General features: G+C 43.2%; 1 protein-coding gene across 3 annotated transcripts; it reads right to left on the bottom strand.

Annotated features, from left to right (window-relative positions):
- Positions 1–39,824: 39,824 nt before the first annotated feature.
- Positions 39,825–106,625, bottom strand: LOC147630043 (uncharacterized). 3 transcript variants are annotated; one of them, XM_086811656.1, is made up of 8 exons: positions 106,469–106,599; positions 106,179–106,334; positions 43,500–43,599; positions 43,282–43,397; positions 42,730–42,774; positions 42,605–42,630; positions 40,416–40,551; positions 39,825–40,283 (listed from the first exon to the last, which is right to left on the bottom strand). In XM_086811656.1, exons 2-8 carry the CDS (start codon positions 106,327–106,329, stop codon positions 40,189–40,191), a joined length of 669 nt encoding a protein of 222 aa, XP_086667782.1. In that variant the 5' UTR covers positions 106,330–106,334; positions 106,469–106,599; the 3' UTR covers positions 39,825–40,188. The 3 variants fall into 3 exon arrangements, with proteins under 3 accessions (XP_086667782.1, XP_086667780.1, XP_086667781.1); XM_086811654.1 differs by having other exon boundaries at positions 106,179–106,625; XM_086811655.1 differs by having other exon boundaries at positions 43,500–43,596; positions 106,179–106,611.
- Positions 106,626–127,921: the final 21,296 nt, after the last annotated feature.

Genomic DNA, 127,921 nt, shown 5'->3' with positions numbered 1-127,921 from the left:
CAAACTTCAGCATCCTTCTCAACCTTTGAACCTTCTCCTTTAAAGGAGGGAGGTTGCATTTGCTTGAGCAGGAGCTTCTTCTCTTGGGTATCGGTGTAAAGCGCATTGGGAAGTGGAGGGTGGTCATCCTGGCCATCATTGTAAAAACAATTTTAAGATTACAAGATTCATATTTGCACAACGCTTATTTTTGGAGAGTAAAACATTGAAATTATTTTATTTCCAAATATTTACAAGGACAAGTTTTATTACAAAGATCTGAGACTAATATAATTAGTCTTATTTGCTATGAAGGAAAATTCCTAGGCTTGACTATGACATAAGGGTAGAGCGGTCCACATAGGTGAAATATGGGGGTTCCGCTGTAGTTTCTAAGACTCTAAAAACTGATGGTAAGGGTGGTAAACTCTGGATTGGGGTAGATCCCAACACCGCTACTCTATCAGCAGGTAAGACCTACATCACTTTGTCATACACCCAGCGATCCTGAGGTATGCGAACCCCATCTATAGTCACAGAGGTGTCGACCCTGGGGGTATCGACGAACCAAAATAAGCGGATCATCTTTAGCTTCTCAATCCAACGAATCCGCTTAAGGTCGGCGGTGAGGTTCCCAATTTGATCTGCTCGGATGAAGAAGTATCTCGGCCCACGACTCCAGAAATCTCTACCCCATTCTCTTTGAATACGAGAGAAATGAGGGAGGGACATCTTCTCTAATATCTGCACCATGGTGTCGCGGAACTCAAAATTTGAGGAATGACTAGCAGTCTCGAAGATGCATTGGAAAACTAGAAACTTGGAGTAGGCATCTTCTTCTTCCTACAATCATTCAAACATCAATACAACTTATTTGTTTTAGTAGGATGTCTTTACTAATTAGCATTATGTTAGGTAAAACATTCATTACAAAACAATCCTTAAATGACAATTCCTAGGAGCTAAACTCGGCTCTGATACCAATTGTAAGGTTCCTCCCTTCTAAAATGGGACAAACACTTAAGATAGTCCACTAAGTCTTATCTTGGGAAAAATTTCCTATTCATCGACACCTTGACCCTGTAGAGATTCAAGGATACGGTTTATAGGTATGACCTAGCTCTATCTCGTAGCAGGGAAAGCGTGATTTTCTAAGCATCAAATCACCCGTAGGGCAATTGATCATAAATTGGGCAACTACTAGACTTGATTTCTAGAGACAACGCTTTTTTCCTCATCTTATGCAAGGCACAGCCCCGCTGGCCTAGTCTTCTAGAATAGAGTTGCCCAAGAACCTAATTATCTAGCGTAGGGCTTTCACTTAATCTGTTGGAAAGCTACCCGACTAATCGGGTCCACCCGTCCATAGGATAGTACCGTCGGGGTTTTCTATCCTTCCACTTTCCACCCTACTCACGCATCAATTTGTTTTCTAATTAATCCTACCACACTGTTTGACATAAATAAACATGTTCCTTAATTAAGGCCCTTTTCATAAGGTTTATTAAAACAGCCTTTTTACACAATGCAATCATACCAAGGACAAGATATATTTATATAAAAAGTTTATACATGAACCAATTCCATACAAGCCAAACCGGCTCTCTTATTCTTATACTGCCGATGATCTAGAATTCGGCCTTCCAGCCTCTACATACTGGGCAAAACCCTACGGGACCATACACCTCATCGTTGGCCATCGCTGGCGAGGACTCAAGCCGGCCTGTTGCCCTCTCAGGCTCCATCGCTCCATCCTCCCACCCCTCAGAGGGATATCTGCGCACTAGGGTGGGCTAATTCACCGCACTAGCCTGGGCCCTCAGAACTAGGCAGCATCACAATCACTCGCCTCAATCGGCAAACCTCATTCTCCCAATGGTATGAGGGATACCATGGGCCAACTCCGGGCCTTACTAACGTCTCCGCCGTCCGGCTTGTCTTACGATTGAAATCATCCAATCATCTCCAAGCTTTATCTCCTCTTGCTCGTACTATGACTCTTCTCTCTTTCTAAGGTCTATGGCAAAATAGCCTTCTCTTATAGGGCTACGACATACTATTCTTTCTCTAAAAGAAAAGCTATGGAGTTTTTGGTCTCTTCCTCCGAAAGACCATAGCAATCTAAGCTTCTTTTCTAAGATATTAGATAAGAATGAAGGGATATATACATCTCAAACTCTAGGATTACCTTGAGGCTACTTGCTGCCTTCTCACAGTTTTCTCTGTGTAGAGACTCTGACAGAAATAGCAAATTGTTTCGACCATAACTCTTTAATAAAAACTCAGAATATGGTCATATAACCAGTCAAAAGAACGGGAAGGGATTTGGTCTACAAGCCATCACGGGCAAAATAGACAAAAACGTCTGTATATAGCCACAAACGCACCATCTTTAGAAACGCGTTGTTTTTCCTTATTTTTAGTATGCATGGACTCTAAATGTGTAAAAGTACTCTAAATATGACCTCTTATCACCTAAATTCAAAATTTTATTTTTGGGGATACTTATCTCTAATAAAACTATTCTTATATTCTTATTTCTTTTAGGATTTTTGGAGCTAATATTTTTATTCTAACACTTTCCTAATGTTTCTAGCCTTGTTGTCTCACTCTTCTCTAATTACACTCTCTTTCCTTATTGAATTCTATATTAAAAGAGACACATACATACATGGCTTGGGAGGGACCTTACATAGTGAGAACAATACAGTAATTGCCGTAGTCTTAAGTGAGGGCATTCGGTGCTCCTATGATTTTGTCTACAAATTGAGCACCAAATCAATATCTAGGGTTGGAGATGAGAATTCCCTGATGCTTCTCTCCCATCCCTCACTTTTAATTTCTCCAAGAAGATGACAATACTGAGTTCTTCCACTATCATATTGCCAACTTGTTTGCTCTTGGTTCTTGTGTCTTGATGACTAGAGACTCACGATGTTGCCACTACCGAAGTTGTCTTCTTGGCATATTTCGGTTGCGGGGCAACTTAAGCATATTGTCCTCATATTCAATTGTTAGCTTACAGCAAGTATCTAGAGTAGCCGGTCAGGCTAACACTAGATAATCATGCATCTTATGATCTCAGACTCCTCTCCGGAAGCAAGGCAATAACTAATCAGTTAGTTTTTCCCTCAACTTGTATCTTGAATTCAAGTGCTTGATCCGAGAAACATAATCCCGCATGGACTCATTTTCCTTTTGCTCGATTTTGTGGAGCTAAGCCATAGGACTCCATCTATCACTGCTTCGAGCAAAGCTCGATATGAACACATTTTTAAGCTGAGTGAAGTTGACTTTATCCTTTGGCTTTAAAGTTCAATACCATTGGTGAGCCTACCCTTCTAGGGTCAGAGAAAAAGCATGTATCATGGGTTACATTGCTCACTGGCCCACAAGTTTCACAGGTAGATTCAAAAACCTCTATATGCTGGATCGGGTCTCCATCTCCCAAGAATTTTTGCACAAGCTTTGAAATGATATGTGGCTTCATCTAGGATGTGGTCTGGATTCCAAGGCAGTGCCTAGTTCCCTAACCATACCTCGGCCCATTTTGGCGACCATATTCAGTAGATCTGCCCTTGTCACTGCGTTTAGATCTGTGTTGGGATCTACAATTGGCCTTCAAGGAGCTACCACCCCCTACCTAGACCATGTCCTCTTCTTGGGTTCTTCTATTCAATTCGGGTCTATGGCTGGGTCCAAGTAATTCCTCATTACCTGGCTCATTGTTAGCGGCCTTAGCCCACCTTTGTTAGATTAGGAGTTCCATGCTTTGCAAGAATGTGGGATCCTTGATCATTTCTTGTATATCCTCTCTTGTATAGAGACGATTCTCACCTCCTGCAGGTGCCCTAGGTAGATTGTCCTCCTCTTATTATGTTTCAAGGCCTCATTGTGATGGGTTCTAGAGTTGGTATTCCTCCTCCTGTTATTCCCATCCACATGCTATTAGTGGCATTTCTAGATGTTTTTGGTTCTTTGCCACGTGGTTGAAACGGATTCGAATTCTCCATTTCCCTCTGTTTTGCCCTCATTCTTTGCGTATTGAGCTCTTGTTTTCTTAAGCTCAATAGACACATTTCCCTCTGTTCTGCTCTCGTTCTTTGTGTATCGAGCTCTTGTTTTCTTAAGCTCAATAGACACATTTCCCTCTGTTCCGCCCTCGTTCTTTGCGTATCGAGCTCTTGTTTTCTTAAGCTCAATAGACACAATTGTCGCTCTATCTTAGCCCTCTTCAAGTCCATTTCCATTTCCTCTGATGTGGGGAAGAAGACTTGACCTGTCCTAGCGATGCTTTCCTTATCCCTTCTAACCCTGGGGGTCTTCCCACTAATCCTCACTGTGTTAGCATTCCTGGGGCCATAAAGTTGGGTTGGTAAGTCTAGTCTTAGACTATGTCCCATGCTTGTTGAGACAGGTCGTGCTCAAAGATTGTGCTTCATCTTCCGTGCTGTGCTGGAGACCAAACAATGGACCTCGCAGAGGAAAAGAGGGTTTTTCTTCCTCTCCAAAGGCAAATAATCTTAACCCTTCTTCTATGGATTTTGCATTACTTATTTCTATGGTGATCAGATTCCTCCAAGACGAGACATTCAATTGAGTGCTCGCCACCGAGTGACCAAGCCAAAACGTTTTTGGTAGGAAGAACCAAAATGCTAGATGAGGAATGGGATAATGTGGAATTTCACCCCTCCGAGATCCAAAAGACTCTAAGAACTAGATGCATATCCTTGCTACCCCCTAGATATACTTCCAAAATGCACGGGCACCAAACTTACCAAGGCTGATGGGTAGGAAATCACATCTCTCTACATGCTTAGCACCGTGTGCATGCCCGATGCTACAAGCCATGAAGCTATGAGTGTCAAAGAGGAAATACCGTTAGGAAAACCACCCTTGCAAAACTCATAAATCCAACGGCTTCATAGGAAAATAGGCAAAAGAACATTAGCTAAGATACGTCAAGGCTATTGACACACATTTCTACTTCTGCCAAGTCTGGCAAAAGGAGCTCGACGAGTTTCCCATTTCGGTTAACACCATGACAAAAAAAGAGGAAGAATCAGCTGGTTCCTAGCGTGAATCCCAAAAGCTCTGCCATTCTACATGCAAGGCACGAAACAAAAAAGTGGCACTATAGTTGAGAAAGAAGCCAAAAGGCTAATGGAGAAAGAAAGTGCTAAAGCTGTGGAGACTAAACAAGTCCCCAAACACTTCAAGGCCTACAAGGTAGGAGACCGTTTTGTACAATATGAGAAGGCCAAAGAACCCATGATGGGAATCCTCAAAACATCCTATGATGGTCCATGGGAAGATGCGAAACCCATCTACATAGGGGAAGACCTCTCTAGGGAAGAAGAGAAAGATCTTATCGCTCAGGGTGTATTTTTTCGACGATCGCTTTTTTGGTGTTTAGGCGATCGGTTTCTCTCTCTACACTTCTCTCCCTCTACTATCACGCACATTGTGACTCATGGTGACAGTAGAGGAGAGGAGTATATGGGTACAACATCACTACACACATTGCAACTCATTTACAACTATCATTGTAACTCGTTTACAAAGTCACCTTATTATGATCTTAAACTTGCCTTATATTCCTAATCAAACTTACAAGGCCACAACATTACATGACAGACACCTACGACATGATAGTTGAGGCCCAAAATGCTTTCATATGCTGTCTTTGTGTCAATGATAATATCATCTTGACCTTTTCCATCTACCCCCTAACTGGCGAATGAAGGTGGCAACTTCAACTCTAAGAGAATCCTCCTTTGCCTCTTCAATGATGCCAAAAGCTCTCCATATCCCAATGGTTGTTTGCTTTCACCTCTAGCATGTTCTTGTATGCAAGGTCTACCGCTTGGCATGTTTTGAGCTTCTTGTAGAGCTCATGCACTTTAGACGTTGTTATCCATGCTTCTATAATGACATAAGATCTAGGTTTCTTTTCTTTGAGGTGCATGAAAGATTGAAGAGCTTTATTTAAGATGCTTGCAAATGTAGTAGTATTAGAGGGATTGTTGGATGAAGCCATGACAAAGGAGTTTACAAAGAGCCTATTGAAATATGAAGATATAAGGGGAGGGTGGTGTGGGATGTGTCTAGAAGAGTATTGGAACATTGCAATCTCTACTATATTTATAACTTTCAAAGGAATAAAAATATTTTTGTGAGCACTAGAATTCTTACTTTAAGTATAAGAATAACTACTTTAAGAACAAATGTTATTATTTTAATGTCTCGGTTAAACACTCTTTCACTCTCTGTCTCTCTCTCTCTCTCTCTCTCTCTCTCTCTCTCTCTCTCTCTCGTGTCATTGAGATCTCACACCAATTGCTCCATCTCTCTCAAAAAACAATGCCATTGACATAATATGAGTGAATAACAATAATGTCTAAAAATAATATATTTCTTTGATTACAAGCTAGTGAAATGCATCATTATGGATGCTGCAGGTCTCGGTAGAAGAAGGAAGGTGGTATGGGGTAGGGAGCTCTACCAAATGGTGTAGGTGCGGGTGGGAATAGCGGCCTCACAAGATCAGGCTGTAGTGCCCATGATGAGGGAACTGCAAAAGAACCCACAAGGGATGTATGTGGCATGACATGTTGATATTGGGGCTTCATTGGAACACCAAGTGGCCATGATGAGGCGTTTCTTTGAACCAGGGTGGTGTTTTTCTTCTTGATGGACCAAGTGGATTAGGAAAAACTTATCTTTACAATGGAATGGGTACTAGGAGGAGTGGAAGATATGGTGCCCCCATGTCCATCTGTTGCTCTCATCGAGCATACTCACTGACCTCACCCCTGAAAATTTGCTTACTTAAATCATCATGCATAGAGGAAAGTGGTCATAGACACGAACTAAGGCACACCTCATCACTCTTCAAGCTTATGTAGTGTCTTGCATGCTCTAGCCATGGTCCTAGTACTGGCAAAGCAATCTAGGACTACATCCCCCGCGACAATCGGTGAACGTCTCGAGTAACCACCTGCCATAGTACAAGCTCACAATTGGCATATATATAGATGGATGACAATGTTTAGGACAATGACTGTATAACGATTTCACTACTCAAATCGAGTTGTAATTACGTTGCAAAAGGCTTGCTATGCTCAATAGTATATCGGATTGGATTCCCATCAGCATCTAATTGGTATGGTGAGGTTTCCTCCTACAGTTTTGGGTCCAAGAAGATATAATCGCCCACCTCGAAACTTGAATAATCTGTAGCTACCTCACCTCCCCGCCTATCATACTTTGGATGATTGGACGTACTCCTTGGGTGCGTGAAGATAGCGATGAAATAGAGACCTACGTGCACACAGTAGTAAGTACATTAGGGAGGGAAATCATTGAACTTCACTTTAATAAGAACCAGAGAATCCTGCACTCACCTCTTCTTGGCCATCTTCTGACATGACATACAGTTATCACAGGAAGAGCAAGAACAAAGTCCTTCGCAATGTGAAGTTCCAAGTTTGTGCCTCCTACACACAACAATCCCTAGGTGCTCCACATGTAGAGTACACACCATAGTGACATCGGCCTGCAGGAACTTTGCAGGAAGCACAAAAGCCGACTCCACAAGTACCTCCCTAAAAACATTCCATCGAGGAACCACATCGTCCTTTTATGGAGACACAGATCTCTAGGAAAATCGGCTTCCCCACCTTGACAGAGATCCCATGAATTGTTGCAATACTGCAAGATTCTTGGAACAAAAAAGCATGTAAGGCGATGCAAACACTATAATGACGATGAATGGAGAGAGTCACTAGCATGCCTGAGAGATCATACTTGTGTTTTCTCTTTCCCAAAAGCGCGAGACGGAGGTGATCAATGTGGAGGTCAAAACTAAGTGCAGGGGGTCTACCACAACGGGATGGTAGTCTTCATTTAGATAACACCAAACACATGTTATTACTGTTGATGAATAAATGAACTAATAAATGTTCAAACATGTTAAGTTCACTTACAAGATCCTAAGAAGTTCGCCTTGTCTTCTTTTGAACTCTCCAACCTCTGCCCTTTGCTCTCACCATGTGAAAGGGTCACTTGCTCTTCGCCCTATGCGTGGAATTGCTGCTCATCATCCTCATCATCCTTGGAATGGCTGTCCTCCTCAGATTCCTCATCAATGGCATCCCCTTGCCACTCTGGCCACCGGGACCTTTTTTGGGGCATTGGTGTCTCGATTATGGATGATGGAGGCTCCTTATTTGTGTATTTCTTACCCTTTTTCTTCTCAGGCACCAATTGCTAATTGGTGGTAGGCTACATTAAAGCTTCAAATTTCCAAAAAACAAGCTTTATACTTCATACAAATTAAATACTGTACACAATGAAATGTACTTTGAAACTGCTCTGCCTCCTCTGGAGGAAAATCCCCCTCTAGGTAGTCTAACCACCATGGGCAAAGTATCCATGTGTCCTTGCCCCCCCCGAAGCTTGTCCATCCACTCTTTGGGGTACAACTCTGTCTCCTCTGTGTCAGACATCACCTATGCATCTGAAGGGTGCTTAAAAATGTATACCCAATCCCATACACTACTTCTCCACCACCTAATACAAAAACATTAAAGAAATCTAAAAAACCAATATAATAAGACGTCTAAGAAACCAATATAATAAGAATGACAACTTCTCCACCATGTAAGGTGAAAAAAAGAGTTGTGCTACTTCATACCTGTACAAGAGAGGCACCATGCTATGCACGGTAAGTGTGGTTGCTGGTGGATAGGAACCAAGGTGGCATGCATTTTTTCTCTCCACCTTATGAATGCCTTCTCAAAATGAGACTTCCTGTTAAATTTCAAGTCATTCGTGATACCTACTATAGAGTCCACTGTGGCTCTCTCGTGCATGCCGGAGGCTATTTTACAGGTAAGCCCGCCTCCAACATCGCATACAATTACAGTGTGTACTTGGGCAATTAGAACCAGTACACATGACGATGGATCCACATGAAGAATGCTTTATCGGATGGTGGAATCTGCACGTCCCTCATAGTGAACTTGCCATCAGCCCAATATGTCAAGGAGCCTATATTTTCTGCATTGCGAACAAGCATTATGTTTCTACTTACTTTAAAAAAAGAATTTAATGAGTCAAGAGAGTTAGAGATCTTACTCTCCATTTGAATTATGTACTCGAGCAATCTTTGCTAGCATGGGAGTAGTGAATTTTCTAGCCTTTGCAGCCTAGTCCTGGTACAAGATCACTTAAAAAAAACTCTTTTTCACAGTCGGCAATTTGTGCCAGCTCATGTCCCCTCTTAGTGAAAAGTGCCTTCGTCTCCTTGAGGGCATCCTTGTAGTTCTTGTCAAACATTTTTACATTCATCATGTATTCTCTACTCCCTCGCTTAGGCATGCCATTGATCTTGGCTTGGCATGTAGCATCGATCTCTGACTACAATGCGTTTATATTTAAGAAACATATTTCGAAATCAAAACATGCTTTGAGAAAGAGGTGCGCACACACCTTGAAAACTAATTGTGAGTGTGATGGGAAGCTTCACTTGGATCTATTAGGTCCTCGATGAGTAAGAGCTTTCTGGGCCCATGCACGATTAGCTTTACTAACCATTGTGTTTGCAGCACATGAATGGTAGTGACCCTAAAAATTTTGCATGCATTTTAAACAAGGTAAATGATGACATGTACAATGTTTATTCATTTCATACACAAAAAAACAATGTACAATCTGCTTACTTGTTGATCATGTGCAGCACCAACAAGAACTCTACCTCCTTCTCCTCAAGGAATCGGATCACTCTGTAATTCACTCTCTCTTTCAACTCGATTGGTATTCACCCATTCTTGCCAAGCTTTGAGTAAATGGTTGCCATCCCAAACAACAAATATCTTCCCAACCATGTGTTTCCATCCCTCGGTCTCCTCTAGTATCATGTCAAACTCACTTGTAGGTTGTGATCGGCTTCACTTCGACGGTCCAATGGAACGGGTGTTTTGCCAGGGAATCCCTCAGAGTTAATGAATGCCACCATTGTTGATTGGTATGTTCTCTCCTCGATGCTTTTGATTAACCCCTAGATGGAATCCTTGTTCGTGCTGCGGATTGCTGGGTTTGCAAGGAGGCAAAAAAGTGGCACTCTAGAAAGGGGGTTTTAGTTATCGACCAAGTGGTCTCCACCCAATTCGTGGACATGTGTCAATCAACCACTTGGCCGAAACTCTCTTTTACAAACTCTTCTTCTACAATTGTGGCACTACTGGCCACACAATTGTTGACAGGCATTGAAGAACCAGCTTCCATAGTCAACTGCAATCGAGAGGTGTTCGTTACCTCACTTAATGTGGCCACTTGTGATATGCCCACGTCTTGCGGTAGTGCGATCTCATCTTCGAATCCGGTGCACCCCTTTGATTGAAAACGAGTCTATGGAGGCATTTTGTATTGAGTAGTTCTTAAATTTATATGCAATCATATTTAAGAATAGTTCTTAAATTAGTCTTTAATCATGATTAATTATTGATCCAAGACATCCATTCTTTCAAATAAGATGTGATGCAACTCTCTAAATTATCATTGCATTAAATACACACATAACTTCTCAATATTTAGTAATTATTATGCCATGTATATTAATCACAAGAAGATTACCTTGAGAATTTGAGTGATTGAATCAACTTGGGTTGTGGAATGTGTAGTTGTAATGTAGAGAACCTTTAATCCATCATCGGCACTCTTTATACACACCAGCAGATTCTCTAATTGATGAATTGATGTGTTGGGGATGAGTTGAGGGAAGAGAGAGAAAGATTTAGGGGTGAGAGGAGAGCGAGTTGAGGGAAGAGAGGGATGAGAGAGTGTTGAGAGGCAAGAGGGCATAGAGGGCACGAGAGGGTGTTCATGGGTGAGAGACAAGCAAGAGAGGGCATTAAGAGTAGAACGGGGACATTGGGGGCGTGAGGGCGCTTGCATTGAGAGCGATTGCATTGAAGCGAGAGAGGGTGCTTGCATTAAGAGCGCTTGCATTGAAGCGAGAGAGGGTGCTTGCGTTAAGAGCGCTTGCATTGAAGCGAGAGAGGGTGCTTGCATTAAGAGCGCTTGCATTGAAGCGAGAGAGGGTGCTTGCGTTAAGAGCACTTGCATTGAAGCGAGAGCACTTGCACTGAAGCGAGAGAGGGTGCTTGCGTTAAGAGCACTTGCATTGAAGCGAGAGAGGGTGCTTGCATTAAGAGCGCTTGCATTGAAGTGAGAGAGGGTGCTTGCGTTAAGGGTGAGCGCTTTGCTGGTTGAGATTGCTGGTTGAGAGCGCTTGCATTGAAGCGAGAGAGGGTGCTTGCGTTGAGAGCGCTTGCATTGAAGCGAAAGAGGGTGCTTGCGTTAAGGGTGAGCACTTGCATTGAAGCGAGAGAGGGTGCTTGCGTTGAAGCGATGTGGCATTGCCACGTGGATTGTGGCAATGCCATGTGTAATGCCCGAGTGTGGGCATTACATGTGGCATGCCACATGGACTGCTCAGTTCACGTGGTGTCGCCCACGTGTAATGCCCACACTTAGGCATTACACGTAGCGTGCCATGTCCAGCCACATGTACTACACATGGCTAGGTATTACACATGGTGCCAGTGAATTAGCACCACGTGTAATACATATGTCTGCCATGTGGATAGCGCAATCCACGTGGCAGCCATGTGTAATGCCCGCACTCAAGCATTACACGTGGTAGCCACATGTAATGCCTACACTCGGGCATTACATGTGGTTGCTGCCACACGTGGCGTGTGCCGCGTGCATGGCACATGGTACATATGCCACTTGGCACATACCACGCGACGTGGCACAATGTGGCATTGTGCCACCACGTGTGGCCATGTGGCCATAGGTCACTCAGCATGGCCGGTGGCATGCAAGCCATGTAACTTGCATGGCCTACATAGCTGGGTGGCCTGTGGAGGGCCTATAACAGTCCTTTGCCCAAGTGCCCCCTCCCCTCCTTATCCTTTATCCCTCCTCTATCAAAGCCTTGTAGCACCCCACCTCGCCTACACCAACTCACCCCCTATTCTTCATCAGCGTGCAGATGCCCCACCTCTTTTCCATAAACACACCCTCCCTTTTTCCTTCTATGCATCATGGCCACATCATCATTAGAGGAGCTAACCATGGAGTGTATCATCTTACAAGGATACATGGCGCTTGATGATGAGATGTACAAGAAGGACTCATGGCCACGTCATGATTAGAGGAGCTAACCATGGAGTGTATCATCTTACAAGGATACATGGCACTTGATGAGATGTACAAGGACTCAAATAATCCAGACTTGATGAGATGTACAAGGACTCAAATAATCCAGACTTATACCAAGCTAGAGAGATTTCAGGGAGCTTATTAGAATTAAAGCAAATAATCAAAGCAAAGGAGAACGACCTTGCAATGATAGATATGTTTGAGGTTAGAATATCAAGCGCAATTGCTTACTGGAAGACATACAGAGTCATCAATGATGAGAATGAGGAACTAATTAGGAATTCAGCCCAATCAATGGTTGTGCATCGTAGAGCCCATCGTAGAGCCTAATGAGTGTGTTTCCTAAGTATTGAATGTAGTAATAATGCTGGCGCTACTTCATAATGCCAACTTCTTTGATGTAGTAATAATGTTGGCACTTCATAATGCCAACTTCTTTAATGTATTTGTCAAGTTTTTTTATAGTGTAATGATGATTATGTTTTTCGACGTTCATCTTGTAAACCATGATGAGGGGCGAGAGAGGAGAGAGATGATGGAGAGAGAAGAGGGGAGAGAGAAGAGGGGAGAAAATGTAGGGATGCAAATTTATATATATATGTGGATAATTTTTTTGAAATTATTTAAATAATAATAATAATTGATTTAAAATGGTTGATTTAAAAATGGCCAACTTATTTAAGGGTATTAATCACCATTCAATAATTGTGTACTCCCTACCTGTTGTGCCATTCTTTCTTATTCTTGTGTACTTCTTTTTTGTTCCTCTTCTCATCGTCGTGAGTGCAAAGTTTTTACAGGAACAAGTAGCTCCCCACTCATTTTATGAATTGTAAGCCATAGTAAATATTAGGTTCTGAGAGTTGCATATCTCTCTCGAGGTAACCTCTAACCATGAGGAGGAGGAGTTCTATATACTTGAGGACTCTCTTTCAGCCAATTACTCGACAATAGTTGATGCTTTATTGAACTCAAACCCACAACCAATACCCATCTTAGACAGCCCGCCTAGAGGTTTTCCAACTCAAGGATGCACAATATCATCACTTGTTTCTACATAACCTGGTTTTTCCATTTCCTTCATGTTTCTAAACCACTCACCATGACTAGTCATGTGGTTAGAGGTGCCAGAATCCATATACCATATATATTGAGATCCTCACACATCACCTATTGTGGAACTGAGCATGTGCTGCATCACAAACATCTACTCACTTCTGTTATCACACCACCCTATTTACTAGATAATTTATAGTTACCTTGCTACAATTTTCCACTTTTAATGTCATTCTGATTTTTATAACAGTCCTTTGCCATGCGCCCTGATTTGCCACAATAAGAGCACTCTATGCTATTTGCACTCTAATTTCTTTACCAAACCATCTCAGCCTCTTTGGCTCCCCTTGCCTCCAGTCTAGCCTCTTCCACCTGTGCATGATTACTACTGTTGAATCATTGGACTGTTTGAATTCTAGTTTCCTTGTTAGCCACCACCTTAGCCTCGACGACGACCTCTACCTTTTCCTCTACCTAAGTTAGAGTAGAAGGCTTGCTTTGATATGTTCCTACTGAAGAAGAGCCCTCACCTAGAGAATTTTCTTATATTATTAGCATAGACACCAAGTCCCAAAAGTTGGGAATATTCTCTCTCTCTGACTGCAATGGAGGTCTTGAATAGCTTGTAGTCGTTGCTAATCTCATTCAAATAGACACTCACCAAATCATCATCCTTCCACCAATACATTGATAGACCCAAGGGATTCAACAATGCCCCTGATCTTTAAAACATACTCATTGATAGACATGCTTTTCTTTTCCACTGTATGTAGCTCTTGTTTTAGCTATAGTTTCCTTACCTTTGTATTAGTTTAGAACATCTACACCAGGTTATACCATGCAACTGCTGAAGTGTTGGTATCTTGTATGTGTCCTATCATTATGTCTGTGTGACACTAATGATCAAAAGCCAATACATGAATTTCCTTGCACCCTGATTCCAATCCTTGAATGTCTTTATATCTACTTGAGTGGCATTCTCTTTAGACAACTCTGGAGGCTTCTCTCAGTGTCTCCTTCAATATATTCCTTTACCCATCAGGAAATTGGTCATTCTAAACTTCTAGGCATGGAAGTTTTTCTTATCCAGCTTCTCACTGACAATGTGGTTGAGTTCGTCATACATTTTTGCCCGCAGAAATTAGAAACTTCAAACAAATAATCTAATTAAGTCTGTCATTCATTTTTGCTCGCAACAATTAATAGACGATTTCTATATGTAACCTGTAACACAGCAATATCCTCTGTGACTTAGCAATAGTTTAGCACAACTTGTATATCACTAGATCTGACAAAGTACATGTACATACACCCAATATCAACAATACATGTGTAAACACTGTTTGTACTTCTAAAATGCACTCCTGCACTGCAATAACCAAATTTTGACCAAAGACAGTTCTATACCAGAACTGCTCGGAATTGCCAAAAATACATTGTAGTTACTGAATGGACATTGAAACACACTTGGAGTCCGAATGTAGCTGCACATATGTAGTACAAAGTACTGCATACCACACAGGCACCTCCAAGCTTGCGAAGATAGCTCCTCAATCTGAGATGTGTAGCTCCTGGAGTTATCGAGAGGGTATTGTACCTAAACAAGAAGGGGAAGAGATGATGATGCTCTTACCCATGTACCGCTTCCTTTCTTGCTTGCTTGTTCTTGAATCTTTCTTACCCATGTACCGCTTCCTTTCTTGCTTGCTTGTTCTTGCCTCTTTCTTACCTCCTTAGCTCTCATACAAATTGGAGCTCTGATACCATAAAGAGAATGCAAGGGAGAGGGAGAGCTTGAGTTCCTTGCAAGAAAACACACACACACACAAGAGAGTGCAAGACACAAGAGAGGTGGATGGCTGAATTTTCTTCTATCTTCTTCTCTTCTCTACAACCATGCCAGTGGCATAAGTGCAGAAGCTATCACCTAGGTGGGTCATCAATATGCAATGTAGCACTATTTGAGATCGATATCTCAACATATCCATTGTCCTTCATAGAACATGTGCTTGAGTGGGTTGTAGAGAAAAGAAAGCCTATATGGATTTTTTTGGTTATAATCAGGTGATGATCAACCAAGCAAACTAACATAAAACGGCTTTCACCATCGAATGGGACACGTGTGTGTATCGAGTCATGCCATCTATAGAAATTCCTTGAAGTCTTCATGGATGAACTTTGTGTCAATTCTACATGAAAAGCACATATATGGTGTATGTGGAAAGTGCTAAAGAGATGCCGGCTTTATAGGATCTTTCTCAACCCCCTAAAATCCAATTCTGGGTTAGATATGGAGTGATCTTGGGACACATTATCTCAGAACATGGTATCTCCAAAAATGACAACAAGGTGTGACTCATTCTTGAGCTACCACCCCCGACCAACTTCCAAGGAGTCCAACAATTCATGAGACACGTTGGTTACCGACGTTTCATCTTTATGAATGCCGACATCGCTCATTCCTTTATGGACTGGAAATCACCCTCTAATCGTCATTCTATCAACACGGATGTTAAACACGTGAAAGTGCAAGAAACAGTTCACGACATGAACTGCAATCTGCTACTTCATGACGTGAAACACTTTTCGCAATCAGCGCATCGGCAATCTCGGGATTACCTTACTAAAATTTGGGCGTCTTATCTTGACACATCTGACACAATGAAATAGAAAAATCTTATCTCGTGAAATAGTAGCGAAACACTTCATGACGTGAACAATACTTTGTTTCATGACATGAACCATAACCTGCTTACTTCACTACATGAACTGTCATCTACTAGTTCATGGATTACCAGTTCACAAAATAACGTTTCACAGACTGCTAGTTCATGAATTAAGGGTGATCAAAGCAGCGGTAGGAGAGTACCCTAATTGCACCATTGGAGTCTATCCGGCTCACATTAAAGTAATTTTGAGCTAAAAATTCAAAACGTGAAACACAAGTTGCTATGGCGTGAAACACAGTTCAGACGTGAATTGCAGCCTACTACTTTACAACGTGGAACATAGTCTGTTGTTTCACTGAGATTTGCTATTTCATGACCAGAAAAGATAGTTTGGTAGGTGAAATGGTTGGAGTAGTGATTTAGCCTATTGAAACATATTCTCATGCACTTGAGGTCCGGTAAACTCATTGGAGACGACCTTACCCCCGATGACAGTGCATCTTGATTTGAAAGCCTCTTTCAAGGCATCAAAGGTAGCCTTGTCTTCCACCTTTAGTGATTGAAACCATTATCTTGCTTTTCCATCCCCGGTGAGACCAAAGGCACTCACCTTAATTTGATCGTCCACATGGCCAAATGCCTCATAAATCTGGTTGAACATCTCCAGATAAGGTATGGGGTCTCTAGTCCCATCAAACTTAGTGATCAGTTTGGAGATATGGGCTGGTTTATTCCTCTCGTGTCTTGGCCCTTGCATCGACTGAGCAGTAATTCCATGGCAGGTGCTTGCGAAGTATTTCTTGATAGTACCCCCTCCCTATTTCCATGGCTACCCTCAACATGTCCGGTGTCAGTCCTAGAGCTAGTGTGTAGGTTGGGGCATGATAGGCGGGGAGCTAGGCCTAAAGGATAGTATCTCATCTGTGGCCCTTTTCTCAGTGGTGGGCCAGCATGTGCTTCGTCGGATCCATATGGTATCCAAAATGCATTTTGCAAAGTGGGTAGTGGTTATGCATTGTCGATGTTGGCTGAAATGTTCTAGATGGGCTTGTTCTCTTTGGTAAGAGGTCCCTGGGCCTTAGTGAGCTGGCTCCTGACCCAGGTTTGATGTTGGCCTATGATCACGGTACAAATTTGCCATTATAGATTAGGAATGTAATGCAAGTCATGAACAAAACCAATGGCTCCTTGTTTTTTGTAGTTTTCATGATTTTAGAAAAAACAATACAATGTGTGTCACCAACTGCTAGCTCACGCTTTAGAAATTGGTGACAAAAAATAGCAAAATTTAAAGTAAAACTAAGTGTAGCTTTCCTCTAGGTACTACCAAGTACTCACCCACACTTCCAACACAATTTTTTCCACAACTACTATAATTCCTTCTCTACCACTCAAACCTTATCTACATAGTTTCTTCACAATGCACCTTCCAAATACAAATGTAATAGTGAATCTTGCATAATGGGAGGTGGAGCTCTAAGAGGATGGAAGAAACAATGGTGTTTCCCCAACAGTGGTGCTAAAAATGTTATAGGCTACCGCATCTCCCAAGAGAGAACTCTACCCATTCACAATTGAAAGAAGCAATAGACAACAACTATCATTGGGTAGTTACCAATGCTTCAAGCTCACATCCGTTGAACACCATATTAGTGAATTTGGGAATTTCCCAATTCCCATTTTTGAATACCTAAAAAAGGGGACATGGATAACATGTTTGTAAGTTTCTCAAAACCCTATCATATGACCTATCGTTGGAAAGCGCTTGAAAAATGGAATCTAAAGAGCTATAAAGCGCTCATTTTGGATTAGTGGTGTTCAAGTTATGGTTAATCCAATCTTTTGACCACGTGTCCCAAACTTGTGGGAAATTCCCATATTCTCCAATATGGTGTTGTTGAGGCTTCCCAAGCTTGCTTTTGGAAGCTCCACTCCTCTAATCTCCACCTCCATGCTGCTGTCACTGCGGAGTCGCTCTCACCACAATGCAAGGCAATCTACCTCTCACTCTCCCACACACATGCATAGAAGAGGAACATGCACTAGAGTACTCTCTCTCTCTCTCTCTCTCTCTCTCACACACACACACACACACAAGACAGAGCAAGAGCTCGCATAGCACAAAGGTGGATTGTGTTCTTTCTTTATGAGAAATTGCCTTTTATACATCTGGCCCTTATTCACACTTGGGTGCCCAAAACTTACTAAAAACTAAGGCCTTGGGTGGCCAGTATCTCAAAATGTACAGCTTTTAGAGTGCGTTTACATAACACTTATTAATTTCCTCAATTGGAAGAGAATATTTGTTAATCCAAAATGGGATTAACAACTTCTTTCTCAAGCCTTTAAGCATTCTCTAGACACCTTCACACAAATTTTTTGGTAGAACTTCTATCACTCCGTTCCCTTGCACCTTGTTCCGGTGGATATCCATGAATGTAATGGGCCCTTTGCGGTGGCAATCTTAATTTGGGTGAGCCAATCCATCCCTAGAATACCATCATATAATCCAATAGGTAAGACTCTGAATCTATATTTAATTACATTTGCCATCCCCTGGATCATCACATCTTGATTGCAACAAGCAGTGATAATGTTCTGAGAGCAAACCAACAATGTTGCTGTTCAACTTAGGTTAAAAAATACAGCTCCTCACAATGTCGAGCTTGAATAAGCCTCTTGCATTGACTACGACCTGATAACAAATGCTTGAATGAGAGAGAGAAGACGATGGAGATTTTTAAGAACTTCTAATCTCCGAAGTGCTCTGTTGGGTTCCGACTAGTTATTTGGATCCTTTTGCTTCTGTTGGGGCCAAAAGGAAGCACTGGAGGCATGTTTGAGAGCAAATGCCAATCATGTGTGAACAGTGCCAACACAAAGAAGATGTGCTCTAGTTGACGGTGGTCGTCTCAAGAGACTGTGCTAAGCGTGGTGGCTATAGGCAGCGCCAAGCGCGGTGGTCGTCAAGAGGTCATGGTGAGCGTGGAGGCTACAACAAACTGGCTGTCTAAGAGGTAGTGCTAAGCGCATTGGTTTTCAAGAGGCTACAAACAAGATGATTGTCAAGCACTAATCTAGGCACTGAATTTGTAGTTTGGTGAAGGCACTTCAACTTCATGGAGGCAAGCACTTGGCCTTGGTAATAACAATTTATGGGATTTATGCTATTGAATCCTTGGGAGATTTCTTACCTCGACTCTAGTGGCAAAAGTCATGGGGGTAGCCTCTTCATTTTGTAAGCAAAATTCACCTTTGTTGTGGCAACAATGGCTTCAATTTCTTTGGTGGGATAGGCTCAACTTCTCCACCAAAATTCTTTGGCAACATGGGTTGTCTTTCAGAAGTGTCTCAGTGGGACACTTCTTCAGCGGCTTTGTGCATTTATGAATGTGTGTCATTTATGACATGCTCTAAGGAGGCATGTGTTTCTTGGAGGGATGGAAACTTGGTGTCATGGAAAACCTAGTGCCGTGATTGACTTTGTGTCATTATCTAACTAATATGTGTCAAGTAGATATTTGTTCTTAGCATGGCATAACTAAGATATGCATGCATGAAATTTAAAAGAGACTACATGTGTGTGATTGGTCTTAACAAATGTTATCAACATGGCACGCATGAAATGCATGTGTGACATTAGTTAGGGATGACATAAATTTTTGGTTCACATGTAACCTTGGTGGTAACCTTTGTGGTTGATGTAATCTAGCTTGGTTAAGCCAGTGGGCACTAACTATCACTGAGTGTGATATGTATGTACTTGATATAAGCACACCCTGCATGGTATGGATCCTTGATGATCAAGAGGGAATGTTAGAATCTAGGTGATCTGGCATCCATTGTGTGCATGTGTTCATATTGGGGACAACTTATTAGAGCCTAAGAATAGAATAATAGACATGAAGTCTAAGGTTATTCTCTTGTGTAAGTGGCCAATTACTAAAGGGAAAAGCAAAGCATAGATGGATCTAGATAAGGGCCAGGTGGAAAGCCCTTGACATCATTGCTTAGGTCATTGTGAGGGCTCTTGGAGCCTATATAAGTTGTAACTTTCTTTGTGAATAATAAGCAAGTTTGGTAGGTCTTTGTGACCTTCCTTTGTGGAAACACTTGTCCCTTATCTCTTTGCTTGTTGTCACTATGTGTAAATCCTTTATCAACTTTGACCAGTTCCATAGACTCAGCCTAATCCTATCCAATCCATGGGTTAGCCTACCACCCTCCACTAGGCCAATGGAGTTGGTGTGAACTCACACACCCATGATTGAAATTCTCTTTTCTACTACGCACACACACTTAAGCGAAAAATAGAGCCCACATATGCACTACACGTAAAAAGTTTCTTTTCAATATAAAAACTACTAAAAAAACTCAACATTAATCTAACAAATATGTTCAAAATATCATCATAAAAAATTACTCTAAATGTATCGTCATAAAACATTGTAGATTACTATAAAGTCCATTAATATCTCTGTGTGCACCCACGACTGTGTTCCTTAAACTAGGAAGGTATACACTACTAAGCTCGAACACTCCCCGAGCACTATGCCAACCAAAGAATCCCACAAGTCTCACCACCTGAATCTAACAATTGTGTCAAAATCCAAGGAGTTGCTTTTGATAGCCATACCACTCTCCCAAGGCGAGAATGCTCTAGCCAATTGGTCATTAGAACCACATGAAAGTGACATGCATGCCCAATCCCTAGACCTGCCTACCCAATACAACTAGAGCCACCCCATGTCTATCACACTAACTGTGTCGAGAGCACACCCACACATTCGATCAAGATGGGTCAATGTCTCAAGCGACTGTCTTCGTGTGACTAGACTTGCCACTTGAGGGACCGTCTTCATGACCAGACTCACCCACTTGGGCGGTCGTCTTTGTGACTAGACTCACCACTTGGGTGACCATCTTTGTAACTAGACTAACCACTCGGGTGACATCTGCACGGCAATGCGATACCTTCACATGTGTCCATAAACAAAAAATTTCACAATGGATACAAGGGTAAACAAATAAAACATGGTCAAATAATCATGCATTCACAATCTGGTAAACCACTAGCAAGTTTGCAGTCCCCTCGAGTGTCACAACTCTAATAGCAAATCCTTTAGCTGCACAAAGTCCAAGTAAGGTCACTGCCAATAAATGCAATATCTAGTTCTTGAGATCTCTTTAATTTACCGAGAGTCCTTATAGTTTTTCTATAGTTAAGTTTAAAGATTAACATTTAGGTTAATACTAGATTAAACCTTGTAATGGCTTTACATCCGGCTTTACATCCATTATTTCTAAAGTCATTACCGTTGTTAGGTCTCCATAGGGGATTCTAAACTTTTAGTATGTTTTATGACTTAGGGCTTTAGGATTTTAAGACCTTTACCTATCTAGATTAACTAGATGCTTGGGTTTAACCACCTCTCTCTCTTTCTATCTCATAAAACCTATTTGGATTAGGCCTTTATCTTCAAGGTCTTCTATGGTCAAATCTCTTGACTAAGAGGAAAAATTCCATTTATGAATTGGGTCTAAGGGTCTTGTTCTTTCTCTAAATGAGATCCACTTCATCATTTTCATCCTTTGATTTCAACTCGAGAAAATCTCCAAAATCATTTTCTAAAAAGGAGAATTTAACACATCAAGGATTAACCTTTTTAACATAATATCCTTTCTAGAGAGATACACAATTTCAACAAAAATCCTCTCGCTCTAGATTCTTATTCAAAAAAGAAAATTTGGAATCCCTAGGAGGATCGAGGATCCAATGAGTAAACAGAAGTTTAGAATTAGTGCTCATTAATGAAGCTTAAGGAATGAAAATACAATACATAAATGCTCTTTCTGAGTTTTTACTATTCAATTTTGATAAGGTTTATTTTCTCTTTTTTAAACCTTCAACAACACTCTGATGCTTAGATTTAATGGGATCGAGAAAAAAGTACCTTTAACTAGGCCAAGCAATTGGCAGAAACTTAGAAAAGTCCTATCAGTATTTGAAAGTAGAGAAACTGTACTAAAAGTGGATGTGATAAGATGTGATGTGGATTTGAATGAATGTAAATGGATGTGAATGTGATGTGGTGAGATGTGAGTGGATGTGATGTGGTGAGATGTGAGTGGATGTGATGTGATGTAAATGGATGTGGATGTGAATGTGATGAGATGTGATGAGATGTGAATGGGTGTGATGTGATGTAAATGGATGTAAATGTGATGATATGTGAATGGGTGTGATGTGATGTAAATGTGATGATATGTGAATGTGTGTGATGTGATGTAAATGGGTGTGATGTGATGTAAATCGATAAGAATGAGATGTGAATCAATGGATGGATATGGATAGATGTGAATGTGAATGAATAGATGTGCATGTAAATGAATGGATGGATGTGGATAGATGTGCATGTGAATGAATGGATGGATGTGGATAGATGTGAATGTGAATGAATGGATGGATGTGGATAGATGTGAATGTAAATGGATGGATGTGGATAGATGTGAATGTGAATGAGTGAATGGATGTGGATGAATGTGATGAGCTGTGAATGGATGTGATGTGATATGGATAGATGTGGATGTGATGTAATGTGGATGGAATGAATGAGATATGATATGGATAGATGTGGATGTGATGTAATGTGGATGGAATTAATGAGATGTGATATGGATAGATGTGGATGTGATGTAATGTGGATGGAATGAATGTGATGTGATGTGGATGGATGTGAACGAGATGTGATAAGATGAGGATGGATGTGACAAGATGTGAATGAATGTGGAATGTGAATGGGTGTGATGAGATGTGAATGGATATGATGAGATGTGAGTGGATGTGATGAGGTGTGGATGGGTGTGGATGTGAATGGGTGTGATGAGATGTGAATGAATGTGATGTGATGATATCTGAATGGATGTGGTGAGATGTGAATATGATGTGATGTGGATCTGGTTAGATATGAATGGATGAGATATGATGTGGATATATGAGATGTGATGTAATGTGGATCTAGGTAGATGTGAATGGATGTGAAGTGATGTAAATAGATGTGAACGTGATGTGATGTGATATGAATGGATGAGATGTGATGTGGATATGTTGTGAATGAATTGGTAAGGTTATTCTCGCTACTACAAATGGTGGAACAATCACTCTCTTAGAACTCTTATTTGTGCCATGCATTAAAAAGAACTTGTGTATAGTTCATTACTGGGGTGATGGGAGACATCACTGTGGTATCCGATACTCTAAGCCATGGGATTTACATGTTGGAGAGACATGAGAGGTTGGCACATAATGCTTGTTCAATTATTACTACCACATGTGCTATGGAGTGGCACAAAGCTATGGCATGCCCACTTTGGTCACTTGAATTTTGGCAGTTTGTTGCACGTTAAAAGGCAAGAGATGGTGTCATAGTTGCCAAATCTAAAGGCCCCTATCAAACATGTATGTGAAGGATGCATTTTGGGCAAAGATGCAACGGGTGCATCATTCCCGAAACATGGATTAGTTAGGGCTATCCAAAAATTACAGCTTATACATAGTGATGTATATAGTCCCATGAGGACAACATCAACCGGGGGATCTCTCTACTTTGTGACTTTAACTCCAGGCACGCGTGGGTGTATTAGTTGAAAGCCAAGTCTGAGGTTTTTACGTGCTTTAAACACTTTGTTTCTATGGCTAAAAATGTGTCTACATGTAAAGTTGGTACCCTTACAAATTAAGAGGAGGAGCATATGTCAAAGGAGTTTAATGTATATATGGCTAAAAGAGACATTAAACATCAATGCACAGTACCTTATACACCTTGGAAAAATGGTATGGCTGAAAGGAAGAATGTCTCTCATAGAGATGGCATCTTACATGGCTAAAGGCTACAATTTGCCTCATTTTTTTTTGGTTAGAGGTAGTTATGTGTGCCTCTTATGTGCTAAACAGATGCCCCACAAGGCCTTGTAGATAATTACCCCGTATGAAGCTTGGAATGGTAGGAAGCCCTCTGTGGCTCATTTGAGTGTTTTTGGTTCTCTTACTTGTGCTTTTGTGCCTGAACAACAATGTAATAAGCTTGATGATAAGGTAGTAAAATGTATTTTTTGTGGGATACAGCTAAGAAAAGAAAAGGGTATAAATTCTACCATCCGGTCCACAAAGCTAATTTTGGTGAGTAGAGATGTCTTTGTTGAGAACTGAGGTCAGCCCATGCTTTTCTACAAAAAAACTATAAAATGTATGCTCACAAGACATCTTTGATACCCTCCTACCTTTATACAATGTTTGACGGCCATATGTGGAGCAAAGGAGTGCTCAAAAAGGAGCTGCGAATCAACCCATATTGACTTAAAAAATCAACACAAATTTTAGGTAATTAGTCTATTGATGAGGTAATTGTAGATGATGTAGTGGATTGTTGAGATATCGAGCTCAACTAGTGCTACGGTGGACATTTATGACTTGCCTGGATGATAGCTTCCACATCTACACCACTGGCATGGTTGGTGAGATTATGGGTGATATGCAGCCAATGGGATGACAAACTGTGTGACAACCATTTTGGATTACCAGAGACTAGCATAGTTACAGCGCCAGATCATTTTAGTCGAGTTCACATTATGGATCAACCCTTGTATGTTACTAACCCATATAGTGTGTACTCTTATCTTTATGTTATGTTGGTTGAGTAGAGAAGAAGACGATAGAAGAAAATTCAGCTATCCATCTCTCTCTTGTTTGTGTGTGTTTGCTTGCTAGGGTTTGAAGCTCTCCCTCTTCCCCGTATTCTCTTTATGGTATTAGAGCTTGGTTCGTGTGAGAGCTAAGGAGGCAAGCAAGAGGCAAGAACAACCAAGGAGGAAGGAAACGGTACTACATAGGTAAGAGCACCATCTTCTCTTTCCCCTTCTTGGTTTAGGTACAACACCCCCTCAGTAGCTTTGGGAGCTACACATCTCTGATTGAGGAGTTGTCTTCGTGAGAGCAGAGCTATAGGGCAGGTTTATTATCCTATTGGATGCATTTTTTTCAGCCAGATTCGTATTTCGGGCGCGTTACGGGCCCCGTTTTGGATATTTTTGATAGTTTTTTGGAAGTTCTGGTAGAGAACTATTTCTGCTCGAAATCAGGTTATTGTAGTGTAGCAGTGCATTTTGGAAGTGTAGACAGGGTTTGCACATGTATTGTTGATACTGGGTGTATGTACATGTACTTTGGTCACATTTGGTGATACGCAGGCTGTGCTGAAGTACTACTACTACTACTGCAGTTTTACAGGAGATACTGTTGTATTACAGGTTGCATACAAAAGTTGTCTGTTTGTAGGTTATTTGATTGCTGCACGAAAACATGTCTGACGGAATTAATCAGATTGTTAGGTGAGAAGCTGGATAAGAATAACTTCCATACCTGGAAGTTCAGAATGACCAATTTCCTAATGGATAAAGGATTTTGGTATTATGTAGAAGGAGACAATGAGGAGCCTCCAGAGTTATCTGAGGAGAATGCCACTCCTGCAGATATAAAGGCATTCAAGCATTGGAATCAGGGTGTAAGAAAATTCATGTACTGGCTTTCAGTTAGTGTCATAGACACTATGATAGGACACATACAGGATGCAAACACTCGGAACAGGCCTTCTACTCTAATTCAAGTAGAGGTAGAGGTAGAGGTAGAGGCCGTGGTCGAGGCCAAGGTGGTGGCCGACAAGGAAATCAGAATACTCGACAACAAACAGTCCAATGATTCACAATAGCAATCATACACAGGTGGAAGAGGCCAGTCTAGACGCAAGGGGAGCCAAAGAGGTCGAGGTGGTTGGCAAAGAAATTAAAATGCAAATATCATAAAGTGCTATTACCGTGGCAAACTAGGACACATGGTAAAGGACTGCTACAAAAAGCAGAATGACATGAAAAGTGGGAAGTTGCAGCAGCAAGCCAACATGCATCATCTAGAAAACATGGAGGTGATGACAGAAGTCAGCAGCTATTTGTGATGCAGCACATGCTTAGGTCCATAATAGGGGATGTGTAAGGAACTCAAGATATATGGTATTTGGATTCTGGTGCCTCTAGCCACATGACCAATCATGCTAAGTGGTTTAGAGATATGCAAAAAAATGAAAAAAACCGGGTTATGCAAAACCAGGTGATGATATTGTGCATCCCATTGCGCATGTTGGTAAAGTGCCATTGTCTATGCAGGATGGAAAAATGAAGTACTTGGCTGATGGACTTCATGTTCCGAATATTACAAAGAACCTGGTTGCTATAGGAAAGATGGTTGAGCAGGGTCTGCAGCAAAAGTGAGGTCTAATCCTCAAGGATGTTTTGTGGAAGACTTCAAAAATAAGTGTCTCTTGGTTGCAAAGGGTAACAGAAATGGCAGGATGTTTACTTTGGATGTGAACATGCCTTAGATAAAGGTAGCCATGTTTGCGCATGGAACAAGTGTCATTGCAGATATTGACATATGGCACAAGCGCATTCCTCATGTCAATGTATAGCAATTGAAGTCTATGCAGGCCCAAAATATTGTTGCATGTTTGCCAAAGCTTAAGGTTGATGGTATGCATAAGGTATGTGAAGCATACCTTATGTTTGCCAAAGCTTAAGGTTGACGGTATGCATAAGGTATGTGAAGCATACCAACTTGGTAAAAGCAGGCCAAACATGCTTTCCCACATAAAAAGCATCAGTGTGCAAGGCCATTAGATGTCATACATTGAGATGTATGGGGATCGACCAAGACTGCAACAATTGTAGGTTGCAGGTACTATGTTACATTTATTGATGACTACACTAGGAAAGTGTGGGTTTATTTCATGAAGGAGAAAAGTGAGGTATTTGCTCACTTTCAGAGATTTAAAGCCTTGGTCGAGAAGGAAAAAGGCATGCAAAAAATCAAATCCCTAAGATCAGATGGTGGGGGAGAATATTTCTCCAATGAGTTCAGCGATTTCTTGAGAAAGCAGCGATTTCTTGAGAAAGCAGGGAATCAAGAGGTAGTTTACAAGCAAGTACACTCCGCAACAGAATGGTATTGCAGAAAGGAAAAACAGGCACATTGTAGAAGTGGCACGTGCCTTGATGAGCTGAAAAGAATATGCCACATTACTTTTGGGTAGAAGCAGTAGCAACTGCTGTGTACATTATGAACAGAACACTCACTCCAGCTTTTCATGGTATGACTCCTAAACAGTTTACAGGCATAAGATGGGATGTGTCTCACTTGAAAGAGTTTGGGTGTATTGCATATGTACATGTTCCTGATGAAGTGAGAACAAAGTTGGATCCAAAGGCAGAGAAATGCATCTTCATTTGGTTATGATATGGAGCAAAAAGGTTATAGATGCTATAACCCTACCACTCGTGAGATGCGAGTAAGCAGAGATGTTGTCTTCGATGAGATGAGTAGCTAGTATGCACTAGTAGTGAATGCAACAGAAGATGCAGATGTAAGAAGTGCTGATGTTGCACCACATGTAGAGCAGCAATCACAGGTGCTGAGTGGACCTAGGGAGTCCTCGAGCAGTGGATCCAATGTTAGCCCATGGTCAGGTAGGTTGAGGAATGATGCAGGTACACATGTATCACGAAAAGAGAAGGAAAAGGCAGATTAACCTTTTGTGCCTGATCCTTCACTCATATGTGGATGGTGACTCTAGTGGCTCTAAGCAGAGCCTTGATGAGGAGCTTGGCATTTCATCTGTGCTTACTTCTAGTGTAAGGAGAACCAGGACTGTTTTGAGGACACCTGGCACAGTGATCCAGGTATACACAGGTCTACGAGGGTTAGATACCCTATTGACAGGTTGAGATATGATGGATATACAGCCCATCATTATGCTTACATGGTAAAAGCAATACAAGAGGTTGAGCCCACTTGCTTTGAGCAGGCAATTGGAAATAAGAAATGGGAAGATGCCATGGATGAGGAGATGGCAGCATTGGATGTAAATACAACATGGGAGTTAGTGCCTTTGCCTAAGGAAAAGAAGTCAATTGGATGTAAGTGGGTGTATAAAGTCAAGCACAATGTTGATGGTTCAGTGAGCACGTACAAGGCAAGATTGGTAGCCAAGGACTATGCGCAGACTTATGGCATAGACTATGAGAAGACATTCAGTCTGCTTGCAAGAATGGAAACCGTGAGAGATGTTATTGCTATGGCTGCACAGCGAAGGATTGGTCTTTACATCAAATGGATGTAAAGAATGCTTTCTTGCATGGTGATTTGCAAGAAGAAGTGTACATGATGCAGCCACTAGGTTATGACAATGATGCACATCCACATTTTGTGTGCAGGTTATGCAAAGCCTTGTATGGCTTGAAGCAGGCACCCAAAGCATGGTCAAACAAGATCGAGAAGTATCTTGTTACCATTTGATTTTAGATATCCAATGTAGATTTTTCACTATATGTGAAAAAGATAGATAGAGGGATCATGCTATTCATCATCTATGTGGATGACTTGATTATCACTTGTGATAGTGATGCAGACATACATGATGTCAGGATGCTTTTGAAGCAGAAGTTTGAGATGAAGGATTTGGGTGAGCTGCGGTATTTCTTGGGCATAGACGTGGTGAGATCACCTCATGGTATTTTGCTATTTCAGAGGCAGTATGGCTTGGACATGTTGTCCAAGTATGGTATGACAAGCTATAAGCCTATTTCAGTGTCATTGGAGCAGAACACAAAGCTTTCCCCGCAGATACAGGTGAGCTTTTGGAGGACCTCACTACATACAGGCGCATAGCGGGTAGTTTGATCTACATGACCATTACAAGGCCACACTTGAGCTATGTTGTTGGACTTGTGAGTCAGTTTATGCAGGCTCCTAGGAAGCCACACTTGAATGCGGCTAGATGGATCCTCAGGTACATAAAGTCCACAGTTGATTATGGACTTTTCTATAAGGCTAGTAGTACAGAGATACAATTGCATGGGTACACAGATGCTGATTAGGCTGGTAATATTGCAGACATGAGATCTACCAGTGGTTTTATGTTCTCATTTGGGAGTGTTGCTGTGAGTTGGAGCATTAAGAAGCAGCCAATAGTTGCCTTGTCGAGGTACAAAGGCAGAGTATAGGGGTGTTGCTATGGCAGCTTGTGAGGTAGCTTGGTTTTAGAAGCTACTTTTGGTGACATGGGAGAGCTCGTGGTGGATAGGGCAACTGTCATATATTGTGACAACATGAGTAGCATATAGTTGGCTAGGAACCCAGTATATGATGCTAGAACAAAGCACATTGAGGTGCATTATCACTTTGTGATGGAGAAAACTCTAGCAGGAGATGTAGATCTGGTATATGTCAACACCACAGAGGATTAGGTGGCTGACATCTTCATGAAGGCATTGGGCACAGAGGAGCTCCACAGGTTTAGGAGCTTACTTGGAGTACAGTATGTGGAGTTAAGCTCGAGGGGGTGTTGAGATATCGAGTTTAACTAGTGCTACGACGGACATTGATGACTCGCGTGGGTGATAGCTTCCGCATTTACACCACTAGCATGGTTGGTGAGATTATGGGTGATATGCGGCCAGTGGGATGACAGGCTATGTGTGACAGCCATTTTGGATTACTAGAGACTGGCATAGTTATAGCGCTAGCTCATTTTAGTCGAGTTCACATTATGGACCGACCCTTGTATTTTGTAGTAGTTGAGTAATAACCCATATAGTGTTGTGTACTCTTCTTTATGTTATGTTGGTTTAGTAGAGAAGAAGAAGATATAAGAAAATTCAGCTATCCATCTCTCTCGTGTCTTGCTCTCTCTTTGTGTGTGTGTGTTTACTTGCTGGTGCAAACATTGTGGGATAGCAAATTAGCTACTCCTTTGCCTAGCAAGACACGTGCAAGTTCTCCTCACGCATCTTATTCTTTTGTGGAACATGCTCTCATTGCAAGTATATGCAATGAAGCGGAACCTATTTCCTTTGAGGAATCATAGCAAAATAATCATTGGATGCAAGCCATGCAGGATGAGTATGACGCAATTCTAAAAAATAACACTTGGTATTTAGTAGATTTTTCTTTGGTAAAAAGTCCATTGGTAGAAAGAGGATTCATAAGCTTAAGTGAAAGCTAATGGTAGCGTTGAGACCGCTACAAATCAAGGCTTGTTTGCAAAGGATTATGAGCATCGATTACGATAAGAACTCTATACCCACGACAAAGCACATTGAGGTGCTTTATGTCAGGGTTAGGTTCATTTATAGGAGACATTAGCATGGCTTATGTCTCTACTACACACGACACTGTGGCAGATATGTTCACGAAGGCTCTACTTCAAACTTCTCTCGTGAACTTCTCTCTCACAGAGAAGTTTGAAGCTTTTCACAAAGCTTTGGGGGTTATTTCCATTTTGGGGATTGATCACCCACACGATCGATGTACATGTTCACATCATCACTACAGGGGAGATTTCTTGTCATTTATATGGTAGCGATGTATGAATGTAGGCTAATAATGCACCAGGGAACTTTTTCCCTCTTCCCCCCCCCCCCCCCCCCCGCGAGCATATATATACACTTACATAAGTGTGTAAGTGACCTTATCATGTCACTTCACTTGTACTTCACTCATTCTCATCAATCTACTTTTAGTGTTATGCTTCCATCTATCTCTTCTTGCTTGCTACATCTATGTGTGTGTTCCTACATTGATCTCTACTCCAACATGTATGTAATACTCTCTCTCTCTCTCTCTCTCTCTCTCTCTCTCTCTCTCTCTCTCTCAACAACATGCTTTGGGATATCCACAATTTGTTGATAAATATGTTGGTAACAACAACATGCTTACGAGTTTAGAGAAATAACAAGTATATTGCATATTATGCAATGTTATATAGAATCATTGAAGAAGGCCATCAAGAAAAATAAGTTTCAGTAATAAAGAGGAAGAAAATCTATAAAAACACGGGCCAAGACTCAAGAATCTAGACCATTATACTTTAACTCGATCAGTTTCATATTTATCTTTGTATGCATGTTAAATTCTAATATATGTATACTTCTCGAATCTTCATTGTTGACATTGAATTCTATATATCCTAGTTTGTGGCCAAATTAATTGTGATTTTTTAATAATTTTATACATATATTAATCTAAATTTTTTATTTATCATTAGCTTTTAGTAAGGTGTATGCTCTACATGAAGCGATCCTGAGGAATTTGACTTAGAAATGGAAGATGAAGGAAATGAGTTACATGATGACATGGATTTGCATGGTGTGCTTAATGATGCTAGTATGGAAATTGAGGAGCTCAAAGAAGAAACATTCAAAAAGAAGGAAGTGTGTCACGTAGCCTATAATGGCACGTGAGACCTCGACTGGATGCGGAGCCCGAATGCCGAAGTGTGGACAATGAGTGCATCCAAGGTCTAGGGGAGGATACCTCGGTCGGAGCACTGGCTAGTCTCAAAGAGCTAGGTGGCCGAGTGACCAAATGGTTGGATGGCCAAGCTAAGGTGGATGGCAAGATACATATCAGTGGGAGGTGTGTGTAACCACACCAATCTTATTCTCGAGAGTTGGGTGGTGACGAGCTTGAGACCCTCTTGGCTATGGGCTGTGACATTGGTATCAGAGCGTTGACGATCGGTCTCCTTGTTTCTCGCGGTGACAGTCGGTCTCCTTGTTTCTTGCTCACACACGTGTGAAGTACCTCTGAGAGAGGATAAGGTTCTTCTTCCATACAAATTTTCCATAGCTTTTCTCTATGTTTTTGAAAAAAAATCTTATGGATAAGGTTTGACAAGAAAGGGAAGATGAAGGTGGCACTGGATGATTCTCCCCACAACGAGATGGTGGGAGGGATGGAATACAATTGGTGCAAAGCAGTGTGAGCAGGGGCAGGTGTGGCATTGGATGATTCTCCCCACATGGTGGCATTGGTGGATGATTCTCCCCACATGGTGGGAGGGATGAAATATAGCTGGTGCAAAGCGGTGAGGCAGATAGAAACGGAGCTCAATGTAACTCCGAGTGGTGGGAGTAGCATGAGTGTTTGGAACAACCTGAACCCATGATGGTGGATCATCCAACCAAAACCCATGAGGACATTTTAGGATACTCACTTGGCTCCAGGCGCCATGCCATGCTTCCCTTTCTACATGTGGAGCAGTCATAACATCATTCGGAGATCATATGCCACAAGCTCAATGTTGGGGATACACAAAAGCTCCTCAAGGTGTGCAAAATAGATTCTAGTGCAAATGACATTAATGTATGCAACATCTAAAATGACACAATAGTGGGCTATGTATATGTATTTGATGCCGGCATGTGGTATTTCATGCAGCGTAGTATGTTGATTACCAATCTGCTACGGTTATGTTTGTGAATGTTGTTTTCATAAACATGTGTTCGCATAACTGTATTGGGAATACATCAACACGTTGTCCTATTTAAGGCGAATCACATGTGCAGTTGCCACCATTGCTCTTTGGTATTTGGTGAATCTACTCCGAAAGCTACCTTAGAACTATTAGGTTAGTGCTTTTTAAGTTTCTAACCTTTTTTTTGTTATAGGAGTTGTAGGACTCTACCAACTTTTTATGTTAGCACACACAAGTGACAATCTCCGCTACTCGAGTTGATGTATATCAACCCACTTGTTTATTGGCTTTGGTTTGCTGGGCCAAGGAGCTATGCCCATTTGGCCACAATAAATTATGGATGTTTGACAATCCTTCTTTGGAGATTGTTTTTACGGAGGGATACTGTGTCTCCAATGTGTTCACTTATTTTGGAGATTGTTTTTACGGAGGGATACCATGTCTCCAATGTGTTTACTTGTTTTGACTAGTTTGTTGGAACACAATTTAGAGCAACTTACAACATGCATTGATTCACCGTAGTGTGACCGAGACAACAAAAATTGTCTTTGGAGATCTAACAATCGTAGTATTGTGTTGTTTACTCGATCCTATAGATATGGAAGCCTCATGCGTGGTTCGTTAGTGATAAATGCCTTTTTGCATGAATTCTAACATGCCATGTTTTTTCTTAAAGAATATTTGGTTGCAAAGATGTATGGGTCAGGTCTTGACCCCATTTATGGGAAGAGAAAGGTGAAAAGCTTTTTTGTTACCCTTTTAACATGATTCGTAGTATTCCCATGCTCATAGTCAATGGATTTCATAGTACTCTCGAGCTTGGAATTAGTAGACTTTGAGTATGTAGAACCCAAGGATCAAAAGGAAATTTATTGTTTCTTGTTTCATTGTGTTTATATCTGAGTACATAGCTACTCTATGTTACATGGGATACGTTTATGTCCCATTTGTTCAATAAATTGGAAAGGTATATGACATGCTATGTCATCTGGGAAAATATCGGTTGTTGTAAGAATCCTCATTTTGTATTATAACTCCGTAAAAAATTTACAGTCCAAGTGGTTGGAGTTACATGTAGCCCAAGATTTATTGGAGTAATTTGTAAGTATACTCCGGAGTGAGTATTGTAGAGTTTTGAAGTTAGATTTTTAATCTCCTAAACAATATGCATCTGCTTTAAAACAAATTGATCCTTATAATTACTATGGCGATGTTTTGCATCACTCTTGGGTTTTGAGGATGTGGAGTCATCCCATTGAAAGCAAACAGGTTCAAATTTTGTGTTACGATAGTTTTCATGATCATTTGATGCTATGGGATGTCAAATGTTCCATGCAAATTCTTGTGAGCTTGGTGGAATGGGACACTAAAGCAAACACAAGAAATTGACTTTCTTGGCTTTTGATTTTGTGGTGCATAGTCACTACATAGATTATGATTGTATGATCTACCTAGTTAATAGGCTTAGCCAACCATTTATGGTTGCAGTCCGCAGTCTTTTGTGTCAAGAAGTGGTGCTGATCCGGAGCACTTAGAGAGGTCTCTTGACATGGATGTTAAGTTTAAGATTGAACATGGTGGTTCAAGAATAAAACTCAAGGTTAAAAATGGTCCAGGGAGATCAAAGTCAACAAACCACAGTAGATTTTGTGTTTATCCAGAGTGATTACATAAAATCTTGATCAAGTTATTCAACCAGAGAGCCTAGTAGTTAACTTGATTGTTAATATATTAAATCATCACTTACTACACGTGATCCCAATTTCTAGATGGAAAGTCACAAACCTTAGGTGCTTGATATTCTAGATAGAGCCCTAAACTTGTCAATTTTTTGTGGCCAAATTGCCAAGAGTGTTTAGTGTGTACTTTGGTAAGTGTAGAATTGCTTTCACACTATGCTCAATCATGGCAGTAGCCCATGAGGTGGATCCACAAAAGTATTTGGGCAAGTTCTTGAAGGACTTTGCTATTTATATCCACAGTGACGCTTGAGTCTAAGGCTACTATCATGGCATATCATGACTCATAGTTAGATGTTGAATCGTAGAGTTCAGAGATTGACATAGTTGTTGATCCAATGACATTGGATTAATAAGAATTTGGCACTAGAATGCCTAACTTTGTGCCATAGTGCCAAGGATTTGTCAATCTAATAAACATTTCATTAGTAAGTGGCTTGGAAGGATTTGGAGTTTTAGATAGACATAGTAAAGTGGACACAGTTTAACTTTACCAAGCAAACATCACCCAAAAAAAAATGACTTGCACTAATTTGTGTTTTGGAAATATTTTATGAAGTTTATACAAGAACCCAATATTCCTTGTTTATCATCGATTAAAGTTGGGTAATATATTGCCACCTACAGGTAGGTAAGGCATTACCACTGTGATGAGGAGGCAACAAGGAAATGTTATACGTCAGACTTCATATTGGTGCTAAACGAAAAATTGCACGAGTGATGTTTATGTTATACCTAAACCACATATAATAGCATATGCATATACAAACCAGTTGAACATAAAGGAATTCTCAGTTATTGCTTTGTCGTAAACCATTGCCCGTTGGTTGAAAATGGTTTACGGATTGTTGTCTATAGTTTTTGAAAAGGATTTTCCACTAGTTTATCTAATGTTTGACTTAGTAGAAGTGTCCAGTGAGCCCACACTTTTAGAAGTGTGTCTGGATGGTGCTACTATTATTTAAATGTCAACATAGTAGCCCATAGATGTGTCCGTAGTAGAGACATAATTGGCCATTGACTCACAAGGTTATAGTGTCAAGCACCCATAATGGTTTCCAGAGTAGACATGTGGATAGGCATGTATTTACTCATGGGTTGGGGGGTTGTATGACTCTCATTGCTTGCATGCTACTCTTGATTTCGAGTAGTGCATAGACATTATCTATGTGGGCATCATCTTCATTTTGTAAGATGTGTGAATTGTTCTAGGAAGAATAAAGGACTCAAAACTATTCTTGAAGAATCCAATAACTTTTTTGAGAGGAGAAAGTGTAGCTATCCCTAGACTATGTGTAATGTCAATTGAATTTTACCACATTATAAAACACTTTGCTAAAGACTTGTAATAGTTGCCGAGACTTTACTGAAGACTTGTAATACTTGTGCAAACTTTTTTCATTCAACTCCATAAGGTTTCTAACCACAAGAGAGAAATTCTTTCATGTCGTAGAACGTGCAAAGAATAGTGGTTTGTGTTTCATCAACATCTTTCATAGTTGCAAGTGGCAATTATGGTTTAGTGTTTCCGAATGAACCACTAGCACCGCATGTTTCCTTAGTCGTAGTACTTAAGGAAAATACATGACGTGTGTCCTTTTTTCCTTGTCGTAGTACTTAGGAAAATTAAAAAGTGTATCACCAGGGCAATGTAGTTTGCCTTGAAATTCTAGTTGTGTCCTTACAGTTGCAATCACTTCCATTTAAACCAGAGAGGATTCATGGGTTTAGAGATTGGAACACGAGGCATAATGTGTACTGTAGGCACTTGTTAAGTGGAAGAATAGACCAAAGGAAGCCTCAACATGGAACTAACTAAGCATGTTCACCAAATCTTTTCCCGAGTTTGTTTTCGCAAACAAAAACTATTCTTAGGGAGGGGGGTAAATGTTACTAAGCCTAGAATGGCACATGAGAGCTCGATCGAATGCAAATCCCGAATGCCAAAGTGCAAACAACGAGTGCATCCAAGGTCTAGGGATGAGGATACCTCGGTCGGAGCGATGGCTAGTTGAAGAGCTAGGTGGCCAGGTGACCGAACGGCTGGATGGCCAGGCTAAGGTGGGCGGCATGCCACATATTAGTGGGAGGTGTGTGTAACCACACCAATCGTATCCTCTACGGTTAGAGCTTGAGATCCTCTTGGCTATGGCAGACTCTGGGGGGATGTGATAAAGTGCATAGAAAATATAGAATGGAGTGCATAGAAAAGAAATAATGGAGTGCATAGGAAATAAAGAATGGAGTGGAAGACAAAGCTTCCTTTTCTCAAGCTCATTGTGCAAGGGAAAAGTGTGAATATATGAAATGTGAGTGGTGTGAAAAATATAACATCAAGGGACCTTAGGATAAAGGCAAAGGGGATGTAAAACATTATAGATCAATGCCATTAGAATTTGCACTATAGATTATTCTTTCCTCAATTGATTTTCATTGCTATTGAAACAGGTTGAGGCAAGCTGATTTGGGAGTGTCAAACAAAAGAAATTGGCTCTAAAACATAGTGAAGTGCTGCAAATTTTAAAGGGTAAGGGTGGGTCTACACCAAACTAGAAGGCAAGTAGATTTGGGAGTACCAAACAAAAGAAAGTGTCCCTGCAGTGAAGAGCTACAAATTTTATAAGAAAAGGTGAGTCTACATCAACGCAAAAGGCAAATGACAAAGGCAAAAGCATGTGAACTAGAGGATGGTCAGCAAGAGACAATATCCACTAGTCTTCATGATAAGGTTTTCCAACACATAGGGTGGTTTCATGTAAAAGCTTGGATATAGAGTTCCTATTTCTCATGGCTTCACAGAGATGGTCATTTCAAAACTACCATATAAAGACCCTTGGATCCCCTTGGTGAAAGAGAAACAAGTTTATTTCTCCTCTCTTCATGATGTGTGCTCCCATGGACTAGAGTTTAGTTGGAAGGGAGGGTGCTAGAGAAAAGAGTTTTTTTCTCCTCTCTTCATGATGTATAATCGCATCTAGGACCAGAGAGTTTAGTTAGGAGCAACAATGATAGGTTGCATGAAGGGCATCTTCGTCTAGCACGAGATCTAAAGTTTTTTTCTCTTTTGTAGGCTATAATTTTGTGCATGTACATACATACATACATACATACATACATACATACATACATACATATATATATATATATATATATATATATATATATATATATATATATAAAAGAAGAATCTTTCTAGTACGATCGCGAGGTTCTTGCAAAAGGAATACCCCCAGGGGAATTCGAATCCCCGTCGCCTCCTTGAAAGAGAGATGTCCTAGGCCTCTAGACGATGGGGGCCTGATCACCCCTTAAAATCATAGAGAATTCTCTACTAATCGTCAATTCAATTTATCTCTCGAAACAATATTCAAAGAATATTGTCTTGATGGAATCCTCATAAGGCTCGAGGGATGGTAGCATATGTGCAAAATGAAATACCGACTAAATACATTTTAGATTGGCACTAGTCCCATCGACTGATTCGCCGGAAAAGTAAAATGATGTTGTCTCAATCTCAATAGTCCACCCCCACCCCCCTCCCCATAGGGGGGATCCACGCGTTACCGTATGTGACTCACGGGGATTCAAATGATCCTTGAGTTTGCCTATTCTTATCGACATGCCACCCCTACCACCCAAAAATGGGATATTCGGCAAGAGTATTTCCGTAGACGTAACTAAATAGGCGCGGCTGCTATTGAAGCTTCTGGTTCGTGGTTCTTCATAAATTATTGTTTCGGAAGAATATATATATATATATATATGGTGTATTCAAATGTAATCAGCTTGGTATCCTTCTATGGCGTGACTTCAACTTCTTTTGCCAAACCAAGAGGACAAGGAAAAGGGTGCAATTGACAAGTTATAACATGGAGAGAGAGAGAGAGAGAGTATATATATATATATATATATATATATATATATATATATATATATATATATATATATATATATGGTGTATTCAAATGTAATCAGCTTGGTATCCTTCTATGGCGTGACTTCAACTTCTTTTGCCAAACCAAGAGGACAAGGAAAAGGGTGCAATTGACAAGTTATAACATCGAGAGAGAGAGAGAGAGAGAAGGGGAGTGGAGGGTGTGTGTTGTGTGTGTGTGTGAGAGAGAGAGAGAGAGAGAGAGAGAGAGAGAGAGAGAGAGGTTGAGTGAGAAAATAGTAAGTGGTAGACAACGTTGAAAAAAGTATTTTGGGCAGTGCAATAGAATCCCACACGAAAAAGTACATGGAGAGACTTCGCAAGGAGAGTCTTTAATTTCACGCTAGCATTTGAACCAAGTTAAGCCCTTTCACTATGTAGGATTATGCTTCGTCCTCACATTAGTGAGAATTAATGCAAGTGATTGATTTTGTTGCATCTTGTGATTGTCATTAATAAAAGCTAATCAACATGGGCTTCTTTATTAAGTATGATCCTAACTCTTGATTTTAATAGTTAAATGTTCTTTAGATATTAAGATGTCTAGCACACAGGCTAATGACATTCAAAAAGGGCATTTTTCCTTGTGTCTTACATATCCAGCATTCCCATAACAAAGTATCAACTTGTTTCAAATGGAAAACTAATATTCTCCTCCCATTGCCGAAAGTCAAAGCTGTATAAATGCACTTTGCCACTACAACAATCACTCCATACTACAGTGCTTATTTGCAACACTTTTTATGCAACGGTAATGTGAGCACTACAATGCAAACACTTACGCCCAATGTTGGTAAACTTTCTTTTGAATGTGAGTGGGTACTGAAAATAGATGCCTTGGGTAGATTCAAACCCCAAGTCCTGACAAATTTAAGAGGGTGGCTGACCATTACTGCCAGCTCACACACGACTATTCCCCAAATGTGTCATGGTGACCACACACCACACAGAGAAGCTAAAATCCTGAGCCCAACCAGAACCCACAGCCTCCTCCAATCCTAGGTGTATAAGCACCATTTTTAAGTTCTGCTGTTGATTTTACCATGTATATTATTCATCCACCCTTGCGTGAAAAGGGACGGACACGTATGCCAGCATCATGCAGAAACCGGTGGTCGGACAGCTGCTTTTTCCACCACCTCTGTCCATGGAAGCATCTGAAGCGGACCTTAATTTGATTCTGCTTAAGTGTGGCAAACATGACAACATAATGAGTCTTACATTAACCAATATCAAACACGTAAACCAAGCAGGCTGAAAGGTGGCTTGTGAGAGCCCTCCAAACATACCATGGCTCGCTAGGTATATTGCACATCGCAAAAACATCGTGTGCACCCTCATGGTAGCAGGATACTAGGGTGTAATAAAAGTGGACTTAGCCATCAAAAAATGGGGTACTCCCAAGTGTGTGTACCATGAAAATATATCAATGGAAGTTCAAGCTGATTCTCAAACTTAACAAAAACTCATGCGATCTTGACTTTGTGATAGATTCTCAAAGCTTCAAATTGTCAACCTTATCATGCATAGCATAGACTGCCTGCTATGCCACTCATGTCATCAGCAACCAAGAGTAGGTGCACATTCATGCATGCATATATGTCACCTTAGTAGACCAGTCTTCATAGTTAAATCATCAAACTGAGTTTCGATCACTTCTCCGGAGGTGAGGGACAAACTCAACCATGATGAAGGCTAGCAATAAAGAGCGTGCACGCACACACATGGGTGCACAGTAGCTAGTTGAGCAAATTGCACCGCTTTGAATAGAACAAATAAACTTAAACCAGCTGGATACAACCTGGATAAAGACTTCAAAAAAAATTTTCTGAGTGTTGCTAATACGGCAGAAAGAGAGAAATGGGAAGTTGCAGTTATTTTCCAAACTTAACAAAATCCAAAGTGCCATCTTGACTCCATGAGAGTCTACTCACAAAGCTTCAAATCAACAAAACCCAAGTGTGAGCTTGACTCCATGAAGATGCCCTCATAGCTTTTAGTATACAGTAGTGAGCTAAAAGCATGATGATCACCAACTTATATTTACAAAACTGTGCCACATTCTTCTTAATGTGGGTGACTTAAGTGCCAAGACTCATATAATTGCAGCCATGCATGTCATGCCAAAAATGCAGGCTCCAAGAACTGACTAAAATGGAAGACAAAATGACCACTGCCAATTCCTGCAACAGAACTGTAAGTGCTCAAGGAAAAGTCTATGTGGTAGCAGTCTGTGTGGAATCACTGAGGAGACCTCTAATCTTCACATCATATAAGACTTCCTCAACCTTCTTCAGGTCATATTTCATCCCTGCATGACAGACAAAAATAAGAAATATTCAGCACTAACAGAATAATGATGGTTTAGCATAATAACTGTTTCTTTTACAAGTCTTACAGCATACATCAAGCTTCTAATGGACTCAATCTAATTGAGACCCACCATCAAAGCGCTTTCGCAGCACATCATTGCGAAGGTTGAGCATGCGAAATGCTGCATAGAGATCACTGAGAAAGACAGAGGCTCTCTTCGCACAGTCATAGTCCCCAGTAGTCACCTGGTTTACAACGTACCGTGGCTGGACATGGCAAAGAGAAAAGCAGCAAAAGAACCTTAATCCTTCAATACTACACAAAATAAAACAAGAAGAATAAGCATCAAGGCCTAACAGCATAAGGCAACCACAAGCATAAAAACTCCATAAAGGTTCTGCCGACAGAATAATGGAAAAGTTATTTTTTATGCTTTTTTCCACTGAATTCAAGCCACTACTCATTGCATTTTTTGACGTGTCTGAAACTTAGGCCAGTGACCCATACCCCCTGCATGAGGTCACAAAAATTCTCCTTGGAGGGGATCCTTGCAGCCTAACTGCCAATCACAAAGGTCAGTGGAGAGAGGTTCTCAAGGAGGGCAAAGACCAAGAGAGGGAAGCGGGAGATCATCGCTGCCCATTCTGGGAGGGGAAGTGAGGCAAGAGGATCCCGCCACTCTGAGGAAATGGCCGAAAAGTTGTCATCAATCAGGTTGCCCCCCACCCTAGTTTGGCATCGCCCTCAGTTTGTGGTGGAGGTGGCAGCTGGGAGGGAGTTCCAATCCACACACTCCTCGTCCATGGTTAGAAGGGACTGGGCAACCATGTCGCCCAAGCTTGAAGAAGGCTGGCTTTAAATTTGTTCTCAACAAAGGAGGTATCAAATTTGTAGACAAGGAGCCTCGTGAAGATCCATCTGAAACTGGGGACCTAATGACCTCCACAGGTAAGGATATGGTTGACAATGCGGGAAGCCACAGCTCCACCCTGGGCTCCAAGCCACCTACAATGAGTTTTCCCCAAAGTGTGTTTAACTAAATCACAGGATCGATGATGCCCAACACACCCTTTTTTTTGGGGGGGGACCGCCGCGGCCGCGCGGGGGGGGGGGGGGGGGGCATGGGGGGGCTGGATGATGGAATTCCAAGCCACGCTCGAATGGTACCGCTGTCACTCACTCCCTGCCCATAGGTAGTTGCAGATGAGCCGCTGGACCTGACCAACACAGGATTGCAAGAAAGACCAGCACAAAAGTGATGTACCACATGGTGGCAATGAGAACATGGTTACCTACTACAACCCAACCCACTAAGGAATGCCTCGCGGTACTCGAACTCAGAAGATTCCGTTGGATGCTAGAGAAGAAGAGCTACCTACTACTCCTGGAGCCCGCTCCCCACAAAAAAAGGCCAATCTTTAGCAGATGCCATATCTAGGGCAGCCTGGGAAACACGTCGTACCGTGCCAAGGTAGCATGGGCAGGCTGGCTAACAACCTCACCCACAGGCCAGAGCTCCTGCATCCTGATTCAGCCACCTTCCAAAAGGTAATCTCAGAGGGTTCAACAGCCAAATTCAACTCTCTTGCTCACAGTAGGATCAAAATGCTTTCCAATCCCTCCAAGTGGTTCAGAACATCATGATCTATAATACATACAGAACATTGGATACATTCGGAACATGGCCCAATTTTATTTTCATTGAGCCCATGCATAAGTCATTTTCTGCACACATTATCCTGCATCAGCCTGCTGCCACCCATGAGTCCCCCTCTTCTTCCTCTTTGCTCTTCCATTTTTCCCAATTTTTTCCCTACAAAAGCAGAATCCCCAAAGATTTCCTCATCATTAATAGTCGCAATTGTTTGAATCTTGAATGAATCCTTTTTATTTCTCTCTTGGTCTCCCCACCAAGGTTCCAACCCCCCAACAAAGCTCGTACAACCCCTGATCCAAATGTACCTTTTGTACCAGCATAGCTCTCCCTTTTTTCTTCTCTTTTTTTAAGGGGGAAGGGGGGAAAAAGGGGGGGGGGGGGGGGGAGTTGGGTCGCGGGGGGGTTGGGGGATGGGGGGGCGCTGTTCAAAAGCCAGTCCTGTTTGCTTATTTCAAATGTTCCGTACAACTATACCTTTTTCTCTACCCAGCACTTGGTATGGATAGGCCTTTGCGGGTCGTGTGATAAAAGGTGGAGGGAAGGGCTTTAGAGAAGGATATGTATGCATTTGCAAGCAAGTTAGAGAAGACGTTGGAGAGAAACCTACACACAAGCTACAAACAACCAGCTTAAAAGTTTATTTAAAATAGTGACTGCCATACCAATTCGTTGGAGAGATTGCAAAGGCCTGCATTGAAAACAAGCAAGAATTGAGAGTCTGATACAGCACTCATACAAACCCAGCCTAATGTGCATAAAGACTAGCATTTCTGTATGTTACACCTACCAACAAGATAATCTTCAAGATCTAGTCCAAATTCTTCATCCTTAACTGCATGAACGAAGATAAGAAAGAGTGGTATCAAAGTCATGCTAACACTGTACAAGGCCCACTTCACAAAATCCACCCACACCCAGGTTGATTGCAGCAATGGGTGCATGCGCCAATAAGCAGTTATGCCCTTGCCGCCCGGTGGCTTCACACCCAAGCTGCCAATTCCATTTGTCAGAAAAAAATCTAGGTAAACTCAGGCAGGTGAGTAATGTTTACTGTACACATGAGGCGGCGGGCCAGCATGCTTTTGGTACATCCAGCATGGGAATGCTTGATAACTTTGGCAGTATGATGGGCATGAAAAGACAGACACATTGGAAAGTGTGCAGCTCGTCCATGGTCCCATGTGAAGCTAGCCTTTGCTGGGACAGGGGCCAATAACCATCCTCCACATCTGAATGTTGAGATCCACTGTGGATGGGTGACTTTGTAAAACAGGCCTAAAGAAAACTGGACAAAGAGAACCTAATTCCCTAAAACCTTGTGACGAGATTAAGAGCTCACGTCCAAGCAGTGATGCAGCATCGCCATGAGACAGTAGCCCACCAGTCTCTAGCCAATGAATAAAAGCAAGTAAAAAGACCACAGTGTAAGTTTGATTGCGCCAGTGGTCATGATACCTGCAATTCGAACAACCAAATCTCATGCTAAAGCACCAGAAATTATATGATATTGGCCTTGTCAACATGTGGGTTGCATCAATGACTTCTAAAATATCTTACCTGTAATATTGTCCTGGAACAGATTTAAGAACCTCTGCAAGCTGACTGTAGATTTGGCGCACACTATCAATGTGGGCCTTGACCTTGTTCAATGTCTCTGCTGTGACAGTTGCAAATTAAGGTCTGAACTAAAGCTCAAGCATCTGGAAACTTCATCATACGTAAATATGACGTGCACGAATGCACACACACATACTTATATACAGGCATACATTCATTATAACGACATGAATGAATGCATGCATACATAAATAACGTATGCATGCGTACATGTGCATACTTGCATAGAAACCTACCTTACTACCTACTTGTATGCATATGAGATAATGAATGCATGCATACACATATTAAACCATTCTTAATTCAAGATCGTGTGCACAGCTAGGACATCTGTTGCTAGAAAATGGGGTGATGAAAAGACCCAATCACTAGGGGACGGCATTGTCTCTATTGAAAAGATTGAATCTTCTCTTCACCCAAAGTTTAAGGTGACTAATTTGGGGGAGTTACATTGCTGTCTTTGTGCCACATAACAGAACAAAGATCATATCATATTCATGAGCTAAACTAAGTATGCCATGGTGTTGGTTGCTTCATAAATGTCACGTGCATCACCACACTTGGATGCCACGTGGACACATCATCAGCAAGTGCAAGGCCTTGAGGCCGGACACACACCAGGCATATTCATTATGAGCCCTTATCCAAGGACGAGTCACCAGTTTACCGCCAAGGAGTAGTTATCGTCGTGCACGTCCCGCACATGTCAGTGTGATGCCCATCAGACACACACTTGTAACCCTCATGTATGGTGTAAACAGGTACGTCATCCCAGGCACTTATTAGACCACTTGATCAAGTGCCAGTCGTCTTGTCAGAGTCATTTGGCAGCGTCTATTCTGTGTGAACCCTTGCATGAGGCATGTAGCATGCAACTGGTATGATCGTGTAACATGCAACAAGGCTTTCATTATACCTTTACGTTGGAGTGAGTTTAAGCAATCCACTTTAATCTTTGAACATGAAGATAGATCTGTAGTGAGAGAAGATAGAGAGTCAACACCAGATTGGGTCCCAACTACCCACTTAAAGGCCCCCTCCGGAAAGCACGGTTATTACTTTGGAGAGACTTTACCAACAAACTTACTTGATGACGAAATGCCAAACGCAAGGTCAAGGTAGACCAAATGTCAGGTGAACCATCAAGTGGTCTATAGACAAGTTAGACATAATAGCTATGGTGTTTCAATGCTGAATTATGCAAAGAATGAGATGATTTTGAATGAGTGCACAGAGCGGAAGCAAATAAACACTAGAGTGTGCTGAGCAGAGAATGCGAGAGAGAGAGAGAGAGAGAGAGATGTAGCAACTATGCTAAATATCCTTAAGTGATACAGTCCCAAGCAAGAGACAGAAAGTGTCTCATAAGTGAGGAAGCAAAAGAAAGACGAGGCAAGATGAAAAAGTGAGAGGCCAACTCACCTATTTATAGGTAAGAGGGGCTGGCCACCTAGACATGATAAACTGGCCGACTGGACATGATGTAGCTGGCCGATTGGGGAAAATACATCGAGGCTCGGAAAAATCCCAAAAAACTATATAAAAAAGGGGTGGCCAGCCCACAATCAACCAAAAGGGACACCAAATATGGACAGAAATTGGGGATGAATGTGCTAACACCCCCTCTCAGCACCACATGCCACTTACCACCTGCAAAACACATGTAGACCACCTGTCAATCCCAAACAAGTGTACACATACACATCCACATCCACAGGGGCAAGGGTCCCCGGCCCCATGGACAACGCAAGCAAAAATCTCAAGCATTGTCCAGGCAAACAATACAAGTCATCCAAAGATAAAATCAAAGTCATGCATACACATGAGTGCAACTAGACTGGAAGAAACACCCATCTGCTCAATTGTATCCGATAAAATGTCCAAGTCTCATGATCCTTCCGGAACCTTCCCAAAAAATAAATACAAAAGATCTTCAGGATCGCTAGTCCCAAGGAATTACATCATGTCAGGCTCCATGAGCTACACATGTACACCATGTCAGGCCACACATGTACTATCATGTCAAGCTACACCAGCCATACATGTACTGTCATGTCAGGCTCCATATGCCACACAAACACACCATGTCAGGCTACACCAGCCATACATGTATGTCATGTCAAGCTCCACATGCCACACATGAACAATAGAAAAAATAGAAGCTATAAGGAATTTTGTGACAAGAGAGCTGCATTTTCTGTTTTGGAGCAGAGGCTTCGATAGTTTGCTGTGTTTTTTGCAGATTTCAGCATGGAAGGTGTTGCGTTTTCTTCCGGGAGTGATGAGAGAGAGAGAGAGAGAGAGAGAGAGAGAGAGAGAGAGAGAAGCTGTGTAACTCTGCTATATACACATAAGAAAATTCTAGAATCTACAACGGTGAGTGTGGGGGGCAAGGGGCCATTTTATATGGCCCTAGGCTGTTGGTCGGCTAGTCTAAAACAAGCCGACAGCAGCCTATGTGCTCACGACCAGCAGCAAAGGCCCACGACCAGCAAACAAACGGGTCGACCAGGTCCCAGCAGTCGGCTAGGTCTACAGATCAGGTCGGGTAGCAAACAAGCCAGTCAGCCAGCAATAGAACTAGCTGACAGCCCTCCCACACCCAAAAAAATGGGAAAAATACATGGAGAGTGAGGAAAAACAAAACACCAAAACTGGGTTGCCACACCCACAATAGAGGCCTTGGTGTAATGTACAGACAGGAGATGATTGCTAACAGAAGAAAGGGAGGGAGGGTGGGAAACTGAAAGGAGAGGAAGAAGCTAGATCTCTCCAAGCTATAGATCCCTGTCCTCAGCACCTAGAAGAGGGCTTCAGCAATCCAATCAGCAATCTTTGTTGAAAATTCAGAAATACAACAGTCCCAAGCGTCAGATGAAGAAAATGCAACAATCTTGAGGACGCTCTTGTGTTTTTCTCTCTACAGCAGTTGTCTTCATTTCCGATGTGCATTCAGACATGGTATCAAAGCCCCAGGTGGCTTGAAGCTTGGAGACAGTGGGACCTGAAGGGTTTGCTGATTTGCGGTGCTTATTGGAGATTGCTTGGGCTGTTCGGGACTTGGAGATCACGTAGAAGGCGGCCATCACCGTTGGACAGCCACCTTGCATATTATTTGCAGCCTCTTCTTTTTCTTCTTTCCCACCCAGCCTCCCTTCACAAGACCTTGTGAACCCTTGAGATGGCAGACTTGCTTGAGATGGTTGAGAAGCACGTGAAGATCCCTACACTCCCCACGTTCCGGGTGGACCGACAATTGGACGGGAACAACTACGGCATATGGAAGGTAATGATGGAGTCTGTTTTGGAGTCTTATGACTTAGCTGATTTCATTGTAGTTAGTGTTCCACAACCGGAGTTGGAAGACAAGGAGTTACCCTCTATACGGAGGCACAGTTGTGGGATCGTGTCAATGCCCATGTCCGTTCTTTCATCTTCCTAAATTGAACACCACATGTGATCAATCGTATAAAGCATATGACGCTGGCCAGAGGGATTTGGCAGCATTTGGCTTCTTTGTACAACAGGGTATCACCCATGAAGAGGATCTCCTTGGAAGTTCAGATGCAGGTGATGAATCCTGCAAAGTTGTCAACAATGCTAGAGCACATCAACAAGTTGCAAGCTCTTCAGCACGAGATTCTTCAGGTAGGGAAAGAGATATCTTTAGAGGACATGGCCATTACGTTGTTGTCCCATTTGCCCTCCCAGTACTCAGCATTTTACTCCTCTTTGATCACCAATGGTAGGCTCAGCACCATCACTTGGGAGAAGCTTGTGCCAATGGTCTTGGACCAGGAAGAGCGTTTTACGAACCCTCCACAGGGGGTAAGCAGCACATGGAATCTTTTTTGAAGCGGGCTTCCAGGCGGCCTTCGAAACCTTTGGAGTTGGTACACACTGACTTGTGTGGACCTATGCAGACCCCATCCTTGGGAGGTTCTTTGTATTTTATGTTACTTGTTGATGATTGTAGCAGAGATTCACATGGGTTTATTTCCTTTCCCAGAAGGACCAAGCTTTGCTCGGTTCAAGGAGTGGCATGTGATGGTGGAGAAAGAGTCTTGCTTACAGATAAAGACTCTTCAGGCTGACAAAGGAGGAGAGTTTTCTTCCAATGGGTTTGTGCGGTTTTGTGCGGAACATGGCATCGAGCAAGAGCTGGCCAATACAGGTTCGCCTTTAGAGAATGGAGTAGTTGAGAGTAAGAACCGGACTGTGGCAGAGATGACGAGGACGATGTTGGAGCATCGTGATCTTCCTCATCCACTTTGGGAAGAGGTTGTGACTACGGCTGTCCATATCCTCAACAGATCTTTGACGACTTCAATACCAAAGATTGTGAGTGAGAGACGGTGTGGAGCACGCGAACAAACAGAAGCAAAACGTGTGGAAGCAAGGAGCAAAACGATGGAGCTCAAATAATGAAGATGAGTTTGTTACAAAACTTAGGGCATATAATAACCCTAACTGGTGCCCGTTTCACATAACGGTAAGTTGGGCGCCTTATTGGGCGCGGGGAAAAAACCTCACTTAAAGTGAGTAAAAAGTGCTCGGCCGGTCCTAATACATTGGCCACTGCCCATAATAATGTCAGGACATTATTTCTAACACCCCCCTGCAGTGCCAATGTGGGTACAAGGCATGATGTTAATCACCAAAAGGAAGTAAGCCTAAAGCTTTGCGGAAAGCTTCAAACTTTTCTCGAGGTAAAGCTTTGGTGAAAATGTCTGCGACATTGTCATGTGTTGGACAATAGATCATGCTGATCTCCCCTGCATGAAGTCTTTCTCTGACATAATGATAATGTATCTCTATGTGTTTCGTTCGTGCATGAAACACAGGATTCCGTGCTACTGCAATAGCACTCTGACTGTCAGTGAGAATCGGAGTAGGCTCCTCCAATAAAGGATGAAGATCTGCCAAGAGTCTGCGTAGCCAAACACATTCCACTGTCGTTGTGAAAGCTGCCCTGTACTCAGCCTCACAAGACGAGGTAGCTACTGTAGATTGTTTCTTGCTCAACCATGAAATGCATGAGTGTCCCAAAAAGAAACAATTACCACTGGTAGACTGCCTTGTGTCGAAGTCACCAGCCCAATCTGAATCACTGTATGCATGTAAATGCAAGTCACCCCCCCTGGGAAACATCAAGCCATAAGACTTGGTGCCTTGCAAGTAACGAAACACACGCTTTACAGCTTGCCAATGAAGCATCCGTGGGCTGTGCATATATCTGCTCACCTGGGATACTGCATACTGAATATCCGGTCTGGTGTTGCACAAGTAAATCAGGCACCCAACAGCCTGACAATAGAGAATAGCATCAAAAGATTCACTGCCATCATGTACTGTAAGTTTCAGCCCTGGTTCCATAGGAGTGGAAATAGGCTTACAATCTTGAAATTTGAATCTTTCCAACAGTCTCTGTACATACTTCGACTGTAACATAAAGATACCCTTCTCACTTTGTATGAACTGTATGCCCAAGTAATAGTGCAACATACCCATATCTGACATCTCAAAAGCAGATTTGAGTTTGGACTTAAAATCTGAAATTTTATCCGCATCAGTACCTGTGAGCAACATATCATCTACATAAAGAATGATTATCAAAATATCCCCCCCATCTGTCTTGATGTAGAGGGTGCTTTCAGTTGGACTGTTGGTGAACCCCTGGCTAGTCAAAAATGCATCAATCTTTGCATACCAGGCACGCGGTGCTTGTTTTAAGCCATACAAAGCTTTCCTCAACTTGCACACCTTGTGCTCTTGACCAGACATAGCAAAACCAAGAGGTTGTATCACATAAACCTCTTCCTCAAGATCACCATTCAAAAAGGCTGTTTTTATGTCCAACTGATGTACAAACCAGCCATAATGGGCAGCCATAGCAACAACAACACGGATGGTGGTCATCCGAGAAGTGGGGGCAAAAGTTTCTTCATAATCTATGCCCTTTTTCTGAGCATAGCCCTTAGCAACCAGCCTTGCTTTGTACCTGTCAATGGTACCATCTGGTTTGCGTTTAACCTTATAAACCCACTTTGTACCAATTGCCTTCTTGCCAGGAGGCAAATCCACCAAATCCCATGTATGATTCTTAACAATAGAATCCAATTCAGCTTGCATGGCCTGCATCCAATGCTGATTTTCACTTGCATCTTCAAAACTCTCAGGTTCCTCTTCATCCATAATAGAACTCACCCAAGCTGACTCTGAAAAGTGAGAGCTTTCAGCCTCACGTGTACTCCTACGTGTCCTACCTGGTAATGGAGCAGCAAGTCTACTCTCTTGAAGAGTCTGTATAGCCCAACGAGGAATGGTTCTAGCTTCTTGCAAAGCTGTCCTCTCTTGTACAACAATATCCTCTTCTGCTTGCTGTATGTCAGGCTCAGCCTGGGGCTGATTTAAAGCATCAAACACACGAGGTGGTGGCTGCAAATTCTGAAATTCAGCCGGTATATCAGCTGTGGTTCCTATGCCAATGGGTATCAACCCTTCAAATACATCAAAAGACTCCTGAGGTTGCTGAAATTTAAATTCAGCAATGGGTTGTGCTGAATTCTCTGCAAAAACAACATCTCTGCTCACAAAAATCCTCCGTGTGACAGGATTATAGAGACGGTACCCTTTACTTTGACTGCTGTAGCCAACAAATATGCACTTTATGGCTTTATCATCAAGCTTCCCACGAAGCTCCTGTGGTACATGTGCATAAGCCAAGCAACCAAACACACGAAAATAATCAACACTAGGTTTCCGATCAAACCAAGCTTCATAGGGTGTAACAGATCTGAGTGCCTTTGTAGGGCACCTGTTCAACACATGAGTGGCACACATAAGAGCTTCCACCCAAAACTTATGTGGCAATCCCTTTGCTTTCAGCATACACCTGGCCATCTCCATGAGTGACCTATTCTTTCGTTCGGCGACACCATTCTGCTGAGGTGTATATGGTGTAGTACACTGGTGTACTATGCCCTTCTCAAAACAAAAAGCATCAAATACTTTAGATAAGTATTCCCCCCCTCTGTCAGTTCTGAGAGTCTGCACTTTTTGTCCTGTTGCATTTTCAACCATGTTGACATAATGTCGGAAATGCATAAAGACATCAGATTTGTTCTTCAAAGCATACACCCAAGCATATCTGGAAAAGTCATCAATAAAAGTAACAAAATACCAATGACCTCCCAAGGATTGTGTCCTCATTGGACCACATACATCACTGTGAATGAGCTGCAATTTGCGGACAGCTCTAACAACTCTATCCTTTTTGAAAGCCTGACGATGCATCTTTCCCAAAATACATCCCTCACACACATGTCTGGGAGGAGTCTCTAAATTAGGTAGGGCATCTACCATTTTCAGCTTCTGAAGTGCCATGAGACTGCCATAATTTACATGCCCAAACCTGGCATGCCACAACTCTGCATCCTGCATAGCAGATGTAGAGGTAGAAACAACACATGCACTGTGCCTCTCATAAGGATCAAGACGGTACAAACCGCGACATAAGGTCCCTGTAGCAACCAAAGCAAAGTCACTTTCCCTGTCACGGACCATACATTTAGTATCCTCAAAGGAAACAACCAGCCCTCTCTTTGCAAAAGAAGACACTGAGAGAAGATTCTTCTTTATCCCAGGCACATACAATACATCCTGAAGGAGAAATTCTGAGCCCTTAATGGCTGTAAGCATAACATCCCCTGTGCCCTGAACTGGATAAGAAGCATTATTTGCACACGTAACCTTTCTGCCACATGAAGAAGGTACCATCTTGCCAAACAAATCCTTTCTGGACGTGATGTGCCTTGAGGCACCACTGTCAAAGAACCATACATCACCACTCTCACTCACACTGAGTGAATGAACCTCATTTGAGGGATCATAGCTGCAAGTAAAGAAGCACCAATCCTCTTCCACAAGGTTGACTGTGGCATCATCTTTCTTGTTATCCACATCTGAAGAGTCTTCAACTGAATTACCAGACTCTTTCTTCTTTTCCTTGGCTATCCTCTTATGACATTCATGAATATAGTGACCTGGCTTCTTGCAGTAATGGCACTTACCCTTCTTTTTAGGTTTCTGTGCATCATCCTTCTCTTTACTAGATGGCTGTCCTGATTCTGACTTAGGCTTATATGCACCAGATTTTCCTTTGCCCTTGTTCTTGGCAAATAATGCTTGCTCACCACCTCTTTGCATGACATTTTTCCGAGTCTGCTCTTCCTGCAGCAAAAGTCCAACCAAATCCTGAAAGGATAGAGGGACTGGATTACCCCTCATGGACAAGTGAAGAGATGTATGAAAACCCAAATAAGAGCTCGGTAAGGAGTTAAGTGTAGTGGTGACCATCTCAGCATCAGAAATGATTTCATCAATATTCAAGAGCTGTTCTCTCAAATCCTGAATCTTCGTAAGATGATCCTGCATAGAATCACCCTCATCCATGCACAAGTGTGATAGTTCCCGCTTCAAAAAGGCAACTCTAGCCTCATTGCGAGCCTGATACATGTGCTCCAAAGTATCCCATGCAGCCTGAGATGTCCTGCATGAACGGATATGCGGAATAATGGACCTCTTAACTGAAAGTGCAATCAAAGAGAGTGCTTGAGCATCCCTAGAATCCCACCTAGTTTGTTCCTGTGTAGGTGCCTGAGGAGCTGGTAGTACAACCTGCTGCCTGCCATGTTGTGGAGGGGTAGCTGGGGCCACATGCATAGGCCTTGCCTCAGCTCCACTTACATAATTCCACAAATTCTTTGCAACTAGCAGATTCCTGAGCATAAAGCTCCACAGGGAATAGTTGGTTCCATCCAACTTATCTTCCTGGGCTAAAAACCCAAACACATTAGCAGTGTTCTGTGCCATGAGAGCAAACTGTAACCTGCAAAAGAGACTGACTGCACAAGAGTCCACAAATATTGCTCGAGACTGTCTGTTTCACACAGATAGACAGCACAGCAACAAAAGCCCCAAATTTCTGGTGGCTCAAATTTCTCTGATTCCCACAAAAAACCTGTGGGAGCTGTCACAGATTGTGCAGCAACATAAAAACAGCAAAAGCCCCAAATTTCGGACTTGATTTGCTGACAAAATTCACAGTTAAGCTCCAAAATACAGCAGGTAGACTCACCCGAGTTGCTGCTGCAGATTGCTGAGTACGAACTGATGCAGAAGACGGTGATGGGGAGAAACCTGAATTAGGGTTTAGAGTCATTCATGGAAGACATACACAGAGAAGCAAGGGAGAGAGAGAGAGAGAGTTGTGGGGATAAGTCAACTCATGAAAAGCATGAGTGTGTGACTCCCCTATCACACATGTATATTGCACTAGTACACATAGTGCACTTAGTACATTAAAAGTACTAAGTGTACTATGTACTATAACTTATGGGCTTGTACACACTATAAGGGTGGGCATAACGCCTTTACCCCAACAACCTCCCACTTAAAGGCAAAGTGCCCTTAAGTAAAGGAAAAGAAAAAAATCAGCATGTACATGATAATATACAAGGCCATATCAAGGCTGAAAATGGCCTCATCCAATGCCCATCAAGTGTCTGCAATGAGCAAACCGCTCCGGAGGCAAACTCTTCGTCAACAGATCAGCCGGGTTGTCATCCGTGTGAATCTTAACAAGCTGAATTTGCTTGTTCTCTATCACCTCTCTGATGAAGTGATACTTCACATCCACATGCTTCGTCTTTGCATGAAAGACAGGGTTCTTTGCCAACTGAATGGCACTCTGACTGTCACAATGCAACAATGGAATATCCCCTGTATAGCCCAAATCAACCACTAACCGAGATAGCCATAATGCCTCCTTGCAAGCCTCTGTGGCTGCAATATACTCGGCCTCTGTAGTAGACAAGGCAGTGCACTTCTGCATCCTGGATATCCATGACACAGCACCTCCTGTGAATGTAAATACATAACCGGTAGTAGACTTCCGGTTATCTGGATGACCGGCATAATCCGAATCCGTGTAACCATGCACTAATGCATCCTGTTTGCCAAAGCAAATGCACAAATCCTGTGTGCCCTTCAGGTATCTCATGACACCTTTCACTGCTTCCCAATGCTTCTTGCCAGGGTTGGCCATGTATCCAGAAACCACTCCCACTGCAAATGCAATGTCCGGCCTAGTAGCAACCATGGCATACATGAGACTGCCACAAGCTGAAGCATACGGAATCTTGGCCATATCAGCCCTGTCTCTATCTGACTGTGGGCTGTCCATAGCACTGAGTTTCACATATGGAGGCAAAGGAGTACTAGCCTTCTTCCCCCCGTCCATATTGAACCTCTGCAAGATTTTGCCAATGTATTCCTTCTGAGACAAATACAACACATGCTGATTTCTGTCCCGAAGTATCCGCATACCCAAGATGTGATTTGCATCACCCAAATCCTTCATATCAAAGGTTTCATGCAGCCTCTTTTTCAATGCATCCATCTCTTTACGAGATTTCCCGGCAATCAACATATCATCAACATACAAAATGAGAATCAAGAGACTGCCATCCAAAGCTTTCTTGGTGTACAAGCAGTGATCTATGTCACTTCTCCTGAATTTCTGAGATTTCATGAATGTATCAAATTTATGATACCATTCTCTTGGTGCCTGTTTGAGCCCATAAAGACTCTTTTTCAGCTTGCATACAAGCTTCTCCTTTCCACTTACTGCATAACCCTCTGGCTGCTGCATATATATCTCCTCATGGAGATCACCGTGAAGAAAAGCAGTCTTCACATCCATCTGAATCAAGTCCAGATCATCATGCGCAACCAAAGCCAACACAGCTCTAAGTGTGGTCATTTTGACCACTGGAGAGAAGATCTCATCAAAGTCCACACCATATTCCTGCTTGAAGCCCTTAGCCACTAACCTGGCTTTGTATCTTGGCTTAGCATCTGGTGCAACTTTGAGCCTGTAAACCCACTTGCATGGCAAAACCTTCTTGCCTGCAGGCAAAGGCACCAACTTCCAAGTTCCATTTTTATGCAGAGAATCCATCTCTGACTTCATGGCACGCTCCCATAGAGCCTTGTCTGCCCTCTGTAAAGCCTCCTTGTAACATGAGGGCTCCCCACAGTCAGTAAGCATCAAATAGTCAACCCCTGGAACAAACCTGTCAGGGGCTCTGGAGGGTCTAGTGGACCTCCGTACCCAATGACCATCATTTGCAGGTTGCTGTCCAGCCTGCATATCACCCATTGGTGGCTCCTGTTCCATGCCATAAGGCTGAAAAATCATGCCCGGTATCTCCTCCAACTGTGGTATATCCATAGGGATATCTTCTGCCATATCTGGCTGTCCATTTGGACCATTTTCAGCACCATTTAAGGGCTGGTTTTCCTGCTGTAATGGCTGATTTACAGCCCTTTGTTGTTGTCCATGATGTCCATCATCATCAAAGATGACTCTGCCAGGCTCCTGTTGCCTTGCAGGCTCCTTATACATGCATGTTTCATCAAAAATGACATCATTGCTGCGTATGATCTTTCTATTCATGGGATCCCAAAGTCTATACCCCATTTCACCTCTGTCACCATATCCTAGGAATATGCATTTGTGAGACTTAGGATCAAGTTTGGTGCGCATTTCCCTGCGTATGTGCACGTACGCAACGCAACCAAACACTCTCAAGTGCTTGTATGACGGAGGCTTCCCTGTCCATACTTCTTCTGGCACTTTCCCACCAAGCCTCGTGTTAGGTGACCTATTTATAAGGTGAACGGCTGTCATAACAGCTTCAGCCCAAAAACCATGAGGTAATGCAGCATGTGACAACATAGAACGGACCTTCTCCTGTATGGTCCTGTTCATCCTCTCTGCTGTCCCGTTTTGTGGAGGATCATAAGGAGTAGAGAGCTCCCTCTTGATGCCTTTAGCATCACAAAAGTCCTGAAACTGTTTGGACGTATACTCTCCACCATTGTCGGAACGCAAAGCCTTCAGTGTTTTGCCAGTTTGATTCTCAACAAGAGCAACAAACTTCTGAAACACTGAGAATGTATCACTCTTCAAACGAAGAGGATAGACCCACACCTTACGAGTGGCATCATCAATAAAAGACACAAAATATTTTGCCCCTCCCAAAGAAAGCTGAGGCATCTCACATACATCTGTATGCACAAGCTCTAACTGAGCATCTTTCTGTCCAAGAGCTTTCTTGTGGGGGCACTGTAGTTGCCTACCATAAATACAATGCTCACAAAACTGAAAACTTGAAAACTTTAGAGAAGGCAAGTAACCCAAACGAGACAATTGCTCCATTCCCTTGACACTCATGTGTCCCAACCGGCTATGCCACATAGAAATTTCCGGCAGCTCGGTTGCATTTACATTAGCATGGTGACAAACACCTGCATGCATAAAGTAAAGAGTGTCCACCTTAGAGCCTCTGGCAACAACCAGTGAGCCCTTACTAATCTTCCACTTTCCACTACCAAATGTGGTAACATAATCAGCATCATCAAGCTGTCCAGTAGAAAGTAGATTCTTCTTGATCTCAGGCACATGCCTGACATCATGGAGCATAAGCTGTGAGCCATCTGAAAATACAAGCCTCACATCACCTCTGCCAAGTATCTTGCATGCATGGTTATCACCCAAATAAACCACTCCTTCATTGCCAGCAGTGTACCTGACAAACAAGTCTCTGCAACCTGTGACATGAAAGGAGGCACCTGAATCAATGATCCATGAGTGCATACCATGACCACCTGTAAGAAGTGAATGGGCATCAAGTGAAGAAGTAAATAGGACCTCATCCTCACTGCCACCTGCATGTGACACATTGATTTCTTCGATCTTGACTCCACTTTTGCCCTTTGGCTTTACATCTTTGGCTTCATCCTTCTCTTTGTCTTTGCCTTTTCCCTTTTCCTTTTGATCATTTTTCCATTTGTAGCATTGTTTTTTGATGTGTCCCTTCTTGCCACAATAATGGCATTCCAAATCCTTTTTGGAGCGAGACTTGCTCCTTCCCCTTTCTTGGCTTTTCCCCCTTTGCTGGGATCTCCCACGTGCATTCATTGCATTAGACTTGCCAACAGAGTTGTTTTTCCTGTTCATCTCTTCTTGAAGAAGAGCACCCTCAACATCTGCATATGACAGCATAGCATTCGAATTGCTAGTGGCTGTCCTGAATGTGTCCCAACTCTCTGGCAAAGTGCATAACAAAAAAGTGGCTTTGAACTCATCGTCCATTGCCAACTTTTGATTTATAACCTGGCTGACAATACCATTAAACTCATTGAGATGGGCTGTCATAGAAGCCCCTTCCTTCATCTGAAGGCCTATGAGTTTCTTCAACCAATACACTTTGCTTGAGGCACTTTGTTGGGCATACAAGTCCTGCAATCTCTGCCACATTCCCCAAGCTGTCTTCTCTTCACGAATGCTGAAAAGTAATGAGTCTGACACAGACAACATGATAGTAGATCTTGCCAGCTCATCCATATCTTCCCACTCTTCAGCTGTAAGAGAAGCGGGCATCACACCCCTTTCTTTGATAGGCTTGTGCTGCTTTTTCTGAAGCAACACATTGTAGCACTGGGTTTGCCAAATATCATAATTCTGCGAGCCTTCAAGCTTCTTGATGTGAAGCAATGAAGAGCTCTCACCTGTGGTTGCCATAGCAAAATGCAACCTTTAATGCCTGACTCCCTGCAAATGTGCAAACACTGCACCCAAAATGTGCAAACACTGCACCCAAAGCACACAAAGTGCTCACAAATGTTCTCCCAAGCTTTATCTCCCACTGCGGAAGCAAGAATGCAACTTTTCTCCCACTTTATGTGATGAAAACACCAAAATCTGGTTGCTGCAGATTTTGGACAGCACCTTAAATGTGCTCTTTTGCCCTTCCAAAGTACTGTACAGCAGTACTAAGTGCTCACCAATGATGTACCAAACCTGTACCGGCAATTTCAGCAGCTGAATTTGAACCTTTTGATCACTCAAAACAGTGTACAGCCATGCCAAAACATGCACAAAGATGTGCCAAATCTGTACCAGCAAGTACAGTAGCAATAAATGCTCTCCTGGCTGTCCAAATGAGTGAAAATCAGACTTTTACAGTCCCGTACACTGCATACAACAGTCCCGAACAGAAATTGGGCAAAAGCCCCTTGACTGCAAGCTGATTTTTGAGGATTCAAGGCATAAATGTCTTGCCTGCTGCTTTGCCAAGCTCAACAAGCATACAAACTTGAAAAGCCCCTTGATTTGAGATCAATTTCTGATCATGCATGGTACATTGACGCACATGAAGGCATCCAGAGTGTTCACGATGCTTCCCCCTGGCCACATATACATCAAATACATGAAAGCCCCTTGATTTACAGGCACATTGAGTGCTTGTAAGGCATCAACACATTATCCACAGCATCAAATGCGATCGCCTGCATGCAAATCAACTCAATCGGCACAAAAGCCCCTTGATTTGCACTGCAATTTGCTGCAATTTGCTGCAATTTTGCCCAAATGTGCGATTTTTCACATCATACAGCATGTATGAGTGCTTAATTGCACAATTACATCAAAAGCCCCAAATTTCGACATCCAATTTCCTGCAAATTGATCCTGATTTGACCAATTTCCTGCAAATTTATCCTGATTGTGACCAATGTCACCCAATTTTGCCAATTTTGCTCAAAAATTGAGCAATTGGGCACCTGTACCTGCTCAATTGTTGATTGTACTTGCTCAATTGCAAATCCCAAAAAAAAATTGAGGCAAATACCTTGTAATTTCTGATTTTTGTTGATTTGCAGGCGAATTTGGTGCTGATGCTGATGCTGATGCTCCTGCAGCTGTGTAGGTAGGGGGGGGGCACTTCTAATGCTGGTGAAACAACACTAGGCAGACAGAAACCAGAGGCGATCTTCGAGACTTCAGGGGAGCTGCTGCCGAATTAGAAGACTCTGACAAACCAGACTCAGCCACCCGCTTGGGAGTGGCATTTGCTGGCCGACGCGGCATGTTGTGTGATGGCACTTGGACAGGAAGTCCTTCGTGAACTCGGGAGAAGAGAACAACTCCAGCAATTCGATTTCAACCTAGCGCGTCTACGCCCTTGCAAGCGTGCTCGCTACCTTCGCCTTCGCGTGTGTCTCGAATAGCGCCAGCCGACGCCAGCCGACGCCTTCACAGTCGACTTCGCAGCCTATTCGCCTAGCGCCTTTTCGCTTAGTAGCCTTCGACGCCCAGCCTACGGCTCGACGTTCGCCTGCTTTCGCTCACGCTTCGCCTCTTACGCTGAAGGGCCAGCTATCCTATGCTCCTTCGCTCCACGCTCAGATGCAGAAGTGGCTGCCCGCCACCCTTCCGCCCACCTGATTGCTGTCTAGTAGTCTTTGCTTACTTGTCTAACGCCTCTTCACACACAGGCTAATGGAGAGTCAAGCTGCTGCCTGCCATGCGTCAGAGATTCGAAGGACACCTGCTCTGATACCAGTTGATGGGGAGAAACCTGAATTAGGGTTTAGAGTCATTCATGGAAGACATACACAGAGAAGCAAGGGAGAGAGAGAGAGAGTTGTGGGGATAAGTCAACTCATGAAAAGCATGAGTGTGTGACTCCCCTATCACATGTATATTGCACTAGTACACATAGTGCACTTAGTACATTAAAAGTACTAAGTGTACTATGTACTATAACTTATGGGCTTGTACACACTATAAGGGTGGGCATAACGCCTTTACCCCAACAGACGGTACAATGCTGTACGGAAGGCTGTACGGACAGCAAACAGCAACCAGCAGGTGCTGTACAGAACTGTACGGACAGAAAACAACAGATTGAGCTGTACGACAGCTGTACGGCTGCTGTACGATCAGAAAACAGCAGCAAAACTGGTCGTACAGACCTGTACGAACAGAAAAACAGCAACCAGCAGCCACACGTGCTGCACAGATGCTGTACGGCCTGTAGAAAAACGACCAGCACTGCTTTTTGCACCAGAACAGTGCCCGAGACACACAGAAAGCAGTCGCCCAGGTCTGTAGAAGGAGGGCGACCTGTTTTTCAGCACCAGAAGCAGGCGACCAGCACAATAGAGGTGTTTCTTCGCGACGAAAGTGCTTCACCAGCAGTAGGGAAGGCGGGAGCAGGAACAACAACCTGCTCTGATACCAATTGTGAGTGAGAGACGGTGTGGAGCACGCGAACAAACAGAAGCAAAACGTGTGGAAGCAAGGAGCAAAACGATGGAGCTCAAATAATGAAGATGAGTTTGTTACAAAACTTAGGGCATATAATAACCCTAACTGGTGCCCGTTTCACATAACGGTAAGTTGGGCGCCTTATTGGGCGCGGGGAAAAAACCTCACTTAAAGTGAGTAAAAAGTGCCCGGCCGGTCCTAATACATTGGCCACTGCCCATAATAATGTCAGGACATTATTTCTAACAAAGATGACTCCCATTGAGGCTTATTTTGGCAGAAAACCAGATGTCTCCCATTTCCATGTGTTTGGGAGTTATGCCTATGTTCACATTCCAAAGAAGCAGAGGGGGAGGCTTGTCTCAAAGTCCCAGAAGCTTGTCTTTGTGGGATATAACTCTCTTTCCAAAGGATACAGGTTGTATGACCCGGAACGGAACAAGGTTGCATCAGCAGAGATGTTTTTGATGAGCATGTTCCAACTTCCACTGTTGACGCGCCGCCACTTCTTGGAGACCCAGACGAGTTTAATGATGATTCCCAGTCGATTGTTCCAACTAGACAATCTCAGTCAGTTGAGAAGGTTGAGCCCGTAGCTAGAGATGAGCCCCTGCAGCAGCAGGAGGCTCCACGTTCTCTTGGAGTACCCAGGTGGTTGTTAGACACCACTCTTCGGGAGTCGGGTGTTACTGAGCTTCACTCCGAGTGGACCACAGAGGACGGACCTTGACAATCGCATAGAATTCGTGACAAAAGTCATTCAGCGGAGCTCTTACAAGTAAACTATGCTTTGATGTCTCGTATCATGCAGAACAAAGAGCCCACTTCCGTAAAGGAACCCCTTTCAGACGATACTTGGAGGAAAGCCATGCAGGTGGAACTAGATGCCATAAAGAAGAATAAAACTTGATGGTCAGTACTGAGGCCATCAAAACGGTCAGTCATTGGTGTCAAGTGGATCTTTAAGACCAAGTATATGTCAAATGGGTCGGTGGACAAACACAAAGCCAAACTTGTGGCAAAAGGTTATGCTCAGTGGCCTGGCATCGACTATGAGGATACCTTTGCACCTATAGCAAGAGGATGACCACGATTCGGACCGTTCTTGCCCTTGCTTCTTCTCAGCGGTGGCCCATATATCAAATGGATGTGAAATCTGTGTTCCTTAATGGTGACTTGTAGGAGGAGGTGTATGTTGAGCAGCCTCCAGGCTTTGAGGTTCCAGGATCAAAGGGGATGGTTTACAGGTTGCGGAAGGCCTTGTATGGTCTTAAGCAAGGCTCCCAAGGCTTGGAATCAGAAGATTGATTCCTTCTTTCTACGGACTCGATTTCAAAGATCAGTTGCATAACCTAACTTGTATCTCTTTCAAGAACGCGGTTTGGTCACGTTGATCATCCTTTATGTGGATGACCTCATTCTCACTAGTGGTGTGGAGCACATTGCAATGACGAAGGCTACCTTGTCAAAGAATTTTGAGATGACCGACTTAGGCTTACTCTACTTCTTCTTGGGATTGGAGATCTAGCAAACCCAGAGGGGGTTCTTTCTCTCTCAGCAACGGTATGTCCATGAGTTGCTTGAGGCCTTTGGGACGGAGAACTGCAAGCCTATCACGTCACCGATAGACCCGAACACGAAACTTACAGTGAATGATCCTTGTGAGCCGGTTGATGCCTCTCTGCATCAGAAGCTAGTTGGTTCATTGATCTGGTTGCTAAACACCAGATTGGACTTGAGCTTTCCTATGGGGCTGTTGAGCTTGTTCATGCAAACGCCTTTGAAGTCTCATTGGGACGCAGGATTGAGAATCTTGCGATATCTACAGGGTACGAAAGATCTTAGACTCTTCTACGACACTGGAGGGGAAACGAAGGACCGAGTCCGACTCCAAGGCTGGAGTGACTCAGATTGGGGAGGAGATCCAAAAACGAGGAGATCTACATCAGGCTATAGTACCCTCGACTTAGGAGCTGTTTCATGGAGCAGCAAGAGGCAGCCAACTATTGCCTTGTCATCTACAAAGGCATAGTAGATGACAGAGGTAGAGTACCGGGCTGCTTGTGGTGCTGCTTGCGAGGTGGTGCGGTTGCAGAGGTTACTTGGGGAGATTGGGTTTCCAAAGGAGGAACCCACGGTCATCCAGAGTCACTTTGTTCATGAGAAGTTTTATGCTGATGACATCTTGCTAGAGTTTTGTTCGATAGAGGACAATGCGACGGACCTCTTCACGAAGTCTTTACCTCAGGCAGTTACACTAGGGCCTCTATTGTGGGTGTGTCCACCCAATTTTAGTGTTTCCCCATTTTTCCTCACTCTTCATGTATTTTTCCCCATTTTCTTGGGTGCGGGAGGGTTGTCGACTGATTCTATTGCTAGCCGACTGGCTTGTTTGCAACCCGACCTGATGTGCAGACTTGGCCGACTGCTGAGACCTGGCCGACCAAGGTGTTGCTGGTCGTGAGCATATGGGCTGTTGTCGACCTGTTTTGGATTGGCCGACCAGCAGCCTGGGGCCATATAAAATGGCCCCTTGCCCCCCCACACTTTCCATTGGGTATTGTACTTGATCTATTGTATATAGTGTAGAGTTCAGACAACCACACTTTCTCTCTTCTACATTTGCTCCGGCGGCACTCCAACTCACTGGGGTTGGTTCCACATCCAGAAGCTGAGAGGGGGTGTTAGCAGTCATCTCCTGTGGGTACATTACATCACGGCCTCTGTTGTGGGTGTGCCCGCCCAGTTTTGGTGTTACCTCAGTTTTCCTCATTTTTTCCCATTTTTCTGGGTGCGGGAGGACTGTCGACTGATTTTGTTGCTGGCCGACTGGCTTGTTTGCTACCCGACCTGATCTGCAGACCTGGCCGATTGCTGGGACCTGGCCGACTTGTTTGTTTGTTGGTCGTGGGCCTCTGCTGCTGGTTGTGAGCACATAGGCAGCATGCATGTTTAGACTGGCCGACCAGCAGTCTGGGGCCATATAAAATGGCCCTGTAATATGCGGAAGCTTCGGAGAAGGATCGGTACTTCAAAACTCAGAAAACAGCACTCTTTTCGCGACGGAATTAACGCACAAAACTGAAAGACGATGTGCAGAAAATAGAGAGAGAAGGGGGAGATGGAGAGGACACAGTATTGGGTCCCAATTACCCTCTGTAGGGCCCCCACCACGGATGGTGTATTTGCTTTATTAGAATGATGTGAATCTGAAACAAATACAAGAGTACTTGACCTTTTCTTGGCTGGAAAACCTGCCCTTGACCTTCAGTCCTTCACCCCTTAGCTTTAGCAATGTTCTTGGCTGTCCTGGCCCTTGGTTGCTTGGAGCTCTTGGTGAATTGTGAGATGCTATGAATGAAATATGACTTGGGCTTTTATACTTCCCAAATCATGCAGTCGGCTGGCTCTCATGAAGCTCCACGACTGAATTTAATAATAAATTGGGTTCACACTTTTATAAAAGTGTTTTCACACTTGACAAGTACTGTCCAGCCTGCGCATATGATCTGGGACAGCAGCCTGCTGCTGGGCACCATGCGTAGAGGTGTAGGGCTGCCCCCCCACACCTGGCCGCCTACTGTTAGGGGTTCTACCCTCTGTCGGCTGCCTGTCCAGAGGGTCTGGAGCTGGCCGACTGCCCCTCCAGCCCTTGCCTTGGCTGGTGGGCAAAGTCTTGGGCCCTCCTGGCCCCTTGGGGGTGGTTCTATGCCTCCCCCATGCCCATACTAATTATGCCAATGCAAACACCTACACTGGGGTAGCCCTATGGGCTGGCCCCATCTCTTCATGCAACCTACATGCCTACAGAGGCCTGGCATCCAGTTGCAAACCAGATACTCAGCACATCTGACATCATTCCAGAGGGAGACTCACAGCGCGGACTGGCACTGCTTCTTGTGCAGGACATTGCACACCTGACCTTGGACTCATGTGCAGGACAATGCACACCTGACCTCGGACGACTGAGATGGATCCCTGGCTGACTCGTCCCGGACTGGGCTCACATGGGACCAGTTCACCATCCCAGGTCCTGCACCTTCTGTACAGAATGTCTACGTGGCATCCAAGTGCGGGATGCACGTGACATCCCCTTCTGCTTAACTTGACGGAAGCTGCATAGCCTCCAAATAATCCGTCAATAAAGCCGGATAATCTTCGAAAAATTCTTTGTCGAGCCATACCGCTTCATGAGTTCCTCGGTCCTGAAACTTCGTGAGGAACTGTCGTAGTCTTCGGCCTGAGCCATGCTTGAAACGGTGCAGAAGGATCTGTTCTGGAACCATTACTTCGGCTTCATCAATGATGTCTGGTTCCGCTTCGTCTTTGACCTCTGAAGGGGGTGGACCTGCATATGGTTTTAACCAACTGACATGAAATACATCATGCATAGTCCAACTCGGAGGTAGCTTTAACTGCATAGACACCTCATTAATCTTTTTCCGGATGGGGAATGGTCCGAAGCTCCTGAAAGACAACTTTGGGCATCGCTTGCCCACCTGCTTTAATCTTTGCTTCATAATCCGAAGATATACCCAATCTCCTTCCGAAAACTTCATGTCCCTTCGGTCTTTATTGGCCTGTCGAGTGTAGGCCTCTTGCGCTTTAGCCAACCTGTCTTTGACGGACTCTAGGATCTCCTGGTAAGACTCCGTCACTCTGTTCGCCTCCGGTACTGAAGACGACGTCCTGGTTAACAACGACTGGAAAGGTCTTCCAAACGCTGCCTCATATGGAGTCCTGCCAATAGCTGAAGAAAAAGAGTCATTCAAAACAGCTTGAACTAAAGGCAGAAACGATTCCCACTTACCTTGCTGATCGTGGACATAACACTTCAGCACATCAAAGGCCAACTGGTTGTATATCTCTGTCTGGCCATCTGTCTGTGGGTGGAATGCACTGGAAAAATTCAACTTAGTACCAAAATTATCAAACAATGCCCTCCAAAAATGACTGGTAAACTTGGCATCTCGGTCTGACACTATGGTCCTAGGAATCCCACCAATCGGGTACCAATGCCGAATAAAAAGCTGGGCAACATCTTCGGCGGTCACATTGGCCCTGCAAGGAATAAGCATCACAAATTTGCTGAACCTGTCAACAATAGTCAAACACTGTGTATTACGCTTACTCGGACTGGGAGGCAGATTTGTGACAAAGTCCATCGAAATGTCTTGGAAAGGACCCTCAGGAATTGGCAAAGGCTGTAACAACCCTATCTTCTTTCCACGAGGAGCTTTCACCTTTTGACAAATGTCACAGCGTTGTACATAAGTAAACACATCACGCCTCATCTTTGGCCAATAGTATTGCCGTTCTAACTTCTCCAGAGTCGAATTCATGCCCCTATGACCACCTGTAATGGCGTCATGGGCATCATGGAGAAGAGCTGCCCGGAATGATTTCATGACACACAGTCGGCCTTTGTAGTAAAGCCAACCATCGCGTATCAGAAAATGGCATGGTCCTGTGGCATCCAATGCCTGTTCCCACTGTGTACCGAATTCCTCGGAATCCGCGTACGTGTGCTTCATGTCTTCTAGTCCTGTACCAACAAGGTCTAGTCTAGTGGTCTGAATCGCAGCTACTTGTCCCTTCCTGCTCAAAGCATCGGCCACTGGATTGGCCTTTCCTGGAAGGTACTCAATCATTCCACCGAACTGCTGGAATATTTGACTCCAGCGGTGTTGTCGATCACTCCACTGTGCACTTGGCATTGTCTGAATCCAGCGCAATGCCTGATGGTCAGTGCGAACCTCGAAGTCACGGCCATACAGGAAATGTTTCCAATGTTTCAAGGCCTGAATGACTGCTAGGAGCTCACGATCGTAGACTGAGTAATTCTTTTCGGCGGGCAGTAACTTACGAGACATGTAAGCTACTGGATGACCATTCTGTTGCAATACACCGCCAATTGCGATGTTACTCGCATCGGTGATCACCTGAAATGGTTCGTCCCATGAGGCAAGGGCTAGACAAGGCGCTTCTGACAAAGCCACCTTGAGGTTCTGGAATGCCTCCAACGCTCGTGGAGTCATTCGAATCTTTTGCCTCCTTGTTTTCACTCCCTTTAGCAGATCGGTGAGGTCTGCCGAGAGATCAGAAAACTTGGCAATGTGGGTGGAATATGCCTGGCATATACCCACAAATGATCTAATGTCATAAGCAGTCTGAGGTACTTCCCAGTTAACAATCTCGGCTACTTTAGCCGGATCAAGTCGAATGCCGTCGGCACTGATTATATATCCCAAGTAATGTACCTGGAACAGATAAAATTCTGACTTCTTTTCATTGACATAGAGCTCGTTGCTTTCCAGCAACCTAAGGACTTTCTCCACATCAACGTCATGCTGCTCAACTGTAGCTGAAAATATGAGGATGTCGTCCAAAAATATGAACACACACACTCCAATCAACTCCCGGAAAATACGCATCATCATGCGGTTAAATGTAGCTGGGGCGTTCGTCAATCCAAATGGCATAACCACAAATTCATAGTGGGCCCGTTCTGTACGGAAAGCTGTCTTGGGGATGTCCCCCTCAACAATCCGAACCTGGTGGTACCCACTCTTTAAATCCAATTTAGAGAACACCTTAGCTCCATTCAGCCTCTCCAGAATATAGTCAATTCGAGGCATCGGGAATCTGCTCTTGATAGTCAGCTTGTTGAGTGCACGATAATCGACACACAACCGAGAAGACCCATCTTTCTTCTTGACAAATAAGATCGGTGCTGCAAACGGCGACACGCTGGGGCGGATGAAGCCAGCTTGCAACAATTCTTGGAGTTGGCGGTCCAACTCCGATTCCATTGCCTTAGAAAGGCGATACGGAAACTTGCTCGGGGGTTCCGAGCCTGGGAGGAGGTCAATCTTGTGATCCTCCGGTCTGGACGGGGGAAGCTGGGGAGGGAGACTGTCCCGAAGAAAAATCTTCTGGAACTTTTCGTGGAGAGCCGAGTACTTCTCGGAAGCACTGGCCACCGTCTGGGCGGTCTGGATGTAAATCATCGCACAATGTGCGCCTTTCCTGACTGCTCGCTTAGCCTGCAAGTGGCTTATGAGTGGAAAGTTTGGAATACCTGGCTCACACTTAATGGTCACAGGGGTGTTTGACACATTCCGATCAATCTGGAACGTGTGCTTGTCCCACTTGACATCAGGGAGAAACTTGTGAAACCACTGGATCCCCAAAATTATGTCTGCTCCTACAAGAGGGGCAACCATAAAGTCACGCACAAACTCTATGCCCTGAATGACTAATTTAGCACCTAGAGCTTCATACTTGACGCTCGTAGTCATACCTGTGCTAAAACCCTCAACTTGTTTGTCCACCGGAGTGAGCTCGAAGCGGGCACGCCTAGCGGCCTCTTCCGTGATCACATCCTCCGTGCTGCCGCTGTCAAACAAGACAACGACTCTCTGGCCACCTATGTAGCCAAAGGACTTGAGCAATTCGTTGCGCTCATACTCCTGGTCATGGGCGCCCTTCTGCTTATCTTCGAGCTCCCGGCTAATAATTGCTCCAACTGAAGCACCGGGGTTTGAAGAACTAGGGGTAGCCACTGGGATCTGTGGCGGAGCTGTGCTCACCACGGAAGCTGTGGAGGCGGCGGCGGGCTTTGGAGGCTTCTTCGGACAATCCCGAGAAGTATGTCCTTTTGTGTGACAAAAGTAACATCTACCCTCCTTCCTGTACTGAGCAAGCTCCTCAGCACTCAACTTGCCACCTGTCTTGCCTGCCTCCGCTTTCTGGTCTGGAGTAAGCTTAGACGCATTGTTCGAGTTCTTGGAGCCAGAGGCTCCCGGGCTCTGTCTTGGGGAAGACCCCGTCTGGTTCTGGCTTTTGCCCCCCGAGGCGTTAGCCTTGGGAGAAGCCGGCTGGGAAGTCTTGGGCTTGCCACCATTGTGTTTCATTTCTGCACTCTGCGCAAGCGAGAGTGCGTCCTCAAAGGTGGCTGGTCTAAACATACGCACCTCCCATTGGATTTGCGTGTCCAGGCCATACAAAAACTGCCCTTTCTTGTCCGCATCAGATAAGCCTAATTGTAGACACAAGGTCGAAATTCTATTGGCAAACTGAAGGACTGGTTGCGCATTCTGACGCGCACCCCTGAACTCGTCTTCGAGTCGCTCAAGGTAGTGGGGCGGTAAAAACCGCTGCTTAAGGTCACGGACGAACTCGTCCCACCCATAAGCTGCCATACCTGATCTGGTGTGGGCATGAGCCCACTGAGTCCACCAAGGAATGGCCTCACCTTCCAAATACCAACTGGCTAAGATCACTTTGTCAATATCTGATTTCCTAACTGCGGCAAAGTAAGCTTCAAATTGATGTAACCATGAATACAGAGTAGTGGGATCGAGTTTACCATTATACTTACTGAAGTTCATTTTCTCGGGAAAATGATTCGAGGGCGCCGCCGGTGTCAATCTGGCGTCCAAAGCTTGGAGGTAACGCTCGTGTTCCACTCGTCGCATGGCTTCGTCTTCTCGTTGTCGAATCTCCAATGCCCGTATCTGCCTCTCAAGCAAGGAGCTTGACTGCGGCTGTGACCCCTCGAGAGGGTCCCTGTGACGAGGATCTGGTATCTGGGGTACGGAAGGAGAGGGAGGAGGAGATGGAAAACGCGACACTGGAGAGCGAGAACGCTCCTCCAGAGCCAAAATCCGCGCCTTCTGCTCGTCCAACTTGGTTGTCTGGTCTGCGATTGCTCGCATCATCTGCTGGAACATGTCTTGTACACTCAAGCCGGGTGCCCTAGCTGGGCTGCCTGGTGCACTCTGGTCCCATGGTTCTGGTTCTCTCTCGTCGCCAAAGCTCGCCATAGCGGGAATATGCAGTTCCTTTCCGGAACGCAATCTGACCATCCACTATCTGTGTGGGAGACTTCCGGAGGCTTCCGGAGGCTAAAAACCAACCGTCCTTCGAGGGACAGGAGTCACTCCGAAAGGGGTAGTCCACCGGCGTCTAAAAACCAACCACACGAGCGAAAAATTTTCTGGTTTTCTTTGCTGAATCTTCGTCCTTGAAGTAGGCTCTGATACCACTGTAATATGCGGAAGCTTCGGAGAAGGATCGGTACTTCAAAACTCAGAAAACAGCACTCTTTTCGCGACGGAATTAACGCACAAAACTGAAAGACGATGTGCAGAAAATAGAGAGAGAAGGGGGAGATGGAGAGGACACAGTATTGGGTCCCAATTACCCTCTGTAGGGCCCCCACCACGGATGGTGTATTTGCTTTATTAGAATGATGTGAATCTGAAACAAATACAAGAGTACTTGACCTTTTCTTGGCTGGAAAACCTGCCCTTGACCTTCAGTCCTTCACCCCTTAGCTTTAGCAATGTTCTTGGCTGTCCTGGCCCTTGGTTGCTTGGAGCTCTTGGTGAATTGTGAGATGCTATGAATGAAATATGACTTGGGCTTTTATACTTCCCAAATCATGCAGTCGGCTGGCTCTCATGAAGCTCCACGACTGAATTTAATAATAAATTGGGTTCACACTTTTATAAAAGTGTTTTCACACTTGACAAGTACTGTCCAGCCTGCGCATATGATCTGGGACAGCAGCCTGCTGCTGGGCACCATGCGTAGAGGTGTAGGGCTGCCCCCCCACACCTGGCCGCCTACTGTTAGGGGTTCTACCCTCTGTCGGCTGCCTGTCCAGAGGGTCTGGAGCTGGCCGACTGCCCCTCCAGCCCTTGCCTTGGCTGGTGGGCAAAGTCTTGGGCCCTCCTGGCCCCTTGGGGGTGGTTCTATGCCTCCCCCATGCCCATACTAATTATGCCAATGCAAACACCTACACTGGGGTAGCCCTATGGGCTGGCCCCATCTCTTCATGCAACCTACATGCCTACAGAGGCCTGGCATCCAGTTGCAAACCAGATACTCAGCACATCTGACATCATTCCAGAGGGAGACTCACAGCGCGGACTGGCACTGCTTCTTGTGCAGGACATTGCACACCTGACCTTGGACTCATGTGCAGGACAATGCACACCTGACCTCGGACGACTGAGATGGATCCCTGGCTGACTCGTCCCGGACTGGGCTCACATGGGACCAGTTCACCATCCCAGGTCCTGCACCTTCTGTACAGAATGTCTACGTGGCATCCAAGTGCGGGATGCACGTGACAGGCCCCTTGCCCCCCACACTCTCCGTTGTAGATTCCGGGATTTTCTTATGTGTAAATAGCAAAGTTACACAGCTTCTCTCTCTCTCTCATCTGTGTTTTGCTCTCTACAACAGTGTCTTCATTTCCACTGTGCATTCTGACATCTTCTTGATGTGCATAGCCTAAAAGGAGGATTTGCTGGAAAACAAAATTCAGCCCCTTTCTTAAGAGAAGGTTTCTTGTCAGAGGACATGGCTTCACGAGGTTTCTCTACTACTGCTTCTCCTGTTAGTACTCCAGCACCATCACAGCCTCGATCCCTTGCTCCCGCTCCATAGGTGGTTCCTATTCCCAATCTTTCCTCTTTGAGTTTCTGTCATCCAGGTCTTGCTCCCAACCCTACCCATATACCATCCTACAATCCTCCCCAAGTCAATGACTCCATGAAGCTTACACCAACCAACTATCATACTGGGTCTTTCTACACTTAGCTACAGTTTGTCTCTACCCAAAGTAATGCTCATCAGATGTGGACAGAGATCTAGAGGAGGAATGGGAGTGAAGATTGCAAATTGGAGTCAGATCTGGAAAAGCTTACAATCAATGAGTTAGATAACTTGATTGAGAAGATTGGGGAGTTCACCCGTATCAAGCTCCAGCTTGAGCAGTACGGGAGCACCATCAACAATCCCATTCGTTTGATCGATCTCGGTTCGAAACTCGAATCCTGCAACAAATGAACGAACAAACAACAAGCAAGGGGGTGCAGGCCTGACTCACCTCCCAACCATGACAGCCGTTGGCAAGCCCACAGTCTTGGCTGTCCCCACCGAGCCACGAGCTCAGCTAACTAGGATGACGTACCGACCAATCTCCTCCTCGCGACGCCCCATACCGCCACGAAGCTGCCCTCGCGGGCCTCGAGACTGCTGCCGGCCTCGGCTGCGTAAAGCAGGTGCACGTCTGCACTAGATCCAGGCTCCAAGACCATAGAGCTCTCACAAACTCGCGAGATTCTCTATATACAATAACTAACCTTGGCCACCCTTTTATAGGCTCTTGGCCGGTCATCGGGCGTCCACACTTGGACGCCCACCCGTCCATACTTGGGTGCCCGCCCGTTAGTATTTCCCTAACTCAGCTCGTCAGTCAACCTGCCTAGTTCCAAGCTTCCCCAAGCCTCGAAACTAGTCTTGCATGCGTGTAGCACACGGTAGATACACACTGTGCACATGACATACTCCCCTTCCTCTAAGAGCTCACTTCTGAGCTCACTAAAAAACCAGGGTAATCTCTCTGAAGAGTAGTCAATGTCTCCCATGTAGCGTCCTCCTCAACACGATCCTTCCACTTGATCTTGTATTCCGTGATAAGCGTATTACGCAATCTTCGTTCACGAAATCCAAGAATCTTTTCAGGTTCGTAGGGAACAAATGTCATGTCCTCGACATCTATAATTTCTTGAGGAGTAACTAACTGATCTTCTCCACCCAGTACTTCCTTAAGTCTACTGACATGAAATACAGGATGAACTTTCACATGAGAAGGCAAATCCAATTCATATGCAACTGAACCAATCCGTCGTGTAATACGAAATGGTCCACAGTATCTAGGGGATAATTTCGGAGATCTACCTGTCCGTAAAGTCTCGGAATCTTTCGGAACTCGCAAATACACTATCGTTCCTTCAGAGAACTCTCTAGGTGAACGATGTCTATTAGAATAAAACCTGTCTCGGTCTTGAGCACTTCTAATAGATTCCTTCGCAACTTGTAACATTTCCTGCATATCTTGCAAAAAATTACGTGCTGCATCATGCTGAAGTCCTGAGAATCCAACTGTAACAGGTAATCTAGGTTGAAAACCATACATAAGCATGAAAGGACTAAACCCTGTACTCGTATGCTTAGTACTGTTATATGCAAATTCTAACATAGGAAGATAATCCTCCCATGAACTTTGTCTTTTGGATACATATGCCCGAAGCATATCCTCCAAAATCTGATTCACTCTTTCAGTCTGGCCATCAGATTGAGGATGATCTGAGGAACTCAAATTCAAAGTTGTTTCCAACTTCTCATAAACAAGTTTCCAAAGATCACTCGTAAACTTAGAGTCCCTATCACTGACTATGTCCTGCGGTAACCCGTACAGTCTAAACAATTGCTCGATAAACAGCCGTGCTAATTGCGTAGCTGTAATAGTCTTCCGGGTTGGTAAAAATCTAGTCATTTTTGTCAAGCGATCTACCACAACCCAAATAGAATCGTGGCCTTGATGTGTTCTTGGCAATTCGGTAATAAAATCCATGGAAATACTTTCCCACTTATTACCTGGGATTTGCAAAGGATGCAACAACCCAGCCTGTCTAAAGCGTTCAGCTTTATTTGCCTGACAAATCTGACACTTGAGAACATAATCTTCTACATATCCTTTCATCTTTGGCCAATAAAAAGTGTGTTTCACTAATGATAGTGTCCTGTGTACCCCAGAGTGTCTAGCAGAAGGGGCATCGTGACACTCCTTAAGAATCTTGGACCTAATGTCCGGGGATCTGTGGTACACAAATTTTATCATTACGGAATAGCAAACCATTCCGAATCATCCCACTGGCCTCCTGCAGCATGAATAGTAGACTGCTCAGTCATCGAGTCTTGGTCAATCAATGAGCTCCCGTCCTGGATCTTCTGCCAAAATGGACCAAAATAACTATCAGTCCTGCAAAGCCCTCTCAATGACAAATAAGTCAGTAGAAATCTCGGTGAACGACAAAGTATTCACCTCTCTAATCCGACTAAGCGCATCTGCTATACTATTCATGGACCCTTTCCGATAACGGATCTCAAAATCGAAATCTTGCATTAACTCTGCCCAACGAGCTTTCCTTCCTCTCAAATCATCCGCATCACACATACTTCATTGACTGATGATCAGTCAATACCACAAACTTGGAGCCATATAAATAATGTCTCCAAACCTTGAGAGCATGAATCACAGCATAAAGCTCCTTCTCAAGGGTTGGCCAACGAGATTGAGTGTCATCTAGCTTTTTACTTTCAAAAGCAACCGGTCTACCATCTTGAAATAAAGCAGTCCCGATAGCATAGTCACTGGCATCAGTTTCAAGAACATAAGGCCGACTAGGATCAGGCAATGCTTAGTTAGAAGCTACCTTGACTTTATCTTTCAAAAGTCTGAAGGCCATATCCAAATCGTTATTCCTAGTGATAGGCTGATTTGACTTACGTCCACGACCTTTCAATAAGTCGGTCATCGGTAGTGTGAGCTGAGAGTACTCCCGTACAGATTTCCGAAGAAAAACAACAAAACCAAGAAAAGAACGAAGTTGTTTCACTGTTCGTGGTATAGGCCAGTCCAGAACCTTCTGAACTCGGTCATAGTCAATGCTCAATCCATCTCTAGTGATCTTGTGTCCCAAGTAAATGATGTCGGTCATAAAGAACTCACATTTACTCAACTTAGCATATAGTCGATTCTGTCTTAAAATAGCTGAGACAATCGTGAGGTGTCTGACATGATCCTCAAGAGTACGACTATAAATCAAAATATCATCCAGGAACTGTTAGAAGTCATCTCCTGTCTAGTTTTATACACTAGGGCCCTTGTTGTGGGTGTGCCCGCCCTTATGAGGTGTTTTCCCATTTTTCCCCACTCTCCGCATTTTTCCCCTATTTTTCCCATTTTTTCCGAGGCTTGGGAGGGCTGCCAGAGGGTGCCAAGAGCAGTACAGTGCTGGCCGACTGGGTGTTTATCAGTCGTGGGCACTCTTGCTGCTGGCCGACTGGTTTTGATCAGTTTTGGGCACCAGATTGCTGGCCGACTGCATTTATGCAGTCGTGGACCTTTTTATCAGTCGTGGGCTTTTCCTTATGCTGGCCGACTGCCCTCTAGGGAGGTATATATAGGCCCCCAGCCCCCATACCTCATTTGTATCATTTCTCGGGATCTTCTTGTGTATATAGAGCAGAGTTACACACCTACATCTCTCTCTCTCTTGTGCTGTTTTTCTGCCTGCGTTTTTGCTCTTGTGTTCCCAGATTTGGTCATCATCTCCGCTGCGTATTCTGACATGGTATCAGAGCCTAGGCTTTAGATAGGTCTTGGGATTTGTGTGAGCAGGAGGGGGCTGTTTTGTGGCTGATTGGTGGACTGTTTTGGACTGTTCGGGAAGAGGAGAAGCAAGAGGAAGGCGGGCTGATTTGCTGGACAGCCACTTGTAGGTATCAGTTCTTCTTTGTTCCCACGCACCCACCCTTTTCAGAGTACATCCCCGCAATGGCAGATCTGTTTGAGATGGCCGAGAGACATGTGAAGATCCCGACACTCCCACGTTCCCGGTGGACCGTCAGTTGGACGGGAGCAACTACGGCACATGGAAGGTGATGATGGAATCCGTTCTGGAGTCCTACGATCTCGCCGATTTCGTCGTCGTTGGTGTTCCATGGCCGGAAGTAGAGGAAGGGGAGTTACCGTCAACCCGAAAGGACCGGGAGGCTCAGACGCAGATGTGGGATCGTGTCAACGTGAAAGGGCATGTGGGCTACACCAGGTAAAAGGCATGTCAAGGAGCACTCGTGTAGAGCCTTGAGCAATGGCGTGAGAGAGAGGGAAGTGTAGGCGTGGAGCCACTCGAAAATCAGAGATAGAGAGAAGAAGATACGCTGGCTGGGGGGAATTCGTAAGTGTTGGGGTAAAGGCGTTATGCCCACCCTTATAGTGTGTACAAGCCCATAAGTTATAGTACATAGTACACTTAGTACTTTTAATGTACTAAGTGCACTATGTGTACTAGTGCAATATACATGTGTGATAGGGGAGTCACACACTCATGCCTCATGAGTTGACTTATCCCCACAACTCTCTCTCTCTCTCCCCCTTGCTTCTCTGTGTATGTCTCCCACATGAACTAACCCTAATTCTGATTTCTCCTCATCAACTGGTATCAGATTCCCTTAGTGATCCCTCCCTTCCTCTTCTCCTTGATGGTAGCAAGGAGTCAGGCGCAGCAAGGCATCAGCACATTATTGGCGCTAGAGGGAGGGCCATCGCTGGTGAGCAAGGAGCACCTGGCAGAAGTGTCAACAGGCGTCGTATCATCAGCATCATCAACACAGTGTCATCATCAGCTGCAGACGGAAGGTTGTAGACGAACAGCACCATCAATAGCCTTAGCGAACATCCGACGTGAGCGAAGAAGCGTCATCAGTAAGCGAATACTAGACGTCGAGCGTTGAGCGAACCCGTAGCGTGGCTGAGGTAGCGAGGAGGCTAGCGCGCACAACTGGCCGCGTAGCCCGACTAATGTTGCCGCTTTCTACCGACTGTAGCCTGTGAGACCATCGTCAGCGTGCTTCTGTGCCCGTACCCAAGAGCTTTCTTGCGCTTGCGCTTCACGCCCAGCGCTACACGGTTTCAGTCGACTTCAGGCATGTAGAAGGCGCACGGCGAAGCAAAGCCCGTACCTTTTGCATTCTTCGCCTTATGAAGCCTTAGTCGGTGCCCTTCAAATCTCTGTGCAGCCGTAGGGAACAGGGAAGCTTCCACATGAGCCCAGCCATCCGTACATCGTACAACTGCATCTGCATCAACATCAAGATTTCTGCAGAGCAGCACCAATTTTAGCACACCCCCCTTTCCTGCAACAAAATTCAGAAATTACAAGGTATTTGCCTCAATTTTTTTTTGGGATTTGCAATTGAGCAGGTGCAATCATTAATTGAGCATATACAGGCGCCGAATTGCTCAATTTTTGAGCAAAATTGGCAAAATTGGGTGACATTGGTCACAATCAGGATCAATTTGCAGGAAATTGGTCAAATCAGGATCAATTTGCAGGAAATTGGATGTCGAAATTTGGGGCTTTTGATGTAATTGTGCAATTAAGCACTCATACATGCTGTATGATGTGAAAAATCGCACATTTGGGTAAAATTGCAGCAAATTGCAGTGCAAATCAAGGGGCTTTTGTGCCGATTTGGTTGATTTGCATGCAGGCAATCGCATTTGATGCTGTGAATAATGTGCTGATGCCTTACAAGCACTCAATGTGCCTGTAAATCAAGGGGCTTTCATGTATTTGATGTATATGTGGCCAGGGGGACGCATCGTGAACACTTTGGATGCCTTCATGTGCGTCAATGTACCATGTATGATCAGAAATTGATCTCAAATCAAGGGGCTTTTCAAGTTTGTATGCTTGTTGAGCTTGGCAAAGCAGCAGGCAAGACATTTATGCCTTGAATCCTCAAAAATCAGCTTGCAGTCAAGGGGCTTTTGCCCAATTTCTGTTCGGGACTGTTGTATGCAGTGTACAGGACTGTAAAAGTCTGATTTTCACTCATTTGGACAGCCAGGAGAGCATTTATTGCTACTGTACCTGCTGGTACAGATTTGGCACAGCTTTGTGCATGTTTTGGCATGGCTGTACACTGTTTTGAGTGACCAAAAGGTTCAATTTCAGCTGTTGTACTTGCCGGTACAGGTTTGGTACATCATTTGTGAGCAATTGGTACTGTTGTACAGTACTTTGGAAGGGCAAAAGAGCACATTTAAGGTGCTGTCCAAAATCTGCAGCAACCAGATTTTGGTGTTTTCATCACATAAAGTGGGAGAAAAGTTGCATTCTTGCTTCCGCAGTGGGAGATAAAGCTTGGGAGAAAAACTGTGAGCACTTTGTGTGCTTTTGGTGCAGTGTTTGCACATTTTGCAGGGAGTCAGGCATTGACAGGTTGCAATTTGCTATGGCAACCACAGGTGAGAGCTCTTCATTGCTTCACATCAAGAAGCTTGAAGGCTCGCATAATTATGATATTTGGCAAACCCAGTGCTATAATGTGTTGCTCCAGAAAAAGCAGCACAAGCCTATCAAAGAAAGGGGTGTGATGCCCGCTTCTCTTACTGCTGAAGAGTGGGAAGATATGGATGAGCTGGCAAGATCTACTATCATGTTGTCTGTGTCAGACTCATTACTTTTCAGCATTCGTGAAGAGAAGACAGCTTGGGGAATGTGGCAGAGATTGCAGGACTTGTATGCCCAACAAAGTGCCTCAAGCAAAGTGTATTGGTTGAAGAAACTCATAGGTCTTCAGATGAAGGAAGGAGCGTCTATGACAGCCCATCTAAATGAGTTTAATGGTATTGTCAGCCAGGTCATTAATCAAAAGTTGGCGATGGACGATGAGTTCAAAGCCACTTTTCTGTTATGCACTTTGCCAGAGAGTTGGGACACATTTAGGACAGCCACTAGCAATTCGAATGCTATGCTGTCATATGCAGATGTTGAGGGTGCTCTTCTTCAAGAAGAGATGAACAGGAAGAACAACTCTGTTGGAAAGTCCAATGCAATGAATGCACGTGGGAGATCCCAGCAAAGGGAGAAAAGCCAAGAACGGGGAAGGAGCAAGTCTCGCTCCAAAAAGGATTTGGAATGCCATTATTGTGGCAAGAAGGGACACATTAAAAAGCAATGCTACAAATGGAAAAATGATCAAAAGGAAAAGGGAAAAGGCAAAGACAAAGAGAAAGATGAAGCCAAAGATGTAAAGCCAAAGGGCAAAGGGCAAAAGTGGAGTCAAGATTGAAGAAATCAATTTGTCACATGCAGGTGGCAGTGAGGATGAGGTCCTCTTTACGTCTTCACTTGATGCCCATTCACTTCTTACAGGTGGTCATGGTATGCACTCATGGATCATTGATTCAGGTGCCTCCTTTCATGTCACAGGTTGCAGAGACTTGTTTGTCAGATATACTGCTGGCAATGAAGGAGTGGTTTATTTGGGTGATAACCATGCATGCAAGATTCTTGGTAGAGGTGATGTGAGGCTTGTGTTTTCAGATGGCTCACAACTTATGCTCCATGATGTCAGGCATGTGCCTGAGATCAAGAAGAACCTGCTTTCTACTGGACAGCTTGATGATGCTGGTTATGTTACCACATTTGGTAGTGGAAAGTGGAAGATTTGTAAGGGCTCACTGGTTGTTGCCAGAGGCTCTAAGGTGGACACTCTTTACTTCATGCATGCAGGTGTTTGTCACCATGCTAATGTAAATGCAACCGAGCTGCCGGAAATTTCTATGTGGCATAGCCGGTTGGGACACATGAGTGTCAAGGGAATGGAGCAATTGTCTCGTTTGGGTTACTTGCCTTCTCTAAAGTTTTCAAGTTTTCAGTTTTGTGAGCATTGTATATATGGTAGGCAACTACAGTGCCCCCACAAGAAAGCTCTTGGACAAAAAGATGCTCAGTTAGAGCTTGTGCATACAGATGTATGTGAGATGCCTCAGCTTTCTTTGGGAGGGGCAAAATATTTTGTGTCTTTTATTGATGATGCCACACGCAAGGTGTGGGTCTATCCTCTTCGTTTGAAGAGTGATACATTCTCAGTGTTTCAGAAGTTTGTTGCTCTTGTTGAGAATCAAACTGGCAAAACACTGAAAGCTTTGCGTTCCGACAATGGTGGAGAGTATATGTCCAAACAGTTTCAGGACTTTTGTGATGCTAAAGGCATCAAGAGGGAGCTCTCTACTCCTTATGATCCTCCACAAAACGGGACAGCAGAGAGGATGAACAGGACCATACAGGAGAAGGTCCGTTCTATGTTGTCACATGCTGCATTACCTCATGGTTTTTGGGCTGAAGCTGTTATGACAGCCGTTCACCTTATAAATAGGTCACCTAACACGAGGCTTGGTGGGAAAGTGCCAGAAGAAGTATGGACAGGGAAGCCTCCGTCATACAAGCACTTGAGAGTGTTTGGTTGCGTTGCGTACGTGCACATACGCAGGGAAATGCGCACCAAACTTGATCCTAAGTCTCACAAATGCATATTCCTAGGATATGGTGACAGAGGTGAAATGGGGTATAGACTTTGGGATCCCATGAATAGAAAGATCATACGCAGCAATGATGCCATTTTTGATGAAACATGCATGTATAAGGAGCCTGCAAGGCAACAGGAGCCTGGCAGAGTCATCTTTGATGATGATGGACATCATGGACAACAACAAAGGGCTGTAAATCAGCCATTACAGCAGGAAAACCAGCCCTTAAATGGTGCTGAAAATGGTCCAAATGGACAGCCAGATATGGCAGAAGATATCCCTATGGATATACCACAGTTGGAGGAGATACCGGGCATGATTTTTCAGCCTTATGGCATGGAACAGGAGCCACCAATGGGTGATATGCAGGCTGGACAGCAACCTGCAAATGATGGTCATTGGGTACGGAGGTCCACAAGACCCTCCAGAGTCCCTGACAGGTTTGTTCCAGGGGTTGACTACTTGATGCTTACTGACTGTGGGGAGCCCTCATGTTATAAGGAGGCTTTACAGAGGGCAGACAAAGCTCTATGGGAGCGTGCCATGAAGTCAGAGATGGATTCTCTGCATAAAAATGGAACATGGAAGTTGGTGCATTTGCCTACAGGCAAGAAGGTTTTGCCATGCAAGTGGGTATACAGGCTCAAAGTTGCACCTGATGCAAAGCCAAGATACAAAGCCAGGTTAGTGGCTAAGGGCTTCAAGCAGGAATATGGTGTGGACTTTGATGAGATCTTCTCTCCAGTGGTCAAAATGACCACACTTAGAGCTGTGTTGGCTTTGGTTGCGCATGATGATCTGGACTTGATTCAGATGGATGTGAAGACTGCTTTTCTTCACGGTGATCTCCATGAGGAGATATATATGCAGCAGCCAGAGGGTTATGCAGTGAGTGGAAAGGAGAAGCTTGTATGCAAGCTGAAAAAGAGTCTTTATGGGCTCAAACAGGCACCAAGAGAATGGTATCATAAATTTGATACATTCATGAAATCTCAGAAATTCAGGAGAAGTGACATAGATCACTGCTTGTACACCAAGAAAGCTTTGGATGGCAGTCTATTGATTCTCATTTTGTATGTTGATGATATGTTGATTGCCGGGAAATCTCGTAAAGAGATGGATGCCTTGAAGCAGAGGCTGCATCAAACCTTTGATATGAAGGATTTGGGTGATGCAAATCACATCTTGGGTATGCGGATACTTCGGGACAGAAATCAGCATGTGTTGTATTTGTCTCAGAAGGAATACATTGGCAAAGTCTTGCAGAGGTTCAATATGGATGGGGGGAAGAAGACTAGTACTCCTTTGCCTCCATATGTGAAACTCAGTGCTATGGACAGCCCACAGTCAGATAGAGACAGGGCTCATATGGCCAAGATTCCGTATGCTTCAGCTTGTGGCAGTCTCATGTATGCCATGGTTGCTACTAGGCCGGACATTGCATTTGCAGTGGGAGTAGTTTCTAGATACATGGCCAACCCTGGCAAGAAGCATTGGGAAGCAGTGAAAGGTGTCATGAGATACCTGAAGGGCACACAGGATATGTGCATTTGTTTTGGCAAACAGGATGCATTAGTGCATGGTTATACGGATTCGGATTATGCCGGTCATCCAGATAACCGGAAGTCTACTACCGGTTATGTATTTACATTCACAGGAGGTGCTGTGTCATGGATATCCAGGATGTAGAAGTGCACTGCCTTATCTACTACAGAGGCCGAGTATATTGCAGCCACAGAGGCTTGCAAGGAGGCATTATGGCTATCTCGGTTAGTGGTTGATTTGGGCTATACAGGGGATATTCCATTGTTGCATTGTGACAGTCAGAGTGCCATCCAGTTGGCAAAGAACCCTGTCTTTCATGCAAAGACGAAGCATGTGGATGTGAAGTATCACTTCATCAGAGAGGTGATAGAGAACAAGCAAATTCAGCTTGTTAAGATTCATACGGATGACAACCCGGCTGATCTGTTGACAAAGAGTTTGCCTCCGGAGCGGTTTGCTCATTGCAGACACTTGATGGGCATTGGATGAGGCCATTTTCAGCCTTGATATGGCCTTGTATATTATCATGTACATGCTGATTTTTTCTTTTCCTTCATTTAAGGGCACTTTGCCTTTAAGTGGGAGGTTGTTGGGGTAAAGGCGTTATGCCCACCCTTATAGTGTGTACAAGCCCATAAGTTATAGTACATAGTACACTTAGTACTTTTAATGTACTAAGTGCACTATGTGTACTAGTGCAATATACATGTGTGATAGGGGAGTCACACACTCATGCCTCATGAGTTGACTTATCCCCACAACTCTCTCTCTCTCTCCCCCTTGCTTCTCTGTGTATGTCTCCCACATGAACTAACCCTAATTCTGATTTCTCCTCATCAGTAAGAGCCCAAGAATTGAGCCCTTTTCCCTTTATTATTTGGGGAGTCACTTTGACCCTTAAAAATGGTCCCTTGGCCAAGTTCACATTGAACTTGGCCCAAGGTTTTAAAACCTTCATAAAGCCTTTAAAAAGGCTATGTACAAGTTATACAAATGAGGGTCATTTAGGCCTGTAACCCAACAACCTCCCACTTAAAGGCATAAATGGCGCCTTTAAGTTAAGTAACTCCCACCATCTGTATGCATAGCTGATGTTGTGCTTTGGGTAAGCACTTGGTGAGAGCATCTGCACCAGGTAAAAGGCATGTCAAGGAGCACTCGTGTAGAGCCTTGAGCAATGGCGTGAGAGAGAGGGAAGTGTAGGCGTGGAGCCACTCGAAAATCAGAGATAGAGAGAAGAAGATACGCTGGCTGGGGGGAATTCGTAAGAGCCCAAGAATTGAGCCCTTTTCCCTTTATTATTTGGGGAGTCACTTTGACCCTTAAAAATGGTCCCTTGGCCAAGTTCAATGTGAACTTGGCCCAAGGTTTTAAAACCTTCATAAAGCCTTTAAAAAGGCTATGTACAAGTTATACAAATGATAGAGGGGTCATTTAGGCCTGTAACCCAACAACCTCCCACTTAAAGGCATAAATGGCGCCTTTAAGTTAAGTAACTCCCACCATCTGTATGCATAGCTGATGTTGTGCTTTGGGTAAGCACTTGGTGAGAGCATCTGCAGGGTTTTGTGACGTATGGACCTTAACCATGGTGATAAGGCCATCCTCAAGCACTTCTCGAATGAAGTGATACCGCACATCAATATGCTTTGTGCGCGCATGAAACATGGCATTCTTTGCCAGACATATGGCACTCTGGCTATCACAACCAAGCATAGATGCCTTGTCAGGCAAACCAAACTCACTGCATAAACGTGCCAACCATATGGCTTCTTTGGAAGCCTCAGTGGCTGAAATATATTCAGCCTCTGTAGTAGACAGTGCAACTATCTTTTGTAGTCTAGAGCACCATGAGACAGCACCTCCTGCAAGAGTAAATACATAATCACTTGTGGATTTGCGTGTATCCACATCACCAGCCATGTCTGAGTCACAAAATCCCTTCAATTCCAAAGGACCCTTACCATAACAGAGGCATTTGTTTTTAGTCCCTTTCAAGTACCTCATAATGGACTTTACTGCATCCCAATGCAATTTGCCTGGATTAGCCATAAACCGGCTCACAACTCCCACTGCATGGGCTATGTCAGGCCTAGTAGCAACCATAGCATACATAAGTGAACCACAAGCTGATGCATAAGGAACACTTTGCATTTCATTGGTTGCTTGATCAGACTTGGGGCAATCTTCCTTGGAGAATTTCACATATGGCTGTAATGGCACACCAAGAGGCTTTGCTTCAGCCATGTTAAACCTGTCCAGCACTTTTTCAATGTACTTTTCTTGAGACAAGTACAATATGCGCTGGTCCCTTTGCCTTCTAATCCTTACTCCAAGAACATGTTCAGCTGCCCCAAGGTCTTTCATTGAAAACGCAGATTTCAGCTGCTGTTTAAGAGCATCAACAGTGCTTCTTTTCTTCCCAGCAATCAACATATCATCAACATAGAGCACAAGAATAATAGGGCTGCCATCCTCATCAAGTTTTGTGTACAAACAATGATCTGCATGGCTTCTTTTGTAACCATGTTTGAGCATAAACGCATCAAACTTTTTGTACCATTGTCTAGAAGCCTGTTTCAGCCCATACAAGCTTCTATTGAGCTTACATACCAAATGTTCCTTTCCAGGAATAACAAAACCCTCGGGCTGTTTCATGTAAAGCTCTTCCTCAACATCACCATGCAAGAAAGCTGTATGTACATCCATTTGGTCCAATTCCAAATCAAGGGCAGCCGCTATGGCAAACAATACACGCAAAGTGGTCATCTTCACGACAGGAGAGAACACTTCCTGAAAGTCTATGCCCTTTGTTTGCGCATATCCCTTTGCAACCAGCCTTGCTTTATACTTGGGTTTTGCATCAACTGTCTTGATTTTATACACCCATTTGTTAGGAATGGCCTTCCTACCTTTGGGCAATTCAACCAAGTCCCAAGTATCATTAGCATGCAAAGCTTTAATCTCTTCCTGCATAGCAAGCTCCCACTTGTTGCTGTGCTCACATGTCTTTGCCTCTTTGTAAGTAAGAGGCTCACCCTCATCTGTCAACATAATGTAATGCAAAGAGGGATCATATCTACTCACATTCCGTCTTGGACGAGTAGAACGCCTCACCCAATGATCCACATTATCCGGAAATGGGTCTACATCAGGTGGGATGACAACATCATCAACTATGGGCTGCTGTCCATCATTTTCAGCACCATTTTCAGCATTGTTATGTGGCTGCAAATGCCCTTCAGGAGCCTCATTTTGCTGTCCAACATCATCTGGCTCAAACACCACTGGCTCATCAACATTTTCAGTCATATGTGGTGCATCCTGAGGGTCAAAAATAGGCCTAATAGGTGGCTGGTCATGCTGAAATTTGACCTTTTTATGGTCATGCTTTGAGGCACAATTGTTTTGAAGCAGCCTTGCCTCATTAAAAACAACATCCCGGCTGCGCACAACCTTTTTGAGCTGAGGTAACCAAATCCTGTAGCCCATTTCGCCTTCTTCACCATATCCCATGAAGAGGCCTTTAATGGACTTGGCATCCAGTTTGCTTCTCAACTCAGGTCTAATATGCACAAAAGCTTCACAACCAAAGACGCGTAAGTGATCATATGAAGCAGGTTTGCCAGACCAAACCTCTTCAGGGATGTCACCTTTCAAAGACATGTGAGGGGATCGATTGCATATATGCACTGCAGTTTTCAAAGCTTCTCCCCAAAATCCATGAGGGAGATTAGCTATGGACAGCATGCATCTCACCCTCTCACAAAGTGTCCTATTGTATCTTTCAGCCACACCGTTAGAAGAGGGGCTGTATGGAACAGTAAGCTCCCTCTTAATGCCCAAATTTTCACAAAATTTATTAAATTCAGCACTTGTGAACTCTCCCCCATTGTCCGTACGCAAGCATTTCAGCTTTCTACCTGTTTGGGTGGTCACAAATGCATGAAATTTCTTAAACGTAGCAAAGGCTTCATCCTTAGATTTAAGCAAATAAACCCAAACTTTCCTAGAATGATCATCAACAAAGGAGACAAAATAATGTGCACCCCCCATAGACTTGGTAGGCATGCTACAAACATCAGAATGTACAAGATCAAGCACATAAGATTTACGAGAGACACCGGAGTAATAAGAACGCTTCACTTGCTTACCATATTGACAATCATTACAAAAGTCAAGCTTTGTGCCTTTAGCATCAAGCTTATTCAAGTTACAAAGCTTAGTAAGGCCTTTTTGGCTCATATGGCCAAGCCGCTTATGCCACAACTCCATGTGAGAGTTAATTTCAGCCAACGCAATAAACTTGCCCAACAAAGCCTTTCCATGTAAGCAGTAAAGTGTCCCTTTCTTTGTGCCTTTCACAATCATCCTTGAGCCTTTGGTCATCTTCCATGATCCTCTCTCAAACAAGATGCTATAACCATGCATATCCATCTGACCAACAGAAAGCAAACTCTTCTTGATTCCCGGCACATATCTAACATCATGCAGAACAAGCTCATTCGTGCCATCTGTGGAAAGATGCACAGTGCCAATACCCTCAATGGAACATGCATGATTGTTTCCAAGGTATACATGGCCATGGCTGCCTGCAGTAAAAGTAGAGAAACACTCCTTGATAGGAGTCACATGAAACGAGGCACCGGAATCAACAATCCAAGTCTGGGATAATGCATCATTTACAATCAACAAAGCATCAATAAGATCACTCTTGGTGATCTGCATATCCTGTGTGTGAACATAGAGAGAGGCATCAAAAGCATGAGCATCGTCAGCTGACAAAGTGGCACATAGGATGTCCTCTACATCTGACAACTCCTCAATAACGACACTAGAGGCCACATTGGCCTTCTCCTTGTCCTTTGAGCTGTCCTGTGCGTCAGTCTTGACTTCCTTCTTCTCTTTCTTTTTGTCTCCGCCATTCTTCTTCCTTTCTAACTCTGCCTTGTAGTACCTGCATTCGGGTTTCTTGTGACCTTTCCTGCCACATTGATAGCAAGTCACCTCACGCTTGCCTCTCGTGGCATTTCCCCTTTCCTTACTCTTACTCTTACTTCTCTGTGCATAAGGAGTCTTCTTATCTGTCCTGCCTCTAACCATGTTGGCTGAGCTGCCTCCCTCTCCCCCTGCTTTCCTCCTGATTTCCTCATTCAGTATAGAACCCCTAACACCATCAAAGGTCAGATTGGGGTTATTTGACAGTGAGACCACCAATGTCTCCCACGAATCAGGTAAGGTCATAAGCAAGAAGATAGCTTTCAGCTTATCATCAAAGGGAGGCATGCCTGAATCCTGCAACTGCGATAAGGTACCTGTAAACAATGACAAGTGCTCTGCAGCACTCTTGGACTCATCTAGCTGCATGCCAACAAGTTTCCGCATTAGATGCACCTGATTGACTGGCGTTGTATTCTCATACGTCGCCTTTAGCTTTGCCCACAACTCAAAAGCAGTAACAAGCCCCTTGAGATCTACCAAGATCTCGTCGGAAACGGCCATCTTAATGTAAGTAATGGCCTTCTTGTTCAAAGTAAGCCATGCATCCTCAGTCATGTCCACTGGCTTCTCTGCCTCCAATGCCCTGTCACAATCCTTAAGGAAGAGGATTCCTTGAATCCTTTCCTTCCAAAGGTCGAAACTTGTACCCTCAAAGCACCGGATCTCAAAGAGATTCTTTACGTCCGAGGAAGATGATGCCATAGTCGCACAAACGAGAGGACTACCGTGCTGAAATTTGGGGCAAAATGCACCAAAAACAAAGTATAACCTCACAGAAACGTGCACTACAGCTCCAAGTGGTCACAGGAGCAATTTGAGCCAAAAGGGGTCAGTTTAGGCACAAAAATAAAGTTCTGAATTTTCTGCGCAGAAAATTTCAGCAAGCGAATTTGTGCCCAAAAACAACAATTTTAGTTGTTTTTACCCTCAAGAGACATACATAAGGCTAATGCACAGCCTTTAGAAGCATGTAGGAGCAAAAGCCCCAATTTGTAGCATCAAAAATGCAGAGAATTGAGCCACAAATGGTCATACATAGGCAAAACTCACTCAATGTGCATAAATTACAGCAATTTGCACTTTCCTCAATTTAAATACATCAAGCGCACACTTGCAAAAACCTGCGTAAATCTGAAATTTGCTGAATTGACCTGTTTTGGAGACCTGTTTTCAGCAATTTCGGTGTTTTCGGGTAGCGTGGACCAAGTACCTGTGTTCCCACAAGTTAATATATGATTTGCAAAACCTGTATTTTGCTGTTAGAACCTGTAATTTGCTGATTTGGGCCTGTTTTCAGCCTGTTTTAGGTCAACTTTGCAAGTCCGGAGCCCTCAAGTGTCCGGGGACAAGCCCTTTGGCGATGAATTTGCAAAACTTCGCGTGAAAGATGATCTTCTTGGCTGAAAATCAGAGTTTGCAGGTTTTGGAGCAAACCCTAATTCATGCTCTGATACCAGTTGAAAGGGCATGTGGGCTACACCAGGTAAAAGGCATGTCAAGGAGCACTCGTGTAGAGCCTTGAGCAATGGCGTGAGAGAGAGGGAAGTGTAGGCGTGGAGCCACTCGAAAATCAGAGATAGAGAGAAGAAGATACGCTGGCTGGGGGGAATTCGTAAGAGCCCAAGAATTGAGCCCTTTTCCCTTTATTATTTGGGGAGTCACTTTGACCCTTAAAAATGGTCCCTTGGCCAAGTTCAATGTGAACTTGGCCCAAGGTTTTAAAACCTTCATAAAGCCTTTAAAAAGGCTATGTACAAGTTATACAAATGATAGAGGGGTCATTTAGGCCTGTAACCCAACACAACACCAGGGTCCGTTCGTTTATTTTCCTCAACTGCACACCACAGGTAATCAATCATGTAAAGCACATGACGCTGGCCAGAGGTATATGGCAGCATTTGGCCTCACTTTACAACAGGGTATCGCCCATGAAGAGGATTTCCTTGGAAGTACAGATGCGGGTTATGAGCCCTGCAAAGTCATTGACGATGCAGGAGCATATTAACAAGCTGCAGGCTCTTCAGCAGGAAGTTCTTCAGGCTGGGAAGGAGATATCGTCAGAGGACATGGCCATCACGTTGCTGTCACATTTGCCCTCTTCGTACTCAGCATTCTACTCGTCGTTGATTACCAGTGGCAGGCTCAGCACCATCACGTGGGAGGAGCTTGTGCCCATGGTCTTGGACCAGGAGGAACGATTCACGAACCCTCCTCAGGGTGGAGGTTCGGAGGCCTTTACTGGCCAACGGTCGAAAGGCCGTAACTCGGGCAAAGGGAAGGCTTCATCGGAGAAGTCTTCTGAGAAGAAGTCCGACGCTGACCGCGAGAAGCTGAAGGCAGAGAGGACCTGTAATGATTGTGGCGAGAAAGGCCACTACTGGAGACAGTGTCCCAAGCGGAAGACCGAGAAGGGTGAAGATTCCTCAGCAGCAATCATGAAGACTCCGGCTTTTGTGCACCTGGAGGTGATGGACACCGATGTTTCATTTTCTTCAGGCAGGGAGGAGATTGGAGGACTCTCCGCAACGGATACTCGAGAGTGGATTCTCGATAGTGGTGCTTCCAGGCACATGACTCCTTCCCGTTCCAGTTTACAGGATCTCTGCAGGCTTTCTGGTCATATTCTTATTGGGGATACGTCCACTATCCCAGTTCACAATGAGGGCAGGATGGAGATAGTTCCTGATGGCAGAGGGGGGAAGCATTCCTCCCAGGTGTTGTATGTTCCGGCACTTGGTTTTCATCTGTTGTCAGTGCATCAGGTTTGCAAGACTGGCGTACGGGTGGAGTTTGATGAGCATTTTGTTGCTCTCCGGGACAAAGCAACAGGCCAAGTGGTTTGGGAAGGTGGAGTGGAGAATGGAGTCTACAGGCTTTCAGCACTCTCTCTCCCAGGTCCTCAAGATTGTGATGAGTGGCAGTGTGGTAATAGCTACTCAGGTGTGGATACGCTGCAGGTGCGGGCTTTCCGGGACCAGATGGTGGATAGCTTACCAGTAGATGGCAGCAGTTGGCAGGAACTTTCCAGTACTGATGTTGGTAGTTCTTGTGTTCGTGAGTCAGAGGAAGCTAAACAGGTCACTTATGCTCTGATGTCTCGTAGTGTTCGGGACATAGAACTTCCAGTAGTTGAGGATGTTCTCTCCACAGGGACCTTTCGGAAAGCCAGGCAGGTGGCAGGTGCTTACTTGCAGAAGAAGGTGGTTTCTCCAGGCTTTGTGGTTCCGGATTCAGAGGGGGTGGTTGACAGGTTTCATCAGGTTTCCAGGACTTGCTTGCGCACCGTAACAGGTGTTGATCCTTGTGAGCAGTGTGATGTCTCTGTGACTCAGAAGCTGTATGGTTCATTGATCTAGTTGATGGACACCAGATTGGACGGGAGCTTCTTGATGAGGCGGTTGAGCTCATGGTTGCAGATGTCTCTTTCTGAGGCAGGATTGCGTTTCCTGTGGTTTCTGCAGCATGCGAAGGATCATGGACTCTTGTACACAGGAGGGGGATTGTTGGATGGAGTCCGACTCCGCGGTTGAAGTGACTCGGTTTGGGGAGGAGATTCGGACACGAGGGAATCTACTTATAGCCCAGGAGCAGTTTTTTGGGGCAGGAGGAGGTTGCATTGCAGGTTTGGGCTTCCATTGGAGGAACCCATGGTCATCCAGAGGCACTTTGTTCGTGAACAGATCGTTGCTGATGACATCTTGCTGGAGTTCTGTTCGACGGAGGACAGTACGGTGGACCTCTTCACGAAGTCGCTCTCTCAGGACTTGCTCAGGCAGCACCCCAGCTCCCAGTGGTTGGTTACACAGCCAGGAGCTGAGAGAGGGTGTTAGAAGTCATCTCCTGTCTAGTTTTATACACCAGGGCCTTTGTTGTGGGTGTGCCCGCCCTTATGAGGTGTTTTCCCATTTTTCCCCACTCTCCGCATTTTTCCCCTATTTTTCCCATTTTTTCTGAGGCTTGGGAGGGCTGCCAGAGAGTGCCAAGAGCAGTACAGTGCTGGCCGACTGGGTGTTTATCAGTCGTGGGCACTCTTGCTGTTGGCCGACTGGTTTTGATCAGTTTTGGGCACCAGATTGCTGGCCGACTGCATTTATGCAATCGTGGACCTTTTTATCAGTCGTGGGCTTTTCCTTATGCTGGCCGACTGCCCTCTAGGGAGGTATATATAGGCCCCCAGCCCCCATACCTCATTTGTATCATTTCTCGGGATCTTCTTGTGTATATAGAGCAGAGTGACACGTCTACATCTCTCTCTCTTGTGCTGTTTTTTTGCCTGCGTTTTTGCTCTTGTGTTCCCAGATTTGGTCATCATCTCCGCTGCGTATTCTGACAGGAACACCACCACAAATTTCCCCAAATGTTCACAAAAAAGATCGTTCATCATTTGCTGGAAAGTGGCTGGAGCGTTTGTTAACCCAAAAGGTAATACGAGAAAATCGTAATGGCCATACCTAGTCCGAAAGGCGGTTCTTTCGACATGCCTTTCATGAATACGTATCTGGTGATAGCTAGTACGTAAATCTATCTTCGTGAAATATTTCGCTCCTGCTAACCGGTCAATCAAGTCATCTGATCTAGGGAGAGGATAACGGTTCTTAATGGTCAGCTTGTTCAATCTCTTGTAATCTATGTAGGCATATGCTCACTTATGGTAGTGCTATGTGTGAACAGGGCTTAACCAAGGGCACTTTTTCCCATGTGGTTTTTCCCCTTGGACATCAAGTGTGAAAGGACACTCTTTAACATATAATATTTTGTACTTCTATATTATATGGATGTGGCACACATGCAAGGGTTGACTTGCATTTTGTGGATACCACACTTTTGGCTCTCTCTCTCTCTCTCTCATTTCTGTGTGTGAGCTTCTCTACCTTGCACCTAACCCTAATGTGCAGGTTTGTGTGTGTGAGTGTGTGAGTCCAACACCCAACATTTGGTATCAGAGCTGGGAGCTGGCCCTGGAGTGGTGGCTGTGCAGAAACTGCAGAAAAAACTGCGAAATTCCGTCGACGTTGTGTTTTTCCGTCGACTGCGAATTTCCGTCGTCGTCCGTCAGAGGTTTCCGTCCGCCGGTTCCGTCGGCGCTCCTCCGTCCAGCCACCACAATCGGGCGGCACTAGTGGGGAGCCCACCACCACCGCCCAGCCTCGCGGGCGGCGCCACTCCTCTGGCCGGCGTCCCAGCTGCACCTCCCGCTCGTCCGTCGGCGCTTGGGAGCTCCGTCACCTCCGCCTAGCCTCGCGGCGGCGCCTCCTCTGCAGCCGGCAGCAAAGCCTCCGACAGGGTGCGCCATCCGTCGGTGCCCACCATCGCCCGTTCGCGCCTACCCTCCTCACCGTCCGTCCCGTTCACGTCCGTCCTGCTCCGAACCCTGACCGCCGTCGCCCAGCTTCGACAACGCCCAGGTGCGCCTCCGACCCGTCGAAGCGACTCGCCGGCTCACCATTCTCTGCTCTGTCTCGACCGACACCAACGACTCCGGCTCCACTGCTCGCCCGCCCCTGGTCGCCCGTTACAGGCCATTCGCGCTAGCCCACTACACCAGCACGCCTGCTCGCCTTGTTCTGAAGCGCCTACCCGACTGACGACTCACCAGTGGGAATTCGTGCTTGCCCACGGCACGCATGCTCGCCTGCCCGACTCCAGCTTCCGCCGTGCTGCTCACCCTACACCTGCACGCCTAGACGATTTCTGCACGTCTGCCTGCTGCTCGCCTACGACTGGCCCATCGGCTGCCCACAGCCATCCGCCGTCCAGCTGCCTCCGTGTGCCTAGTAGGCCACTCGACTGTGTGCTCCCAGCCTACACTCTGTAAGTATGAGGTATTTCTAATATACAAAATTTTTATCAAACCCAAATACAAAATCTGCAGCCATTGCAGTGCAGGTCATATGCCGATTTTGCAGACAATGAATGCTGAGCAGAGACGGCCGGCGGGCCTTGGACCAGCGCGGGTGCTTGGAGCGGGACCCGCCGACCGTCTCTGCTCAGCATTCATTGTGGATACCACACTTTTGGCTCTCTCTCTCTCTCTCTCTCTCATTTCTGTGTGTGAGCTTCTCTACCCTGCACCTAACCCTAATGTGCAGGTTTGTGTGTGTGAGTGTGTGAGTCCAACACCCAACAATCTATACACATTCTCCAAGTATTGTCCTTCTTTCTCCTAAGCAACACAGGTGCACCCCAAGGTGATTTACTTGGACGGATCTGGCCCATCCTCAAATAATCTTCGAGTTGTTTAGCCAAATTATCTTCCTCGGCTTGACTCATCCTATAAGGTGGAATACTGACAGGATGAGCACCAGGGATCAAGTCAATACGATGATCTACTGTCCGTTCAGGTAGTAAACCCGATGGCAATTCCTTAGGAAATACATCTTGAAATGAATCAAGTATCTTCTGTAATTCTTTGCTTTCAAACACACTTAATTCATTTACATCCATGGAAGGGATGAGAAAAGAAGAAAGTGGAATCAATACACAATGGAAAGCGGTATACAAAGACGAATTCATTATATTTCCAAAATCAATTGTATTTACAAGAGGTCCCTGAGAGGGATGGATACAATCACCTAAAATACTATACTTGGTGTCCCTATACTAAAAAGAAAAAATATAACTAGACCAATCTATCTGGACGTCAAGAGTCTTAAACCACTCAATCCCTAATAACAAGTCTACATTTTCCAAATGCATAACATAGCATTCCAGAGTGTCTTTGTAGTCCTGAATCTGGATTGGAAGCATCTCCACCTTGCGATCCCAAACTTGCCTTCCCGCAGGTAGACGTACCTCATAGGTATGATCGCTGAGTGTCGTATCAAGACTCAATTTCTGCACAAGTTTGTAGTTAACAAAGTTATGCGAACTGCCAAGATCTAAAAGAATGTGAATCTTATGGCCATTCACTTCTCCATAAACTCAAAGAAGATCATGCAAGCCAAATACCTTAGAATTGAACAGACAATCACAATAAGTACTAGGGCGAGAAAGTACAGTAATTGACGTACCTGTCAAAGACAACTGGTTAGCTGCCTTTGGCTTGGGTCCTGCATTTGACTTGGTACCCTTTTGCTTTGGGCACTCGTTACGCATGTGTCCTTTTTCTTCGCAGATAAAACAACGTCCTTCCTTCTTGAGCTTTAAAGCCCTAAGGAGTCGTTTTTTCTTTGCTGGTGTCGAACTTGAACTCTTCGAAGGTTGGTCCGAAGACTTTCCCTCTGTCGTGTTAGCCATAGGTGCGGAGAACTTTCTTTTATGCTTGTTCCCCTGCTCGGTAACGGGTTTCGACTTGGAAGAGACCATCGTATCATCATAGATACGAGCTGAATGGATGGTCTCGTCCAATGTTTTACATTTGTTATTTTTAACCTGTAATCGGTACGAGTCTGTTAAACTAGCTACGAAAAACCCCAAAAGAGTAGTGGGATCCATCTTTGTAGCTTTCATCTGCAAGTCACGAAACTTTTGGAGGTAGACCTCATAAGTGAGGTGCTACGAGGTCATGGTCAAAGCTGAAAACCGGGCAACAACATCGTAATCATCCTCTGTAATGTTGTGGTTCCCTCGCCATATGCCATGTAACTGCTGATTCAACTGAATCTTTCATGCTTCCATACTTGTTCCATAAAGCTTATGGATGATCTCCCAGGCTTCCTGTGGCGTATTTGCCTTCTTGATATGTGGTATAAGGGACTCCGATATACAAAGCAAGATCCAATGCAAGACCTTCCGCAATCTCTCTATCCATTCCTTCTTGATATGTGGTATAAGGGACTCCGATATACAAAGCAAGATCCAATGCAAGACCTTCCGTGATCTCTCTTTCTTTCTTGAGGAATTCTTTCTTGAAAACGTTTTCAAATTGTGCCCAAGTCGTTGGCTTAGGGTTGAGTTCCTTCCACCAAAGCAAAGCTTTGCCGGACAGGAAACCTGCTGCTAACTGTATCTTCTTTCCATCATCATATGGATGAAACTGAAAGTGAACTTGCCACTTATGTAGCCACGTGTCCACGATCTCCTTGGTTCGTTGCTTTTGCTCGCCCCCGAACGGTTCCGGAGTAATATTGGGGCCTAAAGCTGAAGCCAAGGTATCCATACCCGATAAAGTAGAGAGGGTAGTGGTCAATAGAGCGATGGAGTTCTGCAAAGCTTGCATCTAGGCTGCGATTTGTATCTGACGTTTCATCGAAGAAGCTTCGAGAGCTACTTTGAACTCTTGGAAATCTGATTTTGACACAAAATCGTCAAAAAGATCGGCATTAGTACCTTCCGTAGCTGGCAAGCCTTCGCGTTCCACGAGGGGCTCCAACTCCGATTCTTGGATTGACATCGTGAAGAGGGTACGTGGAGAGAAAATTCGATCTTTGCACAACAAAAGTGCGAGCGAACTTGAGAGCTTGAAAACTTGAGAACTTGAGAGATGTGTGGCAAGAAGCCCACTTGAGGGGTTTATAAAGGTTTCCCAAAAGCTAAAAATCTCCAAAAGCTAGGCTTAGCTTTTGCTTTGCTTTTGTGTTTTTTTTTTCTTGAATAAACATACATACATACATACATACATACATACATATATATATATATATATATATATATATATATATATATATATATGGATATATATATTCTAAGGTCTTTTAAAAAAAATAAACACTTTGGAAACCTTGGAGGAGGGGTCTTTTAAAACTTTTAAAAAAATTAAACTCCAAAAAAAAAAACGAAAGCTAAAAAAAACGTAAGCTTTCCTAGTTTTTTTTTCTTTCCCCCTGGATTCGCCCGTCGGTGAGCTGCCGGCTACTGACGTCGACTATGCTGCCGTCACCTTTACAGTATGCTTGCACCAACCAGTCCGCCACACACGTGTACCCTACGCTTGAGCGCACACGTAGGCTGCGCCTATGCCTGGCCACAAGGCCACGTGGCCTGGGCGCTTGCCTTGCCTGGCCTGTGCGCCGGTCTTGCGTGGCCTGGGCGCCGGCTTGGGCTGGCTACGCAGGCCTGGCCGCATGCCTGGCAGGCCCCAAGCAAGGGGGTGCAGGCCTGACTCACCTCCCAACCATGACAGCCGTGGACAAGCCCACAGTCTTGGCTGTCCCCACCGAGCCACGAGCTGAGCTAACTAGGATGACGTACTGACCAATCTCCTCCTCGCGACGTCCCATACCGCCACGAAGCTACCCTCGCGGGCCTCGAGACTGTTGTCGGCCTCGGCTGCGTAAAGCAAGTGCACGTCTGCACTAGATCCAGGCTCCAAGACCATAGAGCTCTCAAAAACTCGCGAGATTCTCTATATACAATAACTAACCTTGGCCACCCTTTTATAGGCTCTTGGCCGGTCATCGGGCATCCACACTTGGACGCCCGCCCGTCCATACTTGGGTGCCCGCCCGTTAGTATTTCCCTAACTCAGCTCGTCAATCAGCCTGCCTAGTTCCAAGCTTCCCCAAGCCTCGAAACTAGTCTTGCATGCGTGTAGCACACGGTAGATACACACTCTGCACATGACACCCATCCATAAACTTCTTGGTAAATTGCCTGCTTCCTTTGATTCTTTCAGGGATAATATTTATTTCCGTCATCCTCTCCCCCCTTTTGAGGAAGTCGTGAGTTATCTTCACGACAAGTGCATGCTTCGCGGGAAAGGCAAGTCGGAGTCTGCTTTTGTTGCCTCTAACAAGGGCAGTAAAGGCAAAGGCAAAGGCGAAAAAGGGAACTCCAACAAAAACATAGGCAAAGGCAAGGGTAAACAGGATTCTAAGGAATCCAAGAACAAAAGCAATGAATGTGATTACTATGGCAAGTCAGGTAATATTGAGGCTTGTTGCTTTGCTCGTGGTGATGATTCTCGAGCAACCAAAGACCAAGATGCTTCTAAAGCATTTGACAAGAACAACACCAAAGATAAAGGTAAAGTTTCAGAGGAGGGATCTGCCAAAGTTGCATACATGGCAGTCACAGATTCATCCACTTCTTCACAGAATTCACTCCTCGTGATCACAAATATGACTTCACCTGAAGAGGTTAGTGACACAACTGAAGCGGTGGAATGGGTTGGTGATAGTGGTGCTTCTGTCCATATGACCAATCAGGTCCATATCTTGGAGGACTACCATACTCTCTATTCTTTAGTTCGCATGGACGACAACTCTTCACTTCCTGTCACCAGTGTTGGTACTGTTTCTTTGGGTTCCTCTGCCACCTTACATGATGTTCTACATATACCATGGAAATATCTGTTTTCAGTTTACAAAGCTTCTCAGAACGGACTTGGTGTGTACTTTGATGACGAGGTCATCGAAGTAATTGACAAGAAGACTCTCGTATGTTACCAATGGAGACCATGATGGGGGTCTCTACAAGATCACCAATTTTTCTTCCCAAAACCCTCACATTGATTCCCATATTCATCAGCTTTTCTCTCCCTTGATGGCTTTGGTTTCTGAGGCAGATACTTCTCTGTGGCATTCTCACTTCAGTCATGTACCCATTGCTGCCTTACAGAAGTTCCATTCTAAGCAGGTTGTCAGTGGACTACCTTAGCTCAAGTCTCTCTCACACATCTGCTCATCCTGCATGATGGGCAAGCATCATCACGATGCATTTCTAGAGGAAGCCACTTATCGAGCAACCCGAAGACTAGAGCTTATACATGCGGATCTTGCAGGACCTATGGAGGTTGAGTCTCTTGGAGGGGCTTGATATTTTATTCTTCTTGTGGATGATCACACTCGCAAAGTCTAGGTATGTTTTCTGGCTCGCAAGTTAGATGCTTCTGCCAGTTTCAAGACTTGGATCGCGATGGTGGAAAATCACTTTGGGGGTAGAGTTTCATTCCTTCGACTGATAATGGTGGCGAGTTTGTACCATTTGATGACTTCCTTGCTTCGAAGGGCATTCATCGACAGACTATAGTTCCTTACACTCCTCAACAGAATGGAGTTGTGGAACGGAAGAACCGGACCATCAAAGAGATGGCTCGTGCTTTGTTGCATCGTGCAGGTCACCCTCCTGTTTTCTGGGGTGAAGCTGTGGCTACCTCAGTTTATCTCATTAACCACTCTGTCACAAAAGCGGTTGAGGGGATGACTTTGGAGGAGGCTTTTACAGGACACAAGCCTTTTGTTTCTCATCTTCCTGTTTTCGATTGTGTTGCTTATGTGCATGTCCCAGATAAGAAAAGGACCACACTCACACCGAAGTCAAAGAGGATGATCTTCACAAGCTACAATCTCAGATCCAAAAGGTACCGCTTTTGGGATCCGGAGGTTGATGACATCACCATTTCCCGTGATGCTTGGTTTGATGAGAGCTTGTTTGGCATTGATTCCTCTCCACCTGATGCATCTTCCGACTTTCTAGATGATCCATTCCTGGCAAATGCTAGTGATCTTATACTACGTCCACGTCCAGCTCCTCCTCCTCCTCCTCCCCCTGCTGCAACCCCGGTGCCAGCTGCTACTTTACAACCACCCGTTCCTATTGCACCAGCTTCTGCAACTCCCAGTCCCTCTACGAGTCTTGCTTTGACTCTTGGATTACCCTCACCAGTGCTTACTTCATCACCACTTCCAACAACATCGGATGAGTCCTCTACTGCAGCTGGATCTTCTTCTTCACGCTTTAAGAGGAAGGCTAGACAACCTCGGTGGGTTCAGTAACTCTTTAGAGATTCTCGTCTCACTGATGCACAGCTCCATAACCAAATCTCTTCCACCACCCCTAGACCTCGCCGTTCATCTCAAGCTTCCACATCTCATCTCAGTGAATTATACTCTCAGGAGTTCTCTCCAGGAGATCGACGAGCTAGAGAGTCTAGAGAAGGCTCTCTCACAGCCGTAGTGGCGGCAAGCCATGGAAGCAGAGATGGCCTCTATTGAGAGGAATAACACTTGGTCTTTGGTGCCACGGCCTTTACATCGTGGTGTTATTGGTGTTATTGGTGTGAAATGGATTTTGAAAGTCAAGTTTCATGCAAATGGTACTTTGGACAAGTACAAAGCCCGCCTTGTTGCTAGAGGATATGCTCAAAAGGCAAGTGAACACTTTGATGAGCCTTGTTGCTAGAGGATATGCTCAAAAGGCAAGTGAACACTTTGATGAGACATTTGCCCCTACAACCAGATATACCACCATCAGGATTGTTTTGGCTCTGGTTGCACACTTCAAATGGCCCGTGTTCGAGATGGATGTCAAATCCACTTTTCTAAATGGAGATTTAGAGGAGGAAGTTTATGTTGAGCAACCTCCTGGTTTTGTGATTCAGGGACAGGACACCCATGTGTATCTTCTACAGAAGGCTCTTTATGGTCTCAAATAGGCACCCCATGCCTGGTATCAAAAGATTGATGCCTTCTTGTTATCTCTTGGCTTTGAGAGTGCATATGCTAACAACAATCTCTATGTGCTTCTTTCTGATGGAGATATTTGTGTCATTGTTTTGTATGTTGATGACCTCATCCTTTCTGGCTCAAATACTGAGTTGGTCACACAGGTTCAATCCAAGCTTTCAAAGACATTTGAGATGACTGATCTTGACCTTCTACATTATTTACTTGGGCTGGAGATTTGGAAAAAAGATGATTGTATCTTCATTTCTCAACAGAAGTATGTGAAGAAGTTACTCTCACTTTATGGGTTGTTAGGGTTGTTAGATTGTACACCTCTCTCTTGTCCCATGGATCCCAATGCCAAGTTATCCAAGGAGTATGATACACCCTTGGTGGATTCCACAAAGTACCGGCAGATTGTTGGCTCATTTGCTTTACCTTACCAACACCTGTCCAGACATCTCCAATGCTATGAGTGTCCTCAGCCAATTCTCATCAGCCACCCAAAGGTCTCATTGGCAGGCAACTTTGAGTGTTCTTCGTTATCTTCGAGGTACTTCAGATTATGGCATCACCTACTCCAATGGTGCTGATTTGGTTGGCTTCAAAGATTCTGATTGGACAGGCTGCATTGATACTCAGAGGTCTACATCTGGATATTGCTTCATGCTTGGTTCTAGATTGGTTTCTTGGAAGTCTCAAAAGCACAGGACTGTTTTTGCTTCTTCCATCGAGGCTGAGTAAAAATCCTACCTTCTCTCCTCCACTGAGGCACTTTGGATTCATCAGATTCCAGAGCATTTGTGTTGTGCCAACACTTCCCCAATTACCATCTTCTCGGATTCTTAGAGTGCTATTGCTCTAGCTCAGAATCCTGTGATATGGGGACGATCCAAGCATATTGAAGTGCATTATCATTTTGTATGCGACTCGATGAGTTGGGACTTCTTCGGCTTGCCTACTGTTCGACGTGCTGGTATTGGACCGCCTCTCTGGTGGTGCTGAAGAGGAGGTGTTGAATTATATATCATCTCCAAAGGGTCTACGACATCAATTTTCATGCTTATACTTGCCATTTATGAGGCCCTGCATGTGCTTATTTATTTAGGCATTTTTTTCCTATTTTTTAATGCCTTTACAACATTTTCATGCTATCATGGAGCTATCGGCTTGCTACAGCTGGCCGACCAGCTCTCATGAGGAGTATATAAGGGTAGCTCCCCTTTCTCCTCATTTCATCTCATTCTTTTGCATCCACTTGAGGTCATTAGCAACAGCTTCTACTTCTTATCATTGTACAGCACCTACAAGCTTCCCTCGTGCTCAATTCTCAACAATAAACATCAATTTCCAGTATTTACAGGTCTTGTTCCTGGGCCTACATCTGAGTTTTCTATTTGCTTCACTTTCTTTCAAGCTGGAACATGCTCATTAAAGACAACATCTCGGCTGACAACAATCTCATTCTGCTCCGAGTCATATAACCTGTAGCCTTTGGAAGGAGAGTTATATCCCACAAAAACAAGCTTTTGGGACTGTGTCAAGCTTCCCTCTCTGCTTCTTTGGAATGTGAATATAGACATCACTCCCAAAAACACGAAAAATGGAAGACATCTGGTTTCCTGCCAAAATAAGCCTCAAACGAAGTCATCTTAAGCACCACAGTCGTCAAAGATCGGTTGAGGATATGGACAGCTGTAGCCACAACCTCTCCCCAAAGTGGACGAGGAAGGTCTCGATGCTCCAACATCGTCCTTACCATCTCCACCACAGTCCGGTTCTTTTGCTCAACTACTCCATTCTCTGAAGGCAACCCTATATTGGCCAGCTCTTGCTTGATGCCATGCTCCGCACAAAAACATTAGAAGAGAACCCCCTTCTTTGTCAGCCCAAACAATCTTCACCTGCAATCCAGACTCCTTTTCCACCAAAGCATACCAATACTTGAACCGAGCAAACACTCGGTCCTTATGTGGCAAAAAATACATCCATGTGAACCTGTGTTACGACCCTGTGTTTTTCCCTCTGGACAACAAGCAGGTGGACAACAAGCAGGTGGGCACGGGCACGGAATGGACAGTATGAACAGGCATCAGTTGGATATGAAAAGGAAACTCATATGTGTGGCCAGCCCAAGTGTGAAAGGGGACAAAAGGGAGTTTTGAGTTTATAAGGTTTTTAAACCTTAGATGACTTAAATAATATTATTTTTATGGGCATGCGTTTTTGATATGTTGCTTTTGGCGTTTTTGAGAAAAGCAAATCGCCTCTTTATAAAGCGAAGGGTGGCGGAGCTGAAGGAGGGCAGATCACCGGGTGGTCATCGTCGAAGTCATCATGTGGTCGTGGTGTGGTACAGGTGGGCAGGCAGGCTGCGTAGGGCTGAGGGCGCCAGGTGGACTACAGCCAGCAAAGGGGCGCTGCTGCGCGTATGGGCTACAGCCAGGCAGGCAACCAGGTGGCTGTGCATATGGACTGCAGCCAGGCAGGCGACCAGGTGACTGCGTTTATGGACTGCAGCCAGCAAAGGGGGCCAGGCAGCTGCGCATGGGTTACAGCCAGCAAAGGAGACCAGGTAGCTGTGCATAGGGGCTGTTGCCAGTCAGGCAGCCAGGCGGGCTTCAGGTGGAGGCTGCACGTGTGGAAGACCAGGTGGCTGCGCATATGGGCTGCAGCCAGCAACAGGAGCCAGGCGGGAGACTCTAGTCTATATAGCCAAGCGGGCAGCCAGGCGGGCTGCATGTGTGGAAGCAGCCAGCACAGACATATCCAGGCGACTGTTGGGCTGAACAGCACGCTTGACTCTATCTCTCTCTCTTGGAAGGAGACGAGCTGAAGGAGGCGCCGAGGGGCTAACAGCCAAGGGGTTTCTCTCTCTCTCTCTTCGCGAGCAGGTGGGGTTGCAGGAAATACACAGCCGAGAGACCTCTCTCTCTCTCTCTCTCTCTCTCTCTCTCTCTCTCTCTCATCATGGATTGCAGGCCTTGTTTACGAGATTTGAATACAGAGGATCAAGTTAAGATGCACAGGACGATGTTCTTGGAAGAGATGTGTGTTGCTCTTCGTCTTGGACTTATGTGTATTCAGGGATTGCTTGACACGTCCTCTATCTTTCTCTCTCTAGGTTTTGGCAACCATGCTTGGATGGTATATCTGTCATGGAAACAGGACATTGGTTTTCGAGAGGAAACAGGACTTGATATCGAGGAAACAGACCTATGGTTTATGGATGCACGTCTTTGGTTTATCGGATACAGGTCTTTGGTTTCATGTGGAAAGCATGTCTCTGGATTCATGTGAACAGGTTCTAGTTTTCTCGAGGTTACAAGCAAGCTGTGACTATAGGAAGGACATGTGGTTTGGTACAACCCTACTGCTGTTTGGGAAAGGGTTTGTGGGATCCATGGTAGAGATGGAGAAGACCTTTTCAAGCAAGGAGGTGTTGTACAGGTGTGCCTTCTCTATGGAATGCTTTGCTGTAATAACGAGAGTTCTTATTTGGAAGTCCTAGGTGAAAGCTTTGGGGGATCCTATTGGTAGAGGATTCTACAAGTTGTACTTTGTCCTCAAATTTGATCAAGTAAAGAAATACCGCAAGGGGCGCCACTGCGTTTTGGGGCCAATCGGTGTCCTTGTACTATTTGCAGGAGCACTCTAGCTCCCCATGTTTGTTTCCTTTTCCAAGTTCCCATGGGTGATGAAGTGTTTTATGTGTGAGTGTTTGTTTCACCGCCCGTCAGATTTCTGAAGGCCGGTTTCAGCCTGCTACAATCATCCACAATCAACATAAAATACAAGGTTTCTTCCAAGGATGGAGTGTGAACCAACTCTAGTGGTTTCGAAGCCCGTCCAGTAGCCTGCTTCGGAAAAGACTCCCTATGCTACTTCCCACGAATGCAAGAACTACAATGTCCCTGCCTGCTGTGGAGGCATCTGGCAAGCCATCCACCATCTGGTCTCGGAAAGCCCGCCGCAACGCATCCACATTCGAGTGGCCAAAACGGAAATGCCACAAATCACCGAGCTAAGTACCTGTAAGAGAAGAGTGTTGATAGTTTGTGAATCCCATTCTCCACTCCGCCTTTCCAAACAACCTTGCCTGTTGCTTTGTCTCGAATAGCAATTGAATGCTCATCAAACTCCACCCGCATTCCAGTCTTACAAACCTCATGCACTGACAAAAGATGAGAACCAAGAGATGGAACATAAAGAACCGGAGTGGAATGCTTCCCCCCTCTACCATTGGGGACGATCTCAAACCTATCGTCACTAAGAATCGAGATAGTGGACTTGTCGCCAATAAAGATGTGACCTGTTTGCCTCCGAAGGTCTTATAACAACTCTCGGGAAGGAGTCATGTGCCTAGAAGCACCACTGTCCAGAATCAACTCCCAAGTATCCCCAACGGTGAGACCAACCGCCTCCCTACTCGAAGAAGATGAAGCTCCAGTGTCCATAATCTCCAAGTGCACAAAAGTTGGAGTCTTCGCGGCTGCAGCTGAGGAATCGGTAGCTTTCTCAAGGCTCCGCGGAGGACATTTCCTCCAATAATGACCCTTCTGGCCACAATGGTCACACGTCCGCTCGGCCTTCGATCTGAGTCGGGCTCTTTCTCAGAAGAATTCGACTGTGAAGACTTACCTTTGCCCTTGCTGCTGCTGCTGTTGTTGGGCCTTTCGACCGCTGGCCAGTCAAAGCCTCAGAACCTCCACCCTGTGGAGGGTTCAGAAACCGCTCCTCCTAGTCCAAAACCATCCGCACAAGCTCCTCCCATGTAATGGTGCTAAGCCTCCCATTGGTGATCAAAGAATAGAAAGCTGAGTACCGAGGGGATAGATGAGACAACAGTGTGATGGCCATGTCCTCAGATGATATCTCCTTCCCAGCCTGAAGAACCTCCTACTGAAAAGCGTGGAGTTTGTTGATGTGCTCTCGCATCGTCGAAGACTTTGCAAGATTCATCACTCGCATCTACACTTCCAAGGAAATTCTCTTCATGGGTAATACCTGATTGTACAATTGAGGTGTGCAATTGATCACTTGGGGTGTGCAATTGAGGAAGATGAAAGAACGCACACAAGCATTGACACGATCCCTAGGCCTCCCGCTCTTTCTTAGTGGACAGTGAAAGTTCCTCCTCCAACTCCGGCCTTGGAACTCCAACCACAATGAAATCAGCCAAATCATAAGACTCCAAGACAAACTCCATCATTACCTTCCAGATGCCATAATTGTTCCCGTCCAACTGTAGGTCTACCCAGAACGTCAGGAAGGTGGGGATCTTCACATGTTTCTGTACCATCTCAAGCAAATCTACCATCTTAGGGGTTCACGTGGTCTTATGAAGGGAGGGTGAGTGGGAAAAAAATTTGAAGAAGAGACTCCACTTTGCTGCAAGGTGGCTGTCTAGCAATGACGCCCACCTTCTACCCACTTCTCCACGTCTCGTACAGCCCAAATATTCTCCAATCAGCACCCAAAAAGCTCTAACTGTCTCCAAAGATTCAAGCCACGTGGGGCTCTGATACCATGTTGGAATGTGCAACGGCAAAGAGACAAATTAGAGAGCGGAAAACTACAGAATAGCAAGGAAGGAGAGATGGTGTCAAATCAACTATATACACAAGTATATCCAGTACAAATGAGTGGGGGGGCAAAGCCCACAATATATATGGCCTGGGGCAACCAGTCAACCACTGCATAACAGGCCGGCAGTCAGAAAAATAGCCCACGACTGGAAAAAAGTCCAGTCGGCCAACATAATGGCAAGTCGGCCAGTATAAAAATAATGGGCCCCACCTGAGCAGCCAAACCTACACGATGATAGGGAAAATCAGCACCCCCACAACTGGAAAAAATTGGGAAAATGGCAATGGAGAAAACCTCACACGGGCAGGCACACCAACATCACTGGCCCTCACTCCCTTCAGGGTAATATGGTAAAGACAGGAGATGACTGCTAACAGTTGAGGGGAAGGAAGGCACGATGGGCTAAGTTGATGAAAGAGTTTCATATGGAAATAAAATATTGGAAGGGTAGTTTGAACTGAGTGGCAAATACCTTGAGTAGAATTATAGAGGTGAAGTCTTTCAACTTCACCAAGATTAGGGCTGACCTTAACAACTCTCTCAAAGGGCTATGTGAGACCGACAGTCATTTTGGTCGATATTGGCAACATGTCCAGTCAAGGAGCTCCATAAATTTACAAATCGAGCATCCAAATACTCTCCTGGTCCTATCAAAAGCAATCTTTCAATGCCTTGACGTATGCCCTTGATATCTAAAGCAAGTTGGACTAAGATCGGGTTAGTCTCTTGAAGTTCCATGGCTCCATACCTAGATTCAACCTAGTTATGCATGCAAAGTAACATAGCACGCTACACGCAAGACCTATGCATAGAACCCTAACGCACTTGCACAAACCTGATTACGATTACAAAAATGTAAACCCTAATTTGGCTATCTATGCATAAAAATGCAAAATTTATTTTGTTGCGTGCACAAATGCCACCGAGGATTAACCTAGACACTCGTAACACCAATGTCACATGAGTCATGCCGCAGAAAGACTCAAAACATGTGATTAACGCTAATCGAAACTCGGCAAGACACAATAGAGAAGACAGATGTAGTATATATTGCAACACATGCTATATTTACAACGATACTTGGATATCGACTTAGATCATGCTGATGCTTACCTATCTAAATGCATACAAAGTGACTAGCTAATTCACAACTTTTGTGGTGATCTCCAGATACTTATGTTACGAGTTGAGGACAGCCTTCTAGCCAGTGGTATCAACACTTGTGTGTGCTGCCTCTATTGCCTTTGGATCTACCCTTTAAAAGGGTGGCCGGATTCAAGTCAACCAGCACTTTCACGCCCACAAATATCATAAATAAGGTCATTTATTGTGTTCATATTGTGCCCAGCTTGTCTCCCCCCATCCTGGGCACCTATTGGGTTGCTAGAACTACCCAAATCGGACCTGCAAGTAGGAAGTATATATACCTAGATGAATCCAGGAACATGCCCAAATTCACCTTTTAGGAACGTGCATGTTATATACTCATGGTAATCAACCCACAAGACTATATAACTATCAACTCCATTATGCATAGTATGGACTAGATACTACAACATCCCCACTAACATCCTCAATGTCCAATAGTGGGTGTAGAACTCTGTATCAAGATATGCTCTCACACACGCACTCCACACACACACACAAGAGCATATATTCACACAAAGCCCTTTGTACTGAGTTTCTGTCAAAACTCCGAAGAAACAAGGCAGACTCAACCATAATGAAGCCTAGCACTAAGGAAAATAGCAAATAGATATAAGTAGTTGATAGGGCAAATGCACCACTAAAGATAGAAAGAATAAGCACAATATCAACTAGCCACAACTCGGACGAAAACTTCACAATGTGAAATCTGCATGTCCGCTAATACAGCTAAATTATATACCTAGATGAATCCAGGAACATGCCCAAATTCACCTTTTAGGGAAGTATGTCCACGTCACACCGGATTAAGGTGTAAACGTGAGTTGTGACATACGCCTACGTCACACCGGATTAAGATGTAAACGTGAGTTGTGACATATGTTCGGCTCAAGACATGATGAAAAGTGGCTGCAGCAAGGGGTACCCAATAAAGACTTTTCACAAACCCTACTATATTCCCCTTATTCAACCCTAATGAGGCAAGCAACACACATGGAAGCTAGAAAATAAATTTTCGTAGAAACCCTAGCCTAAAATAACACAAATCTAACTTTGCCCAAACCCAGGTGTGCTCTCCTAACTCTACAGGCTGTTTGCCTAGCCAAACAAACAACAAGCAAATGGAATGTTGGGAAAAAAAATGCTAGTACTAAGCTCTGACACCAACTGTGGTACTACTAGTGCTATGAATGTGTTAACTAATATAGATTAAAAAAAGTGAGCTGCTGTGCGCCTGCAGGTACATCACATCTAAGCAGCCATGCAGGCTGCTAAATAGGGAAACAATGCGCAAAAGGAAAGAATTTTTGCTGCAAGGAAATCTAGGGCATCATGAATTTCCTACAGCCTTGGTGTGTAAATCCCAGATGGCTGGGCACCCCAAATCTTATATTGATTATGCTTTTTCCCTAGTTAACGATAGTCTTTCATGGGTCAATGAGAAGCACGCCACTCTTGCACTGTCATCTACAAAGACACAGTACATGACAATATATGTGTCTATGTGCCAGGTGGTATGATTGCAAAGGCTTATATCAAAGATAAGCTTCTCTTCACTAGGTTCTACATCTATTGGCTGTCCTTAAGCATTCGCTAGTGTGCTAGTAAGGAGAACCAAGTAGGTACCATTACCAAGCCACTTCTATAGGGTAAGTAGAGAGCTTCTAGATTCGCGAGGCTTCTCAACACTTGATGTAAGTATTCAGGATGACAGTTCTTCTAAAAACCAAGCCATCTTTTTTTTGTGTGTGTGTGTGTGTGTGTGAGTGTGGGTGCGCGCGCGTGTGTGCGCCACGCCAAAATTCAAAACCTAGAAACCAGGGAAAAGGGCGCTAACGTTAGAAACACAGAAGAGAGAAGGGCATGTGTACCTGTGGAAGGGCGGGAGTGGTGGATGAGGAGGAGCTGAGCCTGCATGAGGCGAGTTGCGCTATCAAGGTCGGCGACGATGGAACGGAGCCTCTCCCGCACGGCGCCCGACTCCTCCAGCTGCGCGCGAAACTCCTCAAACTGCCGGTCCATAGACACTACAGACGAAGCCATATGACCTTGTTTGCCAGCGTACACAGTAGTACAATGTGCCCTTCTTCCCCCCACAGAGCAGTAGTAGAAACACCCACACAGCCGATGTCGCTTTGAGTAGTTGGAGAGAAATGCCCACCTTGCCTTCGTGCTAGCTTGGCATGCAGGTGTCCTCAATATTGGAAGCAGTGCCGCCATAGCCAGTAATTACAGATGCCGCTTCATCATGCACTGAGGCTCGTTACAGACTGCCTTTTTGGGTGCCCAGAATGAAGGCAAAAAAGTGGGAAGGCCGCCCAAGAAATGCCGCCCACCTTTACACACAAAAAAGGCCATCCCAATTGTGTGCAACTTCTAGCAGAGGAGCCTAAGGCAGGAAAGCTCTGAACTACACATGGGATATGCAGGTTGGGTCTCCAATGTTGCAGAGCCACCTTGCGGAAGGGTTTAGCTAGAAAACCCTTGAGCCCATTGAAAGCAAGGCGGAAGGCTCAACTAGAGATTTCTTCTTCGCTTCAACCTTTTGTTGTTCTACAATCTTTTACCTTTTTGCTTGATCCGCTTCCTTTGCCTTCTCTTTCTTCCTTTTCTTTTCTGTAGCTTACATTTGCCTTTTCAAGCCCTAATATTGAGACAATTTTTTATATGTATATTGAGACAATTTTTGATATGAATTAATTAAGTGGCCGAGACAATTTTTGATATGAATTAATTAAGTGGCCGTGCAAAAATTGTCTCGGCCACTTAATTAATTCATATCAAAAATTGTCTCAATATACATATAAAAAATTGTCTCAATATTAGGGCTTGAAAAGGCAAATGTAAGCTACAGAAAAGAAAAGGGCCACTTAATTAATTCATATCAAAAATTGTCTCAATATACATATAAAAAATTGTCTCAATATTAGGGCTTGAAAAGGCAAATGTAAGCTACAGAAAAGAAAAGGAAGAAAGAGAAGGCAAAGGAAGCGGATCAAGCAAAAAGGTAAAAGATTGTAGAACAACAAAAGGTTGAAGCGAAGAAGAAATCTCTAGTTGAGCCTTCCGCCACTTAATTAATACAACTTTGTCTAAGGCTACTTGCCATAGCCAGCCAGCGAGCCGTTGATGCGTCTACACAAAGCTCACAACGCCCACACAAAACTCGTAACGCAACCAAGCGAGAGGGGGAAAGAGAGCTCCCAAGGCCCATAGAGAGCTAGACAAAGCGAGAGGGGAGAGAGAGAACACCCACATAACTGCTTCAAACAACATTCCATCAAAGCTCGCTTTAAAACCATCTTTGATTTTGAGCATCTTCAATATCTTCTTGGATATTAGGGTGATCTCCTTCTTTAAAACTATCCAAGCCATGATAAACCTATAGAAAAAAGCCTTCTCCCACTCTGTCATTTTGTTGAAATTGATTCCTTGATGTGTTTCCTTTCGATCTTGTTTTGGAATAATCAATTGTAAGGATTCTAGGAAGGCATCTATCCAGGTTTCCTCCTTGGTTTACCTCAAGTAAGTTATCATACAATCACCTATGATTGGAGTTGTAGTGCACGACCGCTTCTTTTTGTAACGGCTAAACTCTCAGGGTATCAATCTAGCTCATAGAATGCCTTAAGGCCTATAGTTTCCAATAGACCCTTCACCTTGTTCTTTGCCTCTAGGATGTGCATATTTTTGGCCATGGTAGATAGCGCACACACATAATGAAGGTGTAGTTAACAAAGATAGAATGTAGAGAGAACACACACATCATTTTGGCCTTAGTAGAGAGCACACACACATATAATGAAGGTGTAATTATAAAGATAGAATGTACAGAAATCAACAACTCAGAAACCACATATACAGTTAATAACCACAAATAACAAATGATTTATTCCTTACGGCATGCTTAAAAACTTTTGCCACATATAAGATTCAGTTCTTAAATTCGTTATAAGAAGTATGTGATCTTGGTAAATGATGTGGCTAATCGTGGGCATCCTTGTAATTAGCCTTCATTTCGTACTTTTCGATGAGATTATTTATCATTTACACGTTCCCATTCAATGCTATTCATGGTTGTCACATCATCAATTATTTTTCATACTCCTTATATCACTTCTTCTTTTTCTTCCTTGGTCTCGGCTTTCTAGCTTTTCTCTCTTGATGGTGCCTTTTTTGAACCTTGTTCTCCTTAGCTTGAAATTCTCTTAAAATACTTGTCTTGGAACTTTCTTGAACCTTATTCTCCTTATACTTGGCTTGGAACTTTCTTGAACCTTATTCTCCTTCTCTCTTAATACTAGGCTTGGATTTTTCTTGAACCTTGTTCTCCTTATCTTGAATTTTTCTTAGAATACTCAGCTTGGATTTTTTACCTTTCTTGAATTTTGTTTTGCTTAGCTTGAATTTCTCTCACAATTACTAAGTGTGGATTTTTCTTGGCTTCACTTTTTCCTCGAGCTCCTTGTCACGGATTTGATTTTCTAGGAAAATAGAATTAAAAGAAACTTGCAAGAATTTGATTAAACTAAATAACTCATCAAATAGCACATATATATTCAATATTTGAGTGAAAAACAAATAATACTTAGCTCATAAAGCACGACTCCAAGATTGGGTGCAATCATCCATGGCCTCTCCCCCCACATGAGTATTTACGAGATACTTTATTTCAAATTAGGCCATAGCCTCCAAAAATACAAAAAGGTGCTTTTCTTGCACTACACTCTCTTATGCTCAAAATAGAGTGCCCATAAATTGAGGCTAGGGTTTAAAGTATATCACACTTTACAAAATATCAAAGTTCAAGTCTATGCTTGATAAACTAAGGCTTTCCAAATAAATCAAAATGTGCACAAGCTAACACATGTATATACAAAGCTTGTTTATAGAAATGGTGTGCCAAGTAATAAACATGTGTGAATTATCCTCGATCTTCGTAATCTTCTTCACCTATAAAATAACCAACAATAAATTGGTAAAATAAATATTTCATAAGTATACAAACCATAACCACACACATGTTTGCCACGCATAAGTAACCGAGGAATCACCCTTCCATACAAACCAACTGAAACAAACATTGGAGGCCCCAAATATGCGTCAATATCCACCAAATATATTAATATTTATAATGGCATCACCCATGATATTAATATGATATAGCTTAACGCAAAGATAATCCAAGCATCCCCGAATTATCTAAGAGGGTAGAATAATATTTTTAAGAGGGCTTAAAATATATTCCCTCTTGCTTGAGTTTGCAATTGCCCTCAATTGTCGGTTTGTTGAAAAGAACGGAGGATCTCAAAAAAGCACGAATATATTTCTCAGGCACCCATCTTGCATCTTCACGAGGATGATCTTGGAAAGTCACTAAATATTTGATATATTGATTTCCAGTGTACGAGTTGATGTAATCTGATGATCAATGATAGCATTTGGATGCAAAATTTCTTCCTCACCCTCAATAAGAGGTGGTTCCTCATACACAGGATGAGTGGGAAGTAATCCCTTGAAAGGACATGAAATGAGTTATGAATCTGGCAATGTGATGGTAATTCAAGTTTATATGCAACATCATTAATTTTGTGAATTTTCTTAAAAGGTCCATAATATCTTGTGGCAAGCTTAAGAGCTATGATTTTTTCAACACTCTTAAGTCGACGCTTTTCAATTCTCAAAAGTACATAATCTCCAATTTCAAAAGATACCGCTTTACGTTTATAATTTGCTTTCTTAACATATTTTTCTTGAGCATGAGCAATGGAATGTTTTACATCATTCAAAATGCTACTAAAATCGATAATGAATTGATCAACAGCTTCAATTTTATGGAAAAGTCTAGTTGCCATAATAGGCAAAGGTGCTCGAGCAGTGGCCGAATGAGGAGTATTATTGTAAGAAAACTAGAGAAGATGAATGTACTCATCCCATGAACATAGGCTCTGAGTAGATCTAAGATAGGACTATTGTAACCTCAGTTTGTCCACTTGTTTCCGGATGGAAAGCTGTGGAAAAATCTACTTTAGTGCTTAAGTTGGAGAAAAGAGTGATCCAAAAGTTACTACAAAATCTTGAGTCTCTATCAGAAACAATGACTTTTGGCAATCCATGATGTACAAAGATTTGTTTAATAAACATAATCGCGGCTTGTTGAGAAGTCAAAGTTTTCTTATTACAAGGTAAGAAATATGCTTGCTTACTTAAACGATAAACTATAGTCCAGATCATATCATTATGGCTCGATGTAGTAGGCAAACCTGTAATGAAGTCTATAGATATTTGTTCCTAAGTATCATTTTAGGAATTGGTAGAGGAGTAAGAAGTCCTTGGGTCTTACCTTTGTAGCTTTTAATTTTCTGACAAACAGAACATTCAGTCATAAATTTTGCTACATCTTGTTTAAGCTAAGGCCAAAAGAATTCCTTAGAGACTAATTGTAAAGTAGTTGAAACTCCTCAATAACCCATATACGGTGGTTGATGCATTTCCTCTAATATGAATTATTTATAAGGTTGTCATACACAATCTCTTTTGGAAGAAAAGATATGGCATGAATAATCACTAATAGGATTCCAATGATTGTCTCTCAGTTTAATCCAAACGTCATCAAAATTTGGGTCGTTATCATAGGATTCTCTCATAGGACTCAATGGTTCACTTTGAATAACAGAAATGTTGTGGACGTTAGGACGTCTACCACAACATTTTCTTTGCCTAGTTGATATCGAATCATGGATTGAAAACTCCGGATAAATGAAGCTCGTTTGATATGTCGATTAAAGATCAATGGGGCTGGGTCAACAAATGACAAATGCTTTGCTGGCCTGTCTTGATTAAGAATTCAGATCCCATTAAATAATGTTTCTAAATTCTTAAAGCATGCATAACATCAGTTAATTCTTTGTCATATGTACTATAATTTCTTTATGCTGGTTTGAGCTTACGACTTTCATAAGCAATAGGATGTCCATCTTGCATAAGAACAACACCAAAGCCTTATCGACTAGCATCAATAACTACAACAAAGAATGGTCGTCATTGAAACTCTAGTAGTGTAGCATGGGTCAATGCTTTCTTAAGTTCAGAGAAGAAATGATCTTATCTACTAGTCCAATCAAAATATCTAGCTTTTTTAAGAAGAATGGTCAAAGGATGTGCAATGTACACAAATATTCTAATGAACTTCATATATTAACTACATAATCCAAGGAAAGATTGGAGTTCGTGAAATACTATGTGGTCTAGGCCAATTAGCAATGCTTTTGATCTTATTAGAGTCTACTCGAATACCACTAGCAAAAACAATGTGTCCTAGATATTCATTTTCTTCTTAAAAGAATTTGCTCTTTTAAGAATTGAAATAGAGTTGATTCTCTTGAAGAAGTGAGAACACTTTTTCTAAATGTTGTTCATGCTCTTGACGATTCTTACTGAAAACTAAGATATCATCGAAAAACACTATAATAAAATTTTGATATTTCAAGAATATTCTATTCATCGTTCTGTTGAAAGTAGCCGGAGCATTAGTCAAACCGAATGGCATAACTAAAAACTCATAAATGACCAATATGGGTTCTAAGGCAGTCTTGAAGATATCTCCTTCATCCATTCAAATCTGATGATAACCGGACTTTAGGTGAATCTTGCTAAAGACTTGGGCTCTCTTAAGTTTATCTAGCAAGTCATCCACTCGAGGTTTTCTTGAGCATTAGTCTACTCGAATACCATTAGCAAAAACAATGTGTCCTAGATATTCAATTTCTTCTTGAAAGAATTTGCTCTTTTCATAATTGAAATAGAGTTGATTCTCTTGAAGAAGTGAGAACACTTTTTCTAAATATTGTTCATGCTTTTGACGATTCTTACTGAAAACTAAGATATCATCGAAAAACACTACAATAAAATTTTGATATTTCAAGAATATTATATTCATCGTTCTGTTGAAAGTAGCCGGAGCATTAGTCAAACCGAATGGCATAACTAAAAACTCATAATGACCAGTTTGGGTTCTAAGCCAGTCTTGAATATATCTCCTTCATCCATTTAAATCTGATGATATCCGGACTTTAGGTGAATCTTGCTAAAGACTTGGCCTCTCTTAAGTTTATCTAGCAAGTCATCCACTTGAGGTATCGAATATCAATTCTTGACAGTAATCTTGTTAAGTGCATGATAATGGATACATAATTGATTTGTTCCATTCTTCTTTTTAACGAGAAGAACTGGAGCACCAAATGGAGAACTTCTGGGTCTAATCACTTCTTTCTCTAATAGTTCTTTAACTTGTCTTTGGATCTCTTTTTGCTCAAGCATGTTGACTCTCAATAAGGAGCTTTACATGGCGGTGAGCTACCAGGAATTCTAAATTCTAAGGTCTTCTGGACGAGGCTTGGGTAAGCTAGGAGGTAAATCATCCATGAAGCAGTTAGAGAACTTAGAGATGAAAGGGTCATGAGACACATTTGATTTGGAGTCATCACATGAGCAATAAGTTGGTTGACAAATATAAAAAAATGTCTTCTCCTTTTTTCGTACAACTCTTTTTACTTGGATACGAGTCAAAAATGGTCCTAAGTCACTCTTGGTCTGACATTGGAGACTAATTTCTTTGTCATCTTTTATTAACCACATGAGTTTCATAGTCAATCTGGGGATTATGCTCATGTCTCCATGGTATACCTAAGACGACATCCACACCTTGCAAAGGAGCGACTAGGAATGTTCTCTTTTCTTTTAGTGAACCCATTTCTAATTCTAAATCCTTAACCTCTTTTGTGCAGTTGTACTTAGTACCTATAATGCATCTAAGTTAAGTGCTTTCAATGCTTTTTCAGAAATGAAATCATGTGAGGTACCATCATCATAGTTTTCCTTGAATTTTTAATAAAGCATGAATTGAAAACTTAGCTTCATCCAAATAATCAGGATCAGAGTTACCCTCTTGCGTGAAAAAACCATCGTCATCTTCTTCAATAACGTTGAGTCGAGCCATCGACGCCCTTCTTCTCAGGACAGTCTTGCGTGAGGTGTCTTTCCTTGTAACATTTGAAGACTTGATCCTTTGGTTGACTATTCGAGGATTTGTTGTTATTGTTCTTCCAAGCATCTCCTTTAATCACATCTTTACCCTTGTGCATCTTGGATTTATCAAAAGTACTAGAAGGGAAAGAAGGTTTAGTAGACTTTGTAAGAGACTTATCATGCATCCTGAAATCTCTAGAAGTAGATGTTTTATGTTCAGAATTTAAAGCGAGATCCATAGAAGAACTAAGATCATGTGGATGAAACATATTAACATCAACCCTAATGGTAGATTTAAGTCTAGCAATGAATTTCCTTCAGTGCTCTTTTTCCTTGACTTTTTCAGTTACTTGAACCTGTAAAAGAATGTCCCAAAATTTATCAATGTAGGCTTGGGTATTTTCTTTCTCGATTTGGCGTAGAGGATCCCATCGTTGACAAGCTTTAGCCTTGTACTAAGATGGTAGAAAATGCTTCTTTAAGAGTTTCTGGAACTCTTTCCATGTTGAAGGTCGATGTTTACTTTGCTTGATAACATTCCACCATAAAGCAGCACTTTCGATCAAGTGATTGCAAACACATTTAATTTTGTTCCTTTTTTGAGAACTTCTTGCTAGAGAAATAGTCATCAAGTTGGCTAATCCATGCAATAAGAACTCGTGCATCCTTCTTGCCATCATAATTTTGAAAAGTGAACGCCTTTCGACTGATTCGTGAGTCTTTCTGAGAACTCTGAGCACGCAAGGTAGCTTTAACAGTGCATCTAACATGATCACTTTCCTCCTTGTCGGAGTTTGAAGAGTCGAAAGAGTCACGTTTGCATTTGGAATGCTTCACTTGATGCTCTAGTTTGCGTCGGAGTTCTCGCTCATCACTAGCAATTTGCTCTTGTAGTGCTAAGATTTGCTCTTGCACAGTGGGTTGTGCAGGTAGAGTGGCCATTACAATTAAATAGATAAAAGCAATGCAATTTAATAACACAAATAAATAAATGAAGCTGAAAGACTTAGCTCTTGAATTGTTGAATTTGTGTCAAATGGTTGGCCTAGTCACTGTCCTCCAAGAATTGCCTTTCTAAAATTTTCCTATAAATTTTCCTACAACCTTGAAACTCTAAATTTTTTGAGATTTGAGCTATTTTTCTTCTTTGAAACCTTTGAAAGCAAACTTTGTAAGCTTACGATTTCTATTAGGTTTTGTTTCAAGCTTATTTTATTAAGCTTTACTCTATTTAAAGCTTATAATACAAAGCTTGTGAGCAAAGCTTACAAAGCCTTTAAAACCCCCCACCAGTGCCACCGTCGATTGGAGAGAAGAGAGAGAGCGAATTTTAAAGCTTTATTATTAAGCTTGTGTAAAGCTTATAAAGCTTTTATCTCAAAGCTTATACTATTAAGCTTTTAAGCTTTTGAAATAAAAAAGTAAATAGTGTCTTCTCTCTCTGAATTTGTCGTCGGTTGCGCACAATGGGGAAGAAAGAGAGACAGGAATTTTTGGGACTCTCTTGCGCTGCCCACCGCCGTGGAGAGAAACTCCATGGAGAAGAATTATTGTGGAGAGAAGAAAATAGAAGTTTAATTAATTAAGCTTCAATTTCTAAAAATTTTAGCCTACAAGCGTATTCTCATAAATTGACTTATGGAGACACAAGCACCCTCCATTATAGATTTCTTCCTCCATTATAGATTTCTTCCTCCATCAGTGGTTTAACAATTCAATTGTGGAACTCAAACCTCCTTTAGAAGCTCATTCAATCCATGCGATTGGATCATTGAGAGGATTTGGATTGGGGAAAACCGGTTTTAGAAGAAGAAGATGGTTTTATGGTTTTCTTCAGAGTGGTTTGCCACCCCCTTTATCCTTTGGTCTTTGCCCCTTGCCCCTTGCCCCTTGGATAATAGAGTGCAACTCTTCAAAAACCTTTGAATCAAGCTTTTAAACTTTCAATTCTTGCCTCCATCTTCATTCTTGCCTCCATCTTCCTAGATCCTTGCTCTGATACCACTCCACTGTCACGGATCTAAATTTATAGGAAAATAGAATTAAAAGAAACTTGCAAGAATTTGATTAAACTAAATAACTCATCAAATACCACATATTTAACATATTCAATATTTAAGTGAAAAACAAATAATACTTAGCTCACAAAGCACAACTCCAATATTGGGTGAAATCATCCGTCCCCCACATGAGTATTCATGAGAGGCTTTATTCCAAATTAGGCCATAGGCTCCAAAAATATAAAAAAAGGTGCTTTTCTTGCATGACACTCTCTTACGCTCAAAATAGAGTGCCCATAAATTGAGTCTAGGATTTAAAGCATATAAATTGAGTCTAGGGTTTAAAGCACATCACGTTTTATAAAATATTAAAGTTCAAGTCTATGCTTGATAAACTAAGGCTTTTCAAATAAATCAAAATGTGCACAAGCTAGCACATGTATATACAAAGCTTGTTTACAAAAATCGTGTGCTATAATAAATATGTGTGAATTCTCCTCAATCTTCAGAATCCTCTTCACCTATAAAATAACCAACAATAAATTGGTGAAATAAATATTCCATAAGTATACAAACGATAACCACACACATGTTTGCCAGGCGTAAGTAACCCATGAATCACCCTTCTATACAAACTAATTGAAACAAACATTGGAGGCCCCAAATATGCGTCAATATCCACCAAACGTATTAATATTTATAATGGCATAACCCATGATATTAATATGATTTGGCTTGATGCAAAGATAATCCAAGCATCTCCAAATTATATAAGAGGGTAGAATAATATTTTTAAGAGGGCTTAAAATATATTCCCATAACACTTCTATGCTCCTTGTGCCTTTCTGGCTAGTGCCTTTTTAAATTGGACATCACTTTGATCCTTGGCAACACTCTTTTCCTTGCAATCCTCAAGACTTAGCTTGGATGTTTATCCATATGAACTTTCAAGTTCCTTGTCTCCTTGGTATAAAAAATCTCAGCTTCTTTAATGATTATAACTTGGGCCACTTTGTTGGTGGTATAGCTCTTGATCTTTGAGCTTTATAGAACCATTAATATAGATGTGATAAATTTAATATTGTCTAAACTACGGAACCTTCTTTAGCTAAGCTTTTAAAGTCCAAGCCTTAATTGATATATAGGACCAAATCACCTTTTGTAAACTGTATCTCCTTTGTGTGTCTTTATCGTGCCAAGCCTTCTATTCTGAATAACATACTTAGACCATACTACCTTGCCTAGCTTAGTCAATTCGTCCAATCTAGCTTGGAGATTGGCAATCGTCACAATAAATGACAATAGTCCTATTCACGGGTTCACCCATATCACCAAGTAGCTTCTGAAACCAACCTACTTTACAAGCTATCATAGCAACCTATACTTTGCCTCAATTATTTCTTGCTACTTTAATACAAAACAACACTCCCAAAAGAAAGCATAAAGCCACTGATACATCTCTTGTATGTGACTCTACAGCCCAATTAGCATATGTGTACCCATGTAGTTGTATCTCTCTGCTGCCAACCTTATAAAAAAGTCTATAATCAAATGTGGACTTTATGTACCCGAGAATCCATCTAGCCACATCCAAGTCTGGCTCCGTGGGGGCCTACATAAACTCACAAGTCTAACAACATAGCTCAAGTCTAGCCTAGTAATAATCACGTAGATCAAGCTATCCACTATGCACCTGTATACATAGTGGGGTACTATAAAAGCTTTATGTTCAGCTCCAATGGCACTGAAATAGGTGCAACCTGTAATACTATACATGGACAACATGTCTAAGCCTTATTACCTCTATAATAATAAAATGCCATGAGGTGACCACCGACAGCTCACCCAATTCATTCATCTCAAACTTCTTCAAAAGCATCTTGGCATCACGTATATCAACGTCACTATTACCACTGATAATTAAGTCATCCAAATAAATGACTTAGCATGATTCCTCTATATGGTTTTTTCATATAAAGTGAAAAATCAACATTGAACAAGATACACCTCAATGTTATTTGACCATGCTCTGGGTGTCTGCTGCTTCAAGCCATACAAGGCTTTGTGTAACGTACATACTAAATCTGGATGTGCATCACTCTCATAACCCGGTGATTATATCATGTATAGTTCTTCTTTTAAATCACCATAGCAATGACAACTCTCATGGTTGCCTTTCTTGAAACCGGCCTGAATTTCTCCTCACAGTCAATGCTATAGAGGTTTGTGCCTTGGTAACCAATCTTGCCTCATTGATCCATTAGAGTTATGCTTGACTTAGCGATTTAAGAACATAAGCTATTTGGAAAAACAGCAAAGAGGAAATAAATTTTTTAAGGACTTGCAAGCATTTTATGGGGCTTTAGACCAAGGCTTTAGTGGAGTTGTGACTACGGTCCATAAGGCCTTGGAATCACTAACCATCCACATCACGAAGGATTTTGGTGATAGAGGTGAACAAAGGGGATGATCAAGTTAGTAAATGTGTATGGGACTCTTACTTATAGGCAAAGAGGAGAGATGCAAAGCTAGCTAAGATAGATTGATAACTAAAAAGTATGGATTATGGTTGGAGATTTCAACATGGTAGAATGCCATATATGGTGATAGAACTAGCTTTAAAAAAAACACTTTCTCGGCATAACTTTCAACATGGTAGAATGGCATAGCAATAGTTTGGGTTAAATAATATACTTTCTAGGGATAAAAAGGCAAGATAGGAGGAGATATCTCTACATGGACTTGGGAGATTGGTCCTCTTCTCCACCCCACACGTACTTCATCTTACAATATCAAGCTAGCTCCTCTACATTTAATTATAGGTGATGCTACTGAGTGGGTCTCCCATACTCTAAAAGATGGGGATGGCCTACTCTTCTACATTATCATATCATTTCCAATTGAGGTGGTATTTGGAAGCAATGAGTTGGTGGGGGATAGTAAACCCCTTTTCTCCCAATGGAATCTAATTGTGAAAAATTATCTCCTTAAGGATGTTAAATTTTCTTTCAATAAAAGGTATATTTTCTCCACATTAGAAGACAAGAGATTGGATCCACTCATTTAAGCTAGATAGGCCAAAGCTTTGTTATCCCAAGAACAAGAGAAGTTTGTAAGTTACAAGGCGAATTGCTAGAGAAGAAGAGGGCTTAAGCTGGTAGATTTCTTTCAATGAAGGTATACTTTTAAAAAATCCCTAATTCCTTCTAGATTTTTCTTCAAATCATTGAATAATATCATATTTCCAAGATCATTTGGAAGGACCATCAATTAAGAAGTTGCCTTCTAAGTGGGCTTCCTTTTGGGGACACTTTGAGTCTCAAAGAGGATGATTCCAAAGAGAGGTTTGAGACTAAATTTTGGATGTTGTAGTTGAGCTAAGTGGATGGAAATGGATATTATATCTCAAAGGTAGTTGAGCTAAGTGGATGGAAATGGATATTCTCTCTCAAAGGTGGTTGATGAGCTAGGTGGATGGAAATATATATTCTCTCTCAAAGGTAATTGATGAGCTAGGTGGATGGAAAGGGATATATTTTAATATTTTGACAAGCAAGATAATTGGGTGGAAATGGATATCTTTGAAGATAAATGGACAAGGACAAGTCATTGGGATGGGATGGCTTAGTAATGGAATTCTTCGTGAAGTTATGGAAAAATGTAAAAAACCCATTGGCTACCCTTGTAAACAAATGTTTCAAACAATAAGGCCTTGAGCCTTGTATCTTGTATCAAGGAGGGGCTCATCATCTTATCAAACTAATCCTTAAGTTGGTGGCTTGTGCCTCCTTCCAGCATTGGCCCATTACCATGCTCATAGTGGGGGGGGGATTTTTTAAACAAGCAATGAGGTTTTTAAAAAAGGGCAAGTAGTTTCTCTATCTACCATGCACCATTTCTCTCTCTCTCTCTCTCTCTCTCTCTCTCTCTCTCTCTCTCTCTCTCTCTCTCCTCCCCCCCCTTTGCATGTCATTTTTAAAATTACCTTTATAATTTAAAAGATACACAACTTTACTACACAGTAACCTTATCAAAGGATACACAACTATACATAATAATCTTATCAAATCGTGTATTTTGATGTTTGCATTAGTGGCATTGCAATGGGTTTTTTATGAGCAAAAATTAAAGCGTGCCGTATATGCTCTAACATAACTAAATAAAAGGATCTCTCTCTCTCTCTCTCTCTCTCTCTCTCTCTCTCTCTCTCTCTCTCTCTCTCTCCCCCCTTTGCATATCATTTTTAAAATTACCTTTATAATTTAAAAGATACACAACTTTACACAGTAACCTTATCAAAGGATACACAACTATACATAATAATCTTATCAAATCGTGTATTTTGATGTTTGCATTAGTGGCATTGAAATGGGTTTTTTATGAGCAAAAAGTAAAGCATGCCGTATATTCTCTAACATAACTAAATAAAAGGATCTTTGTGTATGTGTGTGGGGGGGGGGGGATTTCACATAGTGAAATAATGTCAAACTTCATTTTTGAGCATCAAAGTAGAAACACTACAGTTTCCCATAATTGAATGTTTCATTCTAAACCAAAGTATATTTTTTTAAGTGATAAGTGATAAGAGCTTCTTCGTCCTTGTCTCTTTAACTTATGTTATAGGGCTTAGCTAGTTCAGTGTCAAACTCGAGTATAGCTCAAGAGCTCAAATCTTATAGAGAGCTCACTCACCGCATCCTCCCATGTATGTTGCCATACCAACATGACTTTCTACCCAATGGGTGACAATATCCTCCAATTGGTTCATTAAAAGCTAGTGGCTAATCGTTTTCTGTTGTTGTTGTTGGAGGTGGCTCCTCATTAAGGTCTGGATATCCCATTGAGGCTCTTATGAAGTAGAGTTGGTTCACCTTATTGATCAGCTAATTCATCTCATGGACTGGGTTGAGAAAGGTGGACTCAAAGTTTATGGCATCTTGTGGGTCAATGGGGATAGAAGGAGATGGGGGCGTTCCTTCCAATGCCACTCTTAGTAATACTCCACCAATGGCACATTAGAGTGACCTAATACGATTGGATATAAATGAAGGATCTACTATAATGTTACTATGGTGAACAATGGTACTAGTAAGAACTTTTAACATTATATGTGCTAGCTTGTCGAATACATACCGAAGATCCATCACACATGGAGATAGTATATTCTTAATTATTAAAAAACACTATACTTTTTTTAACTTTAATATCTTGTATTTTAATACTCTCTAAGCTATTTTAATTGCAAGAAACAAGAAGACTAAGCCAAGAAGTACGTGCTTACATAACTCAACATAGTGTACAAGGCCAGGTGGAATCACTAGTTGAAAGATAGGTGAGCTCATGAAGCATCATCATGATAAAGCCATGCATTTAAATCAAGGTTTCTTACACGTTTTTCGAATTCATTAGGTGTTTTGGATGAGATTCCTAGAGAGAGAGAGAGAGAGAGAGAGAGAGAGAGAGAGAGAGAGAGAGAGAGGGGGGGGGGTGCATGAGTTGTGGGATATTGGGAAGCCCCGACCTCGACAATTAAGGTTATGCGTGGATGGATTTAACCCTTTGTATTTCAAATTAAAGTGGGGATCGTTTACAGGCCATTGCTTCTGTTGTGGGGAGATGGGTCACTTCATTTCAGAGTGTCCAGAGGAGGTGAATGCTAAGCCACAACTGAATGTGTCCTAGGGTTTGACTCATAAGGATACATTAGCTCCTATTTCGCCATCTGGTTTGAATATAGAGAAGGGAAAATAAGTGGCAAAACAAAGTGAGCAAGTGGTAGATGAAGGTAAACAAGTTTTGGCAGATACAGAAGATAGACCTTGGCTTGTGGTGGGGCAAAGAGAGGTGCTTGCAGACAGCTACTTCTAGTGGTAATCAAAATGTGGGTGTTAGTCATGGTGCCTCTTCATCATTTTGTCCTGGTACCACAAGATGGACTCGAGAGAAAGATAACCAAGGTAGGGTATCCCACTCTTGGTATAATTTGAGACCTCGAGTTACGAAAGAAAATCAATGTTATGGCCTACCGCACCTCCCAGGAGAGAACTCTACCCATTCGCAATTTGGAAGAAGAAATAGATAACAACCATCTTTGGGTACTTACCAATGCTTCGAGCTCATGTCCCTTGAGGCTCCCCAAGCTCGCTTTTGGAAGCTCCACTCCTCTAATCTCCACCTCCACACTGTCACTGTAGAGTCGCTCTCACCACAATGCAAGGCAATCTACCTCTCACTCTTCCACACACACATGTATAGAAGAGGAACATGCACTAAAGTACACTCTTACTCTCTCTCTCTCACACAAGACAAAGCAAGAGCTCTCATAGCACAAATGGGGATTGTGTCCTTTCATTATGAGAATTTACCTTTTATACAATTGGCCCTTATTCACACTTGGGCACCCAAAACTTACTAACTAAGGCCTTGGGTGGCCAGTATCTCAAAATGTACAACTTTTATACTACCTTTACATGACACTTATTAAGTTCCTCAGTTGGAGGAGCATCTTTGTTAATACAAAATGGGATTAACATCCCCCCTACCTAATGTAGGTTATGTATTCAAAACCTTTACCTAGGTCGAAAGACCTGGTCACCGAACTCGTGTTTATAGAAGTTGTGATGGGACTAAATCTTTTTAAGGGTCCTTTGGAATACTGAGTGGGATGTCAAGAACCCGGTGTCGACCATGTCTTTGAACGTGACATGCATGTATCCTGGAAGACACCATAGGTGGTTATAGTAAAGCATCATGCCTCTTTCAGTTGGGCCTCTGCTCATGTCAAAGCAAAGCAGCTCCGTGTCGAATCCATCATGTCTTTCTTTTGGGAGGACTACGATCAACTTCATGAATCTCATAGCAGCTACTATATTTGAATCCATAATTTTGTGCCATGTGAGCGATTGTTGTCTTTGACTTGTTATATCTTGGAATGTGGATGGCGAGAAATGCGGGAAGTTGTAGCAGACATGAGAATCCCGTTTCTTTGCCTCTAGAAATTGTAGTGGAGTCAGGTGCCTTTTGAGCGGCATGAATAAAGGATCCACTCTTTGTGCTGGCCGGGGAGCACTGGTACTGATAACTATATTTTAGTACTGTTAGATACTCCTATCGCCATTCTAGCTGTATGCCAAAATCTGCTAGGCAAGGGTGGGTATCATCTGTTTGGATAGCCACATAGCCTCCTCTTGTATGCACTAGGTGTTGTTTGCACCATCTGTGGAAACAACTGATCATAAATGTGACAATTCTAATCGCCAGCAGATCAACCAATTATGGATTGGCCAGTTTGGTGTGACGAGCAACATTCTCCCACAATGTCCCTTCTTGTCCCATCGGTAACTGCTCTTCTAAATCTGCCATTAGGGCTCAGAGAGGGTATGGAACGTAAGGCTAACTCCTTGACTCCATGGTCGAGTATGTATCTGGCATGATTCTTTTGGTTGGCTCAAATGGTGTGATTTGCATCAGCACCTTGAACATGAGTTTCGGTTTCAAGAGTGGGTTGCCTGTGTGGATGAAGCCCTCATATTCTGCTGTTGTCAAAGACTCAAGAACATTTTTATTAGAAAAATCTTGGATATCATCACTCGTGAGGGTGATGGTCATGTACGTCATCGATCGACCTTGGAGGAGATAGAGTTGGTACCGGCATCTCCTTGGAGGTGAGAGTGTTAGTGGGAAAATCAACAAGGAGAGAAGAGAAGAGAGAGAATATACAATCGGCCTCAGTTTTGTTAGTTGGAGATACATTAGGAAAGCGATTTAATAACTTACTTGCAATGGAAGAGAACATTGGATAAGTAAAAGATGAGGAAGTTCCTTGTGTTTATTCTTGACCCTTGCCGAAACTTGGGGGCAAGAGTCTGGGCTTGTTAGTTTTCATAAATTCTTGGAGGTCACTTATATCATCGGTGGTTATATTAGGATATTCTATATGCTCTTTATCAAAATTAAAAATCATATTAGTGAGCATAGCCTCCAAATGTTTATGGATATTTTGATAAAATTTATAATAGCAAAAGGATGATATAATGTAGATTCGGAGAGGTTTAGATGCTGATGGGTATTATATACTTCAGTCCAACCATGGCTTATAACCAATTGGTAACTTCGTACAACCACCTCGTAGAGTTGGCTGGTGTTATTGGGATATCATCTGGTAGAAATAGGTCAATTTTATCGACACTGTCATCCAAGATGTCCTGACTATTGCAGCACTCGACACCAACTATGAAGGTTAAGCACTATGTGATGTAAGGGGGAAAAAAAAATATTAGCTGGGCCAATTAGAACTATATCCCCTCGTAGGATTCCCATTATTATGGTTGGGTTTGCATTCCTTTCTGTACTTTGGTGAATGAGGGTTAGGTCTCCTAGACTGAGGTCTTCAATTAAGTTAATTTCATATTGAAGAAGAGAGAGGGTTAGTGTATATAAAAACAATCTTAGAGTTTAAGGAGGGGTCCGAGGAGTTACTTGCAAACAACCCTATCTCCGAGGTGCATTCAATGAGTTGGTTTAATTCATCTCGTTGGTCAGTTTGTTGGGATCTTTGTTGGAGGGCGAGCTAGTGTTCTAGATCCTGTATTCTTGAGTTTTTGGTGGTGAGTAGTGTGGAGATGACAGCTTCCCGCACATCTCGAGCAACGGCCAACTCTGCATATCTTTTTGGTCCTTATTTTGCTGTAATCCTGGAAGCTATGGCTTGAACATTAGCCTCTTCAAGTAGCCTTTGCCGCTCCTCTGCCGCCAAGCTTTGACTTATAGTCAATAGCTGGTGTACATGCTCAAGCACCTGTTGATGGCTAGCCACAGCATTTGATCCATCTCTAGGGAATTTGCAATGATCACCTCATTGAGGGCCTTCAGTTTCTCATCATCATGTGCTTTGTTCATCCGCTCTCTTTCTGTTTGAAGGCTTACCACTCTATGTTCTGCTTGAGCAATGGCCTCAGTGAGTGTGTTGATTTGCCATGTATATCCATCTTCCTTTGTTTGGAATGTAGCATGTGCTTCTTCTAGTTGCTTTGTATATTGCACTTCTTTCTCTTTGTATATGCCACTTCCTTTTGCAGTTGGCTTGTTCTAATCTTGCCTTGAGCTTCTCGTTTTCTTTGGTGGTATATGGACTATTGTAAGATCCCTGTCCCCACCGCGCAACGAATTCTGGGGTGCTAGCAGCGGAAGTAGCACTTCTTGCACAGGGCAGGGTCCCACACACTCGGGGCCTCGCCCACAGATGTCCGGACAAGAGACTAATCCATCGGTTTTTCCAAAACCAAACTCGGAAAAACTTCCTTTGCCCAGAAAGCACGGGCGATTCCACCAGGATAACTTTTCCCTAACGTAGTCAAAAACCTTAATTAACTGAACTGATCTGACCGAACTCATAAGTTCCATAGTCAGATCAAGGGACAGATTGCACTTGGATCATAGAGACCAACGCTTTTTTCCTCATCGAGAGGCACATCCGTTGATTCTTTTTCCATAGAACAATTTTTGTCCGGGATTTACTTCATCTATCGAGCTAAACAGAAATTGAGCCTCGATCCATCAGTCCAGCCTAACCCCATCCTGTCCCATGGGTTAGCCAACCACCCAACCACTGTAGTAATGGGATCCAATTTAGAATTTGGTTAGGTTTTGTCCCGGGTACTAGGGAAAAGAGTTCCTAGGCCCCCTAGCCGGATGTTCATGCAAACATAAACTAGTCACACCACTTACACACCCAATATGAAATTGCCTTTTTCTCAGCATCAGCTATCTTTAAAACAATCCTTTAATGAAACCATTGTGTCACTTATCACAATCCTCAAAATCTCTGGTTGAATCCTTATTTCCAATCAATCCTTCATCAGTGTACTTATGGCATCATTGGCAACCAGAACGCTCACCACCTGTTCACTCAGGGGTCTTTTCAATAGTTCCTAGCTCATAGTAGTAACCGGCAATATAATCACTTATAAAAATCAGGATGGAATCTTTGTTGAAGATCAGCAAGATCAACCAACAGATCCATATAAAAGAGCCATGGACTCATCCGCTGAGGACCAGCAAGGTCAATCAACCAGATCCATGCCCAGTTTCAGAAAACAACTCTTACTTCTTGTTCCAATATCTTCTACGACACACGTGTGGGTATCTTCGGCGACCCAGAGCCCGAGCACCGTATGGTCAGCACCCTCTAGGATCCTTCGCAGGTCACCTAGCGCTTCACTCATAGGCCGCTTCCTTGGTCCCTCATCCACCGTACCGGAAGCTCACCATTTAAATCGAACCGAGGCTGGTCAAGACCTCGGCCGACCTTGCTACGCGAGACGTCCTCCATTGACTCTGCGTTAGCAGTTGCAACTTTATCAGTTAGGTCTCCACGACCTTAATCACAAGATGGTCAAAATGCTTCCCCAGCATTCTTGACATAAAATAGTCATTTACAAACAGGTCACAAATACAGTTTCTATATTGAACTCTCGTCATTCCATATTATTCCACATCAATCCATATTACTTAATCCAATTCCAAATCATATGTGTATCCATTCTTGACCAGATACATCATTTCCCATCCCATCACATTAGATTCATTCACTTCACATAACATTCATTCCTATCTTTGTTAATTTACATTACGTCTCATCACATCAAATTCATTCACTTCACATAACATTCATTCCTATCTTTCTTAATTTACATTACGTCTCATCACATCCATTTCTCATTATATCTCATTCGTTCAGATCTTATATTATTCATTCACATTTTGATTCACATGACATCTCATCTCATCCATTCGCTTATATCGACTTCATATCCATTCACATTCATATTTGCATTCATTATTCCACACACACATCCACATTCGTACATCTACATTCACATCTACATCCATACATCCATTTTCACATCCACATTTATACATCCACATCCACATCCACATTCATACATCCACATCCACATCTACATTCATACATCCACATTCACATTCACATCCATACATCCATACCCACATTCCACATTCATACATCCATATCCACATTCCACATTTATACATCCACATCCACATCTACATTCATACATCCACATTCACATTCACATCCATACATCCATACCCACATTCCACATTCATACATCCATATCCACATTCCACATTCATACATCCACATCCACATTCACATTCACATATCCACATTCCACATCCTCATTCACATTCACATACATCCGCATCCACATTTCATATCTACATCCATATCCCCATTCACACATCCACATTCACATTCACATACATCCACATTCACATCCATACATCCATATCCACATTCCACATCCTCATTCACATTCACATACATCCCGTCTATTCCTCGTTCATTTTCATCTATTTGATTCGTTTCACATCCTCATATCTATTTATAGAATACAAGAGAATTCTTATTTTTGATATAAGATTTCTTTACGCATCTATTTATGCATAAATTCCATTTTAAGGAGACTAACACTTTCGAAATAGAAATCAATCTTTTATACATCTTCCTATGCATAAATTTATTTTAAATGAGAATCATGACACTTGAATTAAAAATCAATCTTTTATGCATCTTCCTATGCATAAAATCAAAATTGACGAAAATAACTCTTTTGAACTAAAAATAGATTTCTTTTATGCATCTTTCTATGCATAAAATCAAAATTGATGAGAATAACTCTTTTGGGTTAAAATAAATTCTTTATGCATCTTTCCATGCATAAATCCAATTTAGTAGGAATTACACTTTTAGAATAAAAGAATTTTTCTTATGCATCCTATTTATGCATAAAATCATTTATGATGAAAATCACACTTTTAATATATAAAAAATTATCTTTTATGCATACAATCATTTATGATGAAAATCACTCTTTTAATATAAAAGAAATTCTTTCATGTATCTAATTTATGCATAAAATCATTTATGATGAAAGTAACACTTTTATACTAAAAAATAATAATCTTTTATGCATACTTTTATGCATGAAAATCAAATATGATAAAAGTAACACTTTTATAAAAAAAAATAATCTTTTATGCTGCATACTTTTATGCATGAGAATCAAATATGATAAAAGTAACACTTTTATAATAAAAAAATAATCTTTTATGCATACTTTTATGCATGAAAATCAAATATGATAAAAGTAACACTTTTATAATAAAAAAATAATCTTTTATGCATACTTCTATGCATGAAAATCAAATATGATAAAAGTAACACTTTTATAATAAAAAACATAATGTTTTATGCATACTTCTATGCATGAAAATCAAATATGATAAAAGCAACACTTTTATAATAAAAAAAAATCTTTTATGCATACTTCTATGCATGAAAATCAAATATGATAAAAGTAACACTTTTATAATTAAAAAAATAATCTTTTATGCATGAAAATTAAATATGATAAAAGTAACACTTTTATAATAAAAAAATAATCTTTTATGCATACTTCTATGCATGAAAATCAAATATGATAAAAGTAACACTTTTATAATAAAATAAATAAATTTTTATGCATACTTCTATGCATGAAAATCAAATATGATAAAAGTAACAC

Source organism: Cibotium barometz, chromosome 17 (genome assembly GCF_041138505.1).
Source record: "Cibotium barometz isolate CiBa-2024 chromosome 17, ASM4113850v1, whole genome shotgun sequence".
Classification (NCBI taxonomy): domain Eukaryota; kingdom Viridiplantae; phylum Streptophyta; class Polypodiopsida; order Cyatheales; family Cibotiaceae; genus Cibotium; species Cibotium barometz.
The sequence above is the reverse complement of the archived record's forward strand: the minus strand, read 5'-3'. Positions and strand labels throughout refer to the sequence as shown.

Bases quoted from the DNA above. Each gene is read 5' to 3' on its own strand.
- LOC147630043 (XM_086811654.1), bottom strand. From the start codon at position 106,527: ATGGCGGCACTGCTTCCAATATTGAGGACACCTGCATGCCAAGCTAGC. The intron at 43,398-43,499 runs GTAAGATATTTT...TTCGAATTGCAG, and splicing joins GTTCCAGGACAATATTACAG to GTATCATGACCACTGGCGCA. The intron at 42,631-42,729 runs GTAGGTGTAACA...TTTTCAATGCAG, and splicing joins TCTTGAAGATTATCTTGTTG to GCCTTTGCAATCTCTCCAAC.